Source organism: Micrasema longulum, unplaced genomic scaffold (assembly GCF_059751315.1).
Source record: "Micrasema longulum isolate JH-2025_06_02 unplaced genomic scaffold, ASM5975131v1 h1tg000220l, whole genome shotgun sequence".
Classification (NCBI taxonomy): domain Eukaryota; kingdom Metazoa; phylum Arthropoda; class Insecta; order Trichoptera; family Brachycentridae; genus Micrasema; species Micrasema longulum.
The window spans coordinates 404,967-526,862 of NW_028277425.1; the positions used below are offsets into that span (position 1 = coordinate 404,967).

Genomic DNA, 121,896 nt, shown 5'->3' on the forward strand with positions numbered 1-121,896 from the left:
GCGTCTGAACTACTGAGCTAGATAAAATAAAATATCCCAAATGAAACCTAACATTTAATTTACAATACTACCCATAAAACAAAATATAATTTTCGCTCCGCCTTGGCTACAATACTTAGATCTGCCGACAAATATTCCAGACATGCTTTCTGTGATAACAAATTGTCTTCTCTTATTACTATGACTATCTCTCTCGTTTTTTCATTCCCAATTTTATCCCCTTTCTTCCTTAAATAATACCCACTGAAGATGGTTCCAATGAGACCCATTGTAAATAATGATCGATTATGTGAAAAGTATTTTTATACGCCATTTTGCTTAACTAAATCATGAAAAATTGTACACAAATCTTTACCACACGTTTTTTTACGATTCAGAGCGTATTGAAATGAAATAATAGTTTTTATTTTATTTTTATTATTAATAAAACATATGATACAAAAAGTACATATTATACTCCCAGGAGTTATTTAAGAAACTCATTTGGGACTGTACACAATAAAAAACATTTTTTTGACAATACATTATATCATACATATTAATACATCCGAAATAAATAAGAAAAAACATTATTGTATATGAAACATAAAACCCAATACTTTACACCATCCATATAAATTACATGAATAATTATCACTACCAATTGGGAATCCATTTAAGTCCAAAAATGTTTATTAGAGCTCTGTTCTGAAGAACTTATATTTCCGAGATCTGATTTTTGCTGGCAAAACCCCATATACATGATAGATAAGATAGGTGGGAATTAATCATAGCGTAGTAGACGGAAATATTATTAAATCGACAAAAATGCCGAAAAGATGACATTTCAAACTGGTTTAAACATGTAGTATTTCAGAGGTCATACATTTTGTCTTTTACACTGATACTTCTTACAAACATTATATAGTCATTCTTGCATTATTTGTAAGTCATTTTGATTCGATTTTAGTTTATAGACAATTAAATATAACTCTGTTAACTTTCTATCAATATCGTCGTTTCCGTTCAACAATATTGTTCATTCTTAAGGTGTACAAGATGTATTGGAAAAAAGGAAACTAACCTTCAAATAAATGTGATTTTTTTTTTTTTTGCTGTGCCTGTTGACTGTTCTAAACTCGATGTATCTTTTGTGGAAGTCAAATTTGTCTCGATGTTTTGAAAGAAGTACTTGACAGCAACTTATTGTTGCAATTTCAATATCGGATCACAGATTGACAGTACACATCTACAGATATTGTAAGACACACAACTCTGCTTGAACGCAGAGAAGTACAAGTACTTGGAACAGAAAGTAAACTCATAAATAAGAAGTAAAGATAATAGAAACCAAAAAAATGTACATATGATAATAATTTAAAATTATTGAAAAAATAAAAGGAACTTATTTAAAACAATCTTTAGCACCTCCAACAAAAGATTACTTTCGTGTAAGAAGTGCTAGCTTTCCTCTGAAAGACTCACATCGAAAGCAAAACTAATAGGAAGCACTGCACTTTAACCACTAAACTGTGCAACCAATCTTGGAAAGATATAAAAGCGAAGTGTTATGAATACAGTTGAGGAATTGATCAATAAAATCTCAAACCTAACTCGCGATGCACGTGCCGAACCATCCATTTCTAAAAATAGGAACAGTGGGTTTTTCTTGTTAGAAATCATAAACAATAAATTAGACGAACAAATTCAACTATCGAAAACGCAACTAAATGAAACGTTAATAAATAGCGTAAGAATAGAAAAAAAATTCAAGACAACTCTAAGAAAAATTGAGCCATGGAAAATCTGGAAAGTTAGATGTCTAATATGGAAGCCACTTTCAACTTAATAAAACTTGAAACATACGTCATGGCTACTTTTAGCACCCAAAAATAAAAAAAACACACTCATTATCAGCTGCAATGATGCAAAAAATAACAAGCTGTGAAATATAATGAATTGTAAAGAAAAATATCTGTGCCAGGACTTTGGGCATTGAAATTTTTGGTGCTAAAAAAGCGGCCAATAGCATGTTTCCGATTAGCTTAACTGATTCCAAGGATAAAATTCAAATGTAGGAGGAATCGGAAAAAATACTAATCTTCAAGCTCACAAAGCAAAGAAACAATACCCTTTGATAATCTTTGAAGGGTTGATTTGGGACATAACTGATATTAATGACTCTTTAACTACGCAAAACAAAAGCTTCAATATAACAACGAAAGCTGACATAAAAGTGGTTTTAGAAAAAGTTCAACACAACAGTTGATTCAGCGTATTGATTTCTCTAACTTATATTCCTGATTTGGGAATGAAAATTGAAACAATATTATTACATTCACAGATGCAAACTACTCTACAAGTGAATTTGTATCGAAAGTGAAATTGCACATTGATTCTAGTTCTACGATTATTACGAAAATAAGAAAGAATAAACATAAGTAAATGGGTTCGCTTAAAAAAACTCGGTAATGAAATCTAAATGATTTAGTTCTTAATAAATATTACAAAAATTTCAGAAATGTTTGTAAAAAACTTGTTAAACCACTAAAAATGAATACTGCAGAAATAAAGTAATAAACTCTTATAATGATCCCAAACAAGTATGGTATATAATGAAAGAAGCGTCAAATATGAACAAATGAAAAATTGAAATCAAACAATTAAATCTAAATGGTGATTTACTTCCATTTGGAAATAGCCTCGGAACTATTTTACATGAGATGTAATATCGCCTTAACTTTACTCACTAGATTAGGAATGAATTAAGACAATTTTTTAGAAAGTAACCTTAACTCTTGTTCTACCCCTGATATATTAAAATTTAACCTTACTACTAAAAAATAAATTCCTTACGAAATAAATAATTTTTAAAATGTCACACCTCCAGTTTATATGATTTAGACGTAGTATTTCTTAAAAACACTAAGATATACATTAAAAACCTTTCCTTCATATGATTAACATATGTCTTAAATACGAAGTATTTTTTCACATCCTTAAACATGCAATTATCAAACCCATCTTTGAGTCTGGTGACAAAATCTGGATATTGAATTATAGACCTAGCTCCCACATATTGAATTTTTAGCAAAAACTGTTTTAAAAATACTAGTAAGTTACCTTGAAAGACACTCCATAATCTCACGAAACCAATTTGGGTTTAGAACGGGTATTGGTACAAACCAAGATATAAGTGAACTTACCAACTACATTGTCGACAGTATTGATCACAGTGAAAAATGTCTGGCAAATTTTTATAGATCTTGCAAAAGCTCTCTAAACTGTATCCTATAAACTATTGTGTAAATAACTTTCAAATATTGAAGTGTATGGCATTTCACTTCATTGGTTTGATTGTTACCTTGATGAGAGAAATCAATCTGTTTATATTGACAATAAACTCTCTACACCCTAAAACATAAAATATTTTCTATCACAGAGAAGCAGTTTCAAGACTAATACTATTTTTGCTGTACATTAACAACATTTTTACATTAGAACTAGATGGCAAAACTAGATGTTTTGCATATAACACTGTTGCCATATTAAAAGGAAAATCCTGGAATGAAACATTCTCCAAAAGTCAACTAGAAATTGACAAAATAATTTTTTGTTTTGATCTTAGTTTGGTGACTGTTAATGCCACTACAACTAAAATAATGACTTTTCCTTTATTGATTGATTTGGTGTTTATTTTGTAGAACTCCATATTTAAACTTATAATACAAGAAATCAAACACCCTTTCTTTATCTAAAACTGGCTTTATCAATGAGTAAATTGATATTAAAATCCATACTTATAATAAAAGTTATTATTGTGACTGTCCACCTTTGGAGATAGTCAAATTATTTAAAGTTCAGCCGGATGAATCTCACCCACATGATAAAAGTTTCAGCTCTTTTGCTTCACAAAAGTCAACAGATGGAAGAGTTGAGGAAGTGTGGATGTTGTGTAGACAACGGTGATAATAATGGTGAATGTTACACAGTGTGTAAAGTGGCCACTTAAACCACTTAATGACAGGTCATAAGCCCTGTAAATGCCTAGACTCCCATATTCCCTTCTCAAAATTGATTTCTCTCTGTTATTATATTTAGATGTTATTATAGCAGACGTGACTGGACAGATCATATTGACTACGTCTCTAAGAAAATAAATAAACGGGGTTATGTTTTCAAGGAAATGAAAAAAGTCATTGACTACAGGACACCAAAATGAATTTATTTTTCTCTTGTACAGTCTACATAAACATATGGAATATAAAGCTGGGGAGGAGCTATTAAAAACAGAATGGAAGATTTAACGGTGGTTCAACAATTTACTTTGAAAATAATGAACCGACGCAACGCCCTATTCTGTACCCTTTCTTTTTGCAGAACAAAATGTATCATGTGTCAAATAGTTATTTGTAAAGTCAGATGTGATTAGTCAGATGTGTTACATGTTTCACATAGCTAAAACCAGTGAACAGAAACCCAGCAAAACGTATACACGAAATGTGCTATAGCTGAAAATTATATAACCCCAGGTGCAAGAACAAGCTTCGCTCAAAGGCAATATAGTGTTATTGCATCCAGAGTGTATAATCAGGTGGACATTTCCTTGAAAACCACAAACAGCTTAAATTCGTTTTTAGTCAGCATAACCAAGTGAATTGCTGCACAGGACTAAAAAAAAAATTGTATACTCCAGGCTCTGCAATAAATTCAACACAAAATATATTTCTAATATATCCAAGATTCTTAGTGAATTTTTCTTTCGTGTACCTTTATCATTGCTGTTTTCCATTGCAAACCAGTAAATTTACAATTTGTTGACGTTAAAACACACTATTAGGTGACAAATAATTGTAAATTGCACGTGTAAAAAAAAATCTATGTATCTGTAAATTGTTATTTGTTTCTTATTGTTTCTCTTTTCTTCAATATTAATGTTATAAACATGTGTGTATGTATGTAAATAATAAATACATAAATAAAATTAATTATGATCGGAACCATAGTATAAGCACTTAAGTTTTTGTTCCAGGTTGTATTTGAGTTCAAAAACTTTCTAATATTTTAGTTTTTAAAAAACGTATTTTTTAAATTCTTGTGTTTACCTGTTGCTTATAATTTGAGTTTTATCTTCGTTGACGAATCAAAATACTAATAGACAAATACTGGATTGCACCTCTAAATAGATCAAGATTGTAGATGATTTAAAAAAAGGAAATATTGCCAAGGCTTTAATAAATTTAAAAAAATTGGAAATTTGAATGTTCAAATACAGGCAGAACCACTCAAACTAACCAGTCATAAGCTTCTCATTATTAAAATTTTTATTTTCAATGTTTTTACCGAAGTATTTTGGAAAAAATATATAATCCTAATATATAAGTACATACTAGGAAAAAAGTTATAAAAAATTATTCCTTATTATTAATTTATGATATAAAATAAAAACAGTAAGCTATATCGTTTCTGCTTCTATTTTGTGAAATGACACGCTTAAATTCAATGCTAAAACTTTTGTGATTCAAATCCACATAGGTGTACGTAATTAGATTTATAATTCCTACACCTGAGTATCGATACTTCTGTAAATCAGCAACACGTTGCACTTTTTCAGACATAAACTTTTTGAGTTGTCTGAAAATAATATTATTTTTTATCCATAATTTAGGAGAAAGCTATCAGCCCAAAGCTTGCCCTCTTCAATTTCAAATACTGTGGAATATTGCATATTTGTTGGGAATGAGTTTAATACTTTTTACTTTTTTCCACTTTCGATATGTTCAGAATCTCCACTAAATGTACTAATAGTAATTACCGATTTCTTTCCAGGTCTGCGAATCAGGATTGCCAATTTGTTTTTCAAATTGCTAACATGTTTCCTGTACATATTCCGAGTGATGGCCGAAGGCGATCCCACGTACGCTGCATGGTGAGTTATGCAATTTTGTCCAGTAAATTATACACCCCTTGCAATAAGATTAAAACTTTAATTTTCCGTCATGATTTTTAATCTTATTTACATATTTTTACGAAAATTGATTGAAAAATTAAAAATAATGTTTCGTAGGTAAGGTAGCAGATAATATTTTTCTAAGCACGGGATATTTTATTGGCATCATGGGCGCAGTAAAGTGATTAGCGCACGGTTTAATTACATTTGTATCGTGTTATGCAATAACGATGTTGTTTACCGGTTTTTAAGTTCAACCCTCAGATTAATACGAATATTTCATTCTACAATAAATTATTTATACATCATAGCGAGCAGTGGAGGACAAGATGCAGGACTTTGCTGGTAACCAACCCCCAGGATTAATAATGCGAAGAAAAAGATCAATCGATAAAGCTAGTAAAATGCATATAATTGCAAGTTTAACTAGTTTTCTCTGATATTGCTATTTAGAGGGTTTATTTGGTTTACCAATGTTATGCCTAACTATCGACAATAGGGAAATACCGGTTTTTTTAAAAACATTTTCAAAGTTAATAAGGTCTATAAAATACTGTCCTGTACTAAAATATTTTTTTACCAACTATTAGTGGCATAAAAAATATTTTCAAATTTGTAATTATAAATTCCCGCAAAAGCGGTCATTTCTTTGGCCACGCCTCTAATACGCCAAGATTCATGTTTACTTGTTCCAGATCATTCAAACTTGTTTAGGAAATTGTCACAAATCTTGACTTCACAACTGTCAAGGCCAAACATGTTGCGTTTTTTAGCGACGTATTTTTTTAAGTTCTTATTTAAATTGATGTATGAACACATTCCGCTACAACGACAGGCGCCATGGCACAGTTGGTTAGACGGCCAACTGTGAAACTGGCGTCGTGGGTTCGATTCCCACTAGTTGCAAGAAAAAAATCCAAGAAAGATATTTTTCTCAATTTCTCAAAAAAAAAAAATTGCATAGAAATAATTATTTTTAATCCATTTCATATATTTTTATCGGTATTCGTAGTACGTGATATTTCTCTATCGGCTGATCAATCAGTTGTTCTCAAGAGTCACTCAGTGGAGATTATTATATTATTTCCTACCAAATATTATTGTTTTTACGGCTGATTTTCGACATTTGCCATCATTCCTGTATTCTTAATTTGTTTTCCTATATTCCTGCTATCTTCGATTTTTGAGTGAGCATCGGCTAATTTCTTTGTTCCTGTCTTTAACTACGAGAACCTGTAATTTTGAAATTCTGGTGTTTGGTCACGGCTTATTCCTGTATTTCTGTGTTTAGCTATGGCTGCCTCGCTGGGAATACAACCATGCTAGAACTGTCTGCCAAACTCACGCAAGAAGAGTTTCAGGAGCACCCAGTTATCAACTGGGAGGCTATTATGTGGGTCAACCGCCCCATCGGACTTTGGATTATTCAAGTCATCCTTGCTATGATATCGCTCACTGAGTCAATGCTTTTAGCATATCTCAGCTACAAGGTATTATTTTTGTTTATTTATATTAATTATATTCATTTTGTTTTTAAGTCAGTCTCTTCCTTTTGTCATTGGCTAGTATAAGTTTAGCTTAGATGTGATCCCGTGGTAGTGAAATGGGCTTTGGAGTAGAGTTCACCTTTTTTTGTATTTATTTATTAATAATACAACGAAAAGTATTTGAAAAGTATAATACGTTAAATTACATTTTCGGGAGTTACAGCAACTCAATTCGAGACATAAATAATAAGAAAATTTAAAAAATAAAACATGTTGATAACAAGAAAGAAACAAAGCAAGTTTAGCACCTTTATACCTAAATATAGCACAACAATATATACGCTAAAAACCTTTTCTTACACATGCAGAATAAATATATTGAAATAACGCTCTTAAGAATAAAAAAAGTAGTGAATCAACTAAGGGAGATAAGGTCATTAACATCACATCTGCCATAGTTATAATGAGAACATACCCATCTCAGTTAGTAAACATCTGGATGCCTAAGAAATGTCGTTTGTGACATTATTATGTAAAATTTGTCAAATACGGCATTTTGTTATCATCAGTTTCCTCGAAAAACTTTGTTAAAGGGTCCTTCATACAAAAATAACTCAAATAAAATTACTATTTCATAATTTTCTATCCTTGCTGTTTTGTAAAAATATATTGAATTTCATAAAAGAGATACCAGTCTCAAAGACGTCGCGAAACCGATAGAGACACGCCAGTGGTAAATTTCTATAATGCTTAAAAAAACACTACTTTAGTGTCATAATCCAGGGAGAAAATACGGCATTAGGTTTGTATGAAGAAAAGTCAGACCGCATATCTTCTTAAGGCTGTAGTCTAGTTAAACGCACGCAAAATGAAGAAATCATGCGATTTTTCTATTTTAAAACGTTTTTCATTTTAATAGCACAATAATAAAAAATAGCAAAACTAAATTAGAAAAAAACAATTTTTTTTAAAGGTGTTTTATGTAACTAAAATATAATTACTTTTAGAGCGGCAAATTACGCCATTTCAAATTTAGACTAAACTAAGGTTCTCATATAAAGACTAATACCCGTATGCAGAGACAAACCTTAAGGTGAGGAAAGTACATTCTATTGTCTTCACCTTCGGGTTATTCTCTGCATTTGGAATTAGAATGTACTTTCCTCACCTCAAGTTTTGTCTCTGCATACGGGTATAAGTATTGAACTTAAATTTGTTGCAATGATTTGAAGATAATAAATTGATCATGAAAAAAAAAAAAAAGCTAATTTTATTTTTTTTTTAATGAAACAAAAGCATTTTAAATCACATACATTTTTGTGACATTTTCCTTTATTTCTACATAAAATTATGACTTCGGTAATACTTAAAAAAAAATAAAATTATTAAAACTTTTTTTATGGAACTCTCTTTTTTTTAAAAGAAGATTACTCTGGTTGTAATATTCGATTTCTAACAATATCTAATTTACGTGTTTATTACCTTCATACCCGCCCTTATCGGTTTCGGTACCTTATGTTGCGTGCGTTTTACCAGAGTACAGCCTTAATTTTAAAATAAATATTAGTATCCAGGCGTTTTCTCGTAGATAAAATAATTATTTGTCTGCCTCATGGTGTAATGGTGTGCACTATTACATACCATGCAAGAAGTTTTGGGTTCTATTCTCAACATGGTTGGCATGAAATGTTTATTTAAAAAGGACCAGTCTCGAAAATCTCTGGTTTTTCCATATTTGTGGAATAAAGTATCATTCGTTTTTTGTTTCCATAATATATTACTAATAGCTTCAAAAGAAAGTTTTATATACGTAATACTAAGCGTGACTATCAATATTTTATCTTTTTGATTTAATCAATAAATTATATTTGGTTATCTTAACCCATAAAAGTCGTTAAAGGTTTCACCGTAGATATGCTTTCTGTACAAATTATTTTTTGTAAAAGATCACAAAGCCGCTCTGTTTTATATGTTTGGTAAATTTTACGTTTTAACATAAGAATATTTCGTTCTATAGGTAAATAATGATGCTTAATGATGCTAGATGGTAAAAAAACACCCTTTTCATATTTCAATAAGAAAATAGGGTAAATTTGTCTAGGGAACATTATAATTTACGTAAAAAAAGTCATACATGAATTGTAAAAGATTAAATAAACAAAATAAAATGAAATTATTGCAGTTTACTCAAAACGAGATATTTTGAGTTATTTCTCTATAGAACTAGTGTATCAATTTCATAGCCCTTAGACTGGCACCTGAAGCGAAAGACTGATCATCTTACCTTCGCATAACAAAAATGATCAAGATAAGCTGCAATTAGTGTACCAATTCAGTGTCCTATGAACTATTCTGTGCGGGAAGGGAATGATGATTATGATGAAATAACATTTTTAAGAATTTCACCTTTTTCAATAAAATATGATCTCTTTTGCTTCAAAAAAAAAACACGTGCAAGAATTAATATGTAAAAACAAACATATCCAAAAACATGTGATATAAATTTTTAAACAATTCGAAATTATTTAATCGTTTCGGAATGTAATTTTGTAAGTAAAAAGAGTGCAAATAATTTAAGTGCTGATGTAACACTTTCTCAAATCTTTTCCTCTGAGATCCGTACTGGTTTACGAGGCCATAAATTTCACCAAATACATAAAATAGAGCAGCCTTGTGAACTTACCCAAAAAATAATTCGTACAGAATGGATACCTACGGCCTACGGCGGAGCCTTTAACGACTTTTATGGGTTAAGAAAATCAATTGTAATTTATTGATTAAATCAAAAAGATGAAATATTGATGTAGGTACGCGTAGTTATTAAGTATGTAAAACTTTCGACGGAAATTAATCGAAATTTATTATGGAGATTAAAGGAGAATGATACTTTAATCGCCGAATATGGAAAAAACAGAGAACGGTTCCATCGCTTTTGCGACATCTTCGGGACCTTTTTAAATAAACATTTTCTCTCAACCATGTTGGGAATCGAACCCGAGACCTCTTGCATAATATGCATTACGTGCTGACCATTACACCACGAGGCGGACAAAAATTTATTTAATCTACCAGAAAACGCATGAAAAGTCACTTTTTTTTAAAGCTAGAGGATAGGCGGTCTGACTTTTCTTCATGCAGACTTAATGCCGTATTTTCTCCCTAGATTATGACACAAGAGTAGTATTTTTTCACACATTATAGATATTTACCACTGGCGTGTCCTTACTAGTTTGTTTTTTTTCTGGGAGTTAGGACCATCCAAAAAAGGACTAGTATTTTTTTTTTAAGTACGTTAATTGGTTAAGATGTATGGTATGTGTGTAAAGTAATTAAGTATCTAAAGTGACAATTTAACGTAGTTATGCAGATAGCAGCCAGTCCACAATTTTGTAAAAATCAGATATTTTTTTCAGATACACTTTTCTATGGCTCGCTGCTTTCTGCATAACTACGTTCAATTTAACTGGTCAATTAAAGTAGTAGTCTATTGAATATCAGATTATTTGCCTGGTGGTGTAATGGTCAGTGTGTTTGCCTACTATGCAAGAGGTTTCGGGTTCGATTCCCGGCATAGTTAATACGAAATATTTATTACAAGGGTGTTTTTACACTAGAATATTTTATAGTCCTGGACTGGCACCTGATGCGTGAGACTAATCACCCTACCTTTTGTTATAAAAAAAATATCAAGATACGCTGCGATTAGTGTATCAATGCAGTGCTCTATGCATCATTTAGTGCACAATGGGACTGAAAGAAATGATGATTTTTTTAAATATAATTTTAACGGGGTGTGTTCTTGTACCAATTATAATGTATGGGAGCGAAATATGGAATTGGAAAAATAATGATGAATGTAATGCTGTTGAAACGCGATCTCTCCGACGAACGTGTGGTAAAACGATGTATGATAGGTGCACAAATGTCGAGATCCGTGAACTATGTAAGGCTGAGACATGCACTACCGACAGAATCAAGAAGTGCTGCGTTGGTTCGGACATATAGAGCGAATGGACAGCGAAAAAACGGTTAAAAGGATTTACAATGCGAATGTTGATGGACGAAGAAAACAAGCAAAACCGAGAAAGACATGGCACGATCAAGTTCATCAAATACTTGAAGATGGACATGTCAAGAAAAGGAATAATCGGCGTGCGTGCATGAGAAGATGTGTGAATGTAGAGAAAGCGGGGTCTGTATGCGGCCTCCGTGGTGTAGTGGTTAAGACGCTTGACTCACAAACGGATTCCGGGTTCAATTCCCGCGAGAACACAAAAAAATATGTGATTTTTCTCAAGCCTGGGTGTTCTGTGCTATAATTCACCACTGTTATTGGGCCTCCTGGCCTGTTGATGTGAAAAATTGATTCACAAATTTGTCGAAAAAAAAGCCAAGACAATGAATCTTCCGAGCTTTCATATTTTTTATATTAAAAAAAAAGGACAGAGTTATATAGCGTTCTATCCCCTCTGCTTCTCTGATGGTTTGTTTATTAAATGTTCTTCGTCGCTGTTGTAATATATTAATTGAATTAATGGTTATCGGAGATTCATATTTTATTTCAGACACAGGTACACCTACTGCGGTACACCTCAATACACCTCAATGTGTCCAACCACAATGCAAACTAGGAACATTGTAGCTGGTTAAGGTAGAGTTTGGTCAACCATTGTGTTGAACAAGATATGATCAGTCAAGTTGTACTGGCATATCATTCTATTGATCACGTAACTAGGGAACGTAACACATGATCATAATCAAACTTTAATCACGTGTTTCAGTCTGAGTGCAGCATAAAATGATTTTGCCACAACGTGATTATATTAAATTTTAGTGCTTACGTTTGGTTTAAATAAATTGATTTTATTTTTTCAATACTTTTGGCTACCATCTTTCATTTAACTTTTGTACATAATGTAAAGGAAGGTTTATTGCCAAATGACGATTTCTTCCAACCAACTAATAAAATAGAAGTTTTAATCATATAATTGAAGTTACGAAACATATTTAATAGAAAACAAAAACAAAAAAGGTAAATATATTTAAAAAAAAACATCATTATCATTATTCCGTTTCCGCACCTAATAGTGCATGGGGCATTAGATTGTCACACCAATCGAATCATATCTTGAATAATATTGTTACATGAAGGTAAGATGATTAGACTTACGCTTCAGGTACCAGTCCAGGGACTATGAAATTTTCTTGTGTGAAATCACCCTTTTTAAAAAAATATTTCGTATTAACTATGTCGGGAATCGAACCCGGGATTTCTCGCATGGTAGGCAAACGCGCTGACCAATGCGCCACGATTATCGTAAATAATAGTATCTGCATATAAATTACATTTAATCAATACTATTATTCAATTGGAAAAGGTAATAAAAAGGAAAAAGAAAAGGAAGAGAGATTCAGGAAGAGAAAGGAGATGTTTCTTAAGTCGTGATTCTGCTTTGAGAATAAGAAGTGAGAGGTTAACCATGAACTGTAAAGCGTTGAAATTATATAGGTGCGTTAGGATTATGAAGTACGGTAAACAGAAGTGAAAAGGATTGAAAGTCTCTTCGCTTTCTGGTGTTGAGTTATTTCAGTTGCCATTACCATTATCATAATTAGCATAATGTGTAGGTTCTGTTTGAAATATCTGTTTTTATAACATGTGCTTTCAAATTGTAATATTCCAAAAGGCTGATCGTACTGAATACCTGCTAAGTATATGAAATAACTAATATGAATCTCTTCACAACAATAAAGGTTTCAGCTCTTTAACTAACTAAAATCAACAATTGGAAGAATTAAAGGAATATGGATGTTCAAACATAGGCAAAATGGTGAATTTTACACAGTGTGTTAAATGGCCAATGACAGGTCATTAACTATGCCTAGACTTCCATATTCCCTTCTTTAAAGTATTCTCCATCCCTTTTGTAATTTTTTGAACTAATTTTAGTTTTTAGTGAATAATTTTACTACGATCCGTTGGCGCATTTTGATATTTCAACCGTTGCCGTTGCTTACTTAACACAAGTGCCGTGTAAACCGTAGTTTTTTTCAAAATATTGTTAGTAGGCGGTCTCCGTGGTGTAATGGCTAAGATGCTTGACTCACGCATGGAAGGTTCCAGGTACCGTACCTGTGAAACCTGGTGAAAACACATGAACTAAATGTGATGTTTATCAAGCCTTGGTATCCTGTACTGTAATTCATCAATATTATTGGGACTCCTGGACTTTTGTAGTGCGATTTGAAAAAAAATTGAATTGTATCATTTTAATCCCGGGGTTTTTTTAAACCATCCATTTCTATGGCAAAAGTTTTTGGCGCTCCATTCTTCCCGCTTACCCTTGCGGGAAAATGACCTGATGGTTGTCATAGTTGTACATTTACTAATTCTTTTGTGTGAATTTTAGGGAAACGTCTGGCAGCTGGTAATGTCGTTTCACTTCATCCTTGAACTGGTCAACACAATACCGTTTGCCGTCACCGTAAGTATAATAAAAATTCTGCAAAATAAGAATTATTCATTTAATTTTTTAACTACACGGTTTAATAGTACAACCAATTTTCCAAAATTCTAAACTAGTAAAAAAACTCACTAAAAAAATCAATAACTACATTATTACAAATAATATAAATTTATATAAATAATAATTAATAAATAAAACATAAAAACAAATAATTGGGTTTAAAAAACGACACTAATAATAAATAACTTAAATTTTTATTTGATTATTTCACAGAACATTAGACTAGATTAATGCGAAATGAAAAATAAATCTTAATCATAACTATACTGATAACAAAGTCACTACTTGCGAATAACCAGTGAATTTAATGAAAAGTTAATATAATTATTTCACCCGTGAAATAAAAAGTCTAGTTGGTCCAGTCAGGACACGAAAATGTATAAAACCTAAGAGTTCAGCGCAGTGTATTTTTTTTAAATTTATATAATTTGTATGAAATGAATAAGATGTTATTTACTGTTCGACTATAATGGTAGATTTAAATGAATAATAAACATTTAAATTTATTTCAACAGTGAAGGAAATTTTTTGAGAAGGGAATATGGAAGTCTAGGCATTTACAGGGCTTATGAACTGTCATTGGCTGGTTTAAGTGGCCACTTTACACTCTGTGTAACATTCACCATTCTGCCCATGTTTGAACATCCACATTTCCTCAAATCTATAAATTTAAATATGAACAACTCCCTAGGGAGGAAATCCAGCCAGTCTGCAAGCATTTGGACATAATCAAACATTGTTAAATAATAAACAAATCGAAACGGTTATAAAAATATGTTTTATAAATGAGACGGGTAAGGGTTGACGTTCAATTTTTTCTGTACCACAACTTGTTTTTAATTTTTTAACTCAGTCAATTATGGCCTGTAAAAAATGGCCTCAAAAATGAAAAATTTGGGTAAATCAAAAGAGCATTGATACATTTTTTTAAATAAGAATAAAATCAAGAGAATTAACCGGTGGAAAAAAAATGCAATGTATAACTTATAATATAGCCATTGTTTTTCTATTGTACCACAGTGCGTGTCATTGGTGGTCTCAAAAGATTAATAATGTCGTGTTGCTAATAAGTTTTATAAAATATTTTTTATCGTTGTTTTCGGTAAAATTACTTACCTTCTTTTCAGCTGCTTTACCCACCGTGGAGAAACCTTTTCATTCCTGTATTTCTCAACTGCTGGTTGGCCAAGCGTTCTTTGGGGAACATGTTTGTAAGTATTAAAAAAACAGCATTCATTTTGCATGTTTAAAAAATATATTGATTTATTTACTAACGGCCGTAGCTAGTTTTTACAAATTGTATAACATAGTCAAAAAGTTTAAAAAAACATAGGATACATACTAAGTTTATAAATCTTTTTCCCATTGAGTAATGGTATTGATTTAATATAATTTTTAATAAATACATTTATTTCTATTTTTAAATACGTATCTTTAGTTTTTTTTCTATTAAATATGTTTTATAAATTGGCATAAAAAAAATAAGCTTATTGATTGGTTAAAAGAAATTGACATTTAGCGATAATGCCGCCAATGTACAATTAATAATATGTACAAAAAGTTCTTTATATTTTTTTTTTTATGTGAAGTACGCAAAGGCACATTATGTTTGTTACATATTTTGGTATAAATAAATTTAATTTTACACATTGAAGAAGATTTTTTTTAAATTGATTAATATCATAATAATATTGATCCATGTTTTTTTTTTCTGTAAAATATACTTTTATATTTTTTTAAATGTTATAGCTGTTAATTTCCAAAAAAAATAGCTCTTGTGCTTGGAGAGTGACTTTCACTGTTATATTTATTTAATAATTAGAAGTTATATAATTTTGAACCCACAAAAAAAAGTGAAATAAAACGAAAAACAGAAAATAATCATACATTTGGTTATAAGTTCGTTGTTTATTTTTGTTATAGCCGTAGAACCTACGTATTTCCTACGTAAATGAATATTTTTAATATTTAATTATTATTTTGAACCGGGTTGTGGTCCCGTAGCCAGGGTCGCGGACTCACGGATAAGAGGTCAAAGGTTCGCACCTCGCTCTACCACAACTTGAGTCCCATTTTCTAATAGTCAGTTATTTACAACTCGTTGAAAATGCTCCCTCAATTGAAATACTTGGGTAAATAATTATTTGTAGAACGCAAATGTTTATTTTTTTCTAAAAATAAAAAAAAACTAAAAAGAACTATGTTGATAGTATGCTTGATTGTTTGTAAATAAGGTTTAAGGGTCTCAAACCAATTGCTTAAATTCTATTTTTTTTGAAAAAAATATATATGTACATATAAATATATACTAAGTTAAATATATATCTAAATAAGAGAGTACATGTAAAACACGGTATGTATTATGCATTAACCCGAAATATTGTAATTATTATCTCTTCATACTAACTTTTTTTTTAAATTTATTCATATAAAGATCCATAGTATGCTTATCAAATCAAAATTATAACTACAGTGTTTTGAGAAGAAAGACTTACTAAAAACATATGACAGGTCGTCATATGATTTTAGTAAGTCTTCAGGCGTCGCGGGTTTGATTCCCGCCAAACGCAAGATAAGAAATCCAAGAGTGTTTTTTCCTATATCGGTCTAGGCGTTGTGGAGTGTTTTACATAAATTCCTTTTCTATCCTCTCTTTCCCATCTGCTGACAAGTTTATGCCGTGGTTCTAGGTTTGAATTCCGGCTGGATATTTCCATCCTGACTTGAAACATATGACTGATACTTTACCTTTACGTATTGAAGTATCAAGATATGCTATAGCGACATACTTATACAATGCCTTATGCACCACTTGTTGAGGATAGAGAAATGATTAATCAATCCACACTTATTTTACTAACCTAGTGATAGAGTGGTTTTGTATGACCAGAATGAAAATAAAAGAATAAAAAAAACATCGACACAAAAATCAGTAATTAGTACTGTGTGAACATAGAAGTGGTAATTATTAATACAGTAAGATTAAATAAAAGTAAACTACATTAGTTTTTTTCCCTATTTTAGAACGATTTGCACAGGGCTATGCAAAAGTCTCAATCTGCCCTTTCTCAACAACTGATGATCCTGTGCGCAACCCTGATGTGTCTCGTTTTTACTAGGTATGTATTTTTTTAAGTAAACGTTTATTTTTCCAAAACAATATTTTTCGAATCACTTTTTCCACTTAAAAAAAAGTGACTACCGATCTATTAAATTGTGTATTTAAAATGTTTATTTGAATAGGTCGAGAAAAATCGGAAAATTTACTCAAAACACATTCTTAAATAATAAATGGAATAAATTATTATTATATAACGTATAGTAAATTAACTAGTAGGTAGTAATATTATTGTTTATTTTCCATTAAAATATCTGCCTTAAAACAGGTTGTACCTAGTTAGGCAGACTAGACATGCTCCAGAGAAATCTATTACCCAAGTGTGTATGTAGTAGATAAAGTAATTGTTATTTTGTTAATAAACTAAGATTATTACTATTACTAATGTAATAATATTGAGTACCTAATACCCATTCATATGAATCTTCTGATGAATTGCATGCTTGCAATTCGGTTAAGACTTTAGTTTTACTATAATGTTTGATAATAAGTTTTAATAATGTTAAAAACAATAAATAAAATTGTGTTAGTCAACTCAACGCACATATTGTTTATCGCTTCACTTGTAAATGGAAAGATTTTTTTTCCTTTCTAAAAAAATGTTTTACTAGTTAAGGGTATTTTATGGAGCAAAATTATTATCCAACAGACGTTCAGCTCGATATATAAAAATAAATTAGAACACAGCTGTCTAACAAGATTTACATCTGTTGATGGCCTAGTTGTACCAAAATTTAAAAATAAATATGGACAACGTACGTTGGATTATATTGTTCCAAAAATATTTCATTTGTTACCACTTGACATGAACACATGTCATAATAAAAATAAAGTTATGTTTTTATTACGTAAGTGGTTTGTAGACAGAACGTTCCTATATTGATTTATTATTTATGTAAAACATTTTTTATCTCTCATTGAATATATTTTTGTTATTTTTTTTTTTTGTTAAGCTTTCCTTTTATTTCTTTCTTATTTTATTTACATTTTTATAATCTAAATTTTAAAAGGTACTTTTAATTTTCATCTAATTTTATTTTTTTCTGTCGATAATTGAAATTTTCATTTATGAGCACACACTATTTATATGTGTGTTCATATTTTTTTCCTATATTTAAAATTCATTTGAATATTTACTTATTTACTAGCCATTTGGCTTTTGACAAACTATGTTTTAGTACTTTGTTTTCTTTATAACATATTAATATTGTAATAATGTGTATATTTAAAAAAAAAGACTCCATGAAAAAGCTTTTTTATAGCAATCCGAAACTATTAACCGGTGTTATAAAAAAAATTCAAGTGGTTTCATAAAAAAAAAGTTTTATTTAGTACGTCTAAACCATGCCAATAACAAAAATAATATGATTTTTATTCACCTAGACTTCACCGGCTAGATAAAGAGTATGGTTAAATTGATATATTTTGTTTGTCATATACAACTATAGATTAAATATCCTAATGGCTATAAATTAATCTTTATTTACTAAATGTTTCTTCTAAGATCTCCATAATAATATGTGTTTTTATGTATATGTGCGTATATATATGTATGTGTGAACGTATGCATATGCATTTGTATGCTTGATATTAGACAGCAATATTTACTTAGAGCAGTGGTGGTCACTCACATTAACAAAGATATACATCCATCAGTTGCCTATCAATATGAGACTCGGAGTTCCAGTAACGATCTGATTTCTCGACAAATGGTTAGAACTTCCTTAGCACAGAGACAATACTCCTACATAGGACAAAAGCTATATAATATAATGCCAGAGTCATGGAAATGTTGCAAGAACCACAAACTAAAGAGGTTGCTGACTACTTTCCTTTGAGAAATTGGTCGCAGAGAGTCTGAGGGGTTAATGGTGGCTGTTAGATGGCCAACACATGTTTTAATTTAAATTGTTTATTTATATTTTTAGTTTTTTACTGATTTAAATTTTAAGATCCTCATGACTTTTTAACTTCTCTGTATTTTTTTTTCTAAAAATTTTTTACATCTTTTACTTTATTTTTTGATATGTTGTTTTTTTTTCTCTTTCTACTCGGTATTTTGCCATTTTTTTTATTTTTTTCTTTAAATATGCTTTTTGCTATACTACATATATTCATTTTTTATTATGACTTTAAATATGTTTCTTACTATGTATTCTGTTTTTATTTCGCATTTTACTGTGTTTCAAAATACTTTTATTGACATATTTATGTATTTTTACGGTTTTTACTATGTTTTCGGTGCATTTATTACTTTGATTTTATCATGTTTTTTTTGTTTTGTTTTTTTACTACATTTTTACTATGTTTTTACTACAATTTTATTATGTTTATATTACATTTTACTATGTTTTTACTACATTTTTTATCATGTTTTTACTCCATTTTTTACTTTGTTTTTCACTTTTTCCTATATCTTTATAACTGTTTCTATATATTGATTACTGTTTTTTTATATTTTTTTGACTGTCTTAGAACGGGGTAAATAACCCTAGTTAGACAGTCAAAGCAACTTTACATAAATTATAATTTTGTGTATGTAATATAATGAAAATAAATAAATAAATAAATGTATATGTGTATATCTATAAATTTAAATATATTTTAAATCGTACTGAATACCCATATATCTACGTGGGTACATTTCCGCATTTTAACTTGTTATTTTTTCTTATAGTCTTTCTTATGTTATGACTTCTTTTAACTTCATTTATACACTTATTTATTTTTATTTTATTCAGAAAACATACAGTCATACAAAATAAGTATTAAAAACAACCTTTTTTTAACATAAAAAGACCAATTAGGTTTTCATAAATTAAAAAAGATATAAACATTAAATGTGACAAAAAAATACATAAAAATTTTAAGTGAGAAAAAAATAATTGTTGACATTTGCGTTTTCCATGGAGGTAATAAATTAAAATATATAAAAATATCGAATGTACACTCCAAGCCATCCACGCACACACATGAACGCACATATAAAACATACACAAACATATACATTACATGCAACACATATACATAGCATAAACCACTCAAGATGCACATTCAGCAACTATCCCAAATAATCTACCCCATGAAGAAATTTTCTGTACAAATGCAACGTGCAGTTAAAAATGTCTACATCAATACTGAGTACGTTATAATTTCTACAGGTACGTCTAATGAATGAATTCGAGGTATAATTGTTTTAACTAGTTGGTACATAAAAAAGGGAATTTAATCTAGTATAGCGAAGAGGACAACGGAAACCAATATTTTGTAAAAGATACGGCGAATCAACTATGTTATTGAGAATTTTGAAAAGAAAACTTAAATCATATATAAGGCGCCTGTAGTGATTCTATATTAAAATTGATCAAAGATGCGCCGTAATCATTTTCAATGTTGCCAAAACGATATTCCAGGCTCCTTATAATTTTTTTTTGAATGTTTTCAATTTGATTAATATATACATTATATTGAGGGGACCATACTAATGAAGCGAATTCGAGTTGACTTCGCACATAAGTATAGTAAAGAAATTTGAATGTATTTGGTGATGAGAATGGCTTGGAGATTCGTAAGATAAACCCAAGAAGTCTGTACGCCTTATCTACTATTGTATTTATGTGATCTCTAAATAAAAGCTTATCATCCACCAGTACACCCAAATCTCTCGCTTTCATTGAACGATTGACAATTTTCCCAGATAGTTTGTAGTCAAATAGTGTACTTTTTTTCTTTCGAGTAAATGAAAAAAAAAACAAATAAATAAATAAACTTATGTTATACTTCTGCACTTGAATTTATTTCTAATAAATGTAAAAGCCCATATTACGTGTAAATTAATCAATTAAATGTAGGAAGATATCCAAAACGAAGAATTGAGAAAAAAAAATATTTTGAAACTTCTGTAAAAATCAATTACGATGAGTCATATAAGTTTGACGACATCCTCAAGACTTGAATTTGCATGCTCCAATGCAGTTTATTGATTGAGTCGTTATCGTTCTCTTAAATTCGAGACTGCATCTGGACTTCAGATGTAAATCCATCAAGTTTTTTTAAAATGATGGAGGTCGTTCAATGTCTGTCTTCGTTCCATTTTTTTATATTTATTTTTCTGATTTTCGTATGACCTATTCAATTATGCATGCATTAAGTTCAGTAGATAAATAAAATAGTTAGAACTCGGATCTTTCTATATTACTCGGGAAAGGTTTTAAAAATATTAAAACAAAAATTTCGTGACAATCGTTTCGCCTTGCTAGGGCGTTTTCAAACGAATGTGAAGATTAGATGGATTGAATGTCCTTAAATAGTTATATAATTCGGAATACTTAAGTAGAAAAAAAAAGTATTTTTAAAAAAGAAATACATTTTTATAGGAAAATAACTGTTCTTATGTAAAGCATTTTTAAGTATTTTTTTTTTTCTTTATTTATTATGAGACTAGAGTTTTTAATTATATTTATAACTCAAAACAGCTAAATTTAAACTTGTATTTCTTGGTGAGTGATATATGTAGGTATTACTACGTACATATATTGTAGTTTAGATCAGCGTTTCCAAACACTTTTAAGCCTGAAGACTAGTAGTAATATGAGAAAAAAAAAATCGGACTGATAACGTATGTATAATTTTTTATGTATTATTTTGTTTTTTTTATTTTGATACTATACTTTAACGGGTACAGAAATAACGAATAATTAATGAGGCAGAAAATCTTAACAAACCGGTACCTATCCGCGTACCGGCGGTTGGGAAACGCTGGTTTAGATTAGATAGTAAATCATTATTTATTATTCTGTTCCAGCGTTTGCGGACTCCAGCATTTCCAGCGAGCTGGACATCGCCACCTCAACCTGTTCCAGTCCACCTACTTCGTGGTTGTCACCTTCTCCACCGTAGGATACGGAGACCTCGTGCCTGACATCTGGCCCACTCAACTCTTTATGATTATTATGATATGTGTAGCTCTGATCGTACTCCCAACGCAGGTAAGGTCGCCGAACGTTATTTCTATTTCCGTGTCCTATAAATAAACTTGTTTTTAAAAATTTCAGTCAAACAAATATCATTTTAAAATATTCATTTCATTCTATTCATTCGTTTCATTTGTTTCATTCGTTTAATTCATTTCATTTGTTTCATTCGTTTCATTCGTTTCATTCGTTTCATTTGTGTCATTCGTTTCATTTGTTTCATTCGTTTCATTCATTTTATTTGTTTCTTGTTTATTACATATTATTTGAGACATTAGTCCTAACTTTGTGGAGCTAAAAGTTTTATGTTGAGTAGGGAAAAGCAATTATTTCACACAGACAAAAGTGTATATCATCACAAATATTATATCAACAATGAGCAAAATTATTTGAAAATTAGAACCTAGGCGGTAAGCTGGGGTATAAAAAATAATACTCGTACATCTGAAATTAATCATTTGAATTTCTGATTGACTTGCTTTATTTGTGGTTTGTTTATCATTTTGATTTCGTTGTAGGATTTTAGATTTGTGAACAAAACAATGATCTGCAATAAACATATCTACAAAATAAATATTATTCCACGGGAAAGTTATTTTTGATAAGCGACAAAACTAATTTATTTTCTAACTTTCTTCTTAAAATCATACAAGCAAAGCCGCATGTAAAATCTAGTGTCCAATAAATAGACTTGTAAAGTTAAAATTATAATGATGTGTAACATTAATAAGCTCCTAAGAAAATAATTTTTGTTACGTACATATTTTATACTGAACTTAATATAAGCTTATTATACGAATTGAAAATTCCCCAATAAATAGGTCCTAAAATATTATATTACCCTTACCAATGAAACTTGTGGATCATTTGAAATTAATCATCCGAGTTATCAAGAGGGTATACCGTACTAGAGACATTAAATGAATAAGTATTGAAAAATAGTTTTTCTGTTTTTCTCTCTCGCAGTTTCTTCGCCGATAGTGTGCGAATAAGACAACTGCAAGTATAACTAATTATGCATAACTAAAATTGGTAAAGCCGAGGTTTCGATGTCTTGTTTTATTTCTGCACCCCAATACTGAACGGATTACCATTTTTTTTTTTTTAAAAAGATTATCAATTTTTTTTAATTAAATTTTTACGTGTCTTAAAAATTGTTTATCATATTTGTATAAATATGATTAATAATTGGCAGATAAAACTAAGCACTTTTTTGGGTTTTCGGAAGGTTTCAGAAGGCTCTTGTGAGAAACGATTTATCAAAAAAGCAAAAAAATTGGAACACACCATTTGTAAATATCTGTGTTGTGTAAAAAAATCACTGCTCTTGTGTTTTAATGCAGGAAAAAATATCGGAATACGTTTGTATGAAGAAAAGTCAGACCGCGTGACCTTTCAAAGGGTCTACAGAGCTTTCGACGTATGACCTATCATTGTCTGGTTTAAGTAATGAGTTTTACGAAAGTGTCTTCATTCGATTTTGTATTCGTTTGTGGTCCCGTAGTAATGTTGCGGAATCACGGATCAGAGGTCCGAGAGTTGAATTCCGATCTAACACTAATTCCCATTTTTGTAGAGTTATTAAAGATATATTAAAAGTCAGCGGACCCGGCAGACGTTGTCCTGCCCAAACGATAGCTTGCCTGGTATTTGTTTAGAAAAATACTTTTTATTGATAAGTAGGTACCAAGGTACTTGTTTGTGATTGAATTCCTATGCATAAAATAATTAATTTTCAAATAAAGAAATCTTTTTGCAAATGTCCAACTCCGTTCTTCTCACTAACAGGGTGCATTTTATTCATGAATGCGATTTTCAAAAATGTATTGATTATCAGTTGATATTATTTCAGTATTACCAAAAATCTAGTAAAAAGAAATAAATGGCAAGATATTATAAGGAATATATGGAAAAAATCTAATTGGGATCAATAAAAAGCGAATGTTGTTTGTAAACATTCAAAAATAAACTTTTTTAAACACAAAAAAACGACATCTTTCCATTTTTTTTAATGCATTCTTGTCGAATGCAATCTTGGTAGGTCGATGAAAAAAATATTTATGCTCCTAACTTTTTTTACAGGTTAGATGGAAAATATTAATATCTACGAACACGCGCAGTGCAATGATCTACACTTCGCTAAAAACCACACGAAAATTGATTAAGACGTTTTAGGGGAGTTCAGTGACATCACACGTACAGAAAAAAAAAATAAAGATAGCTGCGAAATGTTTTTAGATATTAGAGAGAGAGAGAGAGAGAGAGAGAGATAGAGTGACATTTTAACATTTGGCGGAACCATTGAGCTGCAGATTCAAACATTTTCATCTGTAAACGATTATTCTTTTGGCTTATAAGAAGCGAGATTCATAGGCTGCTTTTTCTTCACCCTGTTTTCTTTATATCTGAGCAGCATGTTAAAAAATAAAAGGTACACAATTAACAATAAGATGTAGATAATAACGACAAATAATAAGATCGCAAATTTTTATTTATTAAAAAATAAATTTTCTACCTTTTTTTTATATCTCCCAATTTATCTTCAATAATTGTCAATAAATTCAAATCGAAATTTTAGTACGCAAATTTAAATATACTTGTAAATTTACGTTGAAAACGTGTTTAATTACAGAAAATTCGATTTTACTTCACAGGTATTTAAAAATAGCTTTGTTAAATTCTCATAAAATTGCGGTGCTGTTCCAAATAACCATTGTCTATTTATTTATCAGTTTCATTAAGATATTACCACTAACACACTTTTATATTATAATTCACTAGTATTGTTGACTCGATGGTTACTCTCAGGTAAAAGTCCTGAAGAGGGAAATAGAGTGGAGATTAGTCTACCTCGTGGTGTACTGCTAACAGTTTTTTCCTAACAAACCTTAGGCCTCGGGTTCGATCCCCAGCAGGGTTAGAATGAAATATTTATTTTAAAAATACTGATTTTCACTGTTATGTTTCACAATCCCGGACCAGATACAAAGCGTAAAATTGATAATCTTACACTCATGTATTAAATCATCAAGATAATTTTCAAATTGAGTACGTATGGAGCGCCCTATGCACTATTAGGTTGGAATAGGGAAATGATGACGATGGGATACACATTTTTTGCGTGCTTCGTGTGGAAAAATAATATCACACATTCGCTGCCATTTTTTTTTGTTTTTTTTTTGCACCACAATAGACCAGGAGGCCCAATTACAGTGGTGAATTACATCACATAATACTCAGGCTTAAGAAAAATCACATTCAATTTTCGTGTTCTCACCAGGAGTCGAACCCGGAACCTTCCGTGTGTGAGTCAAACGTCTTGACCACTACATCATGGAGGCCGCTATTGCTTTATTGTATCAACGCAGTTAACCGCGCAACGGATAAGAAATATATTATGATGTTTTTCTTTTTCAGTTCGAGCAACTGGCATTTACATGGATGGAAAGGCAGAAGCTCGGAGGTTCCTACTCCTCGCACCGAGCCCAGTCTGAGAAGCATGTTGTGGTATGTTCTACAACTCTTCAGGCAGATACCATCATGGACTTCCTCAACGAGTTCTACGCCCACCCGCTTCTGCAGGATTACTACGTGGTCCTCTTGTCTCCAATGGAACTTGACACTACAATGCGCATGATCCTTCAGGTAAAAACATATTTAATAAATTTTCATTTTCGTCCGCTTTGTACGCACCCATGTACTAGTTCATATAAAAAAAATTAAGTTAAGCCTCTAGTCTGATAGTAAGGAAATCACACGGTTTGGCCATTTTGAAACGCTGTGTTTTCAAAATTACGTTAATAAAATCAAAACTTTTAAGGTAATTCTGTTAAAAAATATACTTTAAAACAATTACTTCTAGACCAGCAGATTACGCTTTTTTTGGTTAAAACCAAATTTTGGTACAAAGATATTTATATAAATGCTTACGATCAAAGTAAAATTTGATCAAATTATTTAAACATAATCAATTGAAAATTAAAACCACTGAAGAAAAGATTTTTAAAAAATCATCTGAAGTTAAATAATATTTGTTTTATTTTTCTTTCATTTTACGTGAAATTATGCTTTAAATAATCATTAAAAATCTACTTTAAATATTTTAGTTCATACACTTCTTTATATTTTCAATTATTTTTAAGAATGTTTTTAGTTGTGAGTTTTTAATTTCTACGTTACGCTTTTAGCCAAATTTTTAAATACTCAAATCGGCCGTCAAATGGCGTTCAAATTTTGCTAAAAACATACCTACTGTAGAAATGAAATATTGACAACCAAAACATTCTTCTTCTTAAAAAAAAATGTGATTCCATATAAAAATGAATAAACTAAAATATGTTAATTTTTTTTATAATGATTCCTTAGAACTTGTTTTACGATAAAAATTTCACAGTCACATAACATATAAGTAGCCACACTAAATACGTAAAATACATTTTAAATAGAATGATAAAAATTCTAAACTTTATTCAGTATGTGTTTTGAACCACTTACGGATTTTTCTACGTCTACTGGTTTCGAGACATACTCGTTTCTTCGTCAGGACATCAAATAAACCACCACGAAAAACCCAATTTACTCCTTCTCCATAGTTGTTGCACAAAAATATGAAATCAACATGATGATTTAAAATCATATGCTTTTAGTAGGCAACCCTTACATGCACTAATTATTTTATTAAAAAAGTCAATGCTTTAAATATTAATGATAATCGTTCTATTTAAACAATTATTTTTTTTAATTGTTCGAAGGATAAAAATCTGCAACTTTCATAAAAGGATTAAATATTATACATTTATACCTAAATATGTTATTCATATTTACTTTTTTTTTATGGTACATTGTTATATTTTTTTAATTATTACTCACATATTAAACATCTTGATAAGTTGATTATAAGTGATAACATTTCTCATTAATTTAATATCATTTTTCAACTCTTTCGAGTATACATATTAGATGGGAGTGTTTTCTTTTGAACCTGGTTATTTTGGTAACACTGTTTTGTGGAAAACATGTATACGATGGGAATCATTATGACTATATCATACAAATATATAATAATTAATTCATACATAGCTTATTAAATTTAGAGTATTATTATGTTAACTCCTTCAAGCTTTTAGGGTAAACAAATTGATATTATTCTGAACTGATTTATCACAATAAACTAGCTTTTCAAAGAAGATTACACAAAAATAGTGCTTCAAATATAAACTTAATATAAGATTTTTGTAGCTTAAAAATAGTATATTAATGTGGAACATACACTGTAAGCTTTTACCTTAAACATTATATAAATGAATTCATATGGTAAAATTCGATTTGGTTTCTAAATCTTTCCATAATTACAAAATAAAAGGCTTTTATCCATTCTAAAAAGTTTTATTGTATATTTTTGGAATTACAAATTTAATCCATATCGAATGTAAATCAGAAAAACTTAATAATCATGGATTTTTGTTTAAAGAAAAAAATACAAATAATGAAAACAACAATGTAAAATAATTTTGCTAACGACCAAAATTTTACTGATTTGAAATCAATATTATATGCTATTTTTCTTTTATAAAATACATACATATATTTTATGTCAATGCAAATGAATATGATATATGACAGATAAAAATGTCAAAAACGATCCACATAGGTACAAATAAGGCGTCTCGTATTATTGACGGTTTTATTTATTGCATTATTTAAATAAAACAAGACTAATTTTCTTACATCATCAATTCAGTACTGTCCAGATGGAAAGAAGAATACAGTTATTTGTGTGAAATAGAACCAGAACATTGGTCCAGTTTTTTTGACCGGTACTCAACGGTAAAAATTCGAAAAAAGGAAATAATTGAATTAGTTCCCCCCTATAGACTACTGATTAGTGAATTTGCCTAACATGCCTGAGGTCTAAAGTTCGATTACGAATTCAACTGTTATTTTTACGGTCCTGGACTGGAGATGAAGCGTAAGACATGACTCGCTTCGTATACCAAATAATCAAAATACGCAGTAATGAACAAGTTCATTGGTTGAAAAATATATTTATATTTGTTAATAGACTATCAAACTAAATCCTTTAAAAAATATTATTTATATAACGTATATTTGTTGAAGTTTTGTGGATTCGAAATCACTCCGCACGGGACGTCACAAGTTCTCTTCGGTGAGTTTTGCTGATTGGTAAATTGGCTTCCCGTAAACCGGAAATCTATCACTACACTCTATCATTGGTAGAATTTAAAGAACTATTGACGTCGTTCAAACTAGTTCGTTTTTGTTGAATTTTGTTTAAAACATTGTTTATTTCTAATATCACGTAGCACTGAACTTCCTCATTCGATGAAGCAATTTATGCACCACTGGGCGTAAATAGAGATATGATGGAGACCTTTCATCTTCCGTTATTCAGGTGCCCATCTGGGCTCAACGCGTCATCTACATCCAGGGATCGTGTTTGAAGGATGGTGACCTATGCCGTGCTCGTATGAACGAAGCCGAAGCAGTCTTCGTTCTGGCTGCCCGAAACTATGCTGACAAGACTGCAGCTGATGAACACACTATTCTCAGGTAGACAAACTAATTTCGTATTACAATGAAGGTCACCGAGTAATCTTTAATATTCTTTATTGTGAAATTGAAATTCCTGATTTAAAAAAAATATTTTTCTTTAAATATTTGTGTTAAACTCCAGGTTACCGTCAGAAATGTTTTTCATTTTCAAACTAATAGGTTTACATTTTTTCTAAATTTGAGTTTAATTAAAAGAGAATTGAAGAAAACTATGTTGATTTTGCTTACAGCAACAAATAACTCTCTAGCGAGTTTATCAAGATTGACAAATATTTTTACAGAGAATGTCAAAACATGAGCAGAACGATGAAAGTTACAAACATTGCAAATTATTAATTATTAAAAAAATAAAAACTTTATAATTAGTGTTTTATGTTTTATTATATTAGAAGAACACAACTATACTGATAAAGGCTGGTGATATAAAACTAACATAATACATTTTTTCCCCAGTAGGAAATTGACATAATAAACTAATAATATCTACGGTAAATTAAAATGTTTGATTCGCGTTTATTGCATGTTGAATAAGGTACTACACTTTGTTATGGAGCGCGATAGTAAAGGCGATGAGTAGTTGAACTGACAGCTCTTGAACTACATGCTGGAACTGATTTGCTACACTACTGGGTTGACTTGCTTAGGCTGACTTCCCTTCAGGAAGGGCTACATTTTTTTTTTTTCATCAGCATTTAAAATCTTCTTAGGTTATCTCCGATCACTGGACTACGCGGTTTTTATCAAGTCGTGGTAAATTTAATAACAAATTATTTGTTTTCAATATTGTTGATTCACCTTTGGGCTGCTCTGGATATCCTAATCAATCTTCTGAACAAACCCTGTGCTCTTGTTCCTTTCCCCCTCTCTATGATTACCGAATGGAGCTTTTTGCTTCTACCCATGGTCCTGTTATAGGTTCTGTCAGATAAACAGATCTGGTGGATTTAAAAAAGAATTTCAAGGCTTTTAAAAAGTTTTGTAATCATTTCGGAAAATTGATCATGTCCAATCAATTTAATCCCAGACAGTGAAAAAATGACTTCCATTTTTTCTCAATTCAATGCATATCATGTACTTTTGAATTGCTTTCTTTCAGCACAAAGATGCTAAGGCTAACTGATTGGTTTTGTTTGGCAACGAGCAACTTTTCCGTGTATGTGGGCACCGCCAAGGAGACTTATGTTATCAGATGCGGTGTACGGTATGTGGTAGGCTAGCTGCTTGGGCTGACTGTTTAGGCTGACTTGCTTACACTGATTGACGTAACCACACCCATTGATCTCTTCTTTATAGGCCACGATCTTTTGTTTTTTATGTCTCCATGGTAGGAATGAGATAAATATACTACAGAACGTTCTTCTTATGTAGATGGACGCTTTACGTACAATATTGCTAGTCTTACCGAATATATTGTATTGTATTTCAATATAAAATATTTCAGATGAAATGCTTTAGCAAGAGTGTGTGCCATCGATCATAGACTATGACTCCCACATACATCCAGAATATTGTCCGCAGCGTTATTTCATTTTATTTCATTTAACATATACGGCAAATCTGCCTTAAGCTAGGGTTTCCTAGGACAGCGGTGCCCGTATCTTAACGGCCGTAGTGAACGGTGATGCGGTGGACAGTCGTCGTAGTGGTGACTAGAGAGTGGTTTTATTTTTTAACGGTGTTATCAACACCATTTTTATAGGAAATCACTCTTTAGTCACCGTTACGACGGCTGTCAACCGCATAATTGTTCACTACGGCCGTTAAAATACGGACACCGCTGTCCTAGGAAACCCGAGCTTTACACAAAAATGTATAATACTAACATATTTGGGTTAATATATATTTTTTTTAAAAAGCATAAATTTCCTTATACCCAAGATTTATAAAAAAAATTCAACCAAAAAATTATTTTAGATTTATGTTTAAAAAATTAACCAAACAATTATACAGCATATTCAGTAGAAAGTTTAAACAATTCAAGAATAAATGTAAAAAACAAAATTAAATAATACAACATTCTACAGTTATACAACAAGAAAATCATAAAGTACTGTTCATACAGCTGGGCAAAGTGAACAAAAAACTGTTTATTTTATGAAATGCATGAATAAATAAATATAATTACTATTCACCATCTTTGAAAAAGTTCAAAAGGTTTGTTCTATGGGAACAATACCCTACACTTAATAGAATTTTAAAATCCATACAAAAAACAAACAAATAAATCAGTGGTGCAACCTAAATCAGGATTGGTGGGTGGTTATTCCACGTATCTATGTGTTAATGGATAAAATTTGAATGTTTCCTTGTCTGTCCTCTAGACAAGTACCCACGGATGCATGTTCTCTTTCTCAAAGATGCCATCCAGTCATGCTTGAGAAATTAAGAAAATAAATCTAAATGTTTCATCAGGTCCTGGCTGTGAAAGACTTTGCCCCAAACGTGCCTCAGTACGTTCAGATCTTCCGACCCGAGAACAAGCTCCACGTTAAGTTCGCCGAGTACGTGGTTTGCGAGGATGAATTCAAGTACGCCCTTCTGGCTAACAACTGCACCTGCCCGGGAGCCTCGACCCTCGTCACGCTGCTGCTTCACACCTCACGAGGACAGTAAGTCAATTCATTTGTCAACCTATACAGATAATTAAACGTAGTTATACAGAAAGCAGCCAGCCATAGAAAAGTGAAACTGGGATAATAGCCGTTTTGTGAGAAGAGTGAATAGCTATGTAGAGTAGAGTGAATAGAATGTTTTTTACTTTAACAAACGATAAACAATGAATACATAAGTTTTTTTATATATTACAAACAAGAATCTTATTGTGTATTTGACCAGTTTAAAACATTTTTAAAGTACCATAAGATTTTTCTAGTTTTGTGGGTGTTTTCTGCAAATTGAGAAATGCCGTTTTTGTGATCGACACTTTTTTCCGGAGGTGATTAGTACTGTTTTTTATATGAAAGCAGTCTGGCTGTTTTTAGCAGAACATAGAATCGACCTTACTGCACCCGATAACATCAATATCTCATTTTTCCGAAATTGTGGACTAGCCGCTTTCTGCATAACTACGTTCAATTGAAAATTTATTCCTTCAATTCTTTCATCTGTTGATGTTTGTGAAGTAAAGGAGCTGAAACCTTTATTTATGCGGGTGAGATTCAACTAATTAAATTATTTCCACTTCATACTAGGCAACGCCTAAAAATGTTATTTTTCAATTTCTATACTTCTTCATGGACCAGGTGGATTTTTCAACAATATTTTGAGTTTGTCCAAATTTTGTAGACAAGGACTGTTTCACGTTTCACGAAGAACATTTTCAGGTGTTGCCTAGTATGTAGGCGAAATAATTCAATTAGATGAATCTCACCCGCATAAATAAAGGTTTCAGCTCTTTAACTTCACAAACATCAACAGATTAACGAATTGAAGGAATGTAGATGTTCAAATATGGGCAGAATGGTTAATGTTACACAGTGGGTAAAGTGTCCACTTAAACCAGCCATTTACAATTCATAAGCCCTGTAGATGCCTAGACTTCTATATTACCTTATCTTAAATATTATTCATCTCTTTGTAATATGTTAATATAAACAGCTCCCCAGGGAGTTGGATCCAGTCCTTGTCTTCAAAAATTTGGACAAACTCAAAATATTGTTTTTACAGATAATATAATAAATAACATGTTTTGTCATTTCATAAAAACAAGCACAGTATAATCAATAAAATAAAATATTCTCATACTTTATGATATATTTTTTATAACACCCTAACCATCGTGAGGCGGACTTACCTCAATTCATACTTTCTTTTTTAGAAATTTTAACTGAGATAAGCGAATGAGAGAAAAACACTTGTCCCGGATTCTAGTTCTATTTTACACACAGATCTGTATTCTTCATCATCTACAGACTAATTATTATCGTTGATTTAGGGAGGGACAGCAATCTCAAGAAGAGTGGCACCGTTTGTACGGAAAGTGCTCAGGAAACGAAATCTACCACATCATTCTCGGAGATAGCCGTTTTTTTGGAGAATATGAAGGAAAAAGCTTCACTTATGCCAGCTTTCACTCACACCGCAAGTAAGTTACATTTTGCTATTCTTACTTTATTGGAGATTTAAAAACATATTTATTGAGATAATTCAATCTTAAAATTACCCATTACCTTTGAAGTTTTGAAAGTAATAATAATTATTCATTAGACTATTTTATAAAACCACGAAAAGTTCAGCACTTTTTAAAAATTTTCCAGGTAGTGCCGATAACAATATGATTTAAATTATCTTAGTTTTCGTAAACTGAAAATTTAGTTAAAATTACAGAAATGTGTTTAGTATAATAATATATCTTAGTATCTATGTTTTATTACATACAGGTTACAATTTTGCAATTTTTTATTATGTAAATTTACAATCAAGAAATCCATATATTGCTCTAGCGTTTTAAAATGATTCATTAAGTCGGCATACAGGAGGCGTAATGGTCCTAAATTTTTACTAGAATTCTTCAAATATTGGTGTCAAAAAACATGCAATTAAAGAAGTAAAAACAAAATTACAGCGAAGAAAACATACGTATGGATCATCAAAATGAAAATTGGAATAAAATATCCATATGTGAAGTAAATGATAAAGTTATAATATTAAAAATACGTTTGTAGTTTTATTCAACTTTTATTTATAAATGTTGATCATTGACCGGGTTTTGTCGCGACCGACAACGTCAGACGTCACACCAGTCTCACCGAATAATAGCGTAATTCAAAACCGTATTTAAATCATGCAAAAACAGATTTCAGTTATACTACTTGACACCGCAAACTTAGCATTCTCCATTGAGTTGATGAAGCATAATTAGAAATCCCACAATTCTATTTTCAAAGTTTTTCGCAAATATCTCAGTAACTCCTTTAATATAGGTTTTTAAGTTTGCTTCTGATACCCTCAAATATAATAAAATAACTTTTTTAAACATATGCGAGGCGTGATAAAAAATACCGGGAATAATTCTACCAAGAACAAACTAACAAGCTTATTTGAAATTTTAATTCATCTGCTTCTAAGTAATCTCCTTGGCTTACAATGCACTTATCTTAACGTTGATTCCATTATTCGAAGGACGTCTGGAAATTTTTTTTGGAAGGGTCATCAGCAACTCCGTCGTGGGCCTCTCAATGTCTCGAATGGTGTCAAAACATTTTAATTTACAGTGTTTTTATTTTTGAAAGGAGCCAAAAGTCACATGGTGTAAAACCAAATGAATACATTGGAAATTTACAGACAGATACCTTTTTCTCGACCTATAACTCACCAATCAGATTTCGCTACAAATTTCGCATTCACTCGATCATTTGTAAATTTTTTGTTGAAATTGCACGGACCCGTACGAGATGTTTAGTTCTTTTAATAGTCAATTGAACAAATCATTTTTGTGGTTGAAGGACGTCCTGACCCTTGTTCATCTTTAACCGACTCATTAATTTAATAGACTTATTCTTTTAAATCGCCTACGCTACTTGTGAATATTCTTCACAGTCACCACATTATTTCCATACGCTGATTTTAATATTTCATGCGCTTCTTTCGCCCCCTTTTACCCTTTTAAGCCGTGTGAAACAGTTATCCCTAAAATGTCCAAAATAAGCGAACAACGTGTTGCCAGAATAATAATTGATTGTTGCCTTGATTTTTACTATTATCACTTATTTATTGTTACTTAAAATGTATATGTATTATAATAAATTTTATAATGTAATAAATTTTCGAAATTAAAAATATATTATTTCATTTTTAAATTAAATTAAACTGAAAACTATTGTAGTATTAAAATCGCTAAACCAGTATATTAATAAATTTCTGAAATGTGTTTTCCTTTTTTTTTAAATTTATTTATTCATATAAAAGATACATATTACAAAAAAAAAATAACGTATCCTAACTCTATGACGCCAAGAGCCCTGTTTTAACGATGACTAGAGTGTGGTTTCCTAGGAAAACAGTGTTAAACGGTGTTGATTACACCGTTTTCATAGGAAACCACTCTCTCGGCACCGTTACGACGGCTATCCACCGCATCACCGTTCACTACGGCCGTTAAGATACGGGCACCGCTGTCCTAGGAAACCCTAGCTTTAGACAAAATCCAAACTTGTACGCCTCTCCTGAAAATGGCTTTCTTGTGTTAATTTGTTGTATTTTATGAGTGTATATGTCCGTACAATATTACATAAATGTATCTATGTACATTACCTGAATGGTTGTGTATATACTGTATTATGTGTTCCGATTTAACAGTAGGTTAATTTATCTAGCAAGTTGGCACATAAAAATAATGATGACATAATTGTGTCATCTATGTTTAATTTTGTAGATATGTAATAAATAAATAAATGGTCGCGATGCCTACCACGGAAAATTGCTATTTACAATAATAAGAAAGCTCAGTATTACATTAAATTGGACATGAAAAATGTATTGAATGAGTATTTCATTGTATGGCGAGATTTCTCGAAAATGTATGAAAAAAACAATAAAAATGACCGATTTTGCAACGTCATGGGTTAATGTGACCACGTGTTTACAATAAACATTCAATTACAGCGTTGTTATGTTATTGTGGCAACCGGCGACCAATTTTCAGTTTCCAGGGTAGCCATGTTTTTTGACGTTTGCCGTGTTTTGACGTTAAGCAGTTTCAATAAAAAATATTTTAAGGGGTTCAACATTTAAATGTCAGAAACATTCAATGACCTGAACTTATGACGTTGCAGGCGGTGAATTAATTTAAAGATAATACATTAAAGTTTTTTTCTGCTTTGTTTGATAGTAAGTTAAGATTTATTTTTTTAAACCACTAAACTTTCTCTCTGGCTTGCCTTACAATCGGTGTATTTGTTGTGTAAGATACGGCGTGGCCCTCGTGGGGGTCCGCCCCGCCGAGCTGCCCGAGTTCTACGAAGAGACCATCCTGCTGAACCCGGGCCCGCGGCACATCATGAAGAAGACCGACACGTGCTACTACATGAGCATCACCAAGGAGGAGAACTCGGCCTTTGTGGTCAACAACCAAGGGGGCCCGCCAGGCGACGCCCCCATCCCAGCGCCCGCGCCCCCGGGCCCCGCGCCGCCCGCGCCCTCGCCCGCGCCCCCCGCATGTGAGCCCCCGCAGCTGACCTTACAGGGGCCGGGCTCGTCCCCTGCTAGCATTGCTCATTCTGTCTGTGAGTGTTGTCGTCGTCTGCCCGCCAACCTGATCTGCCTATCTTGCGCAAAACCAAACCTTTCCCTCACAGGAAAACAGACTAAGGTCACAATACTGACCATGCGTATTTGATTGAATACAAATTGACTACTACGTGGTCAATTCAACTGCGGAGAGTACGGCCATTAGTTTTTTGTGCCGTTTGATTTCATTCCTAATTTTTAAAAAAATTGAATATGCGAAAGACAAAGAAATCTTAGTCATGGTAAACAGTTTCGAGAAAAAAATATCTCTTTTAAAATAAATGATAAATCAGTCAAACTATTTATTTTATTAATACAAATACACATATATAACAACAATTAAAACGTATTCCTAACTCGATGAGGCCAAGAGCCATGTGTTGAGTTGGGATACGACATAATGGAAAATGAAATCATGCATATTATTAAACAATAGCGAAAACAAAAATTAAAAATCGTGTATTACATTACATTACATTATTACTTACGTAAAAACATTAATTTAAGTTATCGAGTTGACAAACATTCACCCTTTTAAGCATTGCGAAACAACTGTCAATAAATGCATAGTATTAATAAAAAAATTAATATATTGGAAATTTATTTATAAACTCAACAAAATAATATAATGTAATAGAACCAAAAACATGTAATAACAGCACAGAACTAGATTGTTGTTCTAATATTTGAAAGTGTACTTTAAATTGTAATTCAAAATATCGTGACTGGATGTTTGATCGATGTGTGAATAATTTTTCACGATCTGTGCACAAAATCACATCATTTATTCTCTAAAAAATGTATATATTTATTTATACATAAAATGAACATACTTCCCTTACTCGCTACAAATTCGTGTGAGACATATTCTTACGAATGTGATAATTTTACAAGACTGAAATTATTACTTGTGATTAATTAAAAAATAACGTTTAAAAAAAAAGGTTTTCGCAATATAGCCAGAAATGGTTCTTATTGATGTGTAAGCTTTCTTCTCTGTGTGTAAATATTTCACATTCACGACAAAATTATCGTAGGGTTAAGTCCAGTCTATAATGATTTGGACATACGAGTTCTTTAGACTTTTTTGTGAGTTACTTTATTTTTGGATGTAACGATAATTTGAGTTCAATTGATGCAGAGACGAAAGAGTACACTCAAATGCCAACAAAATTTTGCACACGCATGGGTGAACTTATTATCTTTTGAACCGAGTTTATTCCGTCAGTTTTGTCTTTGGAAACGAAGTGAAGTGAAAATCATTAGAAATCCTGTGGGAAAAATGCCTATTTTTGGATTCAAATCTGGTTCAAAAAGGTAATTTTGCTCAGTAGTGTGTTTCACTGCTAATGTCATTTGTTCCTTTTTCACATTCCTTTTTTAACTCATGTAAATTACGAGTAGGAGAGGATTATAAAATAACAAAAAAAAAGTGAACATGAAAATGTTATCAAATTCAAATTGACGTTTTTGTAGATATTTCATTAAAAATCTACGTTTATAAAATATCCCGAATTTTCTGGTCTTAGTTTAACTGTTTTGTTTATTGACCAACGAGTGTTTTTGCCTATGAAGGCATCTTCTTGAAAAAATGTTATAAAAGACTCGATCGGTACCCCTTTGTGTCCAGGCGGATGAAGAATACAGTTCTGTGAGCGAAATAGAACCAGAACCCTGGACAAGTGTTTTCAAGGGCTGTTATAAGTCCTGTTTGCTGTGTTGTGATTAGCACGTTTGTTTACCATTCTTGATTCCCAGTAGGGTTGACATAAAATATTGATTTTAAAGTTTGTTACTGCAATATTTCATTATTGATAGACTGGTACCTGAAGCAAAAAACTGACAGCCTTACCTTGCCGTAACAAATTATCCAAATACACTGTATTTGGTGTACAAATTATGTGTCCTTTTCACCAATGGGTGCTGAAGTGGACAATGGGAACATTGATCCAGATTGAGCTTTGTTTTTTAAATATCTCATATCATAAAAATTCATGGGTTCAAAATTTATCATAATATCTAGTGAAAACTACTTTTCAAAAGATGGATTTAAGGGGTTCAAACCCCTTGTATATTATCAAGATAGTTATATACGTCCTTTGAAAGAGTCATGGTCTTGGCGCCAGGTGTTAGGACGGGTTTCAGAAGTTTCGGTTTCAGCCAGTTTCAGCCAATAAAACGAGTTTGAAGAATTGCGTTGAAGAACTGTTACATATTAGTTATATACATAACTTATCAACGAATCAAAAAGCGCTAAAAAAAAAATTACACATTCAATTTTTGAATTTTATTTCATTGTGTATTTTATTGAATGTACTCGTAAGGTGTAATGATAAAAACGCCTAATTTTAGGCGCTTTGATGTGACTTTTAATTTACTTTAATAAGTTTCGGTTTTGGCCGAAACTAGAACAGAAGCCAAAGTTTCCGTTTCGGCCGGTAAATAATTATTTACTAGTTAAAAGGTGAGGAATGTGGGAAGAACGTCAATTCATGGGATTGGTGATGTCTTCCGTCCCTAAATTAATAATACTCGTATTTATCTACTTAAACTTTTAAAATAGTATTTGAATTGAAAATGTTGTAAACGTTTTACCAGACTTTTTAGGCGAAAGCGCTCGTTAGTCAATAAATAAAATTGTAAAACCGAACCAAAACGATTCATCGATACGTGTAAATTATCTAGGTACATATATTGTATAATAAATTATTTCAAGTGAATCACTTTCGATAAATATTTAACTATAGAGAACCCTTTTCGAAAGGAAAAATGGAAGTCTAACCACCTCAAGACTTACAACTTGTCTTCGGATGATTATTTTACATAGTGTTATATGCACCAGCATGCTTATTTTTGAACATCCACATTTCTGAAAAATGTATTTTGTAATTTTTAGACCACCCTTATTGGTGTGGGCGAGGTTCAACCGTATTATTACACCCACAAGGAAACGCCTGAAAACACTACTCAATGTTCATAATTCTTAGACCAGTGTTGGTCGGATAGTGAAAATATTGAAAGATTTGTATAAGCTTTCAATTTTCAGTAATTTTTTTAGTCTATGTTAATATTTTTTTTTTCGCCGCACCAAGTTTATATACTATCATTGAATTTTTTACAAAGTTAAACTATTAAAAAAGTCGTTTCTATCTAGGCTTCTTAAAAAATAAATATATTATCAGATGTCTTTAGACAATATTAATATTTGTAGGTAATTTGACCCTAACGCAATGGCGTTACCTTCAATGGCGATATTTTTACAAACTTGCACTTACTTACTTACTTTGCATGTAATAATTCGAGTAGGAACTAAAAATAAATCGCAGGGAAGGGAGTTACGATATTTATTGAAACTATTACTTAAATTCAAAGAATCTATTTTTAGCCATTTCACTTATTAACATCATACAATCATAAGTTTAATAATTTGAAGATATTGCGAATTGCAACAGACATGAGAACATCTTCAAAAAAGTTATATGGAAATAAAGCTGTTTATAGAACTTGTAAACGGTAATAACTTTGCAAACGATGAAATTCAACATTCTGCCTATTATTTGAAACGCCATACTTCTTCAATTCTTCCTCTGTTATTTTTATAAGCCTACTTGTGAAAAATTAGGAACCTGCTTACATGAATTTGAAAAATATCTTTAGGTGTTTCCTACTAGCTGAAATGATTTAGAAGTCTCATCTGCATAACTAAACTTTTTATCTCTTTTACTTTAAAAAAACCAGCGTTGGAAGAATTGAAGATGTTCGAATATTTACATTTAAGCAGAATGGCGAATGATGCAAATGTGTAAAATGATCAGTTAATCCATCAAATTACAGACCACAAGCACTGTTAATACAAGGACTATCACATTCCCTTTTTAAGAAGGCTATTCATCCCTTTTGTAATATCAATCAATCTTAATAAACTCTCTGGGGGGTGAAATCCAATTTGCGAAGATTTCGACATATTTAATACATTGTTTTATGATTTGTGAATTTTTTCGTCATTGCTTTGATTTCATGCGATCAGAGTATCTCATGTTTTAATCAACTTTGTAATTTGTGTAGATTTACAAATTAGATGCCGGCTTAAAGCATACAGCTACTCCTAGGAAAATATGTATATTTATATAGAAAGTAATATAGAAAGTACTTTCATGTTGTACCTGTTTATTTTCGACGCACACCAACGTTGATCATTTTTAGACACTTTTGATTTGAATCGCTGCCCCACAGCGACATAACCCGAATTATGGAACCTTTGGTATGTAGTAAACCATTTTTAATGAATGTGTTTGTTTATTTTTCACGCACCATCAACGCTTTGTTTTTAGCAGGACCCATCAAACTTTTTATTCTCCAATCTGTAATAATTTTTTTTAACCAAAATTAAAGCTTGTGATTTTTGTCAGAGCTGTTAGTGGTGTGCACTTTTATTGATATTTTTAATTTATACGTACATTATTAATTAAGTTTTACTACCTAATATTTTGCATAATAAACCAGTGTCTTATATTAAGAAAATAATATAATTTAAACCAATTACGATCTTGATGAAAAAATAAATCAACAAAACGTTTAATAGAGGAGATGTACCGAATATGAAATAACTAATAAATTATAATCAGTTTTTTTATTAAATATTACAGGTGGAAATCTTTGGAAACATATTTATGCAACACAAGGTGTCAAATAAATGTTGAAAAACTTACGAATGCCAATATTTTCGACAAAATGTAAAACAAAAGAAAAAATCTATTTTTAAAAAAGTAACACGGGATCATCAGATTTTTCAATTTTGAATGCAATAATATTATTGTCCCCGGAACACTAAATATAATACCAATGATAGCAAAATTTTCACTGGATTTAATTCTTGCCATTGATTTCGTGCTTTTTTGGAAAACATCCTTTTTTTCCAAGCGCCCCTGATCTATTTTATAAGGAGGCTGCAACCTGGATACAACGTAAAAAATATAAAAACATTTTGTTTTACTTGAATTCCATATAAGAAACAATGTTCCTAATTTCAGACAGTACTTCATATAAGGGTCCTCCAGATTTCCCATATTAGGAACAAAATCCATATAAACCAATATATTTACAGAAAAAAGATCTACTTGAATTAAACTTCGAAACATTGTGTAAACATAATATTTTGACTATGATAATGTCAATCGGTAAAAGATTGTTTATTTTGTTACGTTTTCTAAAAGTGAGTTATTTATAACTCGTTAAAAAAGGCTAACGAAATTGAAAAATTTGAGTAAGTTGTAAGAACGCTTATATTTTTATTTAAAAAAATATTTTGAAAAATTGGGAAGGCACAAAAATATGATCACTGTCTCTGACGCTTGTGATGTGTCTGGTATCCGGGCGTGTAATAACATATTTTGGTCGGTCAGCGGGGAAGTGGGTACGCTGGGTTATACAGGGCGTTCTTGCTTAGTTTTTAAGGCACACCATCATCTCTCATTCGAGACGTATGCCATATTTGGTACATTTCCTCTAAATTGTTTGAAAATTTTAAATGCTAATCAACGTGAGTTTATTAGTACAAATGTTGAGTAATGATTGCCAAAATAATAATCTTAACTCCAAGGATAAGTTACAAGGTTTTTTGTAACTTTTTATTCCATTTTGAATTACCTAATCCATTAATGTAATTTTTCTAAAAACGTGAATTGTACTTAATTTGCTATTTTTTTTTCTACAAATTACAGAACCTAATTGAGTTTTTGAATAATTTAGCGACATTTCCGGACAATGGCAATCTCGGAGATTCGAGGCAGTGTCTGAAGGAAGCATCGCCTGTGTCCTTTACCAACGACAGTTTGTTGGTTCCCGGAAGTCATCTGGAAGTCCCGAGATCTTTGGATGCCAATTTACTGTCTCCTGAATCACTTTCAAGACGAGGCAAGTATAGTGAATTTAACATTTCTTCGTCGTCTGACATTTCACAAGTATAGAGATCCGTGAGGTGCCACTGCTGTGGAGAACTAAAGGCGGATTATTAGGTAGGTACCGACAGAATAAAGAAAGAAGTTCTCCCTTCTGCGAGGGTTTGGGAAGAAAGGGTTGGGGCAGAAACACGCCTTTCATCCTCTCGTTATCTGCTGTGATCATGCCGTTATGAGTGTGATCTCATTGTTCGCGTCGTGGAGGCTAACGAGTATTACGTGTCAGTAGTGTTGCCGGTGGAATGCAACTGAGCGTTATCAGCATTTTATAGAATAACACTCCCCACTACCCAGCAAGATGTGACTCACTGCGATCTTACTGACATGACAGTTCGAAGTTGTATTTAATAGTATACAATATTATCTTTTAAAATTAAAACTGTGTGGGTAGATCAGCATTATAAAATAAAATTATAACTTTCCACCTTTTTTTCATGCTCGGGGTTTCAAGTTAAGAGAGAAAAAAACATAATTAACAAGATTCCACTGCAATATTCCATCAGCGTTGCCAACTTTACCGATTTTGAGAGCAAAATATACACAATTCGATTGTGATTCTACAGACTTTCAAATATATTGAACAAATGGTTATTTTTGTGACATAATAGCAGCAACACCTTTCCTCCCGCCGCTTACCTTGAGTTTTGAACTGCTTGAAATATGTGAAACTGCTTCCAAAAAAAACAGTAAAAACTGTTTTTATAGCAGTGTGGTATAGTTGTAGCCATACCGCCCCGTGAAAATGTGCAACTACTTAATAAAACAGATTTTAGCTGTTTCAGTTAAAAACGAATCTACAGAAATCTACTGATGTATTTTTCTGAATTTACCTATTTGAACTTGACGAAAGCTGGCAACTCTGTATTCTATGAATAAATGAGATGAATCTCATCCGCATAAATAAAGTCCTTAGCTCTTTAACTTTACGAACATCAACAGACGAACAAAATGAAGGAATATAGATTTTCAAATATGGGCAGAATGGTGAATGTTACACAGTGTGTAAAGTGGCCACTTAAACCAGCCAATGACAGGTCATAAGCTCTGTAGATGCCAAGACATGTATATTACCTTCTCTAAAATGTTCTTCATTTCTGTTGTAATATGTAATGTTAACAGCTCCCCAGGGAGTTGAAGTCGTTGTCTACAAAAATTTGGACCAACTCAAAATATTGTCATTTAATATGCTTTAAAAATTTAATTACGCTTATTTTCTTTTAATTATTAAGTTATAATGGGGATGTACAGAGTGTTCGAATGTTTAATAAGTATTTGTTACTGTGTTAGTGCCTGGTGAACCAAATCAACAGATTTCATTTCTGTTAGTAGGCAAACTAGAATATTTTATTTTAATAAGTTCTGTCACGGACACATAAGCAAAGTCGATTGAAAATTTGAATGAGCTGTAATTATTTGGTATAAATCGAAAATTGAGGGTAATAAAAGCGAAACAGAAATGGTCGATTTTGAATCAACGTGTAATGAAAGTCTTCTGGATCTGGGCGGAAGACTGTTCAAAAGAAAATTTTAGGAAGTAAACAATATTTTTTATTTTATTGACAATGAGACATTTTCACGAAACTCCTCTCACACTTTTGCTCAATCAGTTTTTTTTTTAGTTTTTTATTAAAAAAAATATTTTTGCCTGCCTAATGTTCATTTATTATTTTTCTAGCCTGCTAAAAAAGTTTACCCATATTTTCACTAGCCTGTGATGCATCAACTATGCCTGTCATATATTTATTTTTATTGACAGGAAGCCGACGTCCTTCCATTCTGCCCGTTCCCGATATGTTCACAAGCTCGGCGTTCAACATCAACGCTGATGGTCACTTGGATGATGGAGGAGATGAAAGTGACGATGAACTTGATGATGACGTACCATGGCGATCGGCGTCTGAGAAAATATCGTATGTTAAATCCATGTTCGTCTGGATGTGAAATGTTTCTCCGCTTGAAATATCATTGCTTTGAATAGTACCTCCTCATACCAAAATTTGAATTAACACAAAGCTTTATATTACAGTTTAATAATATATTTTTTAAATATTCAAAAACACATAACTATGCAATTTGATTTTATTGCACCACAACAGGCCAAGAAGTTTTAGCTGTGCGCAGAGCATCTTTGATATGAATTATTGTGATCTCTGTGTGACGCTAGCTTCATAGCTATCAAACCACTGCTAAAGTCATACGATATGCGTAATGTGATAGAATCGCGTACACTACTCGTATATCACAGGTTTGAGGTTCGATCCCAACTCTACTAAAATTTGGCTTCCATTCCCGATCAAAATTATTACATTCATTTTAAAAGTGCTATAATTTGAAGAATCATTGAGATTTTTTTTTCTTTTCGTATAAAAAATAAAAGGTTTTTAAAAAAACGCTGATGGTCAAAAATATTTTGAAATATTTATCTTTCAATCTCATTTGTTACAAATATCAGTAAACTCACATAAATTTCAGATAAATTACTTCTTTCATTATTTCAATACTAAATCATTGGAATTAAATTGGAACTGCACAAAAAAGAAAAGTATCGTCGCTTACATATATTTTTATAAATACGACTTTATTTTATAAATAACAAATACCAACCACAACATTCATTATATATTTATAATCAAATGTACATACATTTCTCTACCTATTCATGACTTGTGAATACACGCATACCGCAAATTCGTTTCCTATCGCTTACTTTTACTGCTAATATATGGTATGTTATTTTTAAATATGATATTCTATTAAGCATGTCCAAACTGTCATCAAATTGTCATGGGCATTGCATGAAGTCAGTGTTTTAATACATAAATAATCCTAGAATTTTAATAGCCTATTTAAATTATAAAAAAAACTTTGTTTAACCGAGAAATAAATGTATTTCTTCATAGTTTACATTCCCATCTCATTATTTTTTTCTTTCCATATATATATTATTTTTACTCAACATTTTATTACATTATTATGTATTCCTCATTTTATTTATCGATTCATAAATATGTATGTTATTTCAAATACCCCATGAATATATTAATATATATTTTTTGGGTACCGCGTAATTGACCGAGATTTTGGAGAACTTTTGTCCATCATCTATTGATACACGGTAAGCCAGAATCAAGAAATGTTTCCATTTAACTTTTATAATGAATATTTTTTAATTGGCCAAGCAAATATACACACTTTAGTTAAAAGACGTAACTTAATTATTTTTAAATACATATACTGTAAAACTCAATTTTTTCTGATTAATGAGTGCCAGACATTATCCTGGTATTATGGAATGAATTAAGGCAATGTCTTGAAAGAAAACGCAGAATTTACTCTCAGTTACCTTTTTTTGATTTTGAAAAAATACAGCGAATTGGAATGAAATTCAACTTATGTCCAGCAACGTTAATTGTTCTTACGAAGAAACTCGTTCACGAGCAGCGAGGTCCCACATACGATTTTCTTATTTCCTGATAACGATCTGGATATCTGGCAATCTGGATGACTGGAGTTCGAATAAACGGAGTTCCACTGTACCTTTAAATGAAATACAAATACCATAATTAATCCATTCAAAATTTATTTATGATAATCATTTTTAATAGTTCCAGAGATCTATTGCATTACTTTAATATACATTTACATACTAAAAATATTTATGTCTACACAAAATATATAATATTATTAAATGACTTACTATATTTGTAAAACTAAATATATTTCTGCTTACCTTTTAAAAGATATGCATGACCTATGTATGTCTTAATCCCATATACTTGATATTTTTGCACAATTTTTTTTCTTTCTACATACATACCCTATATATTATCTTAATCCAAATATTATACTAGCGCCCATCAAGGGCATTTTTATGTTATGCAAATCAAGCGACACTAAATTACTTAGATACAAATAAACTGTTGATTTTAAAAATCTAATTTGTTATCGGTAAAAAGATACATGAGTTATAACAATACATAGATTAATAAATATTTTTTAGAATTTTAAATCTAATACAATATGATCTCAACAATTGATTTCACAACAAAACGATTTGGTTTAAAATACACGAGGGTCGATTGATATGCTTTACCCCTGATCTGCTTTGAGTTGATCAGTCGAATTGAGGTGTACGCGTGTAAGTAACAAGCGGCAAATTAAACCTCCAACAGTTTAGTTACAACGGGCCGCTGCCCACTGCAAAATCCTGGACGATCTTTCAGCATACAAGGCGTTATGTCAATGGACGCTACTCACGATCCTGGATTTGAATTGGTTGAACACCCCCTATATTCACTTTTTTATATGAGGAAGGACATTCCATTGTGGGCTAGTCAAGAACTTCTCCAGCGTTTGCTCTGATGAAGAGGAAACTACTAAAAACTTCTTGGGAGACGCCGGTCGGTCGAGTCATCGACAGGCCTTCCGTTCCACAAGAAGAGTGCTCGGCACTTTGAGGCCTATTTTGATTTATTTTACCAATGTCTTGTACTTACTTGACGGTGTAAGATATTACCTTTCGTTTGAGTTCTTTTTTTAAGTATCACCGATTCAATGTCGCAAAGGTCTTCACCTAGATTTCTGCATCGCGCCTCCAGCTGTTAATTCTGAAAGCTAAAAAAGGGGCAATGCATCAAATGGTCAACAGGTGAGGGACATATCGAGATGTTTTATCATCACGTGGGCGCAGCTGTCAATCTCAGAGACCTTAAATCGATTCAAGAAGCTCATGAACCCACCGCGAAAAATTTGGGTTTGTTCAAAGCCAGCATTCTGCATTCTCCTGAAATTAAAGGCATGATAATGTTCACTTGACTAGTCCCCAGTGACTACCGGCTATTCCAAAAACTCAAAAAACGTTTGCTTGGTAAGATATTTATATATCATATAAGGAGGTCATGTGATTTGTACATGAGTGGTTGGCAGGAGTCAGACAAAATGACAGGAAGCTACAAAAATTTCGGAGCATCGCTAAAAGAAGTGCATACAAGTCCAGGGAAACTACGTCAAAAAATAAGAAAAAAACTTTTTCTCATTCATTTAAAAATGGCTAGGGGTGGAGCATATTGTTCAACCATCGTATTCTATAGAGTATTTAATTTTTTTCAATAAATGCTATCAAAATTTAACTTAGAATTAAGAATTAATTCTAAAAAAAATCGTTTTGTGAGATGAAAAATGGCACAATTGTAAAAGAATCTACCGATGATATGGCCGATAAATCAGTGTGTCCCTTGGTTTGTTTGTCGCTTGACGTCCGTCACCCTTGCCTGTGTAAATGTGTATATGCGGCAGTAGTTTGGTGTCCAGCTCGGCGCCCCCCTCTCCCCCGTGCCCGGCCAGCCCCCCCACATCCGAGGGGTTGCCCTCGCAATGCACCAACCCTTTCCAATCGGCATGGCATGTGGAGTATGCTCGGTAAGTTACACCCTTTTGCACTGAAAGCAGATTTTAGAGCACGTTGGTACATAACAATGAAACCCTCTTAGCTTTGCGAAAGAAAGCAAAAATAGATTGATTACTTCCTTGATTGTTCTTTTGTCCTTCTTTTTTGCCACCGTGTTTGAAAACTTTTGCCAATGACATTATAGGTCAGCCGTTCTAAGAAGATGCGCTCAAAAAGGTAGGAAAAGCCACCAGACTGTCGAAAAACTGTCACTGCGGTAACTTGGAGCATTATATTTTGTATTTTTTTTAGTTTTATGAATGATATCATCGAGAATTACAACACAGAATACCTAGGCTTGAGAAAAAAATCACATTCAGATTATTATGACCTTACTAGAGATCACACACGCAACCTCTGCGCGTAAAGCAAGCTTCTTAGTATCAGCTACTTAATCATTTATGTCCTTTATGCTGTGACAATTTATATATATATTTATTCGTAATCATGCATTACATATGTATACACACACATATAATAATATATTATATATTACATAAAAGAGTAATGTATGTCCTGAAGACCAAAAACCCCGTGTTACGTTGGACACAATAAAATCAAAATTGCAACCATATTTGATGGTGCAAAAATAAAAATTAAATCACCATATGTATACATAAGGTCATTTTTTCATTATGAATATTATTTTTCTCTTTCTACTACATACCGAGTCTGTTCATTCAACTGAGCTATTAAATTGTTTAAAGCAATTTATGTCATTATTGAATTACGAGTATATAAATAAAAAACGAACAACATATTTTAACTCAACATTATAATACTCAAAATATAAATAAAAATATGCTTTTTATCTGGCAGGTCTTATCTCTTTCTGCACATCTTTTTAAGACGATCGGCTTATTTGCATTAAAACATATATAATAAAATACTTTCCCTTTTAAATAACTACATGCAATATCATTACAAAAAGTAAAAATACTTTATTATTATAACATAAATAATATTGAAATACTAAATACATATTTATATAACATTTTTTGGTTCGTGTACCTGCACACAAATCTGGATTTTCTCCCAAGACGGGAGTAGGTATATATATATTTATATATATATATATTTTTTTTTTTTTTTCATAATAAAAATATAAGTAAAAATAAATTGCAGAGTCGTCTGCAGGCGTTTACTAGTACTTAATTTAACTCGGTTGAGTCTTAACTACATAAAATAAAGTAATCTGCTAATTAAATACTTAACTTCAATATCAATGCATAGATGGCGCCTCCAATTTGCTTGTGGATGGGTTCTTGATTCGTAGCATATATACAAAAACCAAAAATGTTACCTGGTGTGGATATTCGCTAAATAAGCGTAATGGGGAATGTTGTAGTACCTACATAAAGTGGCCACTTAACCCAGCCAATGACAGGTCATAAGCCCTGTAAACGCTCGAATATTTATAATCCTGAATCTTGAATTTGAAAAAATTCTACCTCATCTCTGTAGGGATATAAATAAAAATACATATTTATATACTTATTTATTTATTATGTACAATATAGATAAACCATACATGACTTTATTTTTATATTATAGTTTCCCAATCGACAACTTATTATCTCTCTTCCCTTTGTAATAATTTGCTTAAGAAATATAATAGCACTCAAAACATAAGAATTATATTTTAAAAATGCATAATTTTTATCTTTGTTAAGACGGGTGGTGGTAGTATGGCAATGTCACGAACTCCGGCTAAGGATGTTCCAAGTTTGAACCCCACTCTACCACAACTTGTTTCCCATTATCTAACTTGGTTGTGTATGACAAAAATTAAAACAGCCCTAAAATGAAATAATTATGGTAAATCATAAGAACGCAAATATTTCCCTCGGGTGGTGATATCCAGTACTTGTTCACATTTGAACGTACTCAAAATAGTATTGATATGCCTCTGATATTTTCCATATGGTTTCAGAATCGTAAAAGGATTTCCTCCCGTGTCGCCTTTCATAGGCGTAAGTCCTACCCTGTGTTACCTGCTGAAGGAGAAGAAACCTCTGTGCTGCCTACAACTCGCCCAGGTGTGCGAACATTGCTCCTACAGGAACGCCAAGGACTACCAATGGCAGAACAAAACCATCATTCTGGCTGCCGACTACGCCTCCAATGGAATTTACAACTTTATAGTACCACTGCGGGCTCATTTCAGGTAAAAAAAAAACAGGTAGGGCTGTTTTTACACCATATTTATTATTTACCAAAAGGTACAGGATGTAACCGATGAATGCCGAAAAATTAGTTTTGAGATGTAACGTTTTTAAGGTTTCAAACATCTTGGACATTTATGTAAACTTATACGTTTAAAGGAACCTGCTTAGTGTAAATAGCCTGTACTGCTTTAAACCATCCAAAATGGGTTTGATTAATAATTAATTATCGCTTTATTTCCAGTATTTAACTGACATCCATCTTTTATCCGCGTTTATATTTTTTTTCTTATTCAAGTATCTTGTAAAGTACAGCCTTTATGTCAAATTTTATTTAACAGATATGTGGATCATTTAAACTGCTGTCATATGCCATTTTCAGTTGGTCCATCCTTTATATCATGTACCCTTTAAACACAACATTATTTTTTTGGTATGTGTATTTTTGTACATACACAAATCTGGATTTCTCCCGAGGGGGAGTAGGTATATATTTTTTTATCAATATTCCTCTAATATAAGATATATACAAGAATCAAAATGATACCAGTATCGATATTCGCTAATAAGCGGAATGGGGAATGTTGTTAAAAAAAAACGTAAAGTGGCCACTCAACCCAGCCAATGACAGGTCATAAGCCCTGTAAACGCTAGAATATCGATAATCCTGAATTTGAAAAAATTCTACCTCATCTCTGTAGGAATACCCTTTAAATGCTATTTTAACACAAAAAAAGACATCCATTGTTTATGATATTTATTTCAACTGGTGTTATATGACAATTTTGTTTGAAATGGGTTTATGATAAAGGAAATAAGAGACATAAGTCAATAATTACCATGGTACATATTGTTAGTGGGCATCTAGTTTGAGCCGAATTTGTAGAGGAGGAATTTTCTAATCAGGGCCCGTGTTTCAATGGGAAGATAACAGTTATATTCAATTTTATTTATAAAGTAAAATTATGTTTTCTGTATGAAAAACTATCATCGTCATTACCTTTACGCACCTAATAGTGCATAAGGCACTGCTTTGGTATACAAATCGCAGCGTACCTTAAACAATTTTGTTACATGAAGGTAAGATGATCAGTCTTAAGTTTTAGGTGCTAGTCCAGGGACTACGAAATATTCTAGACTAAAAACACATTCTAAAAAAAATATCGTGTCAACCATATCGGAAATTGAACCCGAGACCTCTTGCATGGTGGGAAAAATGCACTGACCCCTACACCACAAGACTGACGGAATATGGATTTTTTTTTCTAAACATGCTTATTACAGGTTAACGAAAAATCTAATTTTAACTTTCACACAAGTATACATATGATATTTACGTTCATATATTTTGATTTTACTGTATATTCTGTTATCTGTTAACTCCCTGTTGAACTAATCAATCAATAAGCTTTTGGTTATATTACTTCATATGAAATTAAAAGATGACATTAAAAACTTGCATATCATCAGCCGAATGCAGATCGGGTTGTGGTCCTGCGACTAGTGTCTCGGACTCACGGACCAAAGGTCCGTGGTTCGAATCTCACTGGACCCCAACTCGATTCCCATTTTCTAATAGAGAGTTATTTACAACTCGATAAAAATGACCCTCAAAACTAAATATTTGGGTAAATCATAAGAACGCAAATATATGTTTTTAATTTTTTTTTTTAAACCATCTTAACTGCATTTAACCTTTTTAATACTGTAAGCAATTAATATTGCTGAAATTTTAGGCAATTTTAAGGAACTTTCATTTGAGGCGCTGTCGTGTCATATTTTATCTAGCTTCTTATAGATGTCTCCGAGTGCACGAAATCCAAAATCGTTCGGAATACTTGACCTCGACGCGTTAAGCGCGTACAATGGCGCGCGTCTTTATGTGGTATAAAAAAAAAAACTTTTTCCTCATAATGTAAATTGTACTGACGAGCTTATTGCCAAATGATATTTTTTCCAAAGGACCAATATTCCTGTATGGCTGGCCCTACGAGCATGGAAACGAAGAGCAGGTTTAACGTGCTAATCGCATTTAACCAGTTGAGCCAATTTTACAGGGGAGACAACAACATTAAACATTAAAGAACTCACACGAGAGGTAGTATCATACATGATAAATATAGCGCAGGAAATTAGTATAATAAACCAAAGTAGGGAACAAAATGCCGAACACTCCTCTAGTGGAACGGAAGGCCTGTTGACTGCTGCCAACAGGCCGGCTTCTCCTGAAGAGTTTTAAGTGGTTTCCTCTCCACGTGAGCAAATGCTGAGAAGTTCCTGATTAGCCCACATTAATATATCCCTCCTGATCCCAATAGTTTAGATACATTTTAAGATATTTCATTGCAGAAAAATACACTTTTTGAAATATAAACCTTATATATTATAAGCAAGGTAAATAATAAAGCAACTCCTATATAAAAAAAAATATATAAAAAAACATTAAACATTTCAAAATGAGTTCTCTTAATCATAAAGATTTGCTAACTAATGGTTCGCATACACAACGTAAGTACCTTGGTATATGTATATCGACGCTTAAGCGGCAACATGACCAATCTCATGTTTTAACCAGATTGAGATAAGTGTGTAAAAAGCTTTGTAGCCTTCTGAATCGACCTGCATACCCAGTTTAGACAAACTCCCACTATAGGCTTAATTATTGATAGTATATTTTTAATTTTATATTTATGCTTCAATTTTATTATCGGTATATTTTCTCATTTATGTTTGTGTTTCATTTTTAAATTATTAATCTTTTATTTTTAAATTAATATTTATGCTTTAATTTTTCATATTATCGGGTCATATGTTTTCTTATCTATATTTAGTTAATAGTTTTAATTTTTTGTTATTACTATTATTATTTGAATTGTTTAAGCATCATTTGATGAAAAATAAACCCATGTAAAATGAAGGTCCTGCCGAAACACAGGAATTTTCTGTCTAGTCTGGATCTAAAACAAAGATCCTGTGTATATTTTAAAACTATGAACTGAGGCGCCACAAATCGACTCATATTAACATGACATATCAAAAATTTCTATACAACAAGACGTATATCTAATTCAGTTTTTTGTCTTTTCTGTAAAGTGCAAAATAATTAGATAGGTCATGTTGCCGCTTAATTGACGATATGGTTTTCGACCGGATCTATTAAATTTATAGACTAGAGAACTAGATTGTGTAACATTATTGTTACTCGGGATAGTTTTTCGGTAAAATAATAAACTCTTCCGACTTAAGATATATCTGCGCGCGTCAAAACAAATAAAAATATGGTCATTTCAGCTTGAATCTTACTACTTAACAAAATCAGTTGCATAAAGAACACAATTAATAAATAAAATCTAAATTGATTTGTATGCAATTAAGGGTAGTTCTGGATTCAGGCGACAATATTACGGGTGTTTTCTTGTCAATAATTATTTAAGTTTCAAAATCCAATTTATTTGTTTTATTTCATTTGACGTATTTCTCATTCTCAGGTCCAAGACATCTCTGAACCCGATAATCCTTCTGCTGGAGCGTCGCCCGCACGTCGCTTTCTTGGACTCCATCGCCTATTTTCCTCTCGTTTACTGGATGCTTGGAACCATTGATTCGTGAGAAGATTTTCTAACATTTTTCTTACAATTTTTCAATATCTTTAATCACTCCATGCATAAATAAAAAACAATAATGTTTAGAAATTTTCCATTTCATCCCAAAACGGAATGTTGTATTTATTATTAATAATCAACTGACTGTTTTAAAAGTTAAGTTTAAACAATTGTAAACATCTTCTACTTTCAATGTATATATTTATAAAACGTTAATGAAATTTGCTATTCATAATATATTGAATTCTCAATGTAAGCTGCCAGGTATTCTATGTCCTTTTCTAAAAAGGTATAAATATTTTCAGTGGTGAGATTAATGGTTTTTTTATTTAACAAATAAAATTACCATTTCTAACACACTATTGAATTGATAATTTCAAAAATATTAATCATTAGCAAATTCATCGCAAAGAGTGATATATTCATCAATCTTTTTTTGGTACATTAAATTATTTTTATTATTCAACTGTACATATTTAGATTTCTCAACATCCTTCCAGATTGGATGATCTTCTGCGAGCTGGAATTACATTGGCGGAGAATGTTGTGGTGGTAAACAAGGAACTGTCGAACTCTGCCGAAGAAGATAGCCTCTCTGATTGCAACACCATCGTTGCAGTTCAGACTATGTTCAAGTGAGATTGATTTACATTAGTATTTTTTTAAGGAGAGGTTAGTATTTAATATTGAAAAAAATCAAAGTGATAAATCACAAGTAACAAATAACTGCCCACTTCAGAATTTGAACCAAAGTCGTTCTGATTGCTGATTAGATCTGTCTACTCAACTTATCGGGGGTTTTTAAATGAAATAAATTTATTTATTTCAACAGAGAGGGAAAACATTTTTGAGAAGGGAATATGGAAGTCTAGGCATTTACAGGGCTTATGACCTGTCATTGGCTGGTTTAAGTGGCCTTTTTACACACTGTGTAACATTCACAATTCTGCCCATGTTTTTTCTGTTGAAATAAATTTAAATATGAACAACTCCCTAGGGAGGAAATCCAGCCAGTCTGCAAGCATTTGGATATAATCAAACATTGTTGAAATAAATTAAATTTAAATGAAATTATCAGGGGTTATTTTCATGAGAGAAATATTTGGGTACTGACTACTGACAGCCTCTTTCATTTATTCTACGAAACCTACTCAGATTTGTATCAAAATATCAATTTTTAAGGCTCATATGAACATAAATATTTTGATTTTTTGAGGATGAGAACATAACATACATCCGTCTTTAATTATTATGCAAAATACATAACAGCTATGTTGATGAAACAGGCAGGTGGATATTATTTTGTAACAACTGTTGTTTGAGCAATTTAAGAAAAAGAATCTTGCACAATGGATACAATCTATCTATTTCCACGTCTGCTTCTAAGTGTAGCATATAGACATCACCAGACGTCTCCAGGAGAACAAACTGCCCGCCAGAACTTTTGCCTTCTCCCCATCAATCCCTCATCCTTGCGAAAAAAGCCGAAAGATCGTAATCGACTGCCTCCCAAGACGGCAGGAGCCTGCAGATGTGAAGAAGAGGCAGCTTGGGTTAAGGTTCTTCTGAGGTGCGCAGCACGTGTACAATTGTGCACCGCCCATCGCCGTATTCTCAAAACCCCCATTTTATAAGACTACTGCGTCCGTTCTCGAACTTCAATGTTAGATATGAAATCGAACCACCTTATGCCTAATTTTTTCCTCAAGCACTTATTTTTAAAACCTAGCAGTTTAACGTTTTGAGTTTTGGTAAGGTGCCAAAATTAGCACCCATATTGAAGCACTGGCATTAAACAAGAGTTTAATAATTGGCTTTTCGTTTTAACCGAGTATTGATTAGAGTTCCAGACAAAACGCATCGTGTTGAAAGTTGCTCCAGCAATTTTAAAGCGGGTTGCAAGCTCTTTGTGCATGCAAACATCTCCAGTTATGTAAACTCCCAAGTATTAAAAGCTGTCAACTTTCTCGATCTTCTACCCATTATGATAAAGAAGCTGATCAGGGTCAGGACAGGATTTGTTTCACAAAATTTGGATCTCTTTTGTATGGATATTAAGACCCAGACAAGAGAAATACTCCTTCGGTTCTATGAATACAATATTGGTAAGAAATTAATTGGCACCTCTCATCATATAACCACGAGCACTAAAGGTAGCCGATAAAATCGAAAAAAATAAAATTGAAGCATTCAAGAAGAAAGCGGCCCCTTCTCTCCTTGCACACTTCTTTGTACTACCATTATCGTTGTACCATTTTCATGTCTACCTGGATTCTGCTTAATCTTTTTGTATAATGCATTCCTTATGCTGTATAGTTTAAATCAATGTCTTTACATTTTGGTTAATTTTACTGATCTATAAGGGTTTTCAACCCGTTGATTGTTTTGATAAATAAGTATAAAAACGTTTTTCGATGCAACTTATTAAAAAGAAGTTTATCATTTATTTGTTTTTCAAAAGAAACAAACTGTATTTAATAATTTTAGATTAAATGTACTGTAATTATATGTTATGTAATTCGTGCGTTAGTTTGCGATATAAACCCAATCAAAATTAGTCAATTGCTTATCTAATTACAATTGTTAATTAATCCATTTATATATCATTTGGTTTTGTATAATTTTAGGTTTTTCCCGTCGATACGCTCCATCACAGAGCTCTCACAGTCATCCAATATGCGCTTCATGCAGTTCCGAGCCCACGATAAATACGCACTGCATCTCTCTAAAATGGAAAAGGTAAAAGTGGTTTTGTTTTCTGATTAGTTGATGCATAATAAAAAGTATCGCATTTATTTATTTTACTATAAAGCGACTTGGCAGACTAGCGGAATACATAATTTTATTTATTTATGTTTGCGTTAAATCTCTATGCGAATTTTCGCTTTGCCTAAAACTAATTGCGATCGCAATGTTCCTTCCATTGTAATTATTTTAAGTATGCGTTTTTAACAAGTAATAAAAATTAATTGTCAACCCTTCTCCGTGATAACTGTGACATGAAAATATTTATTTGAAGAAATCATTTTTTTTTGTTGTTGTTTTTAATCACTTTTTTTTTCTACCGACCGGTTTCAAAGTTATACAACATGAAGAAGCTTGTGTAACTTTAAAACCAGTCTTTAGAAAAACGATAAAATAAATGGTTAAAAATAAAGTGGTTTTAGATTATTTTTTTAATGATCCATAACCACAAATTTAGTACCTCAAACATAAATTTAGTTTTTTGAACTTTATATGTTTGTTTCGTGTTATTTGGTTTTAAAAACTTTAAAAAAAAACCCTTTTGATATTTTAAGATGTATTTATTGTTTCAATATATCACAAAGAAGTGCCAATAAAACATAAATAAATTAAAAAATCATTAATCTATACTACATCTATCATAAGACATAATTATAAAAAATAAAGCTTCACTACTAGTAGAAGTTATTTTTTCTGTAAAATATAATATAACTTTTAAAATTACATTTTCAAAATAATTCATTTTAAAAATTCTGTAAAATCAATAAATTAAACCTATCAATATTTGTGTCAAGTATCAGAAATGAAACATTAAAAGTTTAATATACATGTAGGATTTTGGATGTTGAGGGTTGGAGCTCTTACCCCAGTTATAGATTGACAGAAGACACTGGATTGCTGTACACGGCGAATTAATAATGAATTGAGTTGCGCGAGTGTTACGGCGATGAGGAGTTGAAAAGACTGCACTTGAACTACATGCTGGAACTGTGTGACTGTTGAACTGGACTGACTAAACTGAACTGCTAAGCTGACTGAACTGAACTGCCGGGCGTTACCAGGCCCTGTGGTTTCTTCATAGACCACGTTCCTTTGTTGTTTGTATCTCGATGTTAGGGACAACAGAACGATACTCTCGTCTTTCTGTGCAATACTGTTGAAGTTGCATAATTTATTGTATTAGATACTATAGAAAACGATGACATTGCTTTATCGGTCATCGTACTATTTCAGCTAAAATATTTTAGTACGTGAGTGTCATCGATTATGCACTATGAACCTCACATTTATTATATCAAATAAATCTAACAAACAAGAAATGAACTAATGAAACGAACAAAATAAAAATTATATTTGAAGCACTAACTTTGTGGTTACTCGTGGGAGGAAAGATTATGTAGCTTTGAAACCGGCCGGTAAAAAAATATGTAAAAAGTAAGTGGTTTGGTTTATAATTTGATTTAAAAATATTTATTAAACTTATAAAAAAATTGTTTTGTTTAGTTATTTATATGATATGAAAACTTTGCGTTTGTGTTTTGCTTCATTTACGTATTTTTAATGACCTATCGATGACGAATAATAGATTTTGTCATGCACTATGACTCTTGTTTGTTTTTAGTGCGAGAAAGAGCGCGGGTCTCATATCTCCTATATGTTCCGGCTTCCATTTGCGGCTGGTTCTGTATTCTCCGCCTCTATGCTGGACACACTGCTGTACCAAGCATTCGTCAAGGATTATGTCATCACATTTGTTAGGCTGCTTCTCGGAGTGGACCAAGCCCCGGGATCTGGATTCCTTACTTCGGTTTGTCTATTTACTATTATTTCTAGATGAATTTATCTGTTTTACACCCCTTTTCTATATCTTAATAACATTCTTAAACCCGATTGCAAAATTGAAAAACATCGATAAGAGTGACAGTGACTTTAAGATTGTCTTAAGAATTCTTTTTCGAGCTACTTTTAGTGCGGTATGTGATTGGTATAATTGATGTCAGATAGTTTTGACAAATCCTCTTTTTCCAGATGAAGATCACAAAGGAAGACATGTGGATTCGCACCTACGGCCGCCTTTACCAAAAGCTGTGCTCCACAACGTGCGAGATTCCGATCGGGATATATCGCACCCAGGACACGAGCCTCGCAGACACCTCGCACGTGAGTATGCCCGGAGGATCTTGGCCCTGGTCTCACTGCGTGCGAATGCGACCATCGGTGAGTGCCGAACCCAATCCGACAGCCCGAACCCAGCCCCGCCGCACCAAGCACCCGGCGGGGTTTAACCTTCGCTTATCAGTATCACGTGTGCGAGTGCAAATGGAGACGATTGCTCTTGAAATGACTCTGATATGACGTTTCATGTCAGTTTTTGATGTAACTCGTATTGCCATTACTTATAGAATCAACAATGATTTACTTTTGTGTCGGTTTTTTATGTCAATGCCAATGCTCATGGAATCAACAATGTTTTACTTCTGTATCAGTTTTTGATGTCACTCGTATTACCAAAGCTCTTAGAATCTTTCATTGAATTAACACAGAATAAGATACAAACACCACTTTTTTCAAATGTTATATTTCAATTGAAAAACTTGCTACGAGTATTCGACCGAACAGATATGCACGGTGCACTGATAAAATTTACATTGAATTGCAATAAGTTTGGAAACTAATTATTGTTGAACCTCGGTTATAAAACTAATACGGCATGAGTATGAGTGTAAATTTAGTGAACTTTTTTTTTTTTTTATACGCCTCCACTCGTTTGCGAGTGATTTAGTGAACTTTGGTGATCCTACAATTAGGATACATAACTAAGTGGATATTCAGTAAAACTAATTTAACCTCAATCCTGTAACACATACTAGTATTGGTGGCAGATGAGTTGATATTTGGAATGTTTCATCTCAAGAGACAGTCGTGTCACCATCTGAGAATGCATTTAAAAGTAAATTGAGCCGGAAAATAATTTTTACATACTTAATGAAAAATACAAGGGTTTGTCAGCTAACAGCTACCTGCCCTTGTCACAATAATAATCAAATGCATGGGTTTATACGATAAATCGTAAACATTCTTGTTTTTAAAAGTGTAAAATTTTATTAGCACCAGTATATTTTTTCTGGTGCATATATTAGGTATATATTAAGCAGCAAGGAATATTTGAAATAAATGCGCACTCTCTATAAAGTATAATGTATGCCTCCAGAGTGAATCGGTGTTGAACTAAATTAAATCAATAGCAATGGTATTTATAAGGGGAGAGGTTACTGAGTGCATAGTAAATGTGTTCAAGAAATGAGTAAATGCGGGCAACAAAATGAACGGCGCACTGAGCACAGTAATTGCTAATAAACATAGACAATCAAAGCTAGACGTACAGTTTACAACAGAGTTTAAGTCCCAAAACTTAACATTAACATGAAACTGGTTGAGGAAGGATAAAAGCAGCGTGAATGCGGTCGAAATGAGATTTATGAGACGAATTTGTGGAAAATCAATGTATGACAGGGTTACGAATGAGAAAATCTGGCAAGACTGCAAATCTGAGGCGGGTATAATTAATGAGACTAAGAAAGGGTCTCTAAGATGGTTTAGTCAAGTAGAACGAACGGATGATAAAATAATAGTAAAACAGATATATATGACGAGAATTATGGTAACGTGGGACGAAGATGAACAAGAAAGACGTAGCATGATCAGATAAACCAAAATTTCAAATCTGGTCATATTAAAAGTAGACAACTGTGGAAGAAGCTAGAACGTGTGCAGCGGTCCGTCCTCTCTGCCCATCATATCATAGGGTTTACTGCACAAGTTTGTAACTACAAATTTTCGAAAAATAAGATGTTTTTATAAATGGCATCAAATAATCTTAATTTCAATAGTAAATAAAAGTATTTCGTAATTTATAAAAAAAATTTTTTTTTAAATAATTGAGTTGAGGTTTTATTTATATTGTTGATTCGGGATGAGTTTTTAACTTTAAAATTGCAATATCTCACAACTAGTAATATGTAGTTATCAGCTTTTGCCAGAACTCCAACGATATCAAATATTTTAGTAAACTAACCTTACCTAACTTGACAAGCATTACTACTCAATATTCTGTTTATAAACTATAGAGGTAAATTAATAACATGTTTTTTTTATATATATTAATTGGAATACGAGTTGTAAAGAACTTACTATTAGAACATGGGAATCAAGTTGGGTTAGAGTGGGGTTTGAACTTCGGACCTCTGATCCGTAACCACCAGACACAGAACTACAACCAGGGCTGGTATTCCGAACGCGTTTACAGCGCGCTATAATGCGTATTTAGTACGTAAAAACGCGCTATACCGCGCTATAATTTCGTTTAAAATACCAGTTCAGATAAAAAAATTGCCTTTTTTCGTCAAGTGAAGGTAAATAGTAACTTTTGACTTCCAATAATAATAATTAGTTCATCGGCTAGTTCAGGCGGCGTCCGTGGTGTAGTGGTCAAGACGCTTAACTCACAGACGGAAGGTTCCGGGTTCGATTCCCGGTGAGAACACAAAAATTAAAAAATGTGATTTTTATCAAGCCTGGGTGTTCTGTGATGTAATTCACCACTGTAATTGGGCCTCCTGGCCTGTTGTGGTGCAAAAAAAAAAATAAATATATAAAAAAAAATTATGAATCTTTATTTATACAATTGTTTTATTTGATTTGTGTACGTATACATATTGTTAATTTCCTGAGTATTCGGCATTACTAGTTTTGTGTTGTCAATGCACATATTAATAGTTAAGGCTTCTTAAAAATACAATACAATCTTTCATACACACATTTCAGATAGAGAGACAGATACACGAATTTTATTCTTAGGGTTACAGAATTACATGTTTATTTGTAACTTTTCTTGGAACAAATAGTTCAAAATTAGATGTCTAATCAGATGTCGAAAGAATGTTCGTCAACAAACTTGGTTAGTTGCATATTTAGATGAATAAAGCTGGCATTATGTGGTACAATAAATGGTGCCTACCATAAGTTGTATTTTTCAATAAATTGATATTGTGTAGCCTTGCGTCAATATAAACTACAAATATAAAAAAAAACTAATTAAATTAATGGCTATTTTGGAGAAATGTTTTTAAAAATAACTTTTTAAATTGAATTGTTAAAAAATATATCTCTACTAGAACACGTGACGTGCGTATGAAATAGCCTTTTATTTCCCTATCATGCCTGAGAAATTTTATGTAAGTAAAATTATGAAAATTATATAATGTAAAAAAATGAGCAAAAAATACATACCGCAAAAACAAAGATGCTCAGATGGTCCACAGGTGTTACCATTGATAAAAAAATAATAAATTTGTGGTGGTTATCAGGTCGCGTCTATTTCGGAGAAACTAAAAGAGATTAGATTCTGATTATATAGGTACGCGAACAGACGAAATGATAGTCGCGCAAGATATCCCCATATAAGCGAGAGCTGGAGGTCATCCACAAGCCATCTGGTGGACTAATATTAAGAAGGACCCGAAAGAAGAGCAGCTGACCAGTGAGCTGACACTTTTCTGTAATACAATGTGTACTTTCTTCTTCGTTGACGTGCTCAATGCTGAGTGTCTTGGTTCTCAGGAGTATCAGGTACTTGATGTGCAGTATGCCTCTATTTCTCCTGGTCCTGGCTAAGTTGAGGGCAGTGTTTAGTGAAGACTCCGTTGATTTCTTTGTTTGGTCAGTCCATCTTGTAGGAAACCGTCCTCTTGCTTATTTGCCCTCAACTGTCTTTGTTACTACAAGCTTCTTGAGGCTCTTTCCGTTCTTTCTTTCAATCATTCTGAAATAGGATAAAATATTTATTATATAAATATACACGAGTGATACTTAAATCCACAAATTTGGAATATCCAGTGACCGGTTTCATCGCTTTAGCGACATCTTTTTACCCTCTGTTTTTCAGAAATTATTATTTACAAAACCACACTCACGAAGGATGGGACACTAAAAATAAAATAAAATACTTAAACTCATTAAAATAGCATTATATCAACTCATTAGTTAACCCAATTTTTTTTTATAATGATCCTTAAGATAAAAATAACTTTATTTAATTTGCTTACATGCTCGTATAACTTAGAATTATCTATCCTTACCTCTGTTTTGTATAAATACATTTAACTCTTTAATAAAGATATCAGTCTCGAAGATGTCGCGAAAGCGATGAAACCGGTCACTGGATATTCCAAATTTGTGGATTAAAGTATCACTCGTGTTTTATTCATATAATAAATTACAATGAACTTTCATCAAGAATTTTCACTTACAAACTTAAATGTTTTAGGATAAAATACTTTTTCTGTATGTCTTGAGCAGTCTTTCGCTTATCGATAGTTCCCGGAGAATGAAGACTTTTGTACTTCTTGTAGTTTGGGTCCCAGCTGCAGTGTGTAATATTGGATAAAACTCATATTGGAGTGAAGGACCAAGCTTCATTTCGACGATGGAAAGAAAAAATACTAAATGACATGTAACAACTTTAACATGAGTCAATTAAAGTTTTTTTAACGTATTTTGGCGTGACTCCTACATAATTTAAATAAAAATGTAAAATATGAGATTTTTTAACAATTAAAAAAAATACTTTAATTGGCTCTTCTGTAAAGTTACTTCATGTTGCTGAGTTATTTTTTCCTTTCCACCGTCGATATGAAAAAAATACTACTGGAGTTCCGAAAACACCACACGTATCACTTTGGAAAACTTCAAAAATTAAATATTTTTTATTTACTGAAATTGTTTTTTAAACAGATTCAATTTTTTAAATATTATTAATACTTATCAGAATAAAAGTACGAAAGAAAATAAACAAAACGTAATACCCCACCAAAAAAGAGACAACGTCTTATGCCAGGCGTGCACTAAACTAAAGCACAATAAAAAAGTCATTAAATAAATAAAGGTTATATAATACAAAATTTATTAATATACAGATTTGCATATGACACGATAATAAGACTGATAAATAAAATGAATTTTTAAGTAACAATAAAAATAAAAAATGTTTGAATATTATTTAAAAAAATTAAAATTTACTAAAGTGAAATGTAAAACGAGTGCTGAAACCCGCAAAACACATATTTAATGTATTCGAATCTTATGCAACTTATGGTTCCGTTTATTGCACCATGTAATACCAAGGTTATAAAAATTAACATGAACTACTATGACATCAAATATAGGTACACAATTACATATTTAATATGAAATAATATATACCACAAATAATTATTCCTGAGCTAAATATATATATACTTTAATATCAATTTACTACCAAAGTGCCACACTCAAAACATTTAAATGAGTTTTATTTTATTTTAATTATATTTCATTTGGAAAATCAACAATTCTAAAAACGTATTCATTTTTAACATTAGATAAATGTATATATTGCGCACATATTTGTAACTTAAATATAATAAATTAATAATTATTGTACGACAATATTAAAAAGTACATTACTTACGACAATCAAAAACTTACTGGAACAGTGTATGCAATTACAAAAATTAATAACCAAGTTAGTTCATGGAAAATAATTATTTGAAGTCATTTCACTGGCATGATTATCAGATATCATGTGTGATAGAACGTACAGTCGCTATTTTTTTCTATGTACACATATTTTATATGATTCTCTAAGCTTTTCATAATATATACCTACTTATAATATGTTATATTATCCACTTCAGCTTATAGTTTTTATTTATTAGTCTTCTCATTAGGAATTATAAATTAAATCCAGTCAGTATTATAGTAGCTATTTTAATAATGTTGCAATGAATAGGTAATTTTGATAAAAACGAATGTTAGATTAGTCAAATTTTTGATAAATATTTTGTTTTCAACTCTTACTCTTATTTCCTTACATATATATATACTCTTAGTACACGACAATGAACCGTCAACTAAGAAGTTCTGCAACCTTAAAATAGAGAACAGATTTTATTTAATAATAATTTAGTAATTAAAGCGTGCTCAAGCATCCTTATCATTTTGTGTCAAAAACTTTGTAATTTATCTTCGCTGTCAATTATTTTCGCGATTCGATGACTCGTTAATTATATTTAATATGATCTTTTGCTGAAGCGAAGATGACAAAAGATTTCTCGCCTCGGATGATCAACCCGAGAGTAGGCTGCCAATGATCGCACTCACACTATACTACCGTAATCTTCCGTAAATGTTTGCAGCTTATGTGTTTGTAGAGTGATGTTAGTAACGACATGTGAATATTAAAAAAATAAATGATAATATTCTGAAAATTCATTTTCTCTATATCTAAGCCCCAAATTGATTTCAGTTCACAATTTAGTGATATGAAAATAATACTTATACATATATACAGAGTGTTCGGCAGAACGTTGAACATACGAAAATGGAGAGTAAGTGGGGTCATTTGTTAACTACTCTGCCCCAAAGATTTGACCTAGGCCCCAAAATTTTTTTCCTTATTTTTTTTTATAATTTTGGAATTTCGTCACTTTCATAACTTTAGCTCCTATAATTTATTTTTTTAATGAGCAGATCTGTTTTTCTATTTTTTACTAAAATTTAAATTAAAAATAAAAAAAATAATAATTTTAATTATTTTTTTTTTTTTTTAATTTTTATTTTAATTTTTTTTAAACAAATATTTGTTCCATGTTATTGCTAGAAACAAAGTTATGGACCCTCAAACATAAAATCATAGTTTAAAAAAATATATTAAGATCAACTTTGCGTCTTATTTATAAAAATACTAAAATTCATGGAAGACTTCTGATTTTTTTTAAACATTTCTAGAGTATGAGCTCTCTAATCGTGTAAAGTTTGTTTTGATATCTTTTTTGAAATCAGAATTATTCGTGGTTACTTTACCTAGCTTGACCATTTCGTCGAATTTCTACCTATGCCAAAAGTTAAATGTTTTGCGAAATTTATCAATGGAAAACTATTTTTTTATGTTTGAGGGTCCATAAATTTGTTTTTAGCAATAACATGGAACAAATATTAATTTTAAAAAGACCTACCAACCATTAAGGTTCTAATAAAAATTTAAAAAATCAGATCTGCCCATAAAAAAAGTTATAGGAGCTAAAGTTATGAAAGTTACGAAATTCCAAAATTAAAAAAAAAACATTAAAAAAATCTTGGGGGCTAGGTAAAATCTTTGGGGCTCAGTAGGTAGCAGATGATTTCACCTACTCCCCATTTTCGTATGTTTAACGTTCTGCCGAACTCCCTATATATACTTTTAATTTACGTTTTACTGTAGCAAATATTAAAAAAGTTATTTAATATGTCAGTGTATAAATATGTATAAAATATTATCATTTATTTAAAGTAATCACCTTGTCACAGTATTTAACGTGCACTTCATTAATCTGTAAAAATACACTTTTTGATTTGTTATAGGTAATAGTAGATATTTTATATCATCATAATTATGTGGCATATAGTTTTAATACTATTCTTAGTGTAGTAAGTTGTATTTTTTAGTGTGCTTAGGAAAAATTAGACAACATTATCGATTAGCATGACCAAATTAATATCGTCATAAAAAACTTTTCTCAGTGTGTTTTTTAAATAATTGTAATTTTGAATGACGCATATGATCACTTAAATTTTTTTAAAGAATGTCTAGATAATTTAATAGATTTTACTTTTATTTTTTTTTTATTACACTTTACTTAAATCCTTCTCGTTTAATATATAAAATCTAAAAATAAATATACACATTCTTAACTTTTTATAAAACTTACTAATTTATTGACATTTTGACCTTTATATAGAAAAAAAATTAAAAATATTTATTTTTTTTATGTGAAGTTTCAAATACTATGTTTTTTTACTTTGCTACGTACAGTTCTATTTGTCCATTTTATCTAACTTGGCCATTTAATTAAGTTTTTTTTTATGTATTTGATTTATTTTTCGGTGTTCTCTAAGTGTTGTGGTAGATATGTTTCGTTTTATCAATGTTATTATACGCATGTCCTTTGATATAATAAGGTCATAAAGTATATAAATTAACTCTTTTAAAATCTTTTAAATTAATATAATGATATATTTATATTTCTGTTTCGTTTTTCTTTTAAATGTGGCCTACTGTTGTTTCATGTAAACATATTTCATTTTACATACTTTTTATTATTTTCTTAGCACAGATATGCAACGAATTGAGCGTTTAATAATAATTTTGATTTTTTTCATAAAATGATTTGATTATTCATTATACTCTATAAAAATCAATTATGGTAATATTTTTTAATTAGATTTTTTTTTATTAACTCTAATGACGAGGATTATTATTTTACAATAATTATCATATAATGAAGTGAATGCTGATGTAAGTAATAAAAACATTTTTTATTCAGTATTTCATAAAAGAACATAAAATATTTCATTTTAATTGGTGGACAACATGGCCTCAAAATATTTTATTTTGATTTATCGATTTTTTGGTCAGTGTAATGGGTCTAAAGGGTCTCTTTTGAATTTGTTATATGCAACAGCATGTTGAAGAAAGAGGGGATGGCGGCCAATCAGGCGTCACCTACCGCCCACCCCCCGCCCCCACCACTTGCCTCGGTGGCTGCTCAAATAACGACAATGCTGCGGTAAGGGAAAATCTAATTTGCACTCCCGGAAAGAAAATACCATTTCACGATAAATTTATTTGATCAAACATTATTATTTTAACAAATGATAATATTTAAATAATAAAAACATAATTAACTGACAAAAGCAAGGTTAGCGGTTTTTAGTTCTATACATCTGAGGCTCTAAATACTATTTGATTCAAACAAAAAATGTACATTTTTAATCAAAAATATCTTTGGAGGATCGAAAAATTCAATAAATATGGATATCATATAATTTTCTGCACAATTTTGAATAATTTTACAAATGATATTTTAATTATCATATTAATACTACATTCAGAAAAAAAAATATGCATGACTAGGGTTGCCATCCGTCCCAGGATATCGGGAATGTCACCGTTATTGATAATAATATCCCAATAAAATGTATAATGTCCCGATTTAAACTTGCAGAATGCAGAGAAGCTGTTAACTAACAAAAATCTTTTACGGCCTTACTGACAACGAACAAGTTGATTGGGTGGCAAACGCTTTCAGCAATTTACGAATCTAAAGAGCTTAATAGAGGCTCAACTTGAAAAAACTAAAATATTTTATGGCCGCACTGACTGCAAACAAATGAATTGGGTGGCAAATGCTTTTAGCAATTTATGTATCTAAAGAGCTTTATGGAAGATGAACTTGAGTAGAAGTCGATAGATTTTGTGTAAAGAAACGTGGATTGTCAATTGTTGAAATTGAGCAAGTATTCATTTATTTTTAATTTTTGCCAAAAAGGCCACGGTAGAAAGAGTAGTATTATTGATGTTAGCCCAGTGGACTAATGAAAAAAATTGTCTGCTGCCAGGAACTGATAAGCCAATATTGCTATAGGTATTCAGTTAATATTTTAAGATGACTTGCAGAGAGTTCTACAGATACGTATAATGGTAAAAATGACATATAAAAATGTGAAATCATCCGAAAAGTGCAAATACTTTTTCCGCAAGAAACACCACATAAAGCGTAAGAAAATTTATTCAATACAAAATTGCCTTCTTTGTTACTACATCTCCCCACCCCAGAACGTCCCGACGAGACTAGCCAAATATGGCAACCCTATGCATGAAAGGAGCTTATAAATGACAGTATATCTAGCATAGTTTGGATCTCGCGTTAAAAATTGTTTTCACAGGGAACAAGCAAGATTCTGATTTAGGAAAAATCTGTTGAATAATTTTTTTGAGAGAAATCAGTTAAAAATTCATATATAGATAATGCTTTAGTATTAAGCGCTACTATAAATAGATAGGTACATAAAATAAGAAATTAGAAAATATTTTAGCTTTAACTCGTAGACATTACTGCTTTAAAAAAAAACACTTTCACAAATCACAAGACTTAACTTCTTCATATTTCAATTTCTGCTTTTGTGTTTATTTAGATTATTCTGACACTATTATTTCATTTGTGTGTATTTAAGATGTTTTTGCTTAAATTTCTTATAGAATACAAGAGTTTGGTCATAAATTTATATGTTTTTTTCTTTGATTGTTAAAATTTAAAAATAAAATGAAGTGTTTTGTTTCTAAAAAGAACTGAAAACCAAATTATGTAATTGGCTTATTAACAATGAAAAAAAATATTTTCATGGCAAACCATTCCTTTCATAACTTCCAGTACGAAAGATTGAATTAAATCAAATGCAAGTAGCTTATTTGTCAATTTTTTAATTAACCAATCAATGCAGCTTATCCTATTCAATTGAAAACGCCAAAAAAATGTATTTTATTTTTTTCGGCTCATACAAGGTATTAAACTTACATAGACGATATTACACATTTAGGAAAAATACTCTCAATATTTTTGGTCTTGAAAAAAAAAACTTTTCAAAGTCAACTTGAATGTCATGTTCGATACTCAGACTACCTCATGAATCTATTATTATATTTACATATATCTTTTTTAATATATAAAAGTATTGTAACTTGCACGAGAATGTTATATTTTTTTATCGATCTGTTATAAACTCTTGGTACTTATGCTTGTTATGTCGAATTTTTACACTTATAAACTTTATCATAGACATATAAATTAAATCCTTATCTTTATATCATTATTACACAATACTCATCGGTCAATGAAACTAATTATTTTAATAATAGTTCAGCTAATTTTTAATAGGTTACATAGATGTCATTGCCTAGTGAAATATATTTGTACATTGTTCCATTAAATATATTAATATTATCAGCTGAAATTTTTCGTTATCTGAAGCAGGATTCTATTATTGGAAGATAAAAACAACCGAATTTAAATCATTTCATTTTTCCAACACATAAAAAAATTAAATTTCACAAAAAATTAAAGTATGAATGCTGATTGTGAAATCAGAGAAAACAATTTACAAATATTACTTTATGTTATATTCGTAGATAAGAGTTAATGTTGCTTTTATGAATACGTAGTATTTATCTTAAGTATACAATAGTAAAATAAGATTTTTATACTCAATAAAAATCACGTTTTACTAAATAATCAATCATTTACAAAAATTGCATCCATCGATATTCTCAACATTATTTAAAAATTATGTTCAAACACTTAACAACCTTTTTTCATTTCATTAAAATGTTAATATTTTCGAGTACAGTACACTGTGGGACTCGTGGATGAAGCGAGAGATAATCACGCCCAACAAATAGAAAGGGCCGAGATAGCTAACCTCGTAAGGTCCAGGATGGAGTCCCTCAACTTGCCTACTATTGACTATGACGACGTTAGTGAGAAGAGGAACAGTCTCTCTTATGTCATCATCAACCCTAGCTGCGACCTTAAACTGGAGGAAGGTGATATCATGTAAGTTCAACAATTTGAGAACGTAAATCTAATGCGTTGGTTTAATATTGACCTTAAAATATTTCAAAATAATAAATATACAAATCATGATACTTTAAATAGTCCGGAAGAAAAAAAATACATGGGAGTTTCTAACAAAAACAGTTATTAAATCACATTTTAGCCTGTGGGGGGAGCGAAATCAGACTTTTTTTGTGAGCATTTTCCAGAGAAATGTTTAATTTTACTTGTCTGTTCTTACATACTTATTCAGCCTTCTTTTTGAGTCCAAAGATGAATAAAAGCTTCCGATTTGGACGCCCAAAATTTTCTGTTGACCGCCACCCTATGCCACTTTAGATCTGCAACCCTCCCGATGTCGTCAGATCATCAGGTCTGGGGACTTCCTACGCTTTTGCGTCTGTTTCCGACCTCTAGTTTATAATTTTTTCGTCCATCTATCATCTGACACCCAAGAAACATGATCCCCACTATTTTTAGGCTAGGCTATTTTTTTGTCCACATCCATTAGTTTGGCATCATCCCTAATTTTTCTCGCGTTCCCCGAGCGAGAGGTTTAACATTTTTCTTTCTTATTAGTTCTCTTACCAATAATTATTGTGCATATAATATCTTCACTTGTACATGATTAGTAGTATTCAGCAGACAGTTTTGAGAAATTGTCATCTTTATTCTTGCCATCTCTGGCAGGGGTGAAGTTGATGTACCCAAAGCGTTGCTTTGGAGTTACCACCCAATCGTCATTACGAGTTAACTTCCTCTGGTCCGTTAATCTGTTACATAGTGAAAATATAGCTTATCTGCATAACCGGTAAGTCAGCGTTCCTGTCAACTCAAGTGACCTATGTACCAAATACTCATGGTCTGCCTGTCATGTTGCAACCCCGTGGTTAACGCTCCTATAAGTTTTTTGAACTCTTATTATATTTTAAAATAAATATTAATGTTTTTATTATTCACCCAAATATTTCTAAAATTTATAAATACTTATGTTGTTAACATTGAATTCAGGTTGTGGCAGGAAGAGGTTGAAACCTGTGATAATAAGAATCAGCAAACATTTTCAAGAAATCACAATTGGGCTCAAAATTTAGTGCCCTCAAACTGATTGTTTTATTTAGTATGTTTTTACGAACAAATACAAAATTTAAACAAGTAATACATATAAGGCCAAAAGTAAAAAAGGAAAATCAAACCAAAAAATGCCAATCTCTTGTGCATGGTATTATATTTTTTATTATTTCACTGTTTTTACAACGTACAGAGATTCTTTTTTTCGGGTCCTAACTAGCCAGGAATTTTCAGTGATTAGGCAGGATTATTTTTGTTACTATACACAATATTCGTTAGTAATAAGTTAATGTATAAAATAATTATTTGCAGATATCTTGTACGGCCATCACCGTTCTCGGCTCACAAGACATTTGAAAGGCATAACAGCCGGCGCAAGTCCAATATCAGCTTCTGCTCTGCCAGCGGCATGGGGGGCAGCCGTCGAGGCTCAGGCCTGGGAGCCGGTCTGGGGGCCAGCATGGGCTCCGGGCTGGGAGCCGGGATGGGGCCCGGCATGGGTTCGGCCATGGGCTCCACCATGGGTTCTACCATGGGCTCGGCCATGGGGGTCGGGATGGGCTTCGGCTACGGGTCTCCAAGGCCGCCCCCCGCCAAGGCTAACTCTCTGTCGCTCCCCGACAGTCCCACCGTCGCGGGCAGCTTCCGAGGCCGATCTAATTCTCTGCGAGTGATCGACGACCTGCTTCTCCGCCGGTCGGACTCCTTGCGTCACGGGTTGTCTTCGGCCGTCGGGCGCCGCAAGAGCAGCCTGGAGGAGATTGGAATTTCGCACTTCAACTCGCTACTGCAGCATCAGCAACGACAGCAAGCCGCTGCGCACCCTGGCAGCGTGAAGATCGCCCTGAACCAGAGCATCGGGCTGGAAGTCACCCCTCCCGAGGAGGCCACTCTAGGGGTCCCGTACGACCCTCCTGCACCTGCTACCCCCGAGCGCCAGCAGCCCTTACAGGGGACCCTGGTATGATACAACCTCATGTGGGGCCGTCGTCTAGGCTCCGCTATGCGTAACAAATGGCTTTGAATCCTCTTAAATTCTGCCATTTGAAAAAAAAAGTTTTTCTGAATTTCATCATCGTCATAACATATTCGGATCCTCATTTTTCTAAATTTTTCCATTTCATTTCAACGGGGAAACTTTGATATCACCACTCTTTCACATTTTACTATAGGCATTCAGGACTGAAAAATTCTTACTCTGTAAAATTATAATGTTGCGGTAATTCAATGTATCATAATATAAATCGTAGAATTTTAATCGACGTTAAGCGATTTCGATGTTCTGTGTTCATATAATTATAAATATGTAGGGTATGCAGTTGTTAGGTTAAAAAATGGATCGAAATTTAAGATAAATAACATATTTTCCATCTAAAACGAGTTAAAATATCCGAATTATCAATCCATAAAACTTTTTAAATAAAATATGCACGACGATAAATAAATGAGTGTTTGTGTAATTTTAAATCTATTTTATTATTCGATTGAATAAGAGATGGATATATTCAGATTTCTGACTCCCCTGTATGAGTGATCTTGTAGATTTAAGGGTATGCTCAAAATGTCTGGAATAACATTCGAACAATGTGTATATTATATATGAAACAAGATTGTGTCTATTGGGTCCTTGAGAACTGGGTACGAAATAATTACTATGTTAACCTTCAGAATGAATGCGGGATCAATTACGGTTAGTACTTAAGTTTAAAAAAAACTTTCAATATTCTTGTTCAAATTGAACGCTGGCAATCGGACCACTGAAATGTTTTATTTTCATGAAATATAAATATTTATTGAATGAAAAGAATTTACACTTACTTCACTTGATAGTTATAATAACTTAGATTAAAATTACATCAATTTAGTAATCATTAAAATAATAATTCAATAAGTATGTAATAGTATTATGTATGACGTCCCGAGCGTATTAAAATAACCGTAAAAATTATGTACTTTACTATTAAATAAATGTTTAGGTTTAAAAAAAATCTCTATTCTAACAGCTTTTAGAGAAATTAATATTGATAACTTAATAATATGAGAAATAGCGAAGACTTATTTTACGTGATTTTTGACGTAAAATGAAAACTATTATATCTTTATCTTAGAATGGTGATGTTTTTCTTTTCGGTAAATTTTTCTTACGGTCACCAAATAATAAATTAGACTGCAATTTGGGGTAAATCATTAATCTTCATATTAGGTAAGGACGACTTTTGTGGTAATTTACGGCGGTGATGATGGATTTTTAGCAAAGTGAAAGCTAACTGATTTTAAAATTTGATGTATGTAACAACCACATTAGTCTTAGGTATAAAATATCAACGTTTAACTGATTTTACTACTTGAACATAAATATGTACTCATTTAAAATAGTCAAGGGTTATTTATAAATGTACTAAAATATTTATCTGCTTTATGTCAAATAAGACATATTATCTAATATTGCTTCTAAAAAAAAAAATACTAAAAAAAACTATCAAATTAATTTTAATTTCCATTTAAAAAAGGTTTCCAAATTATTGCTCTTTACTTTTTTTTACTCTTGTTTTGTAATTTAAAAAAATAGGATAAGAATGTAATTTCGACGTGTAAATATGTATTTTAAATAAGTATCACTTTACAGAATTAAAAGTAAATGTATCTTCATTATATAATACGAAGTAGGAACCACTGATTGGTTATAAATGTAATTAAGAATCATAATTAAAATATTTACTTGAAAGTGTATTATATTTCTGATGTTTACGGGATTTATGGAGTGCTTATTCAAAATGGTACTAACATAATATTTAAAAAATGTGATTTAAAAATTTCCTTTACATTATCCAACTAATGGATCTTATTTCTAATTTGATAGACTAAAAAAATATTTTGAACATATAAATTAAAATTTTTAGATCATTTATTAAAAAAAATATTGTATTGGACGTGAGTCAATAAAACTAAAACTATTGAGAAAATATCATCAAATCATCAGAGGAGATGATTTTGTTAAAACAATAAAGAGATGGTGATGTGGTGCTTTGAAATTTGATGTATGTATGTTGGAGATAACTGTAATGTCCGTCAAATGAGAGAAATGTACATATTCTCAAGAATGCTACCATAATTTCTCTCAAAATAAGTATTAACTCCTATTTTATAACATAAATTCTAATTAATGAAAAACAGGTTTCGATTGTAAAAACATGTTTTCTTGAAATACTTTGGTGCATAGAGGAACTTTTTTATTAAAATGTTTAACAATTAAAATTATTTTAACGCGATAAAAGTTTGAATGGGAAAGCTTGATTTTAATTTAATTTAAACTGTCAAATTTTATCAAAAATATTGTTCAATTTATAATCATGTAATTTAGCCTCATTATTTTAGGAGAGTTCCCATTCCCTTAGTCTAGTTATAGTCTCGAGTCGTTTCTTAAGGACTTATTTATGCGAAGAATGGAGAGAACTGCTTCAAAAATATACCTACCTAAAATGTCTACAACAATGGAAATTGTATATTTGCTAAGATTTTAAGTATAGTGAATAATCGAGATTTATCCTCTATCTGTATCCACTTACTTGACCATACCATTGTCAAAATTGATTATATAACCATATTTCTATTTAAAAACCGATCAAATGAACCGCTTAATTCTCCAGTTTTCGGTTTCTCGTAGAGTAGAACGATATATTAAATGTTCTGAGTGTCACATTAATTAATTGATTTTATTAAAACATATTAATCATAGTTCGTAGTTAATGTACAATATATATGTGTATTTGTATGTATATAATACATTAGCCGATCTTAATAATGACTTGATAACAGTGGCTTTTCATTGTTTTAAACATATGTAGAAAAAAAACATGCTCATTCATCTCTCATTACAACTGTAATTGATAAATAATCGATCCATGTTTCACTATTATCTCCACTCTGCAAGTGTATGGAAACAGATACAATTATGTCTCATGGCTCTTGCCAATAACAAAGAGTTATTTTTAAACATGAAAAGATTATTATAGGTATTTTAAATGATACTGTGGTTGGGTCCAAAAAATTAGCGATAACTTGCTTGTCGTGGGACACTAAACCAATGGGGGAAAGCTTAAAATTGAGGTGTTTTAAAGTAGTATTATAATATTTACATTCTAACGTTTTGACTGTATGTATTTTAACTAAAACTAAAGGGTGTGACAATTAGAGCTGTACGATTTGTTTTTTCGATAAAACTCAAACAGTTCAAACATTTCCAAGTTTATCGACATCAATATGAAGCATAGATGTGGAAATTATATATCGAACACAATATCGCTCGAATGCCAGTGATGAAAAAAATCCAGAAAATCCGACCTCTGAATTGAAATTGAAATTGAAATAGTCATTGATTCATTCGCTGTGTGGCAGGTGGTACCATCTTGTTAAAACCACATATCGTTGGCATATATACGACCCAAATGGATTGCAAAAATTTTGAGATCATGTCACGCTAACGTTCACCATTCTCCGTTATCACTTGGCCAGCTTCATTTACGAAAAAATACGATCCGACGACTCTGCATGACCAAGCTGTGACCTTTTTGGATGCAAAGATTTATCTATAGTCTCTCTCGTATTTTCAGTTGCTCAAACGCGGCAGTTCTGCTCCACAGAAGCAAAAATATTTCTTATCGCTGAAGATGATTTCATCAGAAAAATCACACTGACTTCGAGTTTCTTTGCACGATATTTATACGTTGTTGAACTGCATAGCACTTCATTGTTGATTTACAATAGACGATGATCTCTAGATGTCATTTGTTAATTGTGACGTATCTAAATTTGCCAAAAAGTAGCGCGTAATTCAAATCGTACACCTCGCGTTGTGACACCTGTATATTAACAGTAAAAGCTTATAAATGTGTTTTAATGGAATTGCATTTACAGTATTAGTAGTATACCATATCAGATGTTGTGTGAATTATCAGGTGGTGTATTCGTAGGATCCGCAAACTCTATGATCAGATTCTGTTCAGCTGTCACAGATTACATTTAAATGTATTCCTTTGGCCAAATATCTGCCAAATTGACATACAACACCTGTAACTCTGTCTATTTTACTTATTACATAATATAATGCGCATGTTTAATGTTAACTGATAAATGTTCATTAGTGATTGATATTCCAATCAAAATATATAATGTTTTAAATGTCACAATATTAATAGATGTGTTAGAATACTCTGATTTTAACTGCTTCTTATTATCAATATTGTGTATGTATCTACATGCTATAGGTACAATAGAATGTTTTAAATGTACCCATTTTTTTTTTATTTATTTATTTGATTGTGAAAATACATATTATCGCACATCCAATAAAATAGAGTAAAATAAAAGAATTCCCGGGGGAGCCTAAAAACTAAATAAAAAGTTATATTAAAATCATGTTTTTTTTTTAGGGTATTTGTGATTTTCTTTAAAGCAATGCTCGCATGTCATACGTATTAAGGTTATTTATTATTTACATTTTTAAAAGAAAGTCTTGACTGTTAAAGAAAATAGTCATTCTTAACCGCCAATCGGTTTTGACGTGAGCTTGATATTTTATTTGAAACCCAAATGCCTGGTTGTGCGTGAAAACTGTTCGGAAAAAAGGAATAAAGATGGTGTAACTTTTCGTTAATAAGTAGGAACCAAGGTTCTTTTTTATGATTAAATTCCTATTCTAAAAATAATTGATATTCTTATATTGAATTAAAGTTAATACCTTAGTATTTGTTTATTGTTAAATTCCAAAACATAAAATAATGAATTTTCAAATATGGTTGTTTCGCAAAAATAAGACTCTGCTCTTTTACAAACAGGGGTGCACTTTATTTAGAAATGCGATTCTTAAAAAATTATTACATGTCAGTTAAAATTATTTTATCATTACTGAAAATCAATTAAAAATAAATAAATGAGTTGAAATCATAAGAAATTTAAGAAAAGGATTTTAAAAAGATCGGATATTGTTTATAAACGTTAAAAAAAAACTTTTTTTATTCACAAAAAACAACAGCCTTCAATTTTTTTTGATGTGCATTTTCATCAGAAGGAGCCCTGGTTAACGATGAAAAAACATTTACGCTCCTAACTTTTTTTGTAATAAGCAAATTAAAGATTCTAAACGCTTAAAATATGCGTATTGCAAAGTTCATCATTTTGCTGAAAACCCCATGTCAATCGGTCTAGTAGTTATTTATTTTATTGAGGACATACATATGAGCGTTGCCTTATAGATAAATAGATTATATATACCAAACTAAAAATCAGATTTTTTGAACAAAGATAAGGAAGAAAATAGCAATGTAAAATATGAAAAAATAAGGTAACGGCTTAGAAAAATAAATAAATTGTTGATTGACTTTCAACTAAGCCATTTTTTTGTGGATCTTATTATCATCCATATGATTCAATTTGTGTAATTTTAAACTCACTCCGCCCGTGATGTTTCAAGTTCGAGTCAGTGAGCTTTCCTGATATGACTACCCGGAAACCGAAAATCTGTCACAACACATAATCGATTGGTTATTCTAAACACGTGTTTACCCGAACCTTTGACGTTTCAAAGTAGTTCATTTTTCTAAATACGTTGCAACAGAGAGGCAAAATATTTTTGAGAAGGCAGTATGGAAGTCGAGGCATTTACAGAACTTATGACCTGTCATTGGATGGTTTAAGTATCTACTTTACACACTGTGTAAAATTCACCATTCTACTTATGTTTAAACATCCACCTTTCCCCAATTATTCTGTTGACTTTTCTGAAGAAAAATAGCTAAAACCTTTCTCATGTGGGTACGATTAATCTGGCTGAACCATTTCACCTATGTGGATCTACATAACTCCCTAGAGAAGAAATCCAACCAGTCTACAAACATTTTGGCATACTCAAAATATTGAAAATTCATTCTCATTTAAAAGAATTTCCATACATTTTTAAGAAACTTATCCGTATAATTTAATGCTTTATGCTTACCCCGTATAAGAAAAAAAATAATCTGATTTCCATAGCTCTGAACTTCATTATTATGCCTTTTTTATTGGATGTGCAATATGTTATAACATTACAATTTATTAATTTGAGTAAACTGTTTATATGATGTTTTAATTCCAAGTTGCGACCTCTCTAATAGCAAAAGATGCTTTTGTATAAAAAGAGAGATATGATTTTTAATTTAGGATCATTTAAAATTAAATTTCTTTGAAAATCATCATCATTTCCTTCCCTCATCTAACGGTGCATAGAGCACTGCATAGGTACACCAATCGCAGTGTATCTTAATCATTTTTGCTACATGAAGTTAAGATGATCAGTCCTATACCAGTCCAGGCATTTTGAAATATTCTACTGTAAAAACACCTTAATAAATATTTCATGTCAACCATGTCGGGAATCGAACCCGAGACCTCTTGCATGGTAAGCAAACGTGCTGAGCATTACACCACGAGGCCGACAAAAATTAACCTAAAAAATTCAACTTATTCTGAAATTTTGATTCAGAATTGGAAAACAACCCTAAGTATTTAGAATCGTGATTTTTAAAGCAGCAAAAAAAATTAAGCGCATGTTTATCTGACACTTTTGGTTAATATATTTTTTTCCACAGTCGGAAAAACTTTTTCACGATCATTCAAATAATGTTATTAGGTATTATGTTCCTGTAAAATCAGTAAAATAATATTGTTCATTGAATTGGCATTCACTTCGTAACATTTCATTATAAATTATTATGAAAATAAAACTTTGTTATTAGTGTTACACAATTTACATGAAAACAACGACAGTTTCGGGAGAGCATTCCTCCCACCGACGGGTGATATAAAACTAATATAGTAAACACTGAGTATTGTTCACAGTGTCGTAGAATTTATCAAAAAATAAACAAATTAATCAGTGAAACTTAGAGCAGGGGTGTTTTTTTCCCACTTATTTAAGGTGTTAGCATGTAAATGGATAGTTATCTAAAGTACAGATATGAAATAATGATCAATGAGGTGAAGGACGCTAAGCAGAATTTATTTATTAAAATTTAGCACATTAGAAGAAGTTGCAATAATTAAGTCTAAGATTTAATATGTGGGAAGACGTCGCCAGGCTAAGATAATCTTAACAGACGCGAGCCTACGTGGGTAGGTGGAGTGAGGGAGGTCGCAAAGGGAACATTGTCAATAAAGGCAAGGGATGATTAAATGTATGATTATTAATTAGGTTGTTCTCAGAATTTAAATTTTTATGAATTTCTATTATTTCTAGATTATTCATATTGAGATTATTCATATGAGTGGTTACTATCTGGTAACCAATAATAATTTTTCGGAATTTGCGAATCATATAATAGATAGTAACCACTCATTTTATAATCACACCCTAATACTCTTTCAGCAAGTAAATAACAAAAGCAGTAACATGAATAATCTAGAAATAATAGAAATTCACAAAAATTCAAATTCTGAGAACAACTTAATTAATAATCTCACATAATCACCCCTCGCCTTTATTGACTATGTTCCCTTTGCGACCTCCCTCACTCCACCTACCCATTTAGACCGGCGTCTGTTTACACTTTCTTAGTCGAGCGATGTCTTCCCACATATTAAATCTTAGACTTAATTATTGTAACTTCCACTTAAGTGCTAAATTTTAAGAGATAAATTATACTTAACGCCTTTCCCTCATTGATCATGTTTTCATATCTGTACTTTAGATAACTATCCATTTATATGCTAACACCTTAAATAAGTGGAAACAAAACCCTCCTTCTCTCAGTTTCACTGATTAATTTGTTCATTTTTTGTTTAAGTTCTAGGATATTGTGAACCATACTCTGTGTTTACAATATTAGTTTTATATCACCCGTCGGTGGGAGGAGTGCTCTCCCGAAACTGTAGTAGTGTTCTTGTAAAATATTAAAAATTGTGTAAACACTAATAACAAAGTTTTATTTTCATAATAATCAGTTAAATAAATTTAATATTGCGACCAGTTTAAAAACATGACTGTTCTTTGGTCAGTGTAGTTTATTTTTAAGCTTTTACCAATGAGAATGCATGTTCTGAAACTGGTCGGCATTTTAAATTTATTTAAGTGATTTTACACAAACTCTGTATTTAGTTATATTATCAAACATGAACAATTTAAATGTTAGTGCTTTAACCCTTCCCTTACTGTGCTCAAAAAAACACGCATTCCTGTGCTGTGAGGTAAAAAAAAACTTGCAAAAATGAGAAATTTAAAATCTGAAATATTTGTGGGCAATTTTTTCAACCAACTATATTTGAAGTAAACAGTAGTAATATTTGAAATACAATTACCAAAAACATGAAAAAAAAAACATTTGCCAACACTCACAAGGCGAGCGAGTGGACCACCCCTAAGGAAGTCCCGAGAGCTACTGACAGTACAACTGGCTACTTGGCTACTGGCCTGCGTGATGCATGAAATTATATTTCTCGCTCACGAATATAACTATAACATCTAGAGTGAGGTGTAGAGTGTTTGAGACATTCGTATATTCGGTACTTGTTTACTTCATACGTCATGACAATACGACATATTGGTAATTTTTTTCATTGTATTGGTGAATTATTCTGATAAAATATTTTTTCTGTACCCAATAAGTATTCATTATATATTATATTATTAGAAAAAATAAATTATTTCAATTTTTACGTAAAGGTATAATGGAAGAATACCGATAATTTTAACTAATTAAAGTTATTAAATGCAATATCTACTAGCTACACATTACCAGGAAGACGGGGGGGGGGTTAAACATTAATTTTAATAAAATAAAATAACACTTTTCACTTCTTAACTTTCATTATCCATTAAATAAATTTTGGTTTTGTTTGTTTATTTTGGGTACATTATTAATAAACATTATCTGCATAAATATTACATGTTCATATTAAAGGAAATAATTGTTGTATTGATTAATCGCCTGCATACAGTAAATTTAAACTATTTTTGCTCTGCTTCGAAGTGATAAGATAATTTCATAGGATACAACTTTTTTTGTATTTGCATTAAAGTACAATTTTTCTAAGAATGGTTCCCATTTGGGCGTTAATGAAGTCAGTATACCACTTTATAATTCCAATTTAGAATTAATTAATTTAATACTTGATAAATTATATGCTCAGATCCTCATAAATACCTGTTTTATTTTGTATAGAATCAACATAAACTTATTTTCAGTATTGAATACACTACAGAACTTATTCTGCATACCAAAGTATGTGGTACTATCCATTTAATATTTTCCATGAAAAGTCAATTTTCAGAGCTAAAATCAACATTTGATCGTTTCAATTTGGGAGTTAACACATTTATAGTAGAACTGTCAGGTGGCCGCTCTTAGAAAAAATGTACTTTAACCGTGCTTTTTTACAGTAAAATCGAACTCTTTATTAGTTTTGTAACTTTGCCTATATTTGTTGTTGAAATGATTAAATTTCCTTTTCAAAAACATGACAATATATCTGTAAATCCATTAAATAAAATAGGCTTTATTGATGCGTTAAATTTCTGAAAAAAAACCAAAAGTTTTTCTACGCATTCGTCGATCTGCTAAAAACATTTGATAGAGTTGACAGAGAAAAATATCATCTTACTATTTATAAGAGTATGAAGTCAAACAAAAATGTTTATCACCATGGCTGTTTAACGTAAAGATCGAAAATCGCGTGAAAGAACTGAAAGGTTTAAGAATGAGAGAAAAAAAGGATGATTTTTTTAACCGTCAGACGTCTATCTGAATGCCGATAAAACAATGTTTCTTGGTAGCAATGAAGAGGATATGCAGTGTTTGTTTATAAAGGTCTACGACGTTTGCAAGAAGAGCAATTTGCTTATGAATGTTGATAAACCTTAAGTGGTGGTTTTTGAAGAGTTGGTATGATAAAATGCGAGATCATTGTGAAAAGGGATATCCTGAATTAGTAGAAGAATTTGCGTAGCTGAAAAGTAGACATGTTTATTAGCGATGGAAATACAGAGAAAAATATTGAAAGGAGAGAAAGATATTGAGAGCATGGGACATGGCGAATGGTGGAGGAGGCTAGTTTGTCGAATGGAAGCGAATTCAGTAGTGTACAATGGAGTCCTGGTATTATAATGTTTAGAAGTAAAGTATGGAATTGGAAAAAGAAGGACAAATGTAGTCTGAATTGTGTCGAAATGCAATCCATCGGGTAAATGTGTGATAAAACTATCACAAATCTCAAGATCTGTTCGGTGTGCAAGGCCTAATGACAAGCGTTATCGACAAATTAAAGAAAGGGATGCGGCACTGGTTTGAACATGTAGTGCCAATGGACTGAGAAAGAATGGCTAAAATGATTTACAAATCAACTGTCAATGAATGCAAAAAACAAGGAAGACTGAGAAAGACCTTACTATATCCGGCAAATACTGACTTGAAGTTGAACATGTCAACAGTCAGTATGGTCAGCGTGCGTGCATTGAGAAGATGTAAGGTCTGTATGTAAAGACACCGTGGGGTAGCATTCTATCCTCTCTGCCTAACCCTACGGAAAATAAAATGGTGGGGTTCCAATTCTAATTCAGAGTTCTTTTGTTACAATAGTTGAATATTTTGTAATAGGTATTGTTTTATTTACATACGCAGCATATTTGATTATTGATGTAGTTGTTCTTTTATCACCGCAGTTTGCTTCAAGATTTTCAATGTACACCGAAAATACGCATACTATGTAGCTTTCTGTCAGAAATAAATAGTTTGAAAATGTACATTTCTTTGTTATTTTCCTTGAAATTTCCGCCAAGACTTCCAAAAACACATTTCATATTTGGTTTAACCCTAGATCGTTTAATATAATGTATTTTATGTTCAAAGCATTACAAATGCGCATTCCCTCAGAGATACTAGCATACCTACTGTAGGGTATGATAACATGGTTATACGGTGGAGCGCCTTATAAAGATCGAGGCTTGACTGACAGAATAATAATTATAATAATAATCAAAGTTTATTAACAAAAATAACAAAAACTTTATCTATTACATAAACAGTTAGGTAATAGATTTCTCTGGATCATGTCTAGTCTGCCTAACAAGGTACAACCTGTTTTAAGGCAGGCATTTTTATGCAAAAATAAACAACAACATTACTACCTACTTGTTAATATACTAAACAGTTATACAATATTAATTTATTAGGAATTTATTTTTGGTAAATTTTCCGATTTTTCTCGACCTAAATCCAGTAATCATTTTTTTACAAATTTGTTCAATTGAATCCGGGTCATGGTTTTGCAATTTTTGGGTAGCATATTGAATATTTTGGGGCCCAGAAATCTGAAATTTCTTTGCCCGAATTCAGAGTTTGTGATAGACCCCATGATCCATCCTCTAGTTTGACTTCTGGTAGTGTGGGAGTGTTCCTTTTTGGATTTGATAGAATAATTTACTTGCACAAACATTATTATTCAAAAAATGCAAAATTGTCTCATATCTAAGATCTCGAATTCCTCAAATAACTTAACGCTGGGGTACCTGAAGGGCTTTTTTAAAATTATTTTAATGATTGATTTTTGAATGCATTAAGTGATTAAAACAATTTCCGAGATAATCGCACTTAAACCTTTTTATTCTTTCAACGCATTATTTCTCCCATAATATTCTTTTCTTTTATTTTTTTTCAAAGCGTTGAAAGGTTGATCTTTATTCTTGGCATATTATATAATTTAAAATCATGCCTTGCACCTATATTAAAAAATATTTGAAATATATAAAGATTGTTGACTTAATTCATTCTGTGAGTAAAGCCTCGATATTGTACATGTCGTAGCCGGATTTGAGTCGGAATACATAATATTGTCCAACCAAATTTTAAAACGACTTCATTTTGTTAAGATTTAATAAAAAAATAGCAATTTTGCATTTTGTCCGAAAAAGCATTTACCTCACTCATCATCATTCCCTTTCGCACCTCGCATAAGGCACTGCATTGGTACATTAATCGCAGCGTATCTTGATCTTATTTGTTAGATGAAGGTAAGATGATCAGTATTACGCTTCAGGTGCCAGTCCAGGGACTATGAAATATTTGAGTGTGAAAACACCCTTTTAAATAAATATTTCATTTCAACCATGTTGAGAATCGAACCTGAGACCTCTCGCATGGTAGGTAAACGCACTTACCATTTCACCACGAGACCGACATTGCCACAAGTGAAGAAGAGCCTCACCTTGCAAGACTTCCCGCAATTATTTCTCACTTCCTCATCCAGCGGGATTTTTTTTTAAGGAATAACCGCCAGGTTTCTTCATTAAAGGCTTGTCAGCAGGTGGGAAATAGAATTTGGAAGGAAGTTATGAAAAATAAATCTAAACACCCAGACCAATTGAGAAAAATCTTGCTTGGATTTTTTCTTGCAACTTGCAGGAATCGAACCCGCGACGTTATTTTCACAGTAAGCTGTCTTACCAACTGCGCCACGGCGCCTGTCAAAATTTTATCATATTAATTCGCACAATACTGTAATGATTCTCGCTGATTTCAAATCTGGTGTCCATGCAATAACTGACCCTAAATTCGGTTAACCCTGTTGTAATGGACATCAGATCAGATATCCAGAAGGAACGATACAGACACTAGGTGTAACATCGGCTGGATACGGGGACACTGCGGAATCCTTGGCAATAAAACGACTGACAAAAAGGCTCGAGAGGCTACGCTTAAGAAGACAGCCTCCGATTTCACCGATTTCCCGTTCAGCTTTTCCAAAAGGAAAATAATAAGCAGGACCCTTCTTTGGGACGATCTTTATTTGAGTAAACCTACCGGAAGTATTACTTAAATGTTTTCCCTATGATTTTCTTTGTCTACAACTTCAGGAGAATGCAAAAAGCGGGCTACGAGCTCATCCAGATTCTCACGGGTCATGGCTGGTTCATGAGCTTCCTGCATCGCTTCATACTCTCCTAGATCGACAGTTGCCCATGTGACGATGAAACTTCTCAAGGTGTCTCTCACATGTTGATGCATTGTCCCTTTTTCAGCTTTCAAAGACAACAGATGCGCGATGCAGAAGCCTGGGTGAAGATCTTTGTGACATCTCATCGGTGATAGGTAATGAAAAACTCAGATGAGAGGTAGTATCATACATGGTCAATAAGTGCAGGTAAAAGGTAAAATAAACCAAAGTAGGGAACAAAATGCCGAACACTTTTCTTGTGGAAGGGAAGGCCTGTTGACTACTGTCAACAGGCCGGCTTCTCCTGAAGATTTTAAAATGGTTTCCTCTCCACATGAGCAAATTCTGAAAAGATCCTGATTGGCCCACATTAGAATATCTTTCTTGATATCATCAGTTTAGCTTAAATAATAGTAACATAACAGCGAAAAGTTGTATTTTTGAACTATAAACCTTGCAAAGTAAAAAATAAAGCAACTTCCATGTAAAAAAACAATACATAAAAAAAAATGCTACATTAAACGGCATATTCCTTCATTCATTTCGGTGGACTCAACGATTATTCAAAATGTTTTGTCTAGATGCACATTGCATCCGATTGCCCTTTTTAGTTTTTTTTATATTACTTGAGGCGTTGGATATTACAGGTCCTAACCTTACTTAACTCTCTCTCTAAAACATCTAAAGTCTTCACCAATTTACATAGCAGCTAAACGTGGCTTTGAGAAACTCAGTAGGATGGTGCCATGGATAATATCCGCACATAATTGTTTACTTTCTTCGTCATAAGACAGTATTTTAATGTGGCCATATCCAATTTACAGAAAATAACTTTATTATGAGCGTGTGTCTTATTGCATACATATTTAATTACCATGAAAAATATTATTACTTTTTCTTATAAATAGATATTTCATCCAAAATATAGAATCTCGTTTGAGAAGGGTTTTTTTTTATCAAGTTACTATAACCATTTGCCCCAATGAGGATAAAATATAAAAGTGATTTTGTGACTCACATTTATAAATTATGTGTGTGAAATGGAACTAGAATCTAAGAATGGTATTTTTCACTTGATGGCTACTCTCAGTTAAAATCATGAAAAATAAAATCGAGTAGCGGTAAACCAGCCTTATAGTAAAGTGGTTGGCGCGCTCATTTACCATGCTAGGGGCCGCGGGTTCGATTACATGCAAGATCGACAAGATATATTGACACAATTTAATTTAAATTATACCCAACGCAATTTAATTACGGATGATAATCTAAGTAACATTTGCATACATAAAGGCATTGTTTTAAAATACATTCGAATGGTAGATGCAAACAAAGGCCCCGGTAGTGACCGGATATCTCCAGTATTCATAATTAATTGCGCTCATGAATTATCACTTCCTTTTGCTCTTAGTTTTACAAAATCATTAACGGAAGGATTATTTCCAAGCAAGTGGAAGGAAGCAAATATTGTACTAATTCATAAAAGTGGGAAAAAATTTTAAAAAAAAATATATCGCCTTATTTCCATACTTCCAGTATTTAGTCAAATGTTTGAAAAAAATGTGTATGATCAGGTCTATACTCATTTGTCATAAATAGATGATACGGTAGGTGCTATAATAATTGGACACTTTAAATCTGATGGTAAAACAAATAAACGTTAGAATTTCTCTCCACCTTTAAACACCTTTTTGCGTGTTTTTTCTTTAATTTTTTTTATTTTTATTTTTATTTATTTCTTAAGTTAGCTTATATTAAAACTAATATAAACTATTATGTACATTTACATCATCTATATATATTTACATTTCCTTACAGTAACTTATACATTTATTTTTAAATTCTTTCAGACACTTTTCATTCTTCATACATTCGGGCATCTCATCATACATTTTTAAACCCTTATACATCAAACAATTTTGCGACTCAGCTCTTTTCAATAATGGTAGTCTTTTTTTATCCTTTTGTCTAGTAGCATATTCATGACAATTTTTGTTTAAGACAACTTTATCCTTAAAATATTTTGGTAATTTATCGTAAAAAAATTTATGTATAAATATCAACATATTAAATTTAAGTCTCCTTCTTACAGATAACCATTTTAGTTCATCTCTCATTTTTTGTACATTGCTATATTTATTTTTCTTAAGAACTATTCTCTTCGCTTTATTTTGTAAAATTTCTAGTTTATTTAAATTTCCTTCGTTTGCTAAAAATAATATTGTTGAGCAGTAATCTATACGTGGAAGAATGATTGTTTTGTAAATTAGTTCTGCTGTATCTTTATTTAATTTATTTCTCAATCTACTAAGGAAAAATATTTTTTTTGATATTTGAATGAATGCATTTACATTTATTTATTTTTAACCATTAGGTTGAGAACATCCAATTACTATAGCACCCACTCTACTTACCTTTGAATTTTGAAATAAATTTTCTCTTTATCTATCCACTCACCAGTTTATTTATTATTTGTGTTTTTTTTTCCACCATTAAAGATGCCAGTCCATGCAATGCGTCAATAATTTAAAGGTTTTACCACAAAAATTAAAGCGTTATTATAATGACTGTATCATTTGTACAGCAAGAAGTTATTTTAAATTTAAATGTGTCGTAAAATTAAAGGCAATAAAAGATAAATAATTATTAGGCAGGGGTGCCAGATCCTTTATTCTCAGATGATAGTGTGAATGAATACATACATACACAAAATAATATTTGGTATCCTTAAAATATAATAAATCTCTTCTCTCTTCAAATTTTATAAAACTCAAAGTACAAACTTGTTTACTTATATAGGAGTATAGTTTAATTACATTCGAGAGATTCTTACAATAAGGTGTTTTCAGAAGACTTTATGTAAAGGTAGATTATGGGAATAACAAGAATGTTTAAATAGACGGGATTTGCTACTGCGAAAATGAGGGATAATGATTTGTAGCGATAATCAAGAATAACACAATACCTGTTTTGATGAACAAGACTAATTTCAATGAATTCAATTTAATTTTGAATGAAAAGTCTAGAATATGTTTTATGTAAAATGTCGGGGTAGTTTGTTTATTAATATTTCACAGATGTAATTTATTTTATAAAATTATTAATATATTTTAATTTTGGCGTTAATTTATGAATTTTCTAGTTTCATTGTGTTCTTCAAAATAAAATGATAATGGTTTAAAATCGACTAGGTTGTAGTTCCGTGGTAGTGTCACGGACACGGTCACGGATTAGATGTCTGAAGTTCGAACCCCGCTTTTCCACAAATTTTCCATTTTACAACTTCTTAAAAATGGCCTAAAAATTAAAATAATTATCCGAACAAAAAAAAAATAACCAAAAAATTAATATGAATTATCAACACATTACTTTCTTTTAACATTTCATTTCTAACAAAGGTACATCACTTTTATATTATCTCACTATATCAAGCGACAGTAGAAAGTCACCTGTTTTCTTTAGTTTATTACTTTAGCAAAATTACAAATTGCAGTGTGATTATTACTTTTACATCATTCTTATGAACAAATTTTCTAACTTGAGTTTATTGAATCAATTTGAATAAATTTTAACCACACTAATTTGTAGGACATAATATTCATAAATATTACCTACACATCAGTCTTGGTAGTTAATTGGAACCAAAATTCAATTACTTTCTTGTATGGTCATTATGTAAATTAGAGAGACATTTTGGACAATCATTAAAAATATATTTCTAATGATTAGCGTTGTAGCTAGGGGCTGGCCAGGCAGGTGACTGCCAGGGGCGCAACCTCCAGAGGGGCGCACTTTGCGGACCCACAGCCTTCTTTTCTTTTTCTCTTCCTAGAAAATAAGTCTTAGGGGGCACAAAATTTAAATATTGCTGGGGAAGCTTATGACCCTAGCTACTACGCTACTAATGATAAAGTTATGTTGATATGTAAACAATTTGCGATTTTAAAAAAAGATCGCTTACTTACTTTGTAAAATATACCAACACAACAAAATATTTCGTTTTGAAGCATTTTCATGTAAATTTACTAAACAATAAGCTTTTTATTTAAAAAGCTTATTGTTTAGTAAATTTACATAAAGTATTTACTAAAACTTCCGATTTCTCATTCTTGTAGAACTAAAACTGATTAATTCCTTAAATTTGGGAAAGGGGTCATAATATTAAATTTTTTATATCCTTTATGTCAATGCCAATTGAATTCATCAACATTATCCAGTTTATTTAAACATCCTTGGAAAAACATTTACATTTATACCTCTCCACATTATATTTACACTGTAAAGCTTAAATATTATATCATACACATGTTACAAGGGGCGCTCAATCTATTCTCGGTATGGGTATGAAGGAATGCAGCTATGAATGAATAGTTAACTACCTTGTTTTGTCACATTTACTAGGACATTAGTATAAAAACAATTGAATCATCGGTCATTTAATCAGGTGAAATCGTACCGCAAGTTAAACCAACTCGAGTATTGCAATATAATTAAATTCCTCATTCGGCAAAGAAAGAGTTATAAACTATCCACTAAGATTTGTGCTATATTATCAAGTAGCCAATGAAAAAATCACTACTGGTGATGTAACCCATGACCCTGACATGAGAAGGAGTCCATGCAATGGTATCATAAAGGGACGAAGAATCTGAATAAATTTTCGGTTAAAGGTGACATACACAGTTTGCTGAGAAGGTCTAAGATTGAATATTTGGGATTACAAGAGTTAATCAGCTCACCCAAAGGATTTTTTTATTATCAGAGAATACTACTCTGACATTATACACCCGCTGAAAAAAGCAACAGAAAAAGAGCGTAAAAATATTGTTTCTAGTTTATCTAAATATTTCATTTATTTACGACAATGTACGGGTTCACGTGGCTACATAAGCAAATGTTGCAGATTTTAAATTAGGAAAAATCCTACAACCTGCCGCCAAGCATTTTTTTACAAGCCTAAAGAAAGACCATCGCCTCAAGTCAAGCATTTTTCTCACTCATACCGAGAAAATATTGAGCTCTCCTCGTATTTATGTACGGGTAGGTACATATATATTTAATACTATATTTGTGTAAAATAATTTAATGTTACTATAAAACAGTGTTACGCGAACTCCCTTTAAATGTGTTACCTGAAAAAATTCTCAACCATTTAAAAGACGATATTACCCACATTGAGAATTGCTATTTTTTTCTACATTTCAGAGCGTTTGATAATATTTTTTCCTAGTCGAATTTGTCAAATTTTCGATACACATGTTTAAAACATTCAGGTATAAAAAAGTGGATACATTTGATTTACCCACATAAATAATTCTACGCATGTGTGGTTTGAACGAAAAACGAATTACAAAAAATCCCATTAGGAAAGACATTCATATTAAAGCATTCGTGTGATTTTTATTAACTTGTGGTTGTGGAAGAAGATGGTCTTTATCGAAATTCGAAAATTAATGGTTTTTCAAATTTCGTAAGATCACTAACTTTACCCTAGCGCATAGTGGTAAATCTTATAATTAATTAGCTTCATAAATGTAATTAAATAAACCTTTCTGAAACAGAGCTTTTTTTTATCAGACGCTAGGAAACCTATAGTTTTAACTAACTGATTATAGAGGTATTCTTGCATTCTTTTTATACATTTCAAGCACGTAACGGTCATTCATTTGTAATGATAAATTATTAAGATTATTGTTACGTACATACATCCATCACTAAATTAGCATATTCCAAATACTGATTTTCAAATATTTACAGTAATGATAACAAATGTTTATTAAATGAAATCTACAAACAATGACACAAACATCACAGAATATTCCAAATGCGAGATTAAGCTTGAGGTTTCCAACAATTTCATAAATTATTAGAGCCAATCTTTATAACAAAACATTAAAAAATATATTATACATATATGTACTTAGGTTAAAAATATAGATCTTTACTCTATGTATATATCTTCAACAGGGTATGCTGTCTCAATGAACTTCTGATAAAACCTTTGGAAAGCACGGCTGCAAAAAAAAATATATTTTTTATTAATATTTAAAGCATCAACTTTGAGGTCAAACATTTAGTTAATTTTTTTATTTATAAACAATCAAAATCAACAAACCATCACACCGTTTTCCCTTAAAGGCAGGCAGAGAGGACAAACGCCACATATCACTCTGTCTTTGCATACAGATCTCTCATCTTCTACATTCATGCATCTTCTCATGCACGTACGCCAATCATTCCGATTTTTGACATGTTTGTTTTCAAGTATTCGTTGGATTCGGTCATTCTATCAACATTTGCATGATAAATCTTTTTAAAAGTTCTTTCGCTATCCGTTCGCTCCACTTGTCCAAACCAACGCAGAACTCTTTTCTTGATTTTGCCGATAAGGCTTAAAGTCTCCGCCTTACATAATGTACGTATCTCGACATTTGTGCACCTGTCTTACGTAGTTTTACCACACATTCACCTAGGAGATAGCATTTCGACAGCATTCAGCCTACTTTTATCCTTGTTTTTACAATTTCATTAAAAAGGGTTGGCACTAGGACTCTACTGTGCGCTGTTAATTTTGCCTGCTGCGACAAACATTAAATTTATTAGTCAAGGCTGATTGCTTTTTTTTTTTATTTATAGGGGATATTATAAGTAATACATATAAAAAAAATATAACAAACAAAATATACAGAAAACAAAACCAATGACAGATATCCACAGAAATACCTACATGAAGTGTACATAATTCGGTTTCTTTCTGTGCTTAAATATGTTTTAGACATAGATTATGATGGCTAGTGTGTTTGTGTAGACACGTGTGTGTGTATAGATTGCACAATTGTCAAAACGATATAAAATAAGGAAGATTAGATATAAAATCAGATTTCATCAATATAAAATGGAGAAACTTCTCAGTTTTGTATAAGAGAAAAATGTGTGTTTGAAAATGCGCATTTTTTGTGCACCATTTTAAGTGCACTGTTCACCCTGTTGCTGGCACTCACCCTCTTTTCAATATCTTTCTCAGTCATTTCATTCCTAGTAAACATACTTTGCAGATACACAAATTCCTCTTCTTGTTTCAGTATAACCCCTTTCAGATCTCGCATTTAATTACATCTTCATATAACGGATTAGTAATTAGCCAAAAGTAATAACTTATTTATTTATGCTTAATTCAGTACATCTTAAGAACTAATGGAAAATTTTAATAATATTATATTTTTTTATCAAAATTTCTCAAGAACATATTTTTTTTAATCAATTTCAAGTATATCAATGCATTTTTTTTAAACTTCTTTAGCTAACTCATTGTACAACCTCTTGTACAGTGAATTTTGAGACTTTTGATAATTTGTTTCTCTCTTCATTAGTAATCTTCTCTTTTTCTATCCCTAGTTTCATACGTATAACATTGTTGGTTAAATGTGATCATATTTTTTATTTTATTTATCCCCTTAAAAAATTTACATTATATTTTATTTGTTACTTTTTCAATTTTTTGGTGCATTTTTTCTACATTAGAATACACATTTCTTTTGAGTATAATCTTCATCACCTTATTTTGAAGGATTTTTATATTTTTTATTTTTCCATCGTTACATAAAAATATAATGAAAAAACAGTAATATAAGTGTGAAAATATGATTGTTATATACATAAAAACACTACTTATTAAATCTATTACATTTCTTAATCTTCCCATTTTTTTTTTGTGTTCATATTGAGAATGTGTGTTGAAACTTAAATATCTAAGTGAATTTCGAGATTCTCTATGTTATACACAAAATTTATAACTAGATTATCAATATTAATATAAGAATGATCAGAACATAACTTATTAGAACTTACCCAACAGCTTCAGCTACAGGTCTGGTTGATTCTTGTCCCCTAAAGACGTGACAAGCAAACCTTTGAAGGGTCGGATGCTTCGTGATAAAGCCCAAGTAACGATGGTCTCTGGGGTGGAAGGCGCAGAAAGATACATTTTTCAGAGAGTAAAAGTAGTCGATGCAAGGAGCATTGTCACGTCGCTGAAATAAAATAACAGTAATGTGTGCTTAATACTGCAAACCTGAAGTAAAACCATGTTTCATTTTATTTATTTTGATAAAATAACAATTAATTTGACATAAAATGCATACTCAATATAAAAATAATGAAAACGTTAATTGTAAAAAGAGTCTAGGATACACATTTTTTACAAAAGGTTCTAAAAGCTGCCTCATACTAAAAATGTACTTTCTTTAGCCACCTTCAAGAAACGCCTGAAACATTACTATTTATCCTTTGAATCCTGACCTCCCCGAATTTTATTGTTATTTAATACTATTCATTCCTTTTCTTTCTTTGGTTCCTCTTTCTCTCTCCTTATAAACTCATTATCTGATTCCATATTTTTCATCCTTTAATATGTATAACACCGCGGGTTCGATTCCCGCCAGTTGCAACAAAAAATAAAAAAAAGTTTTTTTCTCAATTAGTTAGGGTGTTGCGATGTATTTTTCAATACTTCCTTTCATATTCCCTCTCTCCCACCTTGCTGACAAGCTTCTAAATAGAGGCTTAGCGGGTTATTCCTTTTTTTTCAAATACGTAATTTTACGTTAGGTCATATGTATGTGCAATCCTTATATCCTCATTTAAAAAAACACCCGCTATTTTCATAAAATTAGGATTTTTTTTCATACAGGCATGTATTTTGAGATATATATTTTAGTTTTATAGCACAAATTTCTGACTAACTCTTCTTTTGACCAGTCCGTTTTTTGGTTGCCTGGAATTTTTTTTTTTGGCAATAAGTCCGCCAGAGTATTTATTTTTCGTACTTGAAGATTTACAGTTAGACAATAATATTAGACAGTTGACTAAATTAACTTTAATTGAATTTGCAAGATTCGAAAAAAAAATTGATCCAAGAAAGCAGAACAATAAAAAAGTTTTTCAAAATAAATAAATTATAAAAAAAATATTATTAATATTTTAATCATTAACTTTGCGGTCAAAAATTTAACTTTATGTTATTAAGTATTTACGTATAACCACTCACCGACTTTTCTCGTTGTTCAACTATTAATTCCACAATATCAAACATTTTCATAACATTTTCATAACCTTTTCAGTGTATTTAAGGGTTGCTACTAAATGCATGGCATCCTGGTTTTATATTTTGTGCATCAACTATGATGGAGGGAAATTGTGGGTTTAGCATGTTGGTTTAATTGGCATCCTGACGAAGAGACGGGTAGGTCTCGAAACCGGTAGATATAGAAAAGTCAGTTAGTAGTATATAATATACAAATATTGATAAACATTGAGTATAAAAAAAAGTTAATTTGTGTATAACATATTTCAATTCAATTCAATTTATTTATTCATATATATGTACATTACAAAAAAAGGTCTTAATAAAAAAATAAAAATAAAAAGGTCAAATTAGGTAAATATAAAAATAACACAAAAGTATACATAATATCCAAAGAATAACATGTTTAAAAGGTAATTGAATCTCGTAACGAAAAACTCCCTCAGAGACATTGAAAATGACAACGTCCAAAGTAATATTGTTTATCACAGAGATAGCCCTTCCAACGGGTATAAAACCATTATCAGGTTGGTCTTGTATATTAGAACGTGAAACAGTCTATACTGACGCTGTCTAATGTAATTATCCGGAACATAAAAGCTAATGCTCCGTGTAATTTTAGGGTTGTCAGTAATACCACAAAGTCGAAAGAAATGCGTAGTTAAATACACATTCCTGCTGGTCTTCAAACTGCATACTCAGTGGAATAAAACCACGAATAATATACACACCTTCCCATGTACAAAAACCGAAGAAATATCTTCTAAACCCTCTCCACTACAAGAGAGTACTTCAACTTACACTGTCCCCAAATCATCGAGCCACTCTCTAGTCTACTTCGCACCAACGATTTATAAAGAATTCTCAGTACTCGTGTATTACCAAAAACCCTGGCAGTACGCAGGACGAATATTAACATCTTCAACGATTAAAAACTATAAACTGTTTCGATCTGATCATCAAATGTCAGGGAACTCACAAATGTGATGCCCTAAACGTTTACCCTCAAAGTCCGCATTAGATTCTAGTCATTCATTCTATAGCGGAAAAGGGGCGTTTTGTAGGCCCTAGTGAAAGACATAAGTGAGCATTTCGAAATATTGAAAAATAATTTTTCCCATTTAAATGCGTTTATTATTTCTGCCTGGGGAGAACGAAAATTATCCAAAGTTTTAACCCTCAAAAATAGCTTCAAGTCATCCGCGAATAATAAAAAACGCGAATTGACTACCTCATGTGGCGCCTCCGTCATAGACAATCCTCAAGGACCTACCGAGGAGCGAAACCACACAAGCGAACGCAGCTCGTCAAGTTACCAGCCTGCGGTTCGATACCCAGCCGGAAGTAGAGGGAGACAAGAACAAAGGCTATAAAAAGCGCGAAGTTCAAGGCTCGTTCTTCTCTCCTTGTCTGAAATTCAACTGCAGTGCTTCCTCACATAAAATTAGTCTTCTATAAAACACGCGTTAGATGTAAATTTGAATTAAGTTAGATTTTATTGAATGTATAAAATATCTTTGCATTACACGCTAGTTTCTTATAAAATAAATAGTGTTATCCATGTAAGTAAGCCGTTTTTATTTCTTGTGTGATAATATATATATATGAATCCTTTTCCCCGCCACCTTCTGAAAAGAACGTAGTAGGGTGTTGAGTGAGAGGTCATAAGGTACCGACGGGACCGATTGCAGGCTCCAGCAGGGACGCGAGGCCCCGAGCGGATGGATGCAGGTAAAAAGGAAGATAGCCTAATCCTATCTCAAGCACACGCCTGTGAGTATAAAAGTTACACACAACGTGTACAGAGAGACCCCAACAGGTAAGCAAAATGCCACACACCCACACTACTATTAATGTACGGCTGTGAGACATGATGCCTTGCTGAAAGATGTAAAAATACTAGAGTCCTTTGAGATGTGGTGTTACTGAAGAACATTAGGAATTTCCTGGAGATATCACATCGCTTATGATGAGATTCTCAGAAAAATCGATAAAGGGAGTCATAACTATCTCAGAGAGGTTATCCCAATGGATCGGTCACATTATGCGCCATGATGGTTTCCTGCATGACATAATAGAGGAAATGGCTGAGGGGACAAATCACAGCGGGCGCCCTCAATGGGAGTATTTAGAACGAGTGTTCGAGGACTTTAACATAGTCCATATGTTGAGCCGAAAAGGGCTGAAGAGAATATAGCTCAGTGGAGGAAGAGATGAAGGACTTTGCTGCAAACCAATCCCCAGGATTGAGACGGCGAAGAAGAAATTATTTTTTATAATTTTAAAAACAATTTGAATAAAAATATTGTTTAAAATAGTATAGTAATAAATATGTATGAAACAAAATATTAAAATAGTTAAGTAACTATTAATTTTAGTATGAATACGGGAAAGAGAGAGTAAACAGTAATTAACCAATTTTAAAATTAGCAAAAATAAATAAAAATGGCTATTGTAATAGACTGGCAAGTTGACTAACAAAAAGTTGAGTTTAAAGAATTGGTGGCTCTCGTGGTGTAATAGCTAAGTCGTTTGCCTTTTTTGAGTTTTTGTTCTCACTGGGAATCGAACTCAAAGCCTTCCGTGCGTAAGTCAAGCTTCTTAACCACTACACCACATAGGGCATCTCGATAATTTTTTGCATGAAGGTAAAATAATCAGACTAAGGACCTTAAAATGTTGCAGTGGCAAAGTTGCCAAGAATTCAACCTAAAACATCTAGTGCGGTAGGCAAACGCGCTTAATATCACAATACGAAGCGGACGTAAAAATACCTATGCATTTTTTTATGTCCGAAATTTATTTTTCTCCTTTAGAATGTAATTTTGCAGTTCACTACTCACCCCCGGTTTGGATCTGTCCACCATTCTCAACCCTTGATCGGAGACCTCTAAAATACAAGATTGTGATCTCGGCTCAATATCAGGATCGCCTACAATTTTCTTCACAGCCTGGCACACCACGCCCGTTCCCTTGTGGGCCAAAGTCTCGACAGAACCTAAATATCTGTAATAGTAATGTAATTTAAACATCAACTTATTGACACGTTGATAACAATAAACATAGTCTCTAAAATTATAAAATACTCATTGAACTAATGCAGTAATGACAATTTTTATGGAAAAGTTGGTACTTAATAAATGTTGGTTTGAGTTTTAATAAAATATCAATTAGTTACATATTTCACTAATTTGAATCTTTAAAAAAAAATTTTTTTTGTGGTTTCATTAATTCTAATCAATATTAAGTGAGCCATAATGAAATCGGGTTTTCATTTTACAGTCTGCCGTTTGAGTGCAGATTTTGTCCAGACACGGTGAAGTTTTTTTTGCTTTAAAATATTTTCAACCATGAATGAAATCTATTTTATTGCTAAGAGGAAAAGCGGTCTGACTTTTCTTTGCTCAAACGTATTCCCATATTTTCTCCCTGGATTATGGCATATCCTCTAGAGGGTCAGAAATTGATGTAAGACACACCAAGCACTGTATGCTGCATTTTTCAATCAGCGGTGTTTTATTCTAAACCACTCTAGCGGCCGTAGAAAACACTTTTATTTCGTGTATTTTGTATGTAAATACGCGAGATAAAAGCTTCTTCTACGGCTACAAAAGCGTCTAGATTAGAGCCCAGGATATGGATGCAAGGAATGTAACTAACGTCATTAAAAAAGGTTGTGGTGAAATGCTAACAGTACGGAGTCATCAATTTTGGTTTCAAAGCAGATCTTAATAGAAAATAATTACAAAAATTTTAAGAAAAAAATAATTAAATGGCTGGTATGATACAAGGCTTCATATTGATTAATATTTTATGTTGACAGTTATCTATTTCAATTTTTAATAATAAATTTTGTGTAAAAAATACGTCTGCTTTTAGTTCTTAATAATGTTTATATTATTTGTTTAATTTATCTAATTTCTCCAACGTTTTTTTTTTTGTTAAGGAAAAATAAAAAACCTGCTGACAAGCCTGTTTTGCGGTTTAGTGGGTTTCATTATTTTTCCTTTTATATTTTCTGCTCATGTTTACCTTATTAAGTAAAAATAAATACAAAAAAAGGATTATTTGGGGAATTCAAATCTAAACGATGCCGATGCTTCTAAATCTAGATGGCCATCAAAATTTGATGATGAAATATTAAAATCCCAGATCAAGTAAGATCCTCGATTAACTATTAAAGATTTATGGCAGAGGCTCAAGTTTCTATGGTCAGCTGTACAATTTTATTTTAAATGCATCGGAAATACGAATAGAATGGGAATTTATGCGATTCTTTATGTCTGCCCTATTATTTTATGTGATTAACCGTTTAATAAATAAACATGACTTACCCTAACAAATAGCGCTCCCTCTTTACTTGAACATTTGCAGGGTCAAAATCATTATAGTCCATATCTACTGCATATGCTGATGGGAATATACCTTGCCTGCCAGTTCTTAAATTTACTCCTGAAAATTTAAAAATACACAAAGTGAACACATATACAGAAACTTAGGATTGATTAGTTTTTCTGAGGTGTTGAAAAACACGTGTAAATTTTTAGTCGTAAATTGAATAACTTCGCATTGATCAAAAATTCAAAATAAACTCTTACATTTTAGCCAATAACCACCATTCGTCATATTTTTTATCATAATCATCAAACCCCTCTTTGCACGCAGTGGTAAATAGAATACAGCATCGGTTAACCAAATGCAGCGTAGTTTGATCATATGTTACATGAAGGCAATGTGATAAATTTGACGCTTTAGGTGCCATTCCAGGAACAATGAAAAATTACATTTTAAAAATATTTCAAATCAAAAATGTACTCCCATCCTATAAGACTTGAACCCCTGAATCTCAAAAATGGTAAGCGAACACATCAACCGCTACAAAACGAGGCAGACTTGGCTCCGGGCGATTTTCTTAATCGGTGTTTTTACCCGAGAGTAGCCATCTAGTCGAAGTGTGAAGTCTAGTGGTTCTACTTCACAAACAACTATATTAGAAAAATTACTACACTATAAAGTGGATAAGGTAGTTATATTTTGAGTCTGATTTATTTGTTTTTTTAATTTTAAAATTGTTTCTTTACAGCTATAGCTTCATTATGTAAGTATTAAGGAAAATGACATTAATTTGAACAGGGGACCCGTGTCAGGGCGCAATTGAGAATACAATTATGTATTAAAACAGAACCAAAACTCTGGACGAATGGTTTTGAGTTGATGCCTAATCTCAAAAAATATCTGGAAAAAGAAAAGCATGCGGAGGTTAGTCCACCCTACGGGGGGGGGTACAGGTTCGTGCATTTGCCTCACGCCCGATATTCCGGATTCAATTACTGGTAGGGTTGATGTGAAATATTGATTTGATTGGTGGTTTTCACAGGAACCAGTGAAAAATTCACCTTTCTCTTTTTTTAAATCCGTTGAATTACATGTAATTCTTAAAGGTAATTTTCTTCAGCGCTGGATGCTTGCTAAAAGGAACGGAAATATACACGTTTGTAAATGAATATGAGCCTATTATTCTTCCCTTTCTTGTTAGTTTGCGTATAGTTTGGTTCTCTGATTCAACTAAAACTATGTTTGGTCTAGCTCTGACCTTCTTTCAGCATGGATATACTGAAGCTACCGGATTACTGAGAACTCCTTCGGGCAGCTTTTCATGTTCGGCAACGAGCAACTTTTCCATGTATGTAGGCACCGCCAAGGAGATGACTTAAGTCCTCAGATGCGGTGTGCGGTATGCGATGGGCAAGCAGTAATATTGCATGGTCCCTGGACTGACAGCTGGAGCCTAACTGGTATCTTAGCCTTCGTGTATATTGTAAGTGATCGATATGCCGATACGCTGATATCGGATTGCCGATGCTGTGCCTTGAGAGAATCATGATGAATAAGATACCTTCACACCAAAGATCTTCAGCCTCTTTTTGTACGTATAATGGGTCTCCTATTTCTACTTCTATCTCTCCATGATGCCTCGGTATAAACTTGTGCAGTCCTCTGTGAGTGGCTTCTAAAAGTTCCAATTGACTGAATGACACTCCTCCACCAGCGGCTCCTGGATACGTACTGCAACTTGACGTGGGTGAAATTGATCCTAAAATAATAATAAATCATAAAATGTATTTTGAGTATAAGAAAGTTTTTTTTGTGGGGCGAATTCATTTGCTTCAGCTTTGTGACCATATTATACCTACATGGCCGGGTATATCCATAATGGAAGCTAAGAATCTTTAAAACGGTTTTTGTAAAAAATTTAAAAATAAGAAGAACACACTTTGTGGACCCTTTTTTAAAGTGAAATTCCCCAGAAAATTATTTTTATTTCTACTGTTCGGGTATAAGTATTTTATATGTATTCATAAACCGGTTTATAATTTGTAAAAAATATCGGGATAGTGTATCACTGCATTTATATCCTGACACCATCATTGCTATAAAACCAACCTGTGTGTATAATTTGGAGTGGCGACGGTGATATGCTTTTGGGTCCTGTATCAGCTGGAGAGTGCGCGGTACTATGTCCACTGTCCACGTCTCCCAGGCTATGGAGCCTCTCGGAGTCTGGGCTGGAGTCCTCGTCCAGCAAGTAGCCGCACTTCAGGACCAGCAAGGGTCTGGCCAGGGGCGGCCCGGATAAGGTGGTGCCCATCTCTTCGGCCAGTGAGGCCGGCCCTGAACAAAGCGCCATCACTGACGCTAAAAGACAGACTCGTGAACAACAAAATACAATATTCATTTTTCAATGCATTCACATTTTAAAGAAACTAATTACAAGATGGAAGATTGGATGAAAGAGTTTTGAAATAGAAATTTATTTGAAAAAAATATAATTCTCTCAGCAAACTAAGCTAAAATTCGAACCACGCATTCTTCTTTGAGTTGCTGAAGCATTATTAACAATCTCACAATTCTTTTTTCAAAGTTTTTCGCAAATATCTCAGTAACTCCTTCAATGGAGATTTCTCAATTTGCTTCTAATTCCCTCATACACATTATATATTGAGAGTTTATATTATTGGAGCAAATATTAAATTGTATTTATTACATCTCACGTCGAGAGCCCTGGGCAATGGGATCACAGCTATAACGGTGTGATTACAGCGTATAACAAGGGGATGAAAGGCGAGTTTCTAGCGCCTCCAAACTAGAACCAACCAGCAAAAGGAAGGTAACTGCGACAAAAAAATCCACCGGAGAGGACAACAGGAAACCACTCTAGTCATATTTTCCCAGGAATCAGTTCGCCGAGCACATCAAAGCAGTCGTCCTAGCTGCGGAATTGCCAACGCCGGGTCGGGGAGACCCAACAAGGCACCGGAAGAATTAGATTTGCGTATATTATAAATTAAATTTTGGGATATTTATCATTTTTAATTTTTGTTTTATCATTATTGGTGTTCCCAAGATAAGATTTTTTGTGTTAATATTTTTTATTTTATGAGTTGTTTACACATCGCACCTTCGGAGCAACAAAGGCACAACTACTTCATTTAAATTTTACAGGAGAGGACTTTTGAGTTTGTTTTCGCATGTTTTGCCTTATAACTTGATATCTATTTGCAGTAGGTTTTAAATCTTGAATTGATTAATGGTTTTTGCTATAATTTCACGCTCAAAGCTTGTTCTGAATTATTTAAAAAATGCTAACAAAAGACGTAACAAATAAAGTGTCCTGAGTTGTGCCTTTGTTGCACCAAAGGTGCGATATGTTGATATCATTGACTGTTTGTGTATTGAAAAAATTACTTTATATTTTCATAGTTTTGCAGTTAAACATTTTAATTAATGTAAGTAAATATTAGTATTCAACCACTTACCGACTTTTTATGTCTACCGGTTTCGAGACGTACCCGTTTCTTCGTCAGGACACTAGCCGCACCAATATGCAAATGCCAAAATACACTTTTGCTTTTACCATCGTGAAAGTGTATTTCAGTATTTGCATGTTGGTCTTGTGAGTGTCCTGACGAAGAGATTAAAATATACTCCAAAAGTTTAACAAAATCATAATAGTTATACGTTACCCGAAAGAATTTTTTCTGCGCTACAAGGTACAGTTGTTTTTTTTGTAACATTTATTATTTTATTTGATTATAAGCTTTAAAAAGGAATCTAATAGACAAAAGTAAGCATTTTCGACACCTCTTTCTGTTTGCGTTCAATTAAGGGAATAAAGAAGAAAAAAATAAGCAGAATACATTATTGACTAATTTGTTGGGTTTTTATTATATTGATGTTTTTTTGTAAATATTTCCGAATAAAACTCCATAGTTAATGATTTAGATCAAATTATTAATAAAACTTCTTGGTTTAGTTTCATTTTTATTTAATTTTAATTTCGGTATAAAACACTCTGAAAAATGAACAATTTTTACAAACCAGCTGTAATAATATTTGTGTTTTCTGTCCCTTAAAAAAATACTTAAGTGATTTTCTTACACCCAAACCTTGTAACAAATATAAAGGCTCAAAATGTTGTTAACAATTTACCAGTCCTGCAGATGCCTTCTTAGGCGAAGACGCTCGTTGGTCAAAATTAAATAAAAGTGAGACTATACCAAGAAGTTTTATTGATAATTTTGTTAATAATTTTATCTAAATTATTGTTTTCTTGGGATTGTACTTTTTTTCTCTTAATTTGAAAAAAAACGGACAGGACTTATGTTGACACAAAAAAATTTAATTCCTGTCTCGATACAGGGTTACAATTAAAAAATAAAAGCACAAAAAACATAAATATTTGAAAATAATATAGGATACTGCAATACTGCGTAACGTGTTTTATTTGCAAAAATATTTTAATGAAATAAATTGTCATGGGGACTAAGAGCCTTTAGTTTTGAATTATAATGATTTTTACTATAAAAATAATAGTTTTTCTGATACTCCAGTGGTATTTTTGGTTGGTTGAAATCTTAAGCAATATATTATCAGATCAAAAAATCAAATTACAGTTACGCGTTTTCGCAGTATCACCGACGAACTGCCGCATCAGAGTTCACTTGTCTGGCTGCGGTGTAATACGAGTCTACGTAGGATACAAGACTTCATGTATATCACTTATTTATTTTATTGTTGTATTTTTAAAAATATTCAAACAGACATTTTACACCGGATTAGGAAAGTAATATTTGTATTAATTTGTAGGATTTTAAAATATTTTTTTTTATCCTTGCTATGCGAAGAATAATTATGTGATTGAAAGTGACGCCAATACCACAATTAATATGTTTTACTGTACAAGAAATAGGACGAGAATTGAACTTATGAAGACCGAGACGCTGTTCTGTAGCCGGTATTTGTCTGAAAGAGACGAAAACAAAGAAGGAATCCGTTCAATAGGTCGGTTAAATGACCGGCGTGTTTATGGTTTTTAATTTTTTTCATATAACAGATTTCAGATAAAATTATAAATTTACAAATGTTACCAAGGACAAGTAGTGTTTATTTTAAGTAGAGTTAATGATATAATATTTTCATTCATGCTTATTTATATTTATCACTTCTTATTTTATCACTGTATTTGTTTTCCATGATTATTTGTTTACACACAGCCATTTACAATTTTGCACAAACGTATTAGAAAGAAGTTAAAACGACAAAAGATATAGTGGTTAGATTATTAAAAGTTTAAAAATTATTTTTTAATTAAAATAAATAACGACGGCTTGAAGTTTAAACTATTATTTATTTCAATATAGAAGTCTAGGCATCTACAGGGCTTATAACCTGTCAATGGCTGGTTTAAGTGGCCACTTTACACACTGTGTAACATTCACCATTCTGCCTATATTTGAACATCTATATTCCTTCAACTCTTTCATCTGTTGATGTTTGTGAAGTTAAAGAGCTGAAACCTTTATTTATGCGGGTGATATTCATCTCATTGAATTATTTCACTTACATTTCACCTCAAAATATTGTTTATTATTGGTATAGTTTAAACTTTAAGCCTTCGTCGCTTTATAACAGTATTATTTAGTGAATACATATAATTGGATGGCAGGCCCTACTATGTATACATTTTATATAGTTTTTTTTTTTTAATATTCATTTAACCTGTACATCTGTTTATATTCGAAATAAATAAAATAAAATAAAATAAAAGAAGTTCAACCGTTAAATAAGTTTGTTATTTAAAAATACTTTAAATAAGGTTTATAAGATTACAGAGTTTTATAGAAATAAATACGTTATGTACTAACACTTAATTCTTTTCTTTTTATCGCTGTCAAATAATAGAAAAAAATAAATATATATATTTATAGCTTTGTAAGGCATTTAAAGTTTCTTTTAGCATTTTTTTATAATTTAGAAAAAAAAATTCGTATCCCTCGTTTAATTTGAAAAGAAAAAGTGCTTTACAAGCCTTTTTACAACTTTATAATTTTAATTCAATTAAAAGAATTCAATGATTATGATAAAATTATAAATAAACTTATCAATGAAACTTCTTGGTTTAGTTTTACTTTTTATTATTTTGGCCAACTATTAATGTTGTTAACAATTCACCAGTCTTGAAGATGCCTACTTAGGCGAAAGCGTTCGTTGGTCAAAACAATAAAAATTAAAACTACACCAAGAAGTTCCATTGATAAGTTTATTTATAATTTTATCATAATGATTAACTGTGGAGTTTTATCAAGAAATATCAGAAAAAAACATCCATATTATTTAAAAAATTCACGTGATTTTAAGTTATATTTTTTAAAAAAGGTATAAATTTAAAATAAAATTACAATCAACAGTATTTTAAGTTTCGAAAAGTAACCAAGTATTGGAGTAAGTGCACACTGGTTTTAATAATAACAATATTTATCTTTCTTTCTCAGAATTACTTATAAACTCCTACCCAATGAAAATGGATACAGAGTTTGTAAGAAGATAATAATAATCATTTTAAACAAATTTAAAAAATATTTATCAACTATATTTTTTAAAGTAATAATATCTCTGGATTATGTGTGGTCTGCCTAAGTACAATCTGCTTTAAGCATACATTTTCTTTGTAGATTCACTTTTATTTTGTTCCATTTGTTTTTAACGTAGATTTATTAATAATAAACACCGTTTTTTTATTGTCCTGAACACAAATCGATATAAACTGTTTATTTATAGCAAACTAAATACAAATAAATCTAAAAGAAAACTCTCCGTTTCACATACTATAGAATAAGTTCAGCTTAATATGTTTTTCTTCTGCGAAAGAATCTTCTGAGTGCTGTTCATTAACTGAATGGTCTATTTAACTCCTCCCGTCACTTGATAAAGATAGGTAATGTAATTAATTTGGGTTATCTTAAGGGTGCTGCGATTAAAGGGAAGGAAGATATTCATCGGAAATTCACCCCAAATGTTTATTTTATCAATTGAAGTGATAAACGTACATAATATAGAGTTTTTATCGAAATTATAGTATAAAAAAGTTGAGTGTCATCCAATATTAGATTTTAAAATTATTGTTGATAAAAAAAAACACACACGTTTTTATTTAAATTTCTTTTTTTAATTGTTTTACTACACAAAAATTGACGGAAAATTTGAAGAATTATGTATCATCAAATATAAACAGAATGGGTAATATTTCATTGTATGTATAGTGGTTTGTTTTTCTGGGTTATTTTGCCGTGCGCCGTTTGGTCGAAGTTTCGGGTCGCATTGTAGCGTTTGAAAAATGAAATTATTTCCACTAAAATCAGTTCTAATCATATCGATGCACCCTATATTTCAATTGCAGTGCCTTTAGCAATATGAATTATCAAATTAAGCATAATTATACGTTTGTTGATAATACCAAAATGTGCTTATAGAGAAATTTATATATCAGATAATGCAAAAAAAAAGAAAACGCGCTATGATTAATCTGTCATCCTGTTTATTTTGTGTTGTACATATTGTTGAAATGAAAACATGTCTAATCCCTTTTGTGTTTGATTAAAAATACACGTGTCAATAAATTTTATGTGAAACTAATAATACAGAAGACTACCAAAAGAGAATAAGTGTGACTGTTTGAAAATGGGTAGTTTGCGATTGCTGAGGAAATAAATCCAATTTAAAACATTCTTTTCTTCCAAAATTCCATATTGTAATTAATTGTCAATATTGTCATTTTTCAAATGTTTCAAAAAAGACATTTACCACTCTTATAAATGCCTTTTAAAATTATCTCGGTAGAATTATTACGTAGAGATATTTTTGTTCACAAATAATTATTCTCTAGAACTTTTCATGGCATTGGGTAAAGAACCTTTTTAAACATTGTTGTTATGACGTGGAGAGGACAGTAAAAAATGAACACATTTCTTGTATTTCCCTTTCCTTTAAGTAAATGTAATAATATATTATGTTACCTGTCTGCCAAACACAACCGTTCGTCCTCTTTTTTAATATTTCACTTAGAAGATATCTCGAAAGCGGCCTCTCTGAATTTCTCCGTTACCATCATGGAGAAATTGAGAATCTTTAAAATAAACATTAACATAATGAAACGTGCTGGATATTTCAAACAATAGGAACACCAAGAAAGCCAATAGTAAATGAATAACAGCAAAATATTCCTTCCAATTATCAATCAAATGAGTGTGCATTCCGCTGTAGAATTTTCCATAGATAATAACAATCACATCGCAATATAATTTATTCGCAAAACATCTTAAAATCATAATATGTAAACAGGTATTAGAGTTTAATTGTATTTTTAATATTTTTATTCACCTTTACACAGCTTTTCACGTTTTTTTCACTGCAAACATATTATCAATAAGGTATGACGTCTGTCCGAGGAAAGCTTTTGCAATATCGATGTCGGCTCACAATTTTCAGCGCTACGGCGGATAATTTGAGAACCATTGCGCCGCGCCGTCGGCGTCGCGACGTCACAAATACACGTCTAGTTCACAGTACCGCCGGTGAATCAACAATTTTCAACAAAACTTTTACAAGTCAACAACTAAAATTAATTAAATATCATAATACAGTTGCATCGCATTTGAAAAATAGATATACAATTACATTAAGTATCAGCATTATAATGAACAACGAGATTTATAATTCCAAAGAAAACACAAAAAATACTGTTTTGCAAACAATATGCGCCATAAAATCAAGCTAGCAACAGAATACAATTCATAATTACCATTTCACACCTAATGGTGCAAAGGGCACGGCATTGGTACACCAATTGCAACGCATCTTGATCATTTTTATTTTATCAAAATAAAATAATCAGTCTTACGCTTCAAGTGCCAGTTCAGGGGACAATGAAATATTTCATTTTCAAAACACCCTTTAAAATAAATATTTCTTGTCAACCATGTCGGAAATTGAACGCGAGACCTCTTGCGTTGGAAAACGCGCTGACTTCTACATCACGAAGCCAACACTAATTACCATCAAATTATAACATTGATTTTAAGTATTTCATTGATAAGAGCAGTTTTTATAATGAAATAAAATGAAGCAGAGTAATATGTTCATTATAAAAAGTGCATGAAATCAATTTACTTGCAAATAATGAAAAAACGTTTTTTTAACAGTTAAAAAAATATAACAAAAAAATAAAATTTTCCGAAGAAAAGTTTTTTTTTCACTCTTCAACATATACATAAATAAAATAAAACTGTTTATTTGTAGAGGGAAATACAAGAAATTGGATAAATTATTATGGTTTTCAATAATTATTTTTAAATACATATTTAAGTCAATAAAAAAAATTCGGTTTACACTTTTATTTTGAAAATAAACCAATTGAGATGATAAAAATATATACAAAGTGTTTTTTTGAGCCACTGCTATTTTTGAAAAAAACTTTTTTACGGACGTAAACATGTATTTTTATAATCATAATCACTAATCGATCAAAAAGATATTGCAACAGATGGAAAACATTTTCGAGAAGGTCATAAAAAAGTCTAGGCATTTACGAGGTTTCTGTCTTGTCACTGGCTGATTTATGTGATCATTTTACTCACGTCATAACATTATCATGACTACACATAAATATTTCTCCACTTCTTTAATATGTTGCCTTCTTTAATATGTTGCCCAACAATAGAATGTTGCAATGTTAATTCATAAAATAATCAAGGGGGGAAATTAAAATAATATAGTATAAAATTAAAAACAAGGTTTAAAATTGTTCAAAGAGTTACCTAAAAAAATGGAAGGCATTAAAATATTTAACATCAATTTAATAAAATATGTTGTTGAGAATTTTTTTAAATGTAATGTCATTAAAAGCTTCTGTTAGCTCATAAGTAAAGCATAAAAATAATTAAGTAAACAAACAATAATTTGAACTAAAATATTCTTTATTAGAAAATTACATTTGAAATATTTTTTTTATTGTTTACACGGTGATAGAATATTATTCTTTATTGTAAAAAAAACTTAATTGGACCTTTAATTTTTAATCTTATGGCAGAACTTTTGTAGGTTAAATACATACAGCAAATAAAAAAATAACAAATCTACAAAATAGTTATAAATATACGAGGATGTTTATTAATGTAAGAAAAATTGATTTTGAAATATAGAATTTCGGATATTAGGTTAAATTTTCCTTCTAAGCGTTTTAAATTTTAAATCGGTAGCATTTTAGATATAAATTTTCACTAAACTGTAACCTGGAAAAACTATATAGCTTATTTCTAAATAATTTGAAACTAATCATTTAGGATATTTTTTTATTTTTTCATCATTATTTAACCAAAGAAACTTAAAAAGCGATGAAATACTGAAGGAATTAGAAAAACAATGTTATATATTTAATAAATAATTAATCGGATTTATTTGCCTGATTGATTTTAATAGTCTAAAGTCTAAACAATAAACAACCAATTTTAGTGAATGTCAGAACACTCGGAAGTATTAACACAAGAAGCATAGTGCTCATTCATGTGCGGTGGAAACGAAAGCAAAATACTATTTTGTTTGTGTTCGAGTGAGATTGGTATATGGGATACGAACGAACTTACGAAACGAAAACTCGACGTGCTGAGGGGTCAGTATCTTCAATACCAGTCTTGAAAATGCTTATTTGGGCAAAAGCGCTCATTGGTCAAAAAACAAAATAACAAAACAAAATTATTAACTATAGCGTTTTGTAATTAATATCTACAAAAAAATATCTTTATATTTTTTGAATAGGTGTACATGAGGACTGAATTTACACCGAGTTATCAAGGTTTGTTTTGATCACTTAAAAAAATGGATGACATTTTCGAGAAGGAAATATGGAAGTCAAGGCATTTAAGTGATCACTTTACACACTGAGTAACATTCGCTATTCCGCCGTTGTTAGAAATTTCTTTAATATTTCAATCATTTTAAAACAAAATAAATATAGATGTTCAAATACTGGCAGAGTGCTGAAAGATTCAAATTTGTGAAATTTCTTAATGGAAGGTATTTTTTTTTTATGACATGGTGAACTTCACTAGACAGGCCATTAGTTAATATTCGTAGTCATCCATATATTCTTTTCAAAAACGTTCTCCATCTCTTTTGTGATACCTTTATGTTAATAGACGGATTGAAGAAACAAAATATTTTAAAAAAATCGCGCCCCCAGAAATACATTGTGACAATTCTAAATTGGCCATTTTGCTGGAGAGCAAAATCAAATTTGAAATGAATTGCGTAAAATTTTGAGAATAAAAACTGAATAACATAGGAACTGCAATGTTCTTCTCGATATTTTGGTCAATTGATTTAAAAAAATACTATCAGTATTCTGAAAAAAAATGTTTTTCAACTAAAATCGTATCTCAAAACAGCCAAATTAAGACTTTCCTTCGTAATTAAATTGATGTTTTTTGTAGATATTTCTTGATGAAACTCAATAGTTAATAATTAAGATTAAATAATTTTAAAAATTATTAATTAATCTTCCGGGTTGAGTTTTACTTTTATTTCATTTCGACCAACGAGCGCTTTCGCCTAAGAAAGCATTCCTGTCGTGAAGTCCTGTCACCAATCCTGAAGATACCTTCTTAGGCGAAAGCGCTCGTTGGTCAAAATAAAACAAAAGTGAAACAGAACCAAGAAGTCTTATTGATAATTTTATTTAAATCGTAACTGTCGTAAGTCTAAGTTTCAACTGTCGTGGGGGTGAAATATTTAGAATGTAAAAACAAACGTAGAATCAATAAATGGGCTTCGGCTCTTTTGGTTCATACAAACTCAACTGATGGATATATTGAATAAACGCGGACGTTCAAACATGTTCCTAAACTAGCCGACGCCAACGAACGATAGGTCATAAACACTGTAAAAGCGTTAAAAAAACGTAGTATGAAATAACGTATCCAGGGTGAGATAATTTATGACCGGGTTGTGGTCCCGTGGTCAGAGGTCCGACTTAATTCATTCTCATTTTCAAGCATTGAGTTGTTTACAACTTGATGTAAATAGCCCAAATATGGAATATCTGGGTAAATCACCAAAACTTTTTTTTAAAATAAATTTGTGTACCAATATTTTTTTTATGCTTAGCATTAAATACGGCGTTTTAAATTAAATCAATCGCTTCACAAACTATGCATCAACGTTTAATATAAAATGGATACCATAGTAATGCAATGCTACTTTGACGTGATAGTTATAAACATGATTTAAACAGACTGTGTTCTGATAAGAGGTAAAGAATTTATATGATTTGCCATTAAATAACACCATTCTTTCGAAATTACGCAACGAAAATTTTTATTTAAATAAACAATAGATAAAACAATAATTTTCTAAGCTATTTCTGATTTAAAATGTACCCAAAAGTTTTGCATAAATAATGAAATATAAATATAATATAATTAAGTTTCGACCGGCAGATTACGCCTCTAGATATTTACATTAAACTTAGGTTCATTCGTACTACAACAATGTTTTGAGTATGTCGAAATGTTCGTTGACAGGATGTATTTACTCCCTAGGGAGTTATTTCAATCTCAATTTGTTACAACAGAGAAGGAAAACATTGTGAGAAGGGAATATGGAAGTCTAGGCATTCACAGGGTTTATGACCTGTCATTGGCTGGTTTAAGTGCAACTTTGCATATTTTGTAACAGCCAAACCAGCTAATGACAAGTCATAAAAATGTATTCCCTTTCAGTTGCAACAAATTTAGACATAGGTTGAATGCTGTCGAATGGTCAAAATGAATATTATAATTTTATGGACTTAAAATGGTTGATGAGTTGCCAAAAGAGATTAGGAATGCTGAGTCTACAGCATCGTTTCACGGGATGGTGATGATTTTTGTTAAAAACAAACATCCATATAGGTAGATAGAGTGTCATCAGAAAGCGTCTAGATTTTATCACAGTGTTTTGTTTTTTAAATTATTTATGTTTATGTATTGTTTTTTTGTCAGCCTCGTGACGTAATGGTCAGTGCATTTGCCTACCATGCAAGAGGTTTCGGGTTCGATTCCCGACGTGGTTGATATGAAATATTATTTAAAAGGGTGTTTCTACACTAGAACATTTTATAGTCCCTTGACTGGTAGGCTGAAGCTTAAGACTTACCTTAATGTAATAAAAATGATTGAGATACGATGCGATTGGTGTACCAGTACAGTGCCCTATACACCATTAGGTGTGGAAAGGGAATGATTGTTCATTACTCAAAGTATAACTAGGTGTTCAAATGTATTTGTACAACTATCTAAAATAAATACATTAACATATTACAACAGAGATAAAGAACATTTAAGAGAAGGTAACATACAAGTCTAGACATCTACAGGCCGTGTCCTGTCATTAGCTGGTTTAAGTGGCCACTTTACACACTGTGTAACATTCACCATTCTACCCATAGTTTAACATCTATATTTTTTTTTTTTTTCATTTGTTGATTTTTGTAAAGTTAAAGAGCTGAAACCTTTATTTATGCAGGTGAAATTCATCTAATTGAATTATTTCACCTCCATAGGCAACTCCTGAAAATTTTTTTTTGTAATTTCTATATTTTTGCATGAACCAGGTTTATTTATTAACAATATTTTTAGTTTTCCCAATTTTTGTAGACTAGTACTGTCATTGTCACTGTCACAAATACATTACAAAATTTTACTCAAAACTGAAAAAAAATAAAAGTGAAATATTTACGACCAAAATTTTCTTAAAAAAAAGGGAAAATAACAAATAAATAAAACATGCACTTTAGTATTTGCATGTAAGTGTAGTTTCTTGATGAAAAGACGACATAGACATAAAAAGTCGGTATGTGGTTATTTACTAATATTTACTTACATTAGTTGAAATATTTGTTTACAAATTTGATGCTTTAAATACAAATTTCTGCATTATAGAAAATAATATACAATGTGGATTTACGTTATTTTTATAATGGCGCGATTTTGAGAAAATGGTGTTTAAAAATGGCAAAATCGTGTGATTTTTAAGTTTTATAAGACTAGCTTTAATTATTTAATTTTATATACTTTTAACCTTAGTTAGAATTTTCTTAGTAAAAAAGTGTGTCTTACGGCCCGAACAATGCAGTACTATAATATGAATAAAATATATATTTTTTTAAATAACACTTATTTTCAAGGAAATAATTTCGCACCCAAGCGATAAAAATGGCACAATTTGTAAATTTACGTTTTTGAGTTAAGTGTGCAGAAATGTTGATAAATTTATTAATCCATCAGTACAATTAAGGCTATAACTCTTTTAAACATTTATTTGACCTTAAAAGCAAAGATGACGATGTTCTACAATATTTTTGTACTCAAATACAAAAAATAACACTGGGACAATGACCATTATTGCATTCCTATTTCTAAAAAAAAAATAGTTTAAGTGCGTAAACTTTAAGTTGCGCCTTTATTTTTGCGATTGAGTGTAAGTTTACTGATAACGCGGGTATGTGTGTAACTGCTCTCCGGTAACAAAACAGTTTTTTGCGTTGTGCCACTGTTATTCCCGAACGCGATTTAATAAGTATGTACACAATTGCTATTTTGTCAGGTTATGAGTTTTAGTTACGGAGAAAAGATATATAATAGCTTAAAATGTCTGTGTTTAACTGCGTTTCAAACGCATCTGATGTTTTTGTGATGTAACTAATGATAAGTAGCTTTTTGAGTGTGGGTGGATTAAGAATACAGCTGTGTGAAATAGAATCAGAATCCTGGACGAGGGTTTTCTATTCGATGGCTAGTCTCACGTAAAAATCCTGAATAGTAAATTTGCCTGATTATAATCCGCCTCGTAGCGTAATGGTTGGAGCTTTCGCTTTTCATGCTTCCATTTATTCCTGGGATGGTTGACGATGTTTCATGTTCCTGGAAGGCTGATTACCATACCTCCATATAAAGGACTGTCGATATACTATGCATTCGATGTACCAATGTAGTGTCTTTTGCACCATTAACGCAAAACGTTTCTTTTTAACCAGTCGATATCATGTCAACAGAAAAAAACTGAATGCATTAAATCCCATATTATTTACCATTAAAATTCATTTTCCGTTTGTAGGTTCAGTTTTTGAATAAAATCGTAAAAGTTAAAACCATGCTTCAACAATATTTTGAACATGATCAAATGTTTGTAGACGAGGCTGGATTACACTCCCAAGGGAGTTATTAAGATTGAAATTTATTTCAACAGAGAGGGACATCATTTTTGAGAAAAGAACATGAAAATTTAGGCATTTACACGCTTAATAAAAAAAGTGGCCACTTAAACCAGCCAATAATAGGCCATGTAAATGCCTAGACTTTATTGATCCTTCTCAAAAATAATTCCCTCTCTTGCAATATATTTCAATACAACCGTATTTTTTATTAATATTTATAGCATTAACTTTGTTGTCTAACATTTTATTAAATGTTATTAAATATTTGTGTATGACCACTAACTGACTTTTCTATGTCTACCGGTTTCGAGACATACCCGTATCTTCGTCAGGAAAGTAATAAAGCCAACATGCAAAATCTATGTGAAGGTTTATAGCGGGTTTGGCACGTCAGATTAATTAGTGTCCTGGCGAAGAGACGGATACGTTTCGAAAACGGTAGACATAAAAAAGTCGTTAAGTGGCCATAAACAAATATTTAATAACAATCATATTTGTCCACAAGGACACAAACCAACCTCCATCTTAGAACTGGCTGAGCCATATTAGATGAGACTTACATAACCAAAAAAAATTCTTGGGTAGTAAATAGGGAAGTATTGTTATAGGTTAGTTAATAAGTAAGTAGTGTTAACATTAGCTTTGTCCGTTTTTATTTTCTTTTGTTAAATGAGCACCAAAAGAAAAACAAAAAAGTAAAGGTTATACGTCAATCGAAAGAAAATTTTGCTCTAAAAGATGTTTTGGTTGCTTTTTGTAACATCTATTTTTTTTATTACAAGCTTTCAAAACAAAAAGTCAAGTAGACGAAAGTGAGCAATTTTGACACCTCGATATGTTTGCGTACAATCTAGGGAATAAAGGATAATAAGGAGAATAATTATTGACTTATTTGTTGTAAATAAAGAGAGAGAATTGTTATTGGGGTCGGTTTTAAATAAAATCGCCTTTCTCAAAAACTGCAAAGAAATTTTATTATACAAATTTTACCTAGAGTATGAGCCCTAACATAAATTGAGTTCGTTTCTTCCAAACGAGAAAACAAAAAAACGAATTATAACAAATCAGTCAATAATATATCCTCCTTATGTTTAATTCTTTATTCCCTCGATTAAACATGAACAGAAGATGTCAAAAAAGCTGACTTTCGTCCATTCGACGTATAATATGTGAAAAAGCCAACAAAATTTCTTGTACAGCAGAAAATTTACAATTTTGTTATACTTTTGGTGCTCATTTTTAAATTTAAAAAAAAAACGGACACAACTTATGCTAACACCTAATATGCGATAAATTTATGAATAAAAATAAAGTTAAAAAATTTTACTCAAAACGACATTTCGTTTTTCGAGAAGTTTCGATTTTGTTACTCACATTTTTTGTTCTTGGGTATTTCTGGCAGTTTCCTCCGCCGTCTCTCGCCGCCCGCCGGCCATGTGACCGCCGGACCCCTGTTGGCGGTCCGCGTGATGCGGAGCCCATCGTCCTCCTCGTCGTCTTCCCCGCTGCTGTTCCTGGCATGGTCTGTGAGAATAGGTCCTTGGATGACTTGCCTTACTTCGCAGGAACTGGCACTGTTTGATGACGTCGGCGAGTCTTCTTCGAGACCCACGTTAGGCACCAATCTAGAGGAGAATTATTTTTATTTTTTTTTAAATATCAATTTTGTGTAACAGCAAAGTTGCATTGTTTCACGGACGGAGGATCCAGGTTCAATTTCAGCCTAGATCACAAAAATTAAAATGTTATTAAATCAAACCTGGGCGTTCTGTGCTGTAATTGCGCTGTTGTTATACAACAAATAATTGAAAAATAAAATAAGCCTGTTAGATTTTTTTTAAATTATGTTTATAAAAATGACTAAATTTTGATTTTATTATGAATCACATATTGTGAATACTAGTTAATATTAGTAAATTAAATATAAAAAATAAAACAAGATAACATCCATAATAATATTAAAGATTTTTTGATCATTGACTAGCTAATATGTAAGTAAATTTAGTGATGAAACGAATAGTGTTTTGGACGGATACTGGATGCCATTTTTAATGATCACTTATCAATCAATGAGTTGGATATCAATATGGCTTACAAATTTACGAATAGAATAATGAAAATGGTTTTTGATAGTTTCTCCACTTGCGCTATATTTTTTTCAAGCAAATACCATTTTCAATAAAAAAAGTATTTTGGACAAACGTTTTTTTATTTTCCGGTTAAATTATTTTCCTATGGTGTACCCTGAACGTTGGCGAATTGTTTAAGGAAAAAAGAGGCCATTTTTCAATGATAAGGTTTTTTTACACGGTCGATATCAATTTATTGGCGTTCATTTTATTAAATTTTCACAGTTTAATAAATATTTTTTAATTCGATGGATATACAGCTACTATTTGGTATCCGGCTGGGTATTGAGCTACTATCCGGTATCTGGCTAGATGTGTAAAATTAGTCCGGATAAGCCGGATATCGGATTGTTACCAGTTATCTGTTTAATTATTAAATACAATTTCCCGATAAGCTAGAAAAATCCATTGAAGGCATTACTCAAACTTTGCAAAAGCTAAAAATAACAATGAACTAAATATTTTGCACGCCAGATCTCGTTTGTGAGAATAATTTAGGTAATAATTATAATATTAATAAGTGTAAATTATAACATGTTTGTGAATATATATGTATGTATGTATGTGAATATATGTATATGTATGTGTGTTGTATGTATGTGCATGTATGTTGATGAATGTATTGTAAGTGCCCCGACTCAACCAGGATTTTCTAGCGAGGGGCAGCTTTACAGGGCTGTTTCTTTTATATTTGCAGCAAAAATTTTGCGAAACATAATTAAAACTAGAAAAATAAATAAATGTTTTTTTCATCGTTTTGTTTTGTTTTTTGTAACCAACTAGTTTCGCGAAAGGGTAACATGTTTCCGAAACTGGTAAAAAAATGAAGCGTGAAATAGGAGAGATTGAGTTTTTCTTTTAATCTTTAAGTTTCTAAATTCTTAAAAGATCTTTTTTATAATACACAGATTTTCTATTCATTAAATTTGTTTAAAATATGAATTTTTCTAAACATTGTTCGATTATTGTCAAAACATTTTTAAAATTAGTTTATTACTTAAATTACTCATTTTTGCGCCTATCACTAGGCAATCTGTATTTCGTTACCCATACTCTTAAAGCGTAAGAAATATACTTTCTTAGTATGCGTTTACAGGGGGTTTTAAAGTATATTAATGAAATCAAAATTTCCTACTAATTTATTAACAAGCATGTATTCATAAAAGGACTATCAAAATTATAATTGAAATATGATTATTATTTACCTTGATTAAAAAATTCATTATAAAATTAGGCCTAGAAATTTAATCAAACTTCAACGCGCAAATAATATCATTGTAAAAATACATCACGCGTGCCATTTCTAATGGATTCTTAAAATTTGATCACTTCAAAGAAAGGAACGAAAAATTTTTATTTAAGGAAGTACAGAATAACTATGTAAGAAATATTTTTATTTTATTTTGCAATGTTAAAAATACTTCATTGTTTTTTTGATTTATTTCAAAGTACCCAATTCATTTTAGACTGTTTTGATGCAATGATTTGTTAATAAAACATGTTATTATTATATATAAACTATAACCATGTTCTTAAATATATTATGTAATAAGATTAAAAATACAGGAGTACCAACTTGAAATATCAGATAGCAAAAAATTCGCGTAAAATTTTATTTGATTTTATATGGTTACTAGTTTGAGGTGTTACGAAATAATTGAAGATTTGAAGTTTGTATCATTAGATTATGCTGAGGGGTTGGTGGCGATATAAAGGTTAATAATTAGCGTTTTTAACTTACGAATAGAATGGCGTGGAAGAGTTGACATTTTGTTGATGACGACTGAAGACGTGATGAAATTCTTCAAATTCACTATCAGCCATGACTGAGACAAGCTCTTACACGCGACTCGAGTGAAGGCAATATCGATTGTGGTGGTGCGCATGCGCGAGTCTATGCGCACTTACCCTCAGTCGGGAGTTTAGGGTGACTATGAATCAATTAGTTTCCCTTACTGTAATAACTAGAAACAGGCAAAAATTTTAAAAATACAACGCCATCAGTGTTATAAACCGCTTATGGTGCTATACAAGTAAACAAACAATGTACGAACTTATTAAAAAAAAAAGTTTTATTTATTCTTCACAAACGCCTTGAAACGTTTTTTTTAAATTATTATTAATGATTTTAAAATTATTTATTAACTGTGTGTATGTATGTAGTATTCCAATCGATATTTAGATATCGTCGTTTATTGATAAAACCGTATATTATTAATTTTATAATTATTGACTACAATATTTGAGTTTGTCCAAATCTTTGTAAACAAAAGACTGAAGTTCACCCCCTCTAGAGGCAATAAGATAAACAAATTACAACAGGGATGAAGAAAACCTTAATGAAGGGAGTATGGAAGTCTGGGCATTTACAGGGCTTTTGACCTGTCAATGGCTTCTTTAAGTGACCACTTTACACACTGAGTAACATTCACTATTTTGCCTATGTTTTAACATCCATATTTCTTCAATTATTCCATTTGTTAATTTAAGTTTTTTTTTTTTTTAAATGTTTTCTAGTATGTAAAATAGTTCAGTAAGAGGAATCTCTTTACAACTATTAAGGTTTCAGCTCTTTAACTTCACTTCACTTGCAAAATGGTGAATGTTACACAGTGTTTAAAGTGGCTACTTAAACCAGCTACTAACAGGTCATAGGCTTTATAAATTCCTAGACTTACATATTCCCTGCTTTAAAGTATTCTTCATCCCTGTTTTAATTTGATAATTATTATTGACTTCATTTGAATTCTTTATGTTTAAAGCATTCACTTATTGGTCAAACATTTGAACTAATATTAGTAAATATTAGTGTATAACCACTTTTCGAAGACCGTCGGCTTCGTGGCGTAGTGACCAGCGTGTTTGCCTACCATGCAAAAGGTCTCGAGTTTGGTTCCCGACATGGTTGACATGAAATATTTATTTAAAAGGGATTTTTTACACTAGAACATTTCAAAGTACCTGGACTGGCGTAAGGAAATAAAAATTATCAAAATATGCGGCGATTGTTATACCAGTGCAGTGCCCTATGCACCAATAAGTGAGGAAAGATAATGATGTTGACTTACCGATTTTTTATATCTACCGGTTTTAAGATGAACCCGTCTCCTTGTCAAACACTGGCTGATAATTCTACGGTGATGGTTTACGGCGAAAGTGTATTTTAGTATTCGCATGTTGGTGTAGTAAGTACCTGATGAAGAGACGGCAACGTATCTAAACCGGTAGATAAGAAAAGTCGATATGTTTATATATATATTTTTTTTAAATATTTTGATTCGTTAATTTTTTTCATTAGTAATTACTTTATTTTTTATAAATCAATACGGGTTTCAGGTATGGAATGCCTATTTTGTTAAGGATATCAACATGTTGGAAATAGTCCAAAGACGAGCTACAAAGTTGTCGCTGAGCCAAAAACGGCTTCCATACGTAGAGACTGAAAACTCTCGGTCTCACAACGCTGCAGGAACGGCGAGAAAGGGGTGAACTGATATAGACATACAAGATACTCAACAGTCACTATAGCTGCCCAAATTTGGATCCCATGTTCAAGCTTAAACAAGATGCTTGTCTTCGAAGCCACAGTCTCAGGCTGGAGAAATCGAGATTCAATCTAAATCCATGGAAGCATTTACTGAGTAATGAGATTTTTTATGGTTGGAATAAGCTCCCACAAGAGCTGATATTGATGTGTAGTCTCAATGGGTTCAAACATGGACTAGATTTGTTTCGGAAAAGTTAAAGTGCGCTAAAAGCTAACTTCCATTAAAATAGATTTAAGCATATCAACTCCCGACTCAACGTAAGTAATTTTAAGCTAGTCAAAACCCAAACAAAAAACATGTTTTGAAATTGTATATAATACATAACAGAAATAACCTCGTATTATAGGTCATTATTGCCTTCAATTAAAATGATTTTATTCGTCAATTACAAAACATGATTTTCCGAATTTTTTTATTTCAATTTTACTATTTTTAAAATAATTTTATAACAAAGTTCGCACGGATGCAGCAGCAATCTTAAACTAGAGTCTTGAAAGTGCGTTGGTGGACCTTGCTTAATCACGTGTTGCTGATGCCTTAGGAAAGCCTTAAACCAAAATGCCTCTTTTACACATGGAAGGTAGTCAATACTACCAAAGAGAAAATGCGGTGTCAGAGAAATATGATGAATAGATATTTGAACATAGTTTTTCTGTGACTCTCTGGCAGATTCCTCCCCGATATTGCGCGAAAAAGGCAACGACTCGTCGGACTGATGATGCCGTACTAAAATCGACAAAATCGAGATTGCGTTTTTTTTGGGAAAAAATATCATAATGAAATTTTCTGTTTCCCTTAAGGCTTTTCTTTCATTATTTGCAATATTTTTATACTGACAGACAATACTAGATGCTTTTAAGGGATTTTAAATAGTTCTGGCTCCCATGAGAAATAATTTATCTAAAAAACAAAACCATAGAGACACGCCAATGGTAAATACATGTAGTGTGTAATAAGCACTGCTTTAATTTCGTGATCCAGGGCCCCAATTACAATGGGAAGATAAGAGACTTGTCTTCAACTGTCTTTATAGAAAAACCGATATGTGTGTACAAAAATGAGTATATTTGCATGAACATTTGAAATATCTTCGTCGGTAACCTATAATTGAACGTAGTTACGCAGAAAGCAGCCACAGTTTTGAAAAAAATTATATTTTGATATTATCGGATGCAGTAAAGTCTGTTCTAGGTTTTGATAAAAACTTTCAGGTCACTTTCGTACAAAAAACTGTTTTAATCACCTTCTGAAAATGTTATCGATCATAAAATCGGCATTTCTTAATTTGCAGAAAACGCCCACAGCACTACAATAATGTTACGGTATTTTGAAAATCATAGAAACAGGTCAAATACGTAATTCGAGATTAACATAAAAAACTAATGTTTTCATTGTTCATCATTTGCCAAAAGTCGAAAACATTCCAACTGTTGGGTAGATTAGATTATTAACCCTTTTAACTAATGTGCGATTATCTCAGTTTCACTTTGCTATGACTGGCTGCTTTCTGTATAACTACGTTCTATTGAACATGTTTGGAAGAAAAAAATGTATGCATATTCTGGTTTTCATATAGAGAACTTAATACTACTTAGTAGATTAAATTGAAGGTAAATGTTAACATCGCATTGTAATCGGGGCCCAGGGAGAAAATACGAGAATACAAAAAACGACAGACCTTGCTTTCTTTTAGTTAGAAAATATAAGAATAATGTTCCGGCGCCCTCCGGCATAACCGTCAGAACCGCTGTTCCAATACACGAAGGTGCTGGATATGAGACAACTGTACCTAAAAGAAACACTTACACACTTCTAGTCAAACAATAAGGAGAGGTGTCAGCAAAATGTCCGTACGAGGTTTTACCAGAGCATGAATTATGTCATACCCAAAACCCGTACGACTTTTGCTCGGAGACATTTCTCATTTATCACACCCGAGAGTATTCAAGATATTGGAAGAACGTATTAAGCTCTCAGGGACAAAAACTATTTTCAAGAAAGGAGTTAAGGACTGGATTTTCCCCAGTGGGAGGGTTTTGAGTAGGAAACTCCTTGATGATTTTCCGAATGCTTGAGTTTACTGTTTACCATATTAATGTGCCATATATATGTTTTTTTATATTTTTATTATTTTTTATAATTATTTTTTTATGTTTCTAATCCTATATTTGTGGTGATTTACTCATGTGTCTGTGTCATATAATTGCTCGTCCCATCTCAACACAGAACTTTTAGTCCCATGTTGTTGGGACTTATTGTCTCAAATAATGTACAATAAACTTATGTATGTAAATAAATAAATAAAAATAAATAAAAAAATAAATCAAGTAGAGATAGAGCAAAAAGTAAATCTTGCAGAACACTCCCACAATCGGACTTTTTACAATCAGCACCTGCAAAGTAGATAAATTTGAAGAAAAAAAACGTTATTATATTGTGACTATAATTTTCATATTTATTGGTGCGATACTTTCAAATTTATTAGAAACCCTACAAATAAATCCCAACATACTTAGCGCCTCATTTGAAATCTTGGCAATATGTTTGATAAATGTAAGTTTATCATCAAAAATTACGCCAAGATCCCTAATGAAATCAACTCTTTCAATTGTTGCGTGGTTCAACAAATAGTTAAAAATTAAAGGTTTCTTACTTTTAGAAAAGGAAATAACCTGGCATTTATCCATATTGAGAAAAATATTATTTTTATTGCACCACTCGTGAATTCTGTTGAGATTCATCTGCAGGGTATTGCAATCATCAGTACTATTTACAATTCTATAAAGTTTAAGGTCGTCAGCAAAAAGTAAATATTTTACATCGCTAAAAATTTCAACAATATCATTTATATAAATTAAAAATAATATAGGTCCTAAGTGTGATCCTTGGGGTACGCCGCTTGTTGCTAAAAAACTATAAGAGACATAAGAATTTATTTTGACTGCTATTTTTTTATTATATAAGTAACTAATAAACCATTTTAAGAGTTCATCACGTATTCTCAGTCGACCAAGTTTCTGCAAAAAGTTAGAGTGGCAAACTTTGTCAAAGGATTTACTGAAGTCGGTGTATATAGCGTCGAGCTGGTGCACCTTATGAAGTGCACTAGCAATAAAATTCTCGTACAAAATGAGATTGGTGACTGTTGAACGACCAGTAATAAACCCATGTTGCTCAGGAGCAATTATTTGTTTTAAAGGTATAATTCAGTTATCAAGTACAAGTTTTTCAAACAACTTAGGGAGGGTAGACTAAATACAAATAGGTCTGTAGTTGGATATTTCATCTTTGCTACCCTTTTTAAATAAAGGTG

General features: G+C 31.6%; 2 protein-coding genes across 3 annotated transcripts; one reads left to right on the top strand and one right to left on the bottom strand.

Annotated features, from left to right (window-relative positions):
- Positions 1–15,133: 15,133 nt before the first annotated feature.
- Positions 15,134–72,756, top strand: SLO2 (slowpoke 2). Its single transcript, XM_088243613.1, has 21 exons — positions 15,134–15,154; positions 16,968–17,062; positions 21,866–22,049; positions 25,452–25,679; positions 28,447–28,604; position 30,067; positions 31,020–31,216; positions 32,542–32,691; positions 35,514–35,826; positions 35,911–35,935; positions 41,583–41,751; positions 43,552–43,701; positions 49,171–49,404; positions 52,891–53,007; positions 53,505–53,639; positions 55,632–55,743; positions 57,371–57,556; positions 57,778–57,909; positions 69,010–69,215; positions 70,599–70,733; positions 70,851–72,756. Exons 1-21 carry the CDS (start codon positions 15,149–15,151, stop codon positions 71,251–71,253), a joined length of 3,336 nt encoding a protein of 1,111 aa, XP_088099739.1. The 5' UTR covers positions 15,134–15,148; the 3' UTR covers positions 71,254–72,756.
- A 16,949-nt stretch (positions 72,757–89,705) lies between these two features.
- Positions 89,706–116,895, bottom strand: Aplip1 (JNK-interacting protein Aplip1). Of its 2 annotated transcripts, XM_088243615.1 has the most exons (8): positions 116,777–116,895; positions 114,281–114,531; positions 99,766–100,017; positions 99,218–99,415; positions 97,656–97,773; positions 96,165–96,327; positions 92,088–92,269; positions 89,706–90,253 (listed from the first exon to the last, which is right to left on the bottom strand). In XM_088243615.1, the coding sequence occupies exons 1-8, from the start codon at positions 116,857–116,859 to the stop codon at positions 90,181–90,183; spliced, it is 1,320 nt and encodes a 439-aa protein (XP_088099741.1). In that variant the 5' UTR covers positions 116,860–116,895; the 3' UTR covers positions 89,706–90,180. The 2 variants fall into 2 exon arrangements, with proteins under 2 accessions (XP_088099741.1, XP_088099742.1); XM_088243616.1 differs by lacking the exons at positions 114,281–114,531; positions 116,777–116,895 and adding an exon at positions 105,675–105,787 and having other exon boundaries at positions 90,064–90,253.
- Positions 116,896–121,896: the final 5,001 nt, after the last annotated feature.

Excerpts from the sequence above, each read along its gene's own strand:
- SLO2 (XM_088243613.1), top strand. Across the intron at positions 31,217-32,541 it reads CTTCACACCTCACGAGGACA|GGAGGGACAGCAATCTCAAG; the intron begins GTAAGTCAATTC and ends TCGTTGATTTAG. Across the intron at positions 53,008-53,504 it reads ATGCTTGGAACCATTGATTC|ATTGGATGATCTTCTGCGAG; the intron begins GTGAGAAGATTT and ends ACATCCTTCCAG.
- Aplip1 (XM_088243615.1), bottom strand. The coding sequence starts at position 116,859 with ATGGCTGATAGTGAATTTGAAGAATTTCATCACGTCTTCAGTCGTCAT. Across the intron at positions 100,018-114,280 it reads AATACCCAAGAACAAAAAAT|CGTCAGTGATGGCGCTTTGT; the intron begins GTGAGTAACAAA and ends TCTGTCTTTTAG. Across the intron at positions 90,254-92,087 it reads CCTGTAGCTGAAGCTGTTGG|CCGTGCTTTCCAAAGGTTTT; the intron begins GTAAGTTCTAAT and ends TTTTTTTTGCAG.